At 40.8% G+C, this 123,531-nt stretch overlaps 2 protein-coding genes across 5 annotated transcripts; one reads left to right on the top strand and one right to left on the bottom strand.

Moving 5' to 3' along the window:
- Positions 1-9,014: 9,014 nt before the first annotated feature.
- NMRK1 (nicotinamide riboside kinase 1) lies at positions 9,015-36,506 on the bottom strand. Of its 4 annotated transcripts, XM_037030349.1 has the most exons (10): positions 36,181-36,501; positions 29,202-29,353; positions 27,897-27,957; positions 26,867-26,957; positions 26,528-26,576; positions 18,946-19,093; positions 18,798-18,869; positions 18,039-18,145; positions 15,331-15,414; positions 9,015-9,625 (listed from the first exon to the last, which is right to left on the bottom strand). In XM_037030349.1, exons 3-10 carry the CDS (start codon positions 27,923-27,925, stop codon positions 9,600-9,602), a joined length of 606 nt encoding a protein of 201 aa, XP_036886244.1. In that variant the 5' UTR covers positions 27,926-27,957; positions 29,202-29,353; positions 36,181-36,501; the 3' UTR covers positions 9,015-9,599. The 4 variants fall into 4 exon arrangements, with proteins under 4 accessions (XP_036886244.1, XP_036886246.1, XP_036886242.1 ...); XM_037030351.1 differs by lacking the exon at positions 9,015-9,625 and having other exon boundaries at positions 14,878-15,414; positions 29,202-29,243; positions 36,179-36,506; XM_037030347.1 differs by lacking the exon at positions 9,015-9,625 and having other exon boundaries at positions 14,879-15,414; positions 36,181-36,506.
- A 147-nt stretch (positions 36,507-36,653) lies between these two features.
- On the top strand, positions 36,654-87,264 carry OSTF1 (osteoclast stimulating factor 1). Its single transcript, XM_037030352.1, has 10 exons — positions 36,654-36,887; positions 59,765-59,811; positions 66,523-66,573; positions 70,221-70,284; positions 72,160-72,213; positions 73,871-73,978; positions 74,931-74,980; positions 77,826-77,904; positions 81,187-81,285; positions 86,751-87,264. Exons 1-10 carry the CDS (start codon positions 36,854-36,856, stop codon positions 86,807-86,809), a joined length of 645 nt encoding a protein of 214 aa, XP_036886247.1. The 5' UTR covers positions 36,654-36,853; the 3' UTR covers positions 86,810-87,264.
- Positions 87,265-123,531: the final 36,267 nt, after the last annotated feature.

Below are 123,531 nucleotides of genomic sequence, written 5' to 3'. Positions count from 1 at the left end.
TGAGACCCCCTGAAAGGCAGGGGTCGCTCTAATTGCAGGCCTAGACTTACTGTATCCTAAGAATGTTTTTTTGTTTGTTTTTGTTCACTTGTTTTGGTGAGCATTACATTATAAGCCTCACTACAAGCCTAGTGCAAAGAAAATAAAAAGGACAAAGGAAAGTATATTGGATTGGAAAAGAGACCTCGTTTATAACTTATGCTGAAATACATCCAAGGTTCTAGGAATGTCTACCTTTGTTTGAGTTTATTAAATGTCTGGCTCTAATGCAGACTACTTGAGTGGCCTCAAATAACATTTTTTGGGAAGTACTTTGCTTCCTCACATGTGTTTGGGTGGAACCAAAACCTCCTGAATTTCTTTTAGTGCCATCCAAAACTTGGACTTCCTCTATTTGTGGATTAAAAATAATCCAACAATCCTTGCTCAAATGAGCTATGCAATCTGATTACCCTTTTTACTTTAAACTTTCTTTGCTAAAATTAAACAGCACAATGTTGAAGTTTCCTCTATAATCTTCATCTATGACACCAGCTCCTGTATCTAGGTAGTATTTTGCAGCCAAGTCAGAACTGGAGGTATTCTTTCATAACACTCAGAAGACAGAGTTATCTTTTTTTAAAGATTTTATTTGTTTATTTTTAGAGAGAGTGGAGGGGAGGGAGAAAGAGGAAGAAAAGCATCAATGTGTGGTTGCCTCTCATGCACCCCCTACTGGGCACCTGGCCCACAAGCCAGGCATGTGCCCTGACTGGGAATTGGACTGACGATCTTTTGCTTTGCAGGCTGACTCCCAGCCAACTGATCCATACCAGTCAGGGCCTATGCAGACGTCTTGGGCCACGGCATTCTCTGAGAGCAAGGCAAAGAAGGGCCTCATGCCACCTTCCTGCACTAGGCCTCCCACTTGCTGGGGGAGATAGCAGCTGTTCTTCAGAGCAGAGCATGGCAGAGCAGAATGCAGGGGAGGAGGGAGCAGAGGGAACATAAGGGAGCAGGATGCGCCCAGTGACTGTGAACCCACCAGGTTCTTGCATGTATTTTTCATAAAACTAAATTATCTCCTAAGAGAGGTAATTCAAGACTCAGGAAAATGATTGTTTAATCACAGAATCCAATACACTGTCTACTGCGATTAGTAGTATTAGACTAGACTGAGAAGAGATAAAGGTCAGCATAGACCATTCCCTTTGGTGCCTTTGTGCCTTATTTTATCATATTCTCCATTTGAAAAACAGGAGTGGGGACAAAAAGTGAATATTGTGATAGACAAGCCACAAAGGAGTCTGCTTAGTCTATCTTTTACCTGGAGAAAGAGATAGCAGAAACTCACAAAGATAAGTTCAAGGAGCATGTTGAAGGGACGTGGTGCCTTGAACCAAGTAACTACAGGTTCCACATACTCCTCTGATTGTGTTTAGTTCAATATTACAATAAAGTGGGTAGAGAACATTCCAAAGTCAGAAGGCTACTCGGGATCTTGGAAATGGAACTATGGAAGCCCCTTTGTAGTACATAAATTGGGTTGCCAAGAGCCGTGGGGGTATAACTGCAAGTTAAGTGCAGTGACAAGAGCAAACCAGGTCACAGAGGACTAACTTCATAATACAGAATAGCATGTGGTTAAGACCTCACTATTTGGGTCATGAAGACTTTGGTTCCAAACTCTGTTCCAAGTGTCACCAGTGTGGCTTCAGGTAGTTCATATTTATACAGTTGTTATAAGAATTAAATAAAGTAATGCCTGTAAAGTATTGACAAATTATACTTTCCAAAAAGTGGAAAGCACATGTTAAAGAGTCACTTAACATTGTAATGAGGGAATTTGCAAGAAAGTGTGGCTGGTTCAAAGAAAATTGGAGAGAGCATTTATGGTAGCTGAAGGAAAAAGTCTTGAATAAGATCATTAATTTTGATACAAAACTGGTTAATGTACAGGGCAATAAAACTGTCATTTTTATGGTTTTCTTTTTTAAAAAGATTTTATTTATTTTTTTCCCAAGTAACTTTTATTGTTGTTCTGGTTCTGTGAAATATACCATTGGTATCTTGATAGCAATTACATTGAATCTAGGATTTTTAAAAAATATATTTTATTGATTATGATATTACAGTTATCCCATTCCCCCCTCCCGCCTTTATTCCCCTCCACCCTGCAGACTTCCTCCCACCTGCATCCCCACACTTAGTTCACATCCATGGGTCATATATATACGTTCTTCGGCTTCTCCATTTCCTGTACTGTTTTTAACCTCCCCCTGTCTATTTTCTAGCTACCATTTACGCTACTTGTTCTCTGACCTCCCCTCTCTCCTCCTCCCACTCCCCTTTTGATAAGCCTCCGTGTGATCTCCATTTCTGTGTTTCTGCTCCTGTTCTACTTGTTTGCTTAGTGTGTTTTTATTTTGAGGTTTTTTTTTAGGTTCCATTGTTAATAGCTGTGAGTTTTGTTGTCATTTTACTGTTCATATTTTTGATCTTCTTTTTCTTGGTTAAGTCCCTTTAACATTTCACATAATAAGGGCTGGGTGATGATGAATTACTTTAACTTGACCTTATGTGGGAAGCACTTTATCTGCCCTTCCATTCTAAATGATAGCTTTGCTGGATGGAGTCATCTTGGATGGAGGTCCTTGCTTTCCTTTCATGACTTGGATACTTCTTTCCATCCCCTTCTGTCCTGTAAGGTTTCTTTTGAAAAATCAGCTGATAGCCATATGGAAACTCCTTTGTAGGTAATGGTCTTCTTTTCTCATGCTGCTTTTAAGATTCTCTCCTTATCTTTAATCTTGGATAATGAAATTATGATGTGCCTTGGTGTATGCTTTCTTGAGTCCAATTTATTTGGGACTCTCTGAGCTTCCTGGACTTCCTGCAAGTCTATGTCCTATGCCAGATTGGGGATGTTCTCCTTCATTGTGTTTCAAATAAGTTTTCCATTTCTTGCTCTTCCTCTTCTCCTGCTGGCACCCTTATGATTTGGATGTGGGAATGTTTAAAGTTGTTCTGGAGGTTTCTAAACCTCTCATTTTTAAAAATTCTTGTTTCTTCATTCTGTTCTGGTTTAATGTTTCTTTCTTCCTTCTGCTCCAAACCTTACATCTGAGTCCTGGTCTCCTTCATGTCACTGTTGGTTCCCTGTAGATTTTTCTTTATTTTACATAGTGCAACTTTCATTTCTGCCTGGGTCTTTCTTATGCTGTTGAAGTACCCAGTGAGTTCCTGGAGCATCCTGATAAAGCAGTGGTTTGAACTGTGCATCTGATAGGTTGGCTATCTCTTTGTCACTTAGTTGTATTTTTTCTGGAGCTTTGATCTGTTCTTTCATTTGGGCCACTTTTTTTTCCCTAGGTGTGCCTGTTACATAGTAAGGGGTGGAGCCTTAGTTGTTCACCAGGGCAGGGCAACCCACAGCATTGTCATGCTGTATGTGAGGGAGGGGTCTGAGAGGGAACAATGCCGCTTCCTCCTCTCTCTGCCAGTTTTCAGTCACTTCCCCCGATTCCCGCAATCAAATTGGGCCCTTTTAGTGCTGATTCCTGGGTGGGCTTGTGTACTTCTAGGAGACGTACCTGTGGGTCTCTCCAATGAACTCTCCTGTGAGGCTGGGAGTTTCTCCCACTGCAGCCCCTCCCCCAACAGGTGTTTTCAATCAGAAGCTTTGAGGCTTTATTTCCCCCCACTGGAGCCCTGGGTTGCAGCGGTCTGTCTCACTTCCCAGCTGTTCTTCCTGGTTTATCTGCAAATGAATGTGGGACTGCCTGGTCCACCAGCTGCTGCCTTGCTGTGAGTACTCTCAGCCCTGACTGCCCGTCTTCGCACCTCCTACCCATCTGGATGAATGTTTCTTCTCTAACTCCTTGGTTGTCGGACTTCCATACAGTTTAATTTTCTGGCAGTTCTCATTGTTTTTAAATTTGTTGTTGTCCTTTTAGTTGTGTGAAGAGGCACAGTGTGTCTACCTACGCCTCCATCTTGGCGCTATTTATTTATTTTTAGAGAGGGGACAGGAAGGAGAAAGAGAGGGAGAGCAACATCGATTGTTGCCTCTAGCACGCCCCTCACTGGGGACCTGGCCCCAAACCCAAGCACGTGCCCTGACTGGGAATTGAACCAATGACCTTTTAGTTTGCATGCCAGCACTCAGTCCACTGAGCCACACCAGCTAGCACTGTGGTTTTCTTTTTTATCAGATAAGTCATTTACATCCCTACTGGACAAATATAATTTTCATGGCTATCAGCACTTGGTCTTAAGTGGGAATAATTTTGCCCTCAAGGGAACATTTGGCAATGTCCAAAGGCATTCTTTGTGTATGGGATGGTGTGTGAATATGTAATTTATTCTTATAATTAAAAAAATTTATTGGATTTAAAGCCCTGGCTGGTGCAGCTCAGTGGATTGAGCATGGGCCTGCGAACCACACAATTGCGGTTCGACTCCCAGTCAGGGCACATGCCTGGGTTATAGGACAGTTCCCAGCACAGGACTCACAAGAGGCAACCGTACATTGATATTTCTCTCCTTCTCTCCTTCTCTCCTTCCCTTCCTCTCTAAAGATAAAGAAATAAAATCTTAAAAAATATATTGGATTTATTGGGGTGACATGGGTTAATAAAATGATTAAATGTGCAATTAATTCCAAATGTACAATTCTATAATAAATCATCTGTATATTGTATTATGTGTTCATTACCCAAAGTCAAGTTTCATTCCATTACCATTAACACCCCTTTCTCTCCGGTAATCACCATACTGTTGTCTGTGTCTATGAGTTTTTTTTCCTTAATCCCTTCACCTATTTCACCAGGCTCTCCGATCCCCCTTCTCTCTGACAGGTGTCAATCTGTTCTCTGTATCTATGAGTCTGTTTCTATTTTGTTTGTTAATCTTGCTCATTAGATTTTACATATAAGTGAAACGTTATTTGTCTTTCTCTGACTGCCTTATTTCAATTAGCGTAATTCTCTCCAGGTCTGTTAATACTGTTGCAAAAGGTAAGATTTCCTTCCTTTTATGGTCAAGTAATATTCCATTGAGTATATGTACCACAGCTTTTTTGTCCACTCATTGCTGATGGGCACTTTGGCTGCTCTCAAATCTTGGCGATTGTAAATAATGCTGCAATGAACATACAGGTGCATATATTCTTTCAAATTAGTGTTTCAGGTTTCTTCAGATATATTCCCAGAAGTGGAATCGCTGTGTCATAAGGAAGATCCATTTTTATTTTTCTGGGGACCCTTCACACTGTTTTCCACAGTTGGCTGCACCAATCTGTATTCCCACAACAGTGCGTGAGGGTTCCCTCCTCTCTGAAGGTATTTTTGCTGTCACAACCTGGGGGGGGCACTACTGACATCTAGTGGACCCTGCAGGTGTGACCACATGGGATATGCTCACTTTGGTTAAGATTTTTTTTTTTTTGACGTACTCTTATCTGTAGGTCAGGCTACCTTGATTAAAGCTCCAAAGCTGCTATTGCAATTTTCATCTATTTCTGTGTGTGCACAAAAGTGGAGAGTAGTGCTTATTCTATCTTTCCATAACTTTGCTTTTTCCTAACTCTCCACCATGGGTGGAGCACTGAAAGAACAGCTGAAGCCACAAACCCAAGGCCTGCACAGCCAGACAGTGACAGCGGCATGCGGTTCACCATGCTCCCCATGAATAACCTCGTGAGTCAGCTTGCCTCCCTAAGCTCAGGCAGAAAGCTTCATTTTCCCCTGATACAGCCTTTGTTTTTTACAGGCTCCTCAATGTGCTCTCCTCAAAGGACGGCGGGAGAAATGTATTCTAGCAGGTGATTTTTCTGTCATCCTTTCCTTTAAAATTAAAAAATGTGTGTGTGTGTGTGTGTGTATTTGAGCGGTGAAGGCATGTAGCCTGGCCCTGGTCCTACCACTAACTAGCTGCATGGGGTTGAGCAGGGCACAGGAGCTGGTTTTAATTTCCATACTGACATAGAGAGCATTGGACCAGTTGGTACTGCTCCAGCATTTTAAAGTTCTACTTTCTGTCACAAGCATGCATGTCCTTAGAAGGTAACCTGGCCTGGAATCTCACCCCTCAGTGTAACAGTCCCTGCAGGAGGTCCTCTTTTGAACTCCCTTCTCAGTTTGATATTGAGTACAATGAAGCCTTCCTACAGCAAATTCATCCTAAAGGGACTGAGGTTAAGGCTTCAGCAGATTTGCTCTGTTCCAATAAAAGAAGAGTATGAGCCTTTTGAAACAGATACAATATCCCATTATTAACTGCTTTGATAAGTAATTATAATGTGAAACTGCACATCCAGAACCTAAGCCCTGGTATTCTTTAGTTCATTCCTGATTTTTTCACTGATAATAACATGCAAAAAGATATTTATTTCTTGCCCAAATGACCTGAATGTTTCCATTTTTAATGTCTGTTAAGGTTTTGTTTTTCTTCAAGATAGTCTTTCAATGACCTATTTTCACATGCTGAAATGAGCAGAAAAGTCAAGTACAATGATTCTCAATCAGCAGGGAGAAGAGGGTATTTCAGAAATTCTTGAAAATTAAATTTGGAAAAATCATACCTAGACTTTAAAAAATTATTATTCTTAAAGATTTTATTTATTTATTTTTGGAGAGAAGAGAAGGGGGGGAGAAAGAGAAGGAGAGAAACATCAATGTGTGGTTGCTTCTCACACACCCGCGAATGCAGACCTGGCCTGCAACCCAGGCATGCACCCTGACTGGGAATCCAACCAGTAATGCTTTGGTTCACAGGCCAGCACTCGATCCACTGAGCCACACCAGCCAGGGCTAGACTTTAAAAGTTTATTAAAATTTTTTAAAAATCCTCACTCAAGAATGTGCTTATTGATTTTATAGAGAAGGAAGGGAGAGATGGAGGGAGGGGAGAGGAGGAGAGGGGAGTGAGTAAAGGTGGGGAGAGGGATGCGAGGGATTTGAGGCAGAGAGAGAGACATTGATGTAAGAGAGAGACAGGGGTTGGTTGCCTCTTGTACATGCCCCAACTGGGGACTGAATCCAACCCCCAACCTAGGCCTGTGCCCTGACTAGGGATGAAACCCACAGCTTTGTGGTGTACAGGATGACATTGCAGCCAACTGAGGCACACTGGCCAGGGCTAGACTTTTATTCTAAAAATTTCCTACTATTTTCATAACAGTGATTTAGAATTCCAGCAATCGGCTTGATAAATCTGTGGCCAGCACTTCTAGTTGCTTACCTGTGTCCTCGTCCTTCCCTGCTAAAAGAGGCTTGCTTTTGTTCCCTTGGCCACATCCCCAAGAAACGAATCATGATTGGTCCAAATTTATCATGACATCCTCTTTCCAGCCTCCCTTGCAGTGAGAAGTGGCCCTCTGAGCCAGTTCTGGGCCCAGAGGCACACAGGAGTCTGTTGGAGTCACTGTTGGGTGACTTTGAAGGTCATGTGGCTGGCTGTGCTCCCAGCAGCCCTCTTCCTACTTTGACAGCTGACAGTATGCAGGTGTTGGCTTTGACTGCTTTGACTGCTTCCTGTGACCTCCTGGTAATAGGGACACAAGTCAAGGATGAAACACCCTAGCTTTTTCACGGCATTTTTGAGTTGTGGCTAAAATAGGGGCGATAAAATACAGGATACCCAATTACATTTGAGTTTCAGAAAAACATCAGTTTTAAATATGTAATATTTGGGAATAACTTATATAGAATGTTATTTGTAGTTTATCTGAAATTCTAATTTAACTGTGTGTCCTCTAATTTTTTCCCCTAAATCTGGTATCTCTGCATAAACCCTTCACTGCCTGCCTTGAACTTTCTTGTTATGTAAAAAAATAAACCCCAGTGAGTTTAAGCTATTAGTCAAGTAACATACTGATGGCGTGCGAACTCCTGATCTAACAGTAATTTATAAGAAGTACCCAACACTCACTGCGTGTTCGTCATGTGCCAGTCACTGTACTGTCAGCAGGGGTGTGTTCGTAGCTGTCACAGAGGTGGGTCCTGCCTTCATGGAGTGAGCACTCTAGCTGGGGGGACAGCCACTCAACAAGAGATTCTGTAAGTGGCAGTGCAATTACAATTGTAATCAGTGCTTTGAAGAAAATAGGAGTCTCTGAGAGCACCAACTAGCAGGGATCAGGAAAGCCTCCTGGATGTGGGATTTCAGGGGCCACCTGAAGGAAGAGGAGTCAACCATCTGGCTGGGGGGAAGGGTTGCAGAAGTTTGCTCTAAGCATTGGGGGCAGCATGTGTGCCAGCTGTGAGGCAGCAAGGGTCCTGCTAGGTTTGAGGAGGGGTCCCAGCGGCTGGACAGCAGTGTGCTGAGTGATGGGAAATGAGGCTAGAAAGCTATGTGCAGGGTAGATCGGGGAATGCCTAAGAGGTCATTTTAAGGATTTCAAACTTTAGCCTTATTCTACACTGCATCCTAATAAGTAATATTGATATCCCCATCTTAAAAAGAGGAAATCAAGACTTTCAATAGCTTGATCGAAGTCACATTGCCACTAAGTAGCTAAACTGTAATTTGAGCTCAGGTTGTTTTTTTAATTTTTATGTAGAATGTGTGAAAAAATTTCCTCATCATTTCCATATGCAAGCTAGTTAGAAATATATAAATAATGAGAGCTAACCAAATGAATCTGTAGAGAACATGTAAGGTTAATATAACAATATATTTTATGTTTATAAGAAGTGAAAGGATTGTGAGCAATCTGTTACTTATGACCAAAAGGTTATTGGTACAGCAGATAATTTAAATTCCAGCATTGAAAAAGGCCTAACAAAATCACAGAATTCAAACTGCCTGAATGTGCTTTTCAGTGGAAGGTATTCTGTATTATATGTCATTGAGGTAACTATAACTTAGTTCTGTGATTTTAGACCACTGGTTTCACAAAAATGAAATAAAACACAGGGGAAAACCCTATTTGTAACAATGTCTCCGCGTAAGTGACACAACCATTCAGTGGTTTTAGATATAAGCAAAAACCAATGGCAGAACCAACAATGACAAAGCACACACAAAAGTTGCTGTGGGAAATTGTTGATTTGTCGAATGGGACTGGTACTCCTGGCAATGCCATTATTTGCAGGAGGTGGACATTGACATGGGAGAGTAACTAATATTTAAAAAACATAAAAAATAGAAAAGCACCAGAGTACATCGCATATAAGGTAAATGTTTTATGATACTCATGTGCACGCACACACACGTATATGCACACACACAGAGAACAAACGTACATACAAATGTAGACACGTATACACACAAATGACAGATTACATTTACACTGGATTGTGAGGTAAATCTTATCCCTTACTCTGGCTCATTTAGAAAAGTTTGACAATCACAGGTAGAGAGGAACTGACATCACAGTTCATTGGCTAGTCTATATCTACAGTGCTCCTTGGAGTGAGGACAACTCATTAACATAAATTCCTGACCATTGTCATGGATAACTGTTTACTGCTCCACGTGTTGGGAAATCCTGCGTGCTAGAACAAACGAAACAACAGCTGTCATTAGAACAAAGCACACATTACATCTTGGTTAAGGTTCTTGAATATGGTTCTTCGTAAAGTTTCTGAATTCGCCCGGGAAGAATTCAGTGCCTTCTATTTGTGTGCTGTTACTTGCAGACCTTGGGAATAAATAGGATAGAAGTTAGTGGAGAATTCCAATTCTCATCTTATGAAATCTTCACACTAACAACAGTATTCTAAGGCTGTAAAGATTACAGGAACCCTAGCCCTGGGCAGCTAGCTCAGTTGGTTAGAACAGTGTCCCCACACATCAAGATTTTGGGTTTGGTCCCCGGTCAGGACGCATATAAGAATCAACCAGTGAATGTATGAATAAGTGGAACAACAAATTGATGTTTCTTTTCCCACCCTCAAAAAATCGATAAATAAAAATTTAAAAAAGAGATTACAGGGATTCTGGAGACAGAAATGCTGGTTTTCTGTATAGACCTAAATAGAGTCCAAATCTCATTCTTTTAACCCTTGCATTAAATTTAAGCCTATCTTAAGATCAGATATCCAATGTCACTTGCAATTGGTATAGTAATCCTTGACTTCAAGGAATGAAATAGTTTGAAAACTAGAGTATATCACAAAAGGTGGCCGGCTACAGAATTCTTGTTTTGAAGTGCTGTGCCTGAATTGGGGGAATAAGTATTATTACCTTTAATCATTTTTCTTTTCTAAAACCAAGATTTTAACTATTTGTTTTTAGAGAGAGGGGAAAGGAGGAAGGAGAGGGAGAGAAACACGGATCGATTGCCTCTCATACACACCTCAATCAAGGACTGAACCTGCACCCAGGCACGTGCCCTGACCAGGAATCGAACCTTCGGTCCTTTGCTTTGTGAAATGCCTAACCAGCTGAGCCATATCAATCATGGCTTTAATCATTTTTCTTCTTTTTTACTTTTTATTTATTTATTTTATTATTGTTCAAGTACAGTTGTCTCCATTTCTCCCCTACCACTCCCGTCACCCAAGCCATCCCCTAATCATTTTTCTTAAACCAAGGAAGCCTAGTTGAATATTTAGTGACTTGGACTTAGAAACCCAGTGATAAGCCTACTGCATTCTTATTACACACCTCATGTTGGAGAAACACATTTTTTATTATTATGTTTAATCTTTGAAATATGTAAAATGTAAAAATGATTATAATCTTTGACCAAGCAATTGCTACTCTGAAAAATGTTAATGTAATTCAAGAAGAAAACCAGCAATCTGTGCAGATATTTTTATAGCATGTTATTTGCCAAATATCCAACAATTGGAAAATGACTCAATAATCTTACATCAGTTTGAACGATTATGCTACTATTACTTTGTAATTGAATATTATATTTTAAATTCAATATAGAAAAATGCCAAAAAGAAAAATATAAACCTTTGATTACACTTTTATTTAAAAAATTTCTTACAGTAATTACATTAAAAAATTTGATTTTAGAGAAAGGGGAGGGAGAGGGAGGGAAAGAGAGATGGAGAGAAAGAGAGAGAGGGGGAGAAAAATACTAATGTGTTATTCCATCCATTTATGCATTCACTGGTTGTTTCTTGTATGTGCCCTGACTGGGAATCGAACCCACAACCTTGGCATATTGTGATAACGCTCCAAATAAGCAGGTGACATGGGCAAGGCCTATTTTGAGATTTCTTATTCCTATTGAAAGTAGATGTGTGACATCTTCTGCACTAAGATGTTTAAGTCAAGTCTTACAATTCACTTTCAATGAGCAAAACAGAACTCAGCCTTCGCCTTCAATCCTTTACCTGGGAGAGCTTATTTATTAGTTTTATTCAATTTCATTATATAATGGACTCTATAAAGCTTATTAAGTATTAAATATTGATTTACAAAAGAAATAACCATTGCAATTAACCATGGAAACTATGTAACCATATAGAAGATATGAATGTGAACAGCCAAAACATTGGGTGCGTACTCATTAAATTTTAACACTGCTGACTGGTGGAAATATGGGTGATTATTCTTTCCCTTTTGCTCTTACATTAAAATTTTATTTTGTAATTAATATACCTTTATAATGAGATGAAAATTAACCTTCTTAAAGGAAGTTTGAATGTTGCTGGTGGCTAGACTGTTTTGTTATGGTAAGAACAGGTAATGATTCAATTTTGCCCCAAAGTCTGGATTTAAATAAGGATTGAATTAAATATATAGCTTCATAAAGGATATGAAGGGTCATAAATGACTCTCCTGGGTCATTTATTGTTGCATTTTTTCATTAAATCCAATCTTTGTTGTTTCCCTTTTGTTATTATTATTTTATCACAATTACTATTTAATATGCTTGGAGTAGAAAATTAGTTAAGCACTTTTATGTGATGTTAGGAGAAGCTTGAAGAGTAGTTGGCAGAAATGTCCGAGGGCCTCCCCACTAGCTCAGTCCTGAACCGAGGGTTAAAGCTGGCTATGCTGAGGCCCCCTCCGGGCTGGCTTTGCCAGGACACTGTGGTTGGGAGAAATGGAAAGATAGTGGGTTAATATAATACAGTAACTTATTTATGCAATTGGAAAAAAAACATAACAAAAGTCCTTGATGCAGCAAAAGCTGATCTGCTTTGGATTTTATTTCTCTTTTAACATATCTGTTACTACAGGGTGGGCAAAAGTAGATGTACAGCTGTTTGTTTGGAAAATACAATAACAAATATTAATAATACAAAAATTAGTTCTGTGTTCTTCTGCATACTCACAACTGTAAACCTACTTTTGCCACTCTGTATTTTCTTCTTTTTAAACTTTATCTAACATCTAGTATACAAACAAGATAGCCTTAAAAGGTATAGTTAAATATTTCCTTCCAGGCCTCTAGGACATAGGCAAAGAAAGAAGAGGGTGTAACACTCATGGACATGTACTTTCTTGTGGGCTTTCAGCACCTGTCAAAACATGTCAGCTATTCTTAGGCCCTGGACCAGATGGCAAAAGCTGGCATTTGGTATGGAACTAGGTGCCATTTGCCTGAAATACATGATCAAGGATCCTTTCATTTTTATCAGCAAGTAGAGCGTAAGGCCAAACTCCAGTATGTGACTTAGTCACCGAGGGAGACTTGGACCTGTGCACTGGCTGTTACTGAGAGGATGGAAAAGTCTAGGTGGCCAACTGCTGAAACGCTCTTGGAAGTACCTCATTAGGAGCAGAAAGGAAGCCAATAACCTCTGCAAAAATGGCTTTGGCTCAGGTGCTGTCATTTACAAAGGCAGAGCCGCTCCCTTCTCCCTCCGCCCTTTGTATCCATTCATGCTGGTGCCCTGAGCTTCACTGTGGGAAGTCTGCCTTTCATCACACTAACAGATGGCAGGGGTGGGCAGGCATATCTGGCAAGAATTATAAGTTCCACTAAGAAGTAATTTAATTATGGTCCTGAAATTTCTTCAAATGGGTTCATGCCTACATAAAGGGCTGATCTTGAAATTAGGAGTATGTAGGATCAATAAATTGCCTGGCTGGGCTCAGTCCCCTAGACAGACATGAATTTACTAAGGACATGGCCAATCTAATTCTTATTGAGAGATGATGACATTGAGACTAGAGCAGTTGTGTCTCCCCAAAAAAGCATGTAATGTTCTTGCCCTGGCTGCTGTGGCTTAGTGGACTGAGTGCAGGCCTGCAAACCAAAAGGTTATTGGTTTGATTCCCAGTCAAAGCACATGCCTGGGTTGTGGGCCAGGTACCCAGTTGGGGGCATGTAGGAGGCAACTGATGATTATGTATCTCTTGCACATCCATGTTTTTCTCCCTCTCTTTCTCCTTCCCTTCCCCACCTTCTAAAAAAAAAAAGCACGTGATGTTTTTCACTGCTGGAGTGACTTACACTGTCTTCTCCGGAGACAGCTGATGACCGCATTTTGCATGAGATAGCCATGAAAATCCTTTCAGTTAAAATATAACAGCAGCTACATCTATAGTTTTGTTCTCCAGCATGCTTTCTCCTTTCGTTTTCTACCTCCTGTCCTGCTTTCCTTTTGGAGAATTTTCTCCTTTTAATTCAGGAGGCGTTAGGGGTGTATTCAGTGTATAAGATCAGTACCTGATCCAGTCCTAGCCAGTCAGAGTACACCATCTCCCTGGCCATAGTGACTGGTTTATAGAAAGTCACGTGACCCAAGTAAGATCAAAGTCTTCCCTTGGAATTTTCAGCTAGGCTAAAATGCAAAACGGCTTAAAAAAAAACTATTCGAAGGGAGGGGTGTTGGGAGCTGAGTGAACCAGGCAAAGGAATTAAGATGTATAAATTGGTAGTCACATAACAGTTATGGGTCATAAAGTACAGCATAGGGAATAGAGAGTCAATAATATTGTAATAACTAAGTGTGGTGCCAGTGGGTGCCTGAAATATTGGGGAGATCACTCAGTGTGACTGTCTAACCACTATGCTTACACCTGAAACTAATATAAAGCTGTATGAACATCGAGTATACTTGAAAAATAAAATAATTGCTTAAAATAAAAAAAATTTAAATGTTTGCAAAAGCAGTGAGAATAACATGCAAACCCTTACCCCAACACCCGGCTCCAACACTTATCAGCCCATAGACAACCTTGAAAAAGGATACACTGTCCTCTTGCACTGGGGCTGCTGGGCCTAGAAGGACAGTGCTGCCAACAGACACAATGTCTGTCAGTGACTGATGTGTGTCGGTGACTCCTGCCCCTGTACCTTTTTTTGCTTTAGCAAAATTTAGGAGGATTTCTGTCACTTGCAAAATGTGTTATCTAATATAAAAATTTTAAAGAGCCCTGGCCAGTGTGGCTCAGTTGGTTGGAGTGTCATCCCATGGTCTGAAGGACTGCAAATTCCATTCCATCAGGGCACATGCCCAGGTTGTCGTTTGATCCCCAACTGGGGCGTGTAGGAGAAGGCAGCCAACCGATGTTTCTCTTTCACATCGATGGGATTTTTTCCTCTCTCTTTCCCTTCTTGTCTCTAAAAGCAATGAAAAAAATGTCCTCAGGTGAAGATAAAAAAAAATGTTTTTCAATCTTAAAGAAGCGCTCAACAGGCCTGCGAACCAGAGGATCGCGGTTCGATTCCCAGTCAGGGCACATGCCTGGGTTGCAGGCCAGTTCCCTGCAGGCCAACTCCCAGCAGGGGATGCGCGAAAGGCAACCATACATTGATGTCTCTCTCCCTCTCTCCTTCCCCTCTAAAGATAAATAAATAAATAAAATTAAAAAAAAAGAAGCACTCAATAATTTATAAAGTCTTATTTTTACTTTTGAGGTATTTGGGAAATAGAAATCCATGGAAGATATTTTTTTAAACCCTTCCTGAGGACATGTTTTTATTGGCTTTGAGAGAGAGAGAAGAGAGAGAGATATTGACCAGTTGCCTCCCCTACTGAGTGCCCCAATTGAGTATCAAACCTGCAGCCTTTTTGTGCACAGGACAATGCTCCAACAAACAGAGCCACGTGGCCAGGGCATGGACAATCTTTAGGAGAAATAAAGGAGAAGGGGAGCTCTAGACATTAAAACAAGATCACCAACATTTTAAATTTACTTGGTCAGAGGATAATTTCAGTGTCACTGACATAGTAACTGTCCACTAAAATATTTAAATTACATAACCTAAGTATTATTAAGAGATATAATATAGGGTGACTATCGTCACCCTTAAAAAATAATCAAGTCCCCAAACCCATTCAGAGTCTCTGATTCTGAATTATCTCCAAAGCAATGAATGGATGGATACACTCTTACATCAGCATCCTGGTACTCCATTTTTGGTTATGTGATGAACCACAATCCCAGCTGTTCCTTTACCACCCACTTCAACAGGACGGGACTTACAGTTTCGCTTTGCAAGTTCTTGTCTTAGATCTTCATATACTTGTGAAAAGAGGTCCTCTTCAGATTTTGTTCCATCTAGGTAAACTGGAAAAAGAAAAAAGGCACGATTCAAATGCTAACAGTTTTATTACTACAGAGTGCTTAATTTGGCACCTGATATCTCTTGAAAATAAGTATGTTTAACCAAAGAACCCACAACCATAAAGTAAAAAGAAATCACTGGCCATTATAAAGAGAAATAGATTATAGTCAGAAATAACAGGTAAAAAATTGGTTAATTACAGAGAAATGTGCATTAGCTGATGTGAACGTTATTTCTAAAAAAAGAAAGAAAAAGAATTAAGTGCATTGTGCATATGTCACTTCAGGAGGACTGAAGAGGTGCCTCCCTGAAAGAATCCTTTAAGGAAGCAGTTTTCCAACTTACTTGTGCAACAAGATTACCTGTAAAGCTTCTTAAACCATGTAGGGGGTCTGGGCTCCACCAAATGTGTATTGCATCAGAATTTTCCAGGCCCAGAAGATATGGATTTTTAATAAAACTGGCATAGTCAGTTTGGGATAAAAAGTAGAAGTTATGTATGTTGAAGAAAAAGGCCTTCTAGTCAGAAAATTGCTTAAGTAAGGAGGTGGGAGGGAATTTTGCCTGTTAAGAAAAAGCTGCAGAGTGGAAAGGAGGTGAGGAGTCAGGAACAGTAGACGGATGAGGTTTTAGGGCAAAGCTGTGCTTCTGTCTTTGATGTCTGCCTATGTAGGTGTTAACTGAGGGTGGGAAACTCTTTGAAGGTATTAAGCAAGGCAGGGACATAGATTCGTATTTTAGATGGAGAGGGAGAGAGGAATAGAAAGAAGAGGACACCTCTAGAGCCATGGTCCACACTGGAAGTGTTGTGGCTTGAACCTCAGCAGCGGCTCTGGGGATAGGGAGAAGGGTTTGAACTTGACTGAAGGAGAGATGATAATGGCTGCTAGACTATGGGGAGGTCCTGTGTGCTTTCTGCATGGTTCAGATATAGCCACTTGGAGTCCATGAAGCTTCTCGCAATATGGGCAACTCGCTTTATTCTTTTCAGAATTGAATATACATCAGTTCTGATTATTTTGGCCAACCATCAGCCTTCTCTCTCTACCTCCTGTAGTTTTCTCCGCGTTGAGCTCTGTATCCCAGCAGTCTGCTCTGAGCTGGGGCTCACAGATGGAATGGGAGAACTCAAGAGTTGGAAAATTTTGGTTTTAAGTAATAGTTAATAACCTTTGTAGTTAATGCATATAAGAAGCTATTGTTTCAGGAACTGCAGGTGTGGCCCATTCTGACTCCAGGAGACCATAAGCAATTCAACCTTTGTGCTCTAGAGGGGACAAGCAATCAAGATATTTGGGCCATCGTGATCCAGGGAGAAATATCTCTGCAGCCCAGGACCCAGATAAAAAAATCACCAGTCAACAGGATGAAAGGGTGTTAGGGAAATTGCCGGACTGCAGCTTTTATCTGCTTAACCTTTTCCCTGAATTCCAAATCCCTTACCTACACTTTATCCTCCTTATAAAAAGGCTGGCTTGAAAGGAAATGTAAGATCGTCTACTCGGGTACCTAACGAACTGCCTTCTCAAATTGCTGGCCATCTGAACAAAGTGCACACAAAGATTCAATCCCTGTCTCTGCTTATAGGTTCTGGTGGTGAGGCAGCACGAACATTGGCTTTTCCAGTTTCAAAGCCAGATGTTTACTCCCAAATCACTGCTTGATGTCTTTCAAGAGTCTTAACGACATTGCAAAACAGACTTGCATTCTTACCTTACAAACCTGCAACTCCTTCACTTTTCTGTTTTCCAAAATAGTATCTGCCAGGTTCCAAGGTGTTGTCCTTGACACCTCAATTTTCCACACCCTTCTATCTACACCATCATCAGTTCTATTGAGCACATATGTCCAATATCGCACCCTCTACGTCCACCTTCCACATAGCCAGAGGGATCTTACTAAAACGAGACCCTGGTATCTGTCATGTCCTTGTTTGAACTTCTCTGTAGAGGGCTCCCTACTTTTCTTGGAACAATGGCACAGTCCTCCACTGGTCTATGGCCTTACAGGGTTTGGATTTTTCCTGTGTTAACAGCAGCACCTCTTGTCCTTGGTTTTTGTCTATGACAAAGACACCAACATTCTTTCAGGTGCTGATCTTTTCATGTACCTACTGTCTGGGGTGATCTTCTACCCCAACCCTCTTCCCTCGGTCCAGTTAAACCTGTCAGCACAGTGTAAATATGGCTGGGTCACTGGGACTCAGGCAGTCCCCCAAGAGCTTGCTGTACAGTACTCAGCACATTAGAAAGGATATACTCATATAGCTACTGTGTTTAATGTCTGCTTCTTTAATAGAATGTTGGCTCATAACAGTAAGGACTGAGTCTGCCTTATTTCCCTTGATATATATCACCAGGGCAGTACCTATACCCAGAAAACACTCAATCAACATTTATTGAATAAATGACCATCTAGACATTGACAAGCTATTGACAAGAACCACACACAGAGCAGCAGAAGCTGGGAGAGCCAGTGGGGAAGATGGGGAGCCCAGAGTGTCACAGCCAAAGTGTTCCTTTAAAATGTAATACGCAAGAAACATGCCTCATAAAGTCCTTTGTTTTTGTGTAGTTTGAGGCAATGACAAGAAAAAGGCCTTCTGTTGAGGGAAACAGGCACTCACCAATTTCCCATGTGATGTTCTCCATTTCCTGTCTGTGCTTCAGATACATGGGCCACACGTGGCCATCAAAGTATCCTGGTGGGTCTGGAGGCTGGTAGACCCTTGTACTATCAAAACATATAGGAAATTTTATGTTGATAGAAACATACATACAGTATAATAATGGTCGGGATAATGGGGAAATCACAAGAAACTGAATCTAAACAGGATTAAGATAACATATTTTAAACTTTCAGACTCAATGTCAGTTACAAAGACAATGAAATGGACTTAGTTCCCTCACCCAAAAATCAGTCTTCTAAAAAAATTACTTTTAAATCACTGACTATCATTTCCCCACTCTAGTTTTTTAAAAAAACAAGGAAGAGACAACTATCAGTATAACTAATGATAGAAATACTGATATGTTGGATTAAGCTTCATACTAATTGGTGTTCTTTAAGGCTGTAACAGAATATAGGCCAACTAACTCAAAATCATAATCAATAAGGAATTCTTTCATTTGAAGACTTAGTCTTTCATTTGAAGACTTAGGAGAAAAGGGCCAAATGACTCTTATAAGGATCTTTTCTTAGAAACCTAGTTTGTGTTACTCCATGTAGATGATTATTTATGAAAAAGGTTTTGCTCATTGTGTAAAAGTTGAGGCTTCCCCTGTTTGAAAAATGGCATACAACATTGCTCAGTAACATTCCTTTTCTTGTTTTTAGTAAATTTGTCGTTTGAATCACAATCTACAAAGGCAATTTAAAAATTTACCTCCTCCTCTTCTTACATTCTTCATATGGAATGGTCAGAAAGTAGCTTCTATTCCACATAGTGTCAAGGGGCCTAAAACAACAGCATTATTTAGCTCATGAGGGTTTCTCTCCATTCACTCAGTCAATATTTGAGTGAGGATGCTTACTTATAATTAAAGAGAAGGAAACCTTCGATGATTAGTATGGGAACTTCCTCGGTGCCTCTCCAGTCTGTTGATTCCTGTGGGTGTCCTGAGCTTTCCATCCAGCAAGAAATGGCAGACATCATTTTTTCCATGTTAAGTGCTTCAAGCACTTCAAACAACATACAAAAATATAAAATCAGTATGATAAAAGTTCTATGGTACATTTTTATATAATGAATATACTCTATAAATGTATAAAATAACAAATGCTATTTATCCTGCAAAAAGTCTAATAACAAATCTTCTAGACATTTTGAAACTCTAATATTGAGAAATTAGTATGTTTGAAGCATTTTTATTATGGAAAATTTGAAATATATACAAAAGTAGAGAATAAAGTACAATGAATACTATGTCCCCACTGGCAGCTTTGACAACTAAACTCATGGCTAATACTGCTTTATTTAAAACTTCTATTACCCTCTGACTACATAAATCTTAACATTTTTGAATGACAAAATGTCTACAAATTAGTTCGAAAGATATATGACACATTGAGGAAAATATCTGCAATGCCTTTGGTAAAGAGCTCATATTTTTATTTTTAAAAATATTTTATTTATTTATTTTTTAGATAGAGGGGAAGGCAGGAAGAAAGAGAGGGAGGGGAACATCAATGTGTGGTTGCCTCTCATGCGTCCCCTACTGGAGACCTGGCCCCAAACCCAGGCATGTGCCCTGCCTGGGAACTGAACTAGCAACCCTTTGGTTCGCAGGCCCGCACTCATGAGCCACACCAGTCAGGTATCATATTTTTAATATATAAAGAGGTCTTAGAGGTAAATAAGAATAAAGCACTTAAAATTTTTCAAAGAACAGAAGTATGTCATTTTCAACCTCTAAAATGTGCATACTTTTTGAGCTTACAATTATAATTCTATAAAAGTAACTATGAGCCCTGGCTGGCATAGCTCAGTGGATTGAGCACGGGCCTGCGAACCAGAGGATCGCGGTTCGATTCCCAGTCAGGGCACATGCCTGGGTTGCAGGCCAGTTCCCTGCAGGCCAACTCCCAGCAGGGGACACACAAAAGGCAACCATACATTGATGTTTCTCTCTCTCTCTCCTTCTCCTTTAAAAATAAATAAATAAATAAAATCTTTAAAAAAAAAAAAGTAACTATGAAAGTGGTTCTCAAAGTGTGGTATCCAGACCAGCACCATCAGCATCACCTGGGGACTTGCCTAGGAATGCATGTTCTGAGTCCCACTCCAGAAGTACTGAACTGAGTCATCTGTGTTTATAAAGGTTTTAGTTAAATAAATTATGGATTAATTTATTTAATAGATATAGGGCTACTAGGATTTTCACTTTGTTCTGTTGTTAGTCTTAGCAAGTTATGTTTTTCTGGTAAATTGTCAATTTCATTTAAGTTTTCTAATTTATTTGTATAAATTGTTTATAATACCCTCATCTTTTTAGTGCCTCGAGGATCTGTAATGCTGTTATCTTTTTTTCTCGATCAGTGTTGTGTAGCCTGTTTGGGGATCACTCAGATTCTTGCATATGTAGATTTATGCCTTATGCCAAATTTGAGATGTTTTATACCATTATTTCTCTAAATACTTTTTCAGCACCACATTCTCCTCTTTTTCTGAGACTCTAATGATATGCTAGATGTTTTGTTATTGTCCTGTATTTCTGTTCATTTCCTTTTCAGTCTATGTCTCTCTGTTGTTCAGATTAAGTAACTTCTATTATTTTGTCTTGTAGCTCACTGATTCTTTCCTTTATCATGTTTATTCCATTGAACTCATGAAGTGAATTCTGAAATTTCAGTTATTGCTTGTTTCCAGTTCTAAAATTTCTACTTGGGTAATCAGAATGGCCTGGTACTGGCATAAACACAAACACATAAATTAATGGAACAAAACAGAGAGCCAGAAATAAACCCACACCTTTATAATCAATTAACATTTGAAAGAGGAAACAAGCACATACAATGGGCTAAAGATAGTTTATTCAGAAAATGGTGCTGGGGCAATTAGACAGACACATGCAGAAAAAAATGAAACTAGACCACCTTCTTACACCACACACAAGAATAAATTCAAAATGGATCAAAAACTTAAGGCTCTGGCTGGTTTAGCTCAGTGGATTGAGTGTGGGCCTGCGGACCAAATAACTGCGGTTCGATTCCCAGTCAAGGCACATGCCTGGGTTGCAGGCCAGTTCCCAGCAGGGGACCCACGAGAAGCAACCATACATTGATATTTCTCTCCCTCTATCCTTCCCTTCCCCTCTAAAGATAAATAAATAAAATCTTTAAAAAAAAACTTAAGCCCTGGCTGGTGTAGCTCAGTGGATTGAGTGTGGGCCTGTGAACCAGACGATTGCGGTTCGATTCCCAGTCAGGGCACATGCCTGGGTTGCAGGCCAGTTCCTGGCAGGGGCCAGTTCCCAGCAGGGGACTCATGAGAGGCAACCTTACATTGATGTTTCCCTCCTTCTCTCCTTCCCTTCCCCTCTAAAAAGATAAATAAATAAAATATTAAAAAAAAACTTAAATGTTAGACCCAAAACCATAAAAATCCTAGAATAGAAACATAGGCAGCAAAATCTCAGGTATTGCTTGAGAAAACTTTTTAACTGATATATCTCCCCAGGCAAAGAAAACAAAAGAAAAAATAAACAAATGAGACTATATCAAACTAAAAAGTTTTTTCACAGCAAATGCAACCATCAACAAAATAAAAAGACAACCCACAGAATGGGAAGATATATCCACTGATATATCTGATAAGGAGTTAATATACAAAATTCATAAAGTACTTATGGAACTCAACACCAAACAAATAACCCAATTAAAAGATGGGCAAAGGGCCTGAAAAGACACTTCTCCAAAGAGGACATATGGATGGGCAATAGACATGTGAAGAGATACTCTGTCGCTAATCATCAGAGAAATGCAAATTAAAACCACAATGAGCTATCATCTCACACCTGTCGGAATGGCCATCATCAATAAATCAACAAGCAAGTGCTGGTGAGGATGTGGAGAAAGGGGAACCCCTTTGCACTGTTGGTGGGAGTGCAGACTGGTGCAGCCACTATGGAAAGCTGTATGGAGATACCTCAAAAGATTAAAAATGGATCTGCCTTTTGATGCAGCAATCCCAGTTCTGGGAATATATCTGAAGGAACACGCTAAATTGAAAGAACATAAGCACCCCCATGTTCACTGCAGCATTATATACAATCACCAAACTATGGCAAAAGGCGAAAGATTTATACAATCTGAATAGAAACCAGAGTATGACAATCGCCAAGATATGGAAGGAGCCTAAGTGTCCATCAATAGATGAGTGTATAAACAGCTCTGGGACATTTACACAATGGAATACTACTTGGCCATAAAAAGAAGTAACTTTTACCCTTTGCGACAGCATGGATGGACCTGGAGAACATTATGCTAAATGAGATAAGCCAGTCACAGAAAGAAAAACACCATATGATTCACTCATATGTGGAATCTAATGAACAAACTGAACTAACCAGCAAAACAGAGACTCATAGATGGAAAACAGATGACAGCTAATGGGGTGGGGGGAGGTTAGGAGGAGATTAACATAAGGGCAGTAAATGGTAATGGTAAAAAAATACAGTAAAGATTAAATTAAAAAATTAAAAAAAATTTCTACTTGGCATTTTTTTTACATCTTGTATTTCTTTCCTGAAGTGGTCTAATTTTTCACTTGACTCAAGAATGTTCACAATTGCTCACTGATGTCTTTTAATAAAACTACGTGAAAATACTTTATCAGATAATTTCAACATCTGTGTCATCCCAAAGTTAGTGTCTGTTGATTGTCTTTTCTCACTCAAGTTGAGCCTTGCCTGGCTCCTGATACGACAAACAATATTCAGTCTTGTCCTGGAAATTTTGGGCACTAAGTGGGGAGACTCTTAAGCCTATTTAATCTTCTTTTTTGCAGGTAGTTTAGATAGAGTTCTTTTTTTTGCAGGTAGATTAGATAGAGTTCGCCTGTGGTGGTGTCGGGTATGTTTAGCAACCTGCCTCCCTGACATTGGACGGGGGTTACTGCCCTGGTGGGGAGAAAGGGAAAAGAAAGTGCTGGCGTGGCTTCACTGCTGCTCAGCGAAGGGTGAAAGTTCAGCTCTCCACTGAGTTCTGCAGATGGTAGCTGATGCTGTCTGGGTAAGGAATGTGTGCAGGACCAACCAGCCCCGCCGCACACTGCCTCATCGCGCCTCTTTGCTGCTGGGTGGGGGTGGAAGGCCAGTCCCTGTTTCCTCCACGGATATGATCCCTATGGCTGGCATGGGGGCCAACTCACCTCACCTTCCTAGTGTTGGTGGGTTTAGAAGTCTTGCTCCACATGTGGCCCTGCTACCATGAGGGAAGGATGTTTTTTTCTTTTTTGTTTGGCTTCAGTAGGGTGAACAAAATAGAAAAGGACAAAATAATTTTCTATTCTGCTAGGCCACCCTTTTTCTGGTCCTTGGATTAGGGAACAGGTTTCCTGGTGTTTTTTTCCATTTGTGTGTTTTTGTCTGTACCTATTAATGACTCCATGTTGCACAATTCTCTGCACCTCTTTCCTGAATGTATAAGAGGCAAAAAGAAAACTCTGATAACTCACAGCCATGTTATTCCTCAAGTACTCAAAACCCTAGTCAGCCTGCTCTCTTCTCTCCGTCTTTCAGTCTTCCCTCTGTCTGCTGTATTCCATCCAGGATTTTTAGTTGTAAGAGGGAGGAGCAGCAAGCAATGGGGGTGGTCCATTTGGGCTAGAACCAGAAATACCATTAGTCTTAACATATTTTCAGTATCACTCAGTTAAAAATGTTTTCTTATTTTCATCGGGATTTTTTTCTTTAACCCATGGGAGACAGAAGTGTTTTGCTTCAGATAAAATCTGATGATGTCTGGGATTTGCTTCAAAATAATATAGGAGAAAGTGAGTGAGAGTATAGATAAAATATAATTGGTCAAGAGTTTACCATTGTAAAAGCTGAATGTTGAACTCACGAGAATTCATTAGACCTTCCTGCCTACTTTTTCTTCTTTTTTTAAATTGTTGTTCAAGTACAGTTATCTCCATTCTTCCCTCCACAACTCCCCCCTTCTTTTGAATATGTTTAAAATTTTCCATAACAAAAAGTTTTTAAAATCAGGGAAAAAAGGTACTGATTATTTTTCAAACTCTTAGGTCTTTTCTAGTTCCTCCTTAGTTACTGATTTCTAATTCAGTTCTCTGTGATGGGGGAATCTCTGTTACTTGAATTGATTAAAAAGTATTAGGATTTGCTACATGCCCTTGCATATGCCTCCATTCTGGTTAGTGTTCCATGTGTTCTTGAGAAAAAAAGTGTATTCTGTTGTTGGTTGCATGTTCTATATGTTACTTTGGTCAAGTGTGTTACTTATATTGCTCAAATCTGTTATACCCTTATGATTTTTGCCTGCTTATTCCATTGGTTTTTTTGAAAGTTGTAGTAAAATCTCCCACAATAATTATAGATATGTCTGCTTCTCCTCTCAGTTTTCTCACGTTTTGCTTAATTTATTTTGAAGTTATATTATTGGATGTATACAAATTTTAGGTTGTTTATCTTCCAGTTGAATTGATCTCTTTTTATCTCTAGTAATATTCTTTGCCTTAAAGTTTACTTTGATATTAATATACCAGTTTTTTTCAGTAGGTATTTGTATGATGTACTATCTCTTTCTAGGTTTTTACTGACTACTTTTCTATGTCCTACTATTTAAATATATCTTTTATAAGAGGCTGGTTGTTCGCTTTAAAAAAATCCAGTCTATTAATATTTGGAGTATTTTAGTTCATTTAACTTAATGTAGCTAATAATGTATTTGGTTTAAATCTATTAGCTTACTATCATTTTCTATTTTTTAAAAGATTGTATTTATTTATTTTTAGAGAGGGGGGAAGGGAAGAAGAAAGAGAGGAAGAGAAACATCAATGGTTGCCTCTTGTGCACCCCCAACTGGGGACCTGGCCCACATGCCAGGCATGTGCCCTGACTGGGAATCAAACCAGTGACCTTTGGTTCTCAGGCCAGCGCTCGGTCCACTAAGTCATACCAGCCAGGGCTCATTTTCTATTTTTATGCCATTCTTTGATTTTTTAAAGATATGTGTTTTTTACTTCTTTTAACTTCTTACTTGGTATTTATCAATTACATTTTAATGACTTCAGCTATTTGTAAACTTGATAGCTAACATTTAAATAGTACTTTTTTGGAGGTTATCATAATGATTTGAACATTCCCCTGACTTACCTTAAATTTGTACGTTTACCTAAAAAGTTCAAATTTTTCCTTAAGATAGATTCTTGGACGTGGACACTTGCACACATGGCATGGATATTTTAAGGTCTTTGGGACATATGCTCAATCTCTTTCCAGAGAGGCTGCACCAATTCATTATCCTCCCACCTGTGACAGTTTCTGTTTTATTGCATCAGTGCTATCATTAGATAATTATCATTCGTTTAGAAATCTGCTTACTAGGTAAGTGGGGAAAAAAGTAAACTACAATCCTTTCACTACTTTTGAGGTTGACCTTTTATTGCACATTATCAAATAAACTGTGGCTTCTGTGGATAGCTTATTCACATCCATACACATTTTTTTCAATTGGGCTATTACTATTTTTCTTATCAGTTTGCAAGAACATTTAAATTAGGAATAATTCTTTGTCAATTGTTGAAAACAGTTTTTCCTTGTTTGACTCTTATTTTGTAATAATTTTCCTTATTAACCTTTAGAAGGGGGGAAGAGAAGAAAAAAATAGCCAGGCTGCTTCTCAAGACACAAAAACAGATAGCAAGTCAAGAACTTTGCCTCTCAAAACTAGCGTGTGTCCGTAACAACCGACTATGCAACATTTTCCTCTAAGGTTATCAAAGTTAAAAATAAAGAACATTTTCTGGCTCCTCGAGAGAACTCTATTGGTTGCTAATAATCATTTTGTTAATTATGAAAGTTGATAATACCACTAAATATAGTTTATTAGCATGATATGCTGTATAGCAAAATAAACTTTTTCTGATGAACTTTAATCCTTTGTCTTAAAAGCCATGTTACATTGGATAGAAGAGTGAGGTGCATTCATCTAAAAACTACTCACTACCCTTTTTGATCTATGAAAAAAGTAAAAACCCGCTTCCCAGTCCCAGCTGGGTCTGGGAAGGAAAGCTCGGCAGATGAGTGCTTCAAGTTTGCTCCAGGTAAGACTCAGGGCTGGAAAGGTTAGCACGGTTATTTATGTACTCCCCAGGCAGGGACGACTAGAGCACCAGTGAACCCACCTTATCCCAGCTTTAGAAGAAAAATCTGTATCATTTCAACGTTTTCAGTTTTAAATACAAAATTGGGGGAAAGATTTCATTTTAAAAAATAGCTGAACATAAGTCAGAAACATTTACAGAGGTAAGTTTAAAGTACTGTAGTACCGTTAAACACACTTTTGAGAATGTCTTTGCAGATAGCGAAGTATTTGGGTTTGCAAAAGAAATGAACTTTAGGGCAAAATGTTTTTACAAGCTCATCTACTTACCATCATACTGCAGAAATCCATTTTCATCTGCCTCTATCTCAGACTCTGGCTGAAAAAAAATTATAAAGTACTCATAAAAACTGTGCATTGTAGAAATAATACAATTATAGAACAAAGAGGCAATAAACTAATAAATGCTTTAGATGATGAGGATAAATAAAATCAAAGAACAGCACCAATAGTGGTGCCACCTAGTGGACAAGTAACTCTACTGCATTGACTTCACCTTCACTACAAAACCTGTATCACTCAGCAAAGGCTTTTGGATGTAGTTCAATTAACTTTGCTGCTAGAATTTTTTTGTAGTTAAATAAATTATCTAAGAAGTCTTATGGATACCTTAAAGAAATCATCCTGAGATATGACACCGCAGTTTGGAAAGTGTTTCTGCAAATTTTTAGCCAGTGTTGTCTTCCCACCATTTGTCACACTGAACGGAAAAAAAAAAAAGGAACATACTAAGAAAGATACATTAAAAAAATAAAAGATTTAAAACGATATATAATATCTAAGAAAAAATATTTCTTTCAGAGATAATGTTTTTCTATGGGCAAAACCATAGGCATGAGCAGACTGATGTAATAAATGATTAAGAAATAAGCTGGAAAGGATTGAGGAGAAAGGTAACTAACTATGGTGCAAGTGAATTGGGTAATATCAAGACTTAAAAATACAGTTATTGTGTTGGAAACAAAAGAATTTTTTGTCTATGGTAAAACTTTCACAGGGTTCAGATGCAACACAGAATATAAGTAGCACATTTTAAGGCAAGTACGTATATAAAACTGTATATGCTCATTGTGATTTTATTTCAATGCACAGTGGAGTAATATGGAGGGGTGGCTCACTGCAAGCCCCTCTATCATGAATTTACGTCTCCTCTGTGCTGTCTCCTTTCCCTCTAACCTCTCTCCACTTTGGGGCTAGGTGGGAGGTCCATTTTGGCTTATCACACCCACCAGTGAGGTGGTTCCATATTTCACATGTCCAAAGCTGGGCATAACAGAAAAGAAATGATGGATTTTCTCTGATGTCATGCTGGGGGAGCAGCCTTGTGGAGAATGAAACCACCCAGAACCAAAGCAGCATCTGATCAGGCCTTGCTTCTGGTGTCAGCTCCAGAAAATAAAGGATCAAGTAGGAAAACTTTGCTTATTGATTCTTCTGTTTTTCTGTTTGTAAGGACACTCTCCCACCTCCTGGTAGCATTTAGGTAGCCAGTGCTCCACTGTTTTACATTCAATAGTGGTCTGCTTTTCCCAGGACTCAGGAATCCTCACTGCTTCTCCTCCCCCGACCACGTCCACATGAAAACACCTTTTGGACACCCTGAGTGTGTTGACCAGCTGATTGTAGCAAGACTACTCACCCACTGATGCCGATGACAAATGTTTTCATAATTAGCTTTGACAATGTCTTCCGAGAATTTCCTAAAGTAAAAAAAAAGTCAAATACTTATCATTTAGAAGTCTAAAGAGGTAAAAGAAATAGTCCTAAATTAGGAGGGCCAGCTGAGGAGGAAAGATGGCTGTGATCTCTGGGTTACCCGACCCCTGGATTATCCACAGCTTCACATTGTATAGGCACACCTTGGAGATAATGTGGGCTCAGTTCTGGGCCACCCTGGAATAAAGGGAGTTATAATCTTTTTGCTAGAGGGGGGCCTTGTCTTCAGTTTGTAAAAAAATGCAACATCTATGAAGTGCAATAAAATGAGGCATGCCTGTAGTGGTTTCTCTCTGCCAGGCTCCTCCTAAGGGCCAACAGATGGTGCATGCTCAGGGCCTGTAGGCCCAAGTCAAGTGAACTGAAAAGGCCCCTGTGGCAAAGCATCTATGCTTGTAGGTCTGTTTTCAAGGCTGTGGAAGAGCTGCTAGGCTGCAGAGCTCACTAGAGTTGCACACTCCCCTCAGCCAGATTGCCTTTTTACCCGCATGAGTCAATCACTGGGAGAGGATCCCTACCCCTATGAAGTGAACCGCATAGCTTCTCTCTCTCTCTTCCCCCTTCTGAAATGGGGAGATAATGCCCTCTAAGGGTACTATTTCCTCACCCAAAAGCCTAGGTCTAGAGCCAGGGTAGACAAATTTTTTTTTAGATATGGGACAGGTAGTAAATATTAGAGACTACATTGTAGGCCGAGAGGCAAAATCTAGGTTATTATGGAAGTATTTATACAACAAGAGAGAAAACAAATTGCTATAGATTTTTTTTTTGGTGAAAGATAAAACATAATAATTGAGTAAAATTGTTTTGGATAATATACGTCAACAAATGAGAATAATAATATTCCTTTTTATTTGGTAACATTTCCTTTACTGGATTTGAAAGCGAGTGCTCCCTATCAGGAAATTGATGGCAAATGTTCAGGCAGAGGAGCAGGTTTTAGCCACAGGTCGGCGTCTGTTGACCCCTAGTCTATGGGGGTCAGTTTAGGGGTCTATTAGGGCAGTTTCATACTTGGTCATCTAGGGTTCACCACAGCAGTCTCTTCCAATGGGTCATTTTCACATTTGTAAGTGAGAAGGTGAAGCTCACTGAAACCAGTCTTAGAAGAGTTGCTCTTTATTCCTGACTCCGTTGGTTGGGTGACCGGGACTTGGGATGTGCTGTCTGGAGTGAGGGGCCCCTGAGCTGCAGGTTCCCAGCAGCTCTCCCGCTGCCCTTCTCTGACCTGTGTGCGGGCTTCTCCTGGGAAGAGGTGGCAGGGAGAAGAGCCAGGTGGAGAGAGGGCTGCTGTTGTTCCTTGGGGGCTTCTCAGTTTATCCAGAACATTCCAAGTGGAGAGCACGTCCTTAAAGTTCAGTTCCACGTTTATTAAAAAGCCTATGTGAGACAAGAATTCAACAGTGGCTATGCTTTAGAAAAACTAACTGAACAAGCTGGGTGTCTGAGTTGTACCAGGGTTGCACTTTTGAGTACCTCTCCCACCCAAACCGAGGAGGCCTATCAAGGGAACAACCCCAGCACACGAGTATTATACATTTTTATGCTGTCGTTGTCAACATAAGAAATGTCCAAACCTGTAGAGACTTTTTATGAGTTTATCTGAGCAACACAGTTGCTGGGAAGCAAAGTCTCACCATTCAGAAAGTGCTCCGGAGAGCGGCAATTTTGCAGCTTCTTTTAAGCGATAGAATCAAAGGAGGAGACAGAAGAGGGGTTACATGAGACTCACTGGTGATAGATTAGGGAAGTGGGAGAAAGGAAGGCTGATAAATCTCTGAGATCGGATAAAAAGTAAAACAGAGGCTGGCAACTGTTCTTTTTTTTTGGGGATGAGAAAGAGTGCCCTTTATCCTGAGATGCTACCTTTCTTACTTTTTTGACAATAAATGTTCTTTTTCTTATGAAATTATGTTGGCAGTAAATAGTAGTAGATTGATGTCCTCACTTGGCAAAAAAAAACCCTAAAACGAAACATAAAGCTTTGTCATTCTTTGCCCCCACCTTGCTCATTTTTGTACTGTCAGAGTATCAAACTCTCAAAACCAAAGAAGTATGGTCTTGGAATTCACCTAGCTTCCATCTTCATTTTGCAGAAGTTGAAACTGGCCTAGAAAATGGAATGACTTGCCTAAGGTCACATAGCTAGTAAGTTGTGGAAAAGTGAAAAGCAAAACTAGACAAAGACATTAACTTCTTTCCCCTTTCTAAGCCGCTGAGAAGCATTTTATTACCAAGAGCAAAGAAAGGATAGTGCTCAATAGATGAGTTGATTAAAAACCTGTGGTATAAAGACTTCTGGTCAAGATGGTGGTGTAGGTAAACACGGCTCACCTCCCCACACACCCAGGTCAAAATTCCAACTCAATTATAGAACAACCATCACTCAGAACCAGGACAAATTGAGTTGAACAGAAGTCTGACAACTACAGAGTTAAAGAAACCACATCCATACACATCAGTAGGAGGGGTGGAGACATGGAACAGGCTGGCTCCACATATGCGCGTGGTGGACAAAAATCCTGAGGGAAATCGCAGGGGTAATGAGTCCCAGCTCCACACCAAGACCCCAGCCCAGAGTTCCACTGCCAGGAAGATAAGTCCCTGTAACTTCTGGCTGCAAAAACCAGTGAGGATTGAGTCAGTGGAAGAAACTTCTGGAGTGCCAGGCAGTTCTTAAAGAACCCACACATGGACTCACCTATACAGGTTCACTCCCTCTTAGCTCCAGAACCAGGGTAGCAGCTTGCAAGGCATGCGTGGCATACAGGGAGGAACTGAAGTGGCTGGCATCTAGGCAAGTGCTGGGGCACAGCTTTCTCCCAGACAGATAGGCAGCTAGAGCCGCAGAGCCAGAAGGAGAGTGCTATCTCTGAGACTCCATCAGCCTGACTAACACTACCCTACCCTACAGATCTCCAGTCTCTATCCCACCCAATTTACAGCTGTTAACAGTAGCTTTTCTACATCAACAGTTGGTCTTGGCTCAAGCTTCACATTTCCTAAATCCTTTCAAACAAGAAACAAATGGCCTCAGCGAGCCTCTAGCCCTGGCACCTCTTGCTAAGTGGCCCCAGACACAGCACTAGCAGCAACCAGCCTAGATTCACAGCTTGGCTTCACCTGGGAATCTCCAAGCCCAGTATAGTAGCAGCTATCTCATATTGCTCTATACCTCACACAGGGTGGCCGTGGGCAGAACACAGGTTGGGGCTGACCTTGGCCTGTACAACTCTGGAAACTTCAGGGCCTGGGCATCCAGTGGACGGCTACAGATCATGTTGGAGTACTACTGCCCTGCCACTGCACAGCTGATCCTCTACGGAGAGTGGAGGCTGGTGGTGAGTGGTCACAGACAATCTTTGCAGCTGATGGGCATAGGTAAATTCCTCCCATTGACCTGCCACAGTAACCAAGGCTCAAGTACAAGAGAAGGGTGGACTCAGCCCACACAAAGGACACACCTCAAGTACCCAGCTTGCGTGATAGAGGAGGCTGTGCCACTGGGCCCTACAGGACACTTACTATATTAGGCCATGATACCAAGACAGGGAGTCATAGCAATTCTACCTAATTCTACATAGAAAAAACACAGGCAGGCTGCCGAAATGAGGAGACAAAGAAACATAGATGAAATGAAAGAACAGATCACGACTCCAGAAAAAGCTAAATGAGATGGAGATAAGCAATTTATCAGATGCAGAGTTCAAAACACTAATTATAAGAACACTCAAGGAAAATGTTAAAAGTATAAAAAATAATATTCAAGGAACTTAGTGAGGACCTTAACAGCATAAAACAGATCCAATCGGAAATGAAGGACTCATTAACTGAAATAAAGGATAATGTACAGGGAAACAACAGTAGAGGGTATAAAGCCAAGGATCAAATCAATGGTTTGGAACATAAGAAAGTAAAAAAACAACCATTCAGAGCAACAAGAAGAAAAAAGAATCCAAAAAAACGAGGACAGTATAAGCAGCCTCGGGGACAATGTCAAGCAGTCCAACATTCACATCATAGGGGTGCCAGAAAGAGAAGAGAAAAAGCAAGGCATTGGAAATCTATTTGCAAAAATAATGAAAGAAAACTTCCTTAATTTGGGGCAGGAAATAGACATGCAAGTCCAGGAAGCACAGAGAGTCCCAAACAAGATGGATGCAAAGAAGCCCACTCCAAGACACATCATAATTAAAATGTCAAAGGTGAAAGATAAAGAATCTTAAAAGCAGCAAGAAAAAAAGCAGATAATTATCTATAAAGGAGTTCCCATAAGACTGTCAGCTGATTTCTCAAAAGAAACTTTGCAGACATAAGGGACTGGCAAGAAATACTCAAAGTCATGAAAAGCAGAGACCTACAGCCAAGACTGCTCTACCCAGCAAAGCTATTATTTAGAATGGAAGCAGCAGAAAAAGCTTTCCAGACAAGAAAAAACTAAAGGAGTTCATCATCACCTAACCATTACTATATGAAATGTTAAAGAGATTTATTTAAGAAAAGATAAAAATATGGACAATAAAATGGCAATAAATACATATCTGTCAACAATTGAATCTAAAAAACAAGCTAAACAAATAAGAAAAACAGAGACAGAATCATGGATACAGAGAGCATTTTGATGGTTACCAGATAGGTGGGGGTGTGGGGAATGGATGAAGAGGTGAGAGAATTAAGAAGTACAAATAGGTAGTTACAGAATAGCCATAGGGATGTAAAGTACAGTATAGGAAATGGAGTAGCCAAAGAACTTATATACATGACCCATAGACATGAACAATGGGGGTATTGACTGAGGGAGTAATGGGTGCTGGGTGGAGGGGGGCAAAGGGAGAAAAATTGGGACAACTAATAGCATAATCAATAAAATATAATTTTATTTTAAAAAAGATTTTATTTATTTATCTTTAGAGGGGAAAGGAAAGGAAGGACAGAGGGAGAGAAACATCAGTATATGGTTGCTTCTTGTGCGTCCCCTGCTGGGAACTGGCCTGCAACCCAGGCATGTGCCCTGACTGGGAATCAAACTGCGGTTGTTTGGTTCGCAGGCCCATGCTCAATCCACTGAGTTACACCAGCCAGGGCCAATAAAATATAATTTTAAAAAACCTGTGGTACATTTACACGATAGAATTTTACTCAGATGTAAAAAAATGGAAGAAAATTTTACCCTTTGCGACAGCATGAATGGGCCTGGAGAACATTATGTGAAGTGAAATAAGCTAGTCAGAGAAAGACCAGTACCATATGATTTCACTTACGTGGAATGTAATGAACAAAACAACAAATAAACAAAATAGAAACAGATTCATAGATAAAGAAAACAGGCTGATAGCTGATAGAAGGGAGAGGAGTTAGGGGTGAAAAGGTGAAGGGATTAAGCAAAACAAAACTCATAGACCCAGGCAACAGGGTGGTGATTACTGGAGGGGAAGGCAGTTAGGGGGAGGTAGAAGAGAGTAAGGGGGGATAGATGGTGATGGAGGTAGACAACTTTGGGTGATAAACATACAATACAATATACAGATGATTTGTTATAGAACTGTACACCTGAAATCTATATAATTTTATTAAACATCACCCCAATAAATGCAATAAAATTTTCTTTTTAATGGTGCACACGTGCTGGCTTGTGAGGCTCTCATGTATAATTAATGTCCTTTATACTGATGCATTATTGATGGGTGTATAGTTGGTGCGCACACTGAATGGCAAGGAATGTTGGTCCCCTGGGCTCTTGCCACACATCTGTTTTAGAGACAACACACAAGGATATTCTATCAATTACAAAGCATGTAAATAACAGGTGAGTATTACTGTGGCCCTAAAAATAGGCTGAAGGGGATTATTCTGGGGGAAACCCTAGCAATGCAGAAATAAAGCATGAGGGAGAATCAAGAATCTACTATTATAAAATCTCTTGGCCTCAGGAGGGAACTCCCCCCCGTCAAGTGCAAGTTCTTACCAAAACACAAACCCTCAGTTCTGTATTAGTTATCAGTCTTAGCCTGTCCAAGACAGTGTTTGGGTCCACGTTAGGCACAGTCCTTTAGCAATGAACAGATGGCAAGGTGGCAGGAAGGGTGGGGAAATGGAAGAAGCAGAAGCAAGGCCTGTCGTTGCGATGAGTAGCTGGGGAGAGAGTGGGTATAGCAATCCCAGAAGCAATTTGTTTCAAAAACAGTGTTGAATGGAGGGGGCAGCTTCAGGTGAATTCTAAGTTTAGGCCCAGCATCTTTCCACTTCAGCACCATGTTTTGTTATTTCACTGCTTGCTGCCCTCTTTAAGAAGTATTTTAAAATCACACTGAAAAAGCCTTCAATCAAGAGTTGCCCGTCTCTAAATACGTATGTGCAGCAGCAGGCTCAATGAAGCAAACCGACATTTAATCAACTGCACACTGTTAATCACTGAATGTCTCCAGAGAGACAACCATCTGGACTTTCCAGCCTCATCAGTGCAGGGCATCCGATTACTAGGAATATAAAATACCCCCATATTCATGGGATATGTATGTACTTATTCTCCCAATAAATGTAAAGCTTTCCTCAGCAGCACAGAGCATTTGCATAGGGGTAGGAGAACTAAGATATACAAAGCAAATCTTTATTAAGTAATTTTAATTATTTTTAAAAAGATTTTATTTATGTATTTTTGAACACAGGAGAAGGAAAGGAGAAAGAGAGACAGACATGTGCCCTGACTGGGAATTGAACCAGCAACCTTTTGGTTCGCAGGCCTGTGCTCAATTCACCGAGCTACACCAGCCAGGGTCTAATTGTAATTATTTTTAATGCTTCTTTTTACCCTAAGTAAAATACGTTGTTGAGTCCTTTTTTCATAGTTGGTGTTTATTATATTTCATTTATTTCACTTCTAAATCTGNAAAGGAGAAAGAGAGACAGACATGTGCCCTGACTGGGAATTGAACCAGCAACCTTTTGGTTCGCAGGCCTGTGCTCAATTCACCGAGCTACACCAGCCAGGGTCTAATTGTAATTATTTTTAACGCTTCTTTTTACCCTAAGTAAAATACGTTGTTGAGTCCTTTTTTCATAGTTGGTGTTTATTATATTTCATTTATTTCACTTCTAAATCTGGTACAGTTTGCATTCCAAACTGCAAAATGGTCAGAGGTGGCATGTGCAGAATCAGCAGATTGTCAGGATACAGCCACTCCCTAATACAAGGGCCTGAAAGGCGGCTGACCACATGCTAACGAAGGGTTCTCCTTTTCTAAGGGTTGAAAGAGCAGTTTGGTATTTTTAAGAGTGAAATGTTTTCAGGACTTCTCACTCATTTATTTAATAGATATGTTGATTAACCTCTTCCACGCAGCTGGGAAGTCATTTCCTACTATTGTTTAAACTTTTCTTCCTTTTGGTAAACAGAACTCCAAGGCTGAAGTTTCTGAATATGCAAACCATTCCTCTTTCCCCTAATCACTCGACCTTTCAATAACCCCTAGCGGAACCTTCAAAGCTTTATTTTACGTAAACGCTCCTGTGGAAAGTTTTTTTCTTTTCAAATTTTCTTCCCGCAAACAGAATATTTATAATACCGGCTCTACTATTTAGAACTTACGAACGCTGCATTTCTTGCGTGCCCCAGCCCCTCTCATTGGCGATTGAACCTGCTGCCTTACAGGTGGGCAAACTTCTGTAAACTGCCAGATACTAAATGTTTCGGACTTTTCGGGCAGTTTTTGTGAAGTGAAAGCGGCCACAGGCAATAAATAAGCAAATGAGCGTGGCTGTGTTCTAATAAAACTTTATAAACACTGAAATGTGAATTTTATATACTTTTCATGTGTCACAAAACATTCTTTTGATTTCTTTTCAGCCACATAAAAATTTAAAAACCATTTATGGTTGGCAGGCGGGCCGTCTGGTTAGGTAGTCAACCCCAATGCTAGAGGAATAAAAGACCTCCTCCCGTGGGGATCAAAAACTGGTCATGTCCTCTGCGACTTCCCCAAAACCTGTAAGGTCTCTGGGAGGCAGACTCCCATTTTAAGGATAACTGCGGGGTGTTAAAGCACTAAACCACCACGGGTGCACTTGGCCTATTTAGGGTGGTAAGAGCCCCATTGCGGCTCGCAAGACGCAACCAAGGCTTCGTGCTGCAGCGCAGGAACAGTGTGAAAACACTTATAGGCCCCACTCGGAGAGGCTGCGCGGCGCTGCCGAGTCAGGCAGGTACTCACCGGGCGCCAGTTCTAGTTCTCCCGAGCAAAGCGGCAGAGGCGGTGGCCCAGCGCGCGTTTGTCACTAACCTGCCGCAACCCCACAGCACGCTAACCGAGAAGCCCACAGCCCCCGTCCCCCTTCCGGGGCAGTGGCGGCCTAGGTAGTGATCTTCAACCCAAGGATCACGGCTACACGAACTCCGGGTTGGGAGAGGCCGGGCTGCAGCGAGCGGAGCTCTGAGAACACCGGGGCAAGGTCCGGCCCTTTTTCGTCGGGGGCGCGCGCGGCTGAGCCGGCCCCCAGCGAGCCTGCAGCTCCCTGGCTGGACTCCGGCTAGTTCGGTCGCCCGCGCGCTCCCGCGCGCGCGCCGCCAGCGCTCTCGCCGCCGGCGCAGCAGCTGCCAGCCAAGGAGCCAATTAGCACTCGGCGAGGCTGCGGCCACTTCCTTGTCCTCTCCTGCGAGCTCCCGGGACGGCTCGGCCGGCCGCGGGGCGGGGCGGGGCGGGGACTGCGCGGAGGCTCTCTGCCTGCGTCCGCGGGTCGGAGCAAAGGGTGGGTGCAGGTCCTTGAAGGCGCGCCGCTGCAGACCCTACGTAAAAGAAACTTTGGGGCGCCGGGAGTGTTGGCCGGCGGGGCGTTCGGTTGGCTTTTCGTTCGTGGTCTTTAGTATCAGCTGCACCAGGAAGCGAGATGTCGAAGCCTCCACCCAAACCGGTCAAACCAGGTAAGGGAGGTGCTTATTGAGTCCCCTGACCGCCTCGGTGCCCTGCGCTTCCTCTGCCACTTGGCAGGGCAGAACTGGCACGTACCGGCCCCAAGCCTCGCTTTTGAGATCCACCCTACCGGGATGGGAGTTGTTAGCTTTGTTGCGTTCTCTGAAGGGGAGGGATCGGTTTGGATAGCAAGAGGATTTCGAGGATTTTTTAAAAACTGTATTTTTCAAGAGGAGTCGCTCTCGGTTTTCAACGTTGACAGTCTCCAACTTTCAGGCGGGTGTGATGGCTACGTCCCATTGAAGCTTTCCTGATAGACAGGGCCATTGATCTCCCTTTATAAAAACAATTAAATAAATATCTTGAAATGGTCTTGTGGCCACTTCCCTTTTATTTTTTTTTCAGTGTATGTCACTGTCAAGTTAGAGTTCTTGACCGGCCACAGCGAACGGGAAGTGCGCTGCTTGCAGGGCGGGGTGGGTGAGCGAGACTCCTTTGGGACTTTTGAGAGGAACAGCGTTTGAAATTGACTTCGAGATCCTGGGAAAAACATTTAGAAGACTCTGTACTCGGGTTCATGACGGGAACAATCTAAGCTGCGGCAATCTCAGCTATTACTATTCGGAAGTGTCACTTTATCATGCAGTACAAGTCCTTTGCCTCCGCTCTCCCAGTGAATTTGGCCTGCTAAACGAGAGAGGGCGAGATAACTAAGTTCCCCAAAGTCGTTCTCTTGGCCCATAGTCCTGGTTTATTTTTGTCTCTATTCTTAGAATATTTTCTGCGGTAGGGAGAAAAGAGATTTTTTAGAAGGAAATGATGTATTTCAGCTCAATACTGTATAACAAACTCCTACATTCATTTGGTAGGTAATTACAGGAAACATAAGAAATGGGAAATAAATAGCTCTGACATACTGTCAGTTTTTTTCTCTAAATCTCTTGTAACTTTATTGTAGCACAGGCTGAAATTTATCCATTTACATTACATTTCAAAGTAACCCAGGTCGCAAGGCATAGAGTTTCAGTGATTAATTTCTTTTTATTATTTTTCTGAACTTTGGTCAAGCACTACAACTTGCATGATTATTCAGTTTTTTTTCTTTGCCCTCCTACATGGCTAGTTTTAAGTCATTTTATTTGGAAATTACATACATACATATGAAATAGTGATTCACTGAAGGCTTAAATTTTGGTGGGCTTGTGTGGAGGGACTTGGGCTCTGCTCTGAGCAAAGATGGGGCTTGGCTCGAATTGGGCCTTGTAGTTCTTTAGATGTGGAATCTGAGGAGGAATTTGCATTTTAAGTAAATATGGAGGAGGTGGCAGATTTCTAAACTCAGATGTAAATCAGGACCTCAAGCATCTAACAAAGCAGAGTTGTCCTTTTATAGCGGAACAAAGTACTGTACTTAATGTTAAAGAATGTCCTGAGAAACTATTCATGAGGATTTGTTTCTTTCTAGACATTGTATGTCTTTGTCGTAGCTGGAGGGACATCCACAGCTATGTGTGTGCACAAGTGTGTACATAAGTACTAATGCACAAACAGGTGTGGTTTAGGAATCAGTGTTAACAGTCGGGAATAAACTCCCAGGAACCATTTTTGTTGTCTAACACTAATGCTTTCTCCTCTTTAGTAAACCAGAATGCAAATGGTTGAAAATGACTGCTGTTTAGAGAGAGCTTGAACTCCACACTCATTTATAAATGACGTCCAAACTCAAATAAGGGCATCATAGAAATTGGTCTGTTAGTTTCTAATGTACAGTTCAGTCAGACTTGAAACTTTGTGTGGCCTGGCTTAATTGAAAACAGAACTGTCCTATTATGGTACTGGCCCACATTTACTCTGTGCCAGGCACTGATCTAATCACCTTGAATGTTTTAACTCATTTACTCCTTACAACAACTCTATGAGCTAAGTACCATTATTGTTTCCATTGCACAGCTGGGAGAATGAAGGCAGATCACGGAAAGATTAAGTAACTTGCTCAAGGTCAGTAGCTGGATGAGGAGAAGCAAGCAGGATTAGAACCCAGGTAGTCTGGCTCCAGTGTCGGGCTCTTAACTGTAATGCTATTCTGCCGTACAAGTGCACCATTCATAGAATGGTCATGTGTATTTTAGAGTCTGTGGCCAGGAAGTGGAAAGGAAAGTGCCTCTGGTACTCCATCAGACTTTCTTGTTGCAAATGTGCATAAAAGTCATCCCCCTGGTTGGTGGCAGCAAGGAGAGGTACTGAGCTTTAACTCTCTTGTCCTGCAGGTAAGCTACATGGGTGAAAATATCTGAAGCAAGCTTGGACTTGAGGATGGGGAGGTGTATTTAATTTTTGGTTTCTTGGTTTATTTATACTCTACCTCACCCCAAATGAGAGTGAGAAAAAGAGAGAGCAGGGAGGGGAGAGCGGTAAGAGGAAACCAGTGGAAAAGTTAACTTTCAGATCTTGCAGCTTTTCAAATCCTGTAGATTTGGCTGTCAGCTTCAAGCAGAGAGGTAAGCGATCAATTACAAGATTCCTAGTATTCATAAAATTAAAATGCATTGCGTACTCTGAGAGGAGTTGCTTTAATGGCACTGAGACCTGAGATTAACTCCTCCCCATGGTTCTCTTAAAGTGTTGGGGTGGACTGGACATCTCTAGGAGACACACAAGGTGGTCCCTGTAGCTTCCTGCAAAGCAAGATGCTGGCAGAACAGCATGGCCCAGTTCATGGGCAGTGCTGAAGGGAGGGCAGCTGGGCAAGGGAGGACGTATTGGAAGGTTTTAGTAGCAAGGGACGTTAAGGTATAATGCTGGCTAATGTATTGGGTTGGCCAAAAGTTCATTCTGTTTTTAAGTTATAATAAAAGACACATGTTTTCACTTTTACCAATAACTTTATTGAACAACATAGTCACTGTTTTGTTCCACTACCTTCTGCCATCTGTCAGGCAATTCCATCTTCCCAAAACTTTCAATTTTGGGACAAAATTTGAACTTTATTGAACAACACAGTCACTGTTTTTGTTCCACTACCTTCTGCATCTTTCACAATTCAATCTTCCCAAAACTTTTTATCTTTTGGAGCAAAGAACTATTCCAGGTGCTTTTTGCAGTCTTCCAGAGAATTGAAATTTTTTCCATTAAGAGAAGTCTGTAATGCTTGAAATAAATGGAAATCTGAAGACATAGTCACATATTGAAATAAATATTCAATATTCACAATGTCTGGTGAATATGGTGCATGAATCAGAACTTCCCAGCCAAGCTGTAACAGTTTTTGCCTGGTCATGAAAGAGATATGTGGTCTTGTGTTATCCTAATGGAAGAGTGTGCATTTTCTGTTGACTAATTCTGGACGCTTTTTGTCCAGTGCTGCTTTCAGTTGGTCTAATTGGGAGCAGTACTTGTTGAAATTAATTGTTTCATCTTCCAGAAGGAGCTCATAATAAAGGACTCCCTTCCAACCCCACCATACACATAACATCACCTTCTTTGGATGAAGACCAGCCTTTGGTGTGGTTGGTGGTGGTTGGTGGTGGTTCACGTTGCTTGCCCCATCTCTTCTGTTTGCCATTATTGTAAAGTATCCATTTCTCATTGTCCATCACAATTTGTTTGAAAAACTGAATGTTTTAATTACATTTAAGGAGAGAATCACATGTAGAAATACGGTCAAGAAGGTTTTTTTCCACTTAATATGGAACCCAAACATCAAAGTGATTAACATAACCAAGCAAGTAATTTTCAACACTTGATTTGGGTATTTTGAGTATGTCAGCTGTCTCCCACGTAGTACTACGTTGATTGTTCGCAAGCAATGTATCTGTTGAGTCGCTATCACCTTCAACTGGTCTGCCTGACTGTGGAGATCATTCAGTGAGAAATCTCCAGCACGAAGCTTCACGAATCACTTTTGACACATTCGATCAGTCACAGCACCTTCATATAGCACAGAAGTCTTTTTTTGCATTTCAGTTGTGTTTTTACATTTCTTGAAATAACGAAGCATATTATACCCAAAATACTGCCTATTTTCTTCCATGTTCAGTTTTAAAATGGTTACACAAAAATTCACCAATTTTGAGGTGTGTGTTTTTTTAAATGCATTCCCAACACAGTCTAACAAAATTGCTTCAGATGACATTAAAGACAACAAAGAGCTACTAGAGACATCTTACAGAAAAAAACCCCGAACAAACCTTTTGGCCAACCCAATATGTATTGGGGTGATTGGCAATACCTCTGAAGTGGACCGTTTTGGAAGGAGACCGGCCAGACAAGGGCTGGTCGTGTCTGGCCGGCTGCTTGTGGGGAAGTCCTGCCACTTAATTTCTTTTTGCAATTCCTTAATTTCCTTCCTGAGGTTATGCCAGGGGTCACCTTGTTTGGGATTTTGTCCACAATCTAAATTCTTTTGCTAAAAACACTTCTTAAAACATGTAGCTTATATTTTATGCCCTGTGCTATACACTGGAGTTCCAAAGAACGATGAAATAGGTTTTCATTCATGAGGGTCTTGAGTCTAATGGGGGAGATTTATGTATCTACAGATTAATTTTAGATTGTTTCACATCTACAGTTGGATGACTGATCTTGTCCATTTTGTTTAAAAAGTGGTAGTTAAAAATGAAAGTGATATTTTTATGATAGAAAATGTAGAAAATACAGTACAGGAAAATAATGAGTATGCAACTAAAAGTATAAAAACCATCTCTGCTTATCATCTGATGATAACCACTGTTTTTTTTCTCAGATTTTTCTTCTTCAAATCCATTTTATTCAAAAAAGAAAATATAAACAGTTACAGTCCCCCCACCCCACTGCTGAACCGTGTCAGTTTCCGTTTTAAGTGCCTTGCTGTTAGTTGACATGCTCACTGTTTCCTGCAGTCTCTACAATATCTCCTATGCTCTGCTTGAAAAATCAGTTCTACCACATTGTAACCTTTCCTTGTTTACTGCTTCCCCCCAGCCCCACTCTAAGGTCACCTTTGGCTCCTCAAGGTCTGTTCTCAAAACTCTCCCTTCTGATTGTCAGATGTGTCACCATGGTACTCCATCTGCTGGAAGGCGGCACAGATTTGTGGTTCAGCTCATCCTTTAGGGGACCCTCCTTTCTACTGAACCAGCCCAGCCTCTCCATTTTATACCATGTAGCCCTTCTGTAGCTTTTAGCCACCCTCTGAAGCCTTGCAATTAGATTTGGGTGAGCCTGTCTGGCTTTTCGGAGTGTAGAAAACACCTTATGTTTGCACAAAGGCTTTTTTTTAAAAGGAGACTTAATTCTGAGTCTTATGTAAAATGGGCCAAAGGATATGTTGAATGAGATGTGGACGAGAATCACTGCATTTGAATCGGGGGTGATGACCCTCCGATGTAGCTGGAAGCCTGGTGTCTGACCTTGACCAGTTCTTCTAAATGGCTTATTGATTTTGATGGTGGAAGTAAAGGAGCATAAATATTTCACATGTTGTGTAAATAATTCCTGGGACTTTGAAGAAGCAAATGTCAATGTTTTGGGTTCTTTTGTATACTCAGTAAAAATGGCTTCCAAAACGGCACACATACGCTGCCTGTCTAACACCTTTGATAGGTCGTGTTCATTCAGAGTGGTCTGAGCTTTTCTGTGTAGTTTTTCCCTCTTAGTAAATGCATTAGTCAGAGGTGCTCCATTTATAAAGTTTGAGAAACATCTTGAAAATTACTGGATGATGATGGTGATGGTTAACATTTATTTAGCCTTAAGTGTTAGGAGCTGTGCCAAGAATTCTAAATGCTTTATCTCATTGGATTATTTAACCTCCCTGAAAGGTAGATTCTAATATCCCCATTTAATAAGTGAAGTAGGACTTCGAGGTTAAGAAAACTACCTGAGGTCTCAAAGCTAGGAAGTGGTTAGTTTGACCTAGGAATGGAGCACATTTTGCCCAGAGAAGCCTGTGGTGGTTCTGTTAGTTGGACGGGCTTGTGTTGGGCTGCCTTTATCCACTATGCAATGGTGTTTTTTGCATTTACTTTGTATAACTCCCCTCTCTCTATAGATCTATATGAGACTATTAGATACTTTTTGAGAGGAGAGTAATCTTTTATTTCTTTGTAACTGCATAGCAACTCAACTTTTTATGCATGACAGATACATAAAAAGTCTTGATACACAATCAAGTCTTTGGAAGAAGGTGAGGGAGACTGCAGTCAGTCGGGTACATCTTGTAGCTTCACTAGGAAGTAGCACAGGCCAGGGGCACTGTCTGTCAGCAATACTCTGGGAAATAGTGTTGTCGCCTCCCTTTTGTTTTTACATTCCCACTGCTTGACTTCAGTGGCACTAGTCACTAGCGTTTCTGACACATTTCTGTTAAGGGAAGAAAAGTCTTTTCCTTTAGCCTCTTAGGTTCTGTGTCTGGCTTCTGTGAATGAAACTGATATAGGAACAGATTGACAGGAGAAGAAGGCATACACATTTAATTGATGTTTTTAATTTTGTCTGTACAGGGGATATACAGAAAAGAAGCGAAAACCCAAAGGAGTGGTTACAATTGGAAGTTTACACATCATTTTAACAAAGGGTGATAAAGTGTGGAGAAGTGACTAGACAAAGAACAGGAGGCTTGGGTTTCAAGAGGAGTGAATTGTGGGAAGGTAAATATACAGGGAAAGTAATGGAAGATAAGGGTTATTTTAGTGAGGTTTGTTTATACAGACTCATCTGGGTGCCATTTCCCTCTCCAGTGGGAAGGGCTGTTTTCTTCTTTCTGGTGTGGGGGACATGTCGGGAGGGCACCTTCACAAGGGGAGTTTATGCCCTGCTTTTAGGAAGGTGGGGGAGGACAAAGACTTCTTCCCGTGTCTGCTTTTTCTCAATTGCCTTCAGCTCAAGGTAACCCTGGTGCCAAAGTGGCATACTTTGGGGGGGCAGATTTTCACCCCCTTTACCTCATACCTCATGTCCAATGAAAACCGTTGCCAGATTTGCCCTCCCTTGCTTAATGCCCAGGGGAGAACAGTACATCAGAAAGACAGAGAGGTGGAGAGAGAGACAGACAGACAGACACACTCTTCCAGTGGGCTGATGTGAGCTGTTAAATCAAGATTCAGTATGAATTTGTCGAACACATCTCAATAAAGCTGCAAGGTAAACACTCTCTATCAAACAAATAAAAGGATTTTAGGGGGAAATTTTCAGATATTAGTATAAAAGAGTTTCCTGTTTTTTTTTTGAATAACCACATGGTACTCTGTTGTATTTATTTAACCACACCCATATTAGTGAGCATTTAGATTGTTTCCACTCTTTTGTTTTAACCTTTGTAACAGCTTTGTTCCTTATCTGGTGAATGAATCCACAGGAGAAAGTCATGACAGTAGGGGATTGCTGTATTGTTTGAAGGCACATGCCTTGTCATTTTCACAGACATTTCCAAAATGCTCTCCAAAGAGGTGGTGCCAACTGACCTTCCCACCAGAAATGTGTGAGCTTGCCTTAAACAGAAAAATTACACCATGGCATAGGAGATATTATCAAAATGTGACCAGAGAGCTGGGAAGTACAAGGCAAGGGGCTTGAGGAAGCTGAGAACATGTCACAGAAGAGGGGAAATCGAAGCAGTGTCTTGAATGCTGAGTAAGAGTTTGGTAGGCAAAAAAAGGGGGAAGTCATTTTACTTGGGCAGAAGTGAATAACTCAGTATGTCCTCCCATCGATGTTCGCCTGACTGCACAAGGGCTGAGCGTCTCTCAGGAAGCCAGGGAGACGTACTGTGCACATGTGGAACTGTGGGCTGGAGAAATTTTTTTCCGAACTGAAGAGAAAGCCACTTGTCTGGTGTAACAGCCAATGGAAAACAAGAACTTGTTCCACACGGGAATTGAGAATTTAAATGTCAGCAGATCAGTCCTCTACAGATCTGTGTCAGTCAGGGTGTTAGCAATAGCTGGTGGCTGTGAAGTTTGCAGTCCTGGGTTAAAGAGGGTCACAGATTTAAATGACTTAAGCAAGTCACCCTTGGGACTACTGTACCCACCTCCTTTTTGCTCATTCTTGCCAATCATTTCCCACTTGATGTTTGAGCAACTGTAGAATTTTTAGAAAATCACATGGCAAATTCCTCAACTTACTCTTGGGGTAAGAGTTAGGGGAGAGTTTTGTATTTGTGCATTTTGATTAGCATGGGAATTTAAAGCTCATTAGCATCCTGTAGAATTTGATAAGTTACTTTCGTTTTATATTCCTGGGACCAAAGAATATGCTCAGTGTGGTTCTTTCCTAGTTTCAGTGCTCTTGCTTTCCATGGGGCCTGAATGCAATTCGAATTCAAATTAAGGACGACTCTAGGGACCAGCCCAGTTCATGCTGCCTCAGGGCCTTGAGCAGGATCTGAAGGCAGCTCTAGGGAGTTAGTCTTTCTGGCAGCCTGGCACTGCAGGGATTTTGCTTGGTTCTGAGAAACTTAAGGGTTCTATTTCAGGATTCCCTCCCCCATCTAGGGGAACAGGCTTCAATCAACTTACCTGCATAAGACAAAGAAATGACTTCCACTGGAGAGCGTTCTGGGGTGGCTGTGTCTCCTGTGAACTTCCTGACCCAGTCCATACTTGGGGGAAGGACACCTCCAATTTCAGTCTCTCTGAGCATGGGTGAGGGCGGCTAGGCTGAGAGAAGCCCCTTTAGCCTGTTGGCACAGTTAACGGATACTCAGACTCCAGATTGAGAAGTGTCCACAGAGTCGTATTTCCTTGTTTGAGAACCAGATTCCAAATGACTCTCTAAAATGTTGCCTACCTGGGTTTACAGGATTTTCTGCTTCCGGGGCCTGTTTCCATGAGTCAGTGCAAATTTGTCAACAAGTAGCCCTGGGAGGACTTAAACTGAAGAAGGTACTCTCACCAGTGTTTCAGGCAAGGAAGCTGCCTGTGAAATGTTACAACAGAAACCATCCCCTCCAAAGGTTCTTTTCTGAATGGTGTGCCAAGTTTGAGATTGTTTTCTGCCTTATTTTTTTGTTGGGGAGTAAATCCTTCTCTTCCATTCCTTTGCACCCAGGTTCTAAATCTAAGTTGCCCAAGCAGCTGCGGGGCAAGAAACGGGGCCTGCGTGAAATTGAAATGTGAAGTGGGAGTCACCACTTCTGGTGACTGGCCACATCCTCTTTTAGCGCACCTGTCCCAGCCACAGGGCTGCTTCTGTTCTTTGCCTAACGCCTTCCCACTCTTCAGGACTAATTATATACCCAAATACTGGGGCTCTAAAGGGTCCCTGGTATTTGACACTGGCTTGGTAGGAGCTCTGTTCTCCACTGTGGGTCCTGCCCACCTCCAGATTCTTGGTTGGTACTGGATCTCTCTGGTGTCTGGGTGTGTGTTGTGGCACTGCTTTGTTGACTGGCACTGGGATGGCAGCTGCTTGGTCTGCCCTGAACGCTTGTCATTGGCCTGAACACCTTTGGCTCACACACCTCTCTGCCTTTTGGATGTACCGTGACCCTAAGATTGGCCTGGGCCTGTGACGGCTGTTGGGTGGATTTCCCCTTAGGCACCCTTGCTTCCTCAGATGTAACCTAAGGCAGACCTGTGCATCATAGCCTATTGGTGTTTGAACTCTGTTTATGGCACCTCAGGGACCAGGGCCACACGCCCAGAGAGCCTTACAACAGTATCTCGTCAGGACTGGCCCAGCTGTCGTTGCTGACATCATTTGGAACTTGCTTTCCCCTTAATCTCAATTCCACAGGACTCTCAGAAGGAACTAACTCACTGCTTCATATCTGAGGAGCAAATTCACCTTCTGTGTTAAACCAGTCGTTGACTTAGCATAATCCCCTTTCCAAAGGTGCTTACATTAAAAAATAAGATAAGCTAAGACAATAAGACAAGCTTCCTGGAAGAAATTCCACTTTTTATTCAGTTGAACTACAGTAGTCCCCCTTATCCACGGTTTTGCTTTCCATGGTTTCAGTTACCCAAAGTCCGAAAACATTAAATGGAAAATTCTAGAAATAATCCATAAGTTGTTAATTGTGAATTGTTCTGAGTAACATGATGAAATCTCATGTTGTCTCCTACCTGATGTGAATCATCCCTTTTTCTGGTGTATCCCCCCGTGTGATACTACCCACCCATTAGTCACACGGTAGCCTTCTCAGTTACCAGCTCAACTGTCTCAGTATCACAGTGCTCTGTTCACGTAACCCTTATTTTACTTACTGATGGCCCCGAAGCACAAGAGTAAGGATGCACAAGAGTAATGATGCTGGCAATTTGGGTATGCCAAAGACCAGTGCTTCCTTTAAGTGAAAAGGTGTGTGTTTGTAGGAAAAAATAGTCTATATAGGGTTTGGTACTCAATGGTTTTAGGTATCCACTCGGGGTCTTGGAACATCGCCCCCATGGATAAGAAGGACTACTGTACTCTTTAGTTGGACTTTAGACATAAAAACGGGCTAATCAAGTGGATATTCTCGGGATTAGGCTTTGATTTGGAGGAAGAGGTAGAATATAGTGATGAGAAATGACCATTTGCTTTAGGGTGAAATGCTGGTCTCAATTTTTTAATTAACTTGCTAGATCGCCTTGATAAGTCCTAGAGCCCTCTAGGTCTGTTTCTTTACTTGATTCTAAATTTTCATTGCCTTAGACGGGTGTTTCAATGAACTCCCCAAATTTCTACATTCATCATGTGCTTCTTCTAGAACCCTGCGACATTTCTGATACCCATCTTCCTGTTGCTCCCAATGCTCAGTGTCATATGAGTGCAAACATGGGGAGGAATTAAATACCTCCCGGGCTTTTCTTAAGTCCAGATTTCCATGATAAGCAGGGTGAGAAGGGAAAGGTTGGGGAGAGGACATACTGTATTCATAATCAGGTCTGATCTGATTTCCCTTGGGCTCCGGCTGGGTAGGGCTGTGGTCGGGTTTTGGCCTGTGTTTGTGTTTTTGTTTGTGTCGCTGCCTAGAGGAAGAGGACACTGGGGTGGCGTGGCCCTGCAGAAACGTGTCTGGACCGTCCATGCACAGCCAAGGAGACCCTTGCCAAAGGTGGTCATTCAGGAATGGCCTGCAACATTGAGGACTTTTTATTTGGAAAATGTATATAGCTAATTATAACTCGGTAACATTAACTCCACAGAACTGAGATCTAAGAATGTATCTTTAGCTAGTATTTAGAAATTAAGTTTGTGCAAAATACTGTTCAGAATCTTTCTTTCTCTGACACTTTTTCCCTGTCTTTTTTGGAGGTAACAGTTTGAAGCTTTAAAAATTTCCTTATTTTATTCCAGGGAGGAAGGCTTTCAGGGCTTTTCTCTGGAAGAGGAACAGCCAATCTTCCTCTAAGAAAATTGCTCTCAGCCCACCCATTGCTCTGTCAGTTAACGTAGTTCTTACACAAGAAACCAAAAGCCTCTTTTTTCAAAAGAAAATAACATTTATATACTTACAGGGATCAGTACATAAAATTGTACTGACGGGTACAAGTTTTGTTGCAAAACTTTCGAACCTAAACCAAAAAAATCATGTTTGTAGTTCAAAACTATTATAGTGTCCTTGAGTATTAATTTTCCACTGAATGTGTTTAAGGCCCTAAAGAATTTCAATTGTCAGGACAGGTGCCGAGAGCAGACAGGTTGCTTATGCTGCTGGACAGTGGGTACCAAAGGAGGGCAAATCCCTAGTAATTCTTATGGAAGCCTGCGATCCAGACACCACTGCGTGTTGGTGGAAGGCCACTGCCCGAGAGAGCAGTCAGTTCCCCGTCTTCTGTCCCTGCAGGCAGAGAGGTTATTTCTCTGTCATCCCACCCACATCATAAACAGCAGATAGTTCTGCAGGCTCAAGGGTTTGGTGGGGGGCGGTGTTGGGAGGGGACCAGGGCTGTTCTTAGAAGTTTAAGGGCAAATTCTAATATCTCCGTCCCCTGTTTTTCTCTGCCTCATGACCCCATTTCATAAAGATAAATGATCTTCTGGGTGTCCATTAATGAAAAAGAGTTAAAATTCATGAGCAACTTGAAGCCCCAGGGATGGGTGTGAAAGGTGCCTTGGGCTTGGAGTAACTAAAGATGGTCACTGAATCCAGGTATGCGACCTTCAGCTCTGCCCAGGCCTTGAGTGGAAGGGGACATTTTCAAGAGAATGATCCTGTTACCCTATTTTAATTGCAGCTCCAGCCCCATTTTGTTTGACCTTTGTCATTCTCTAGGGAAATCCTAAGGACTTCTCTGTTATTCTTCAGGGACTTTATGCTCCTGGGCCACTGTTCCCTTTTCAAAAGCCGATCTGGTGTGGAAAATCCCTGAACATTTCTTTGACCTTTTCTGGGAGTTGCTTGGACTCTGTGGGAGAGGAACCAATTCTCCACCATTGTCAAGGTTTTTCTGGCTGGTCTAATAGTCAAATAGACAGGAGACAGATTAGCAAGAGAAGAGAACCAAATTTAGTACCTACAGATGTGTGGAAACTCCACATACGTAAGAGAGTCAGACCTCACATGTAGGGGAGTTTATGTAGAAAGAGGGATTGAGGTAGAAAGAGGGATTCTGAGTTAGAGATCAGGTAAGGTGCCTTTGGGGCTTCAAAGGGTCATTGCAGGATGATAAGAAGGACATGTTTAGAACATAAAAGTTTGCCCTGTCATGTAGGCAGGTTGAAAAGGTTATCGCTGATAAACTCTTATGGACAAAGTCTCCAATTCAAACTCTTCTAGGCAGTTAGGGGTGGAGGGCTCAGAACTTTCTCCTGAGCCTGCGGCTTGAAGTTGCCTTTAGCTGAAAACAATCTGTGTATCACAGAGGCCCATCTTGACAGTGACTTGTTCTGGACCCCCACAACTGCTTGGGTCTTTCCAGACCATCCAGACTTCTGTCTAGCCCCCTCCTTGCTGTAGACAATCTCGACTCTCAGAACCAGGCAAGCTGGGAGAAGGAACTCATCACCTGGGCGTCCCTCTGCCTACACCTCCTGGGCTGAGCCTTCAGCAAGGTGCCAGGTCTGGCTCTGTAATGGCCTCAGGTGTCATGTGCAACATTTCCAAGACTACCAGGCAAGCCTCTCCGGTTTCACGGTAGGACCGTGGCCGCAGGAACACGTTATAAACCTTTTGAAGAAGCACTGCTGTGGGACTTTAGAGAGGATGCCATTAGGGGAACAATTTCTCGATTAAAGACTGTGGAATAGATGATCTTGGAAGAAATGAATGTTGTATTGTAGACATGTTGTTGGTTTCCATACACTTGGCCTTCTGGAATCCACTTTCCTGGTTTTTGTTCTGTTCTAATTTTCTATATGGACTTCCCGTGGAGTCTCTTGAATGTGCCACAGAAGCCACTTGGACTCCTTTTCTGAATCGAGAGGAGCTCAGTTTCAGTTACTGCTTATTCTTCGCTCTCTAATTACTGTTTCTTGTTGTGTTGGATAATATTTTTCACACATCCAGAGTTTGTATCGTCTATGAGAGTTCTCATATTAGCTAGAAATAGTAAAACGCCCTCTGTTACAGATTAGTCCCTCTCTGTCCCCGCCAACCTAAACTTTGTGTTGAGCGCCTTGATTTGGCTTAAGCTCAGTGCAGTGTCTCTAGAGTCTCTTCTTGTTTTCCTTAGATACGGTGTATGTCTCTGTCCTTATATCAGCTTCTAAAGGGGGTTCTGCTTTAAATAAAGGAGATGTTTTTTATTGTTATGTTGTCTTGCTAGCATTTGTGTTTTTTTTAATCCTCACCTGGGGATATAGTTACTGATTTTTAGAGAGAGAGAAAAAGGGGAGGTCGAACCTGCAACCTAGGTGAATGCCCTGATCGGGGATTAAACCCACAGCTTTTGTTGTATGGGATGATGTCGCAGCCAACTGAGCCACCCAGCCAGGGTGCTAGCATTGTATTTTTATAGAGGGCTAAGACCAAGGCCATTTTTTTCTTGTTGCAAATTTTCATTTCCAAAGTACATTTGGAAGTGAAAATGTATATTTTCAAATGTATATTTCCAAAGTGATATTCCCAGAAATTGGGCATTCGTGAAGTCTGAAGTTTAACCTTGTCTATTTATTTGCTCAAATTTAAAAATTCTCTTGAAGTAAAAATAATTTCCAAGGGATTTAAAAAATATATTCCAAGAGTATTTTATTATTGCCCAGAGTACCAGATATCTAAGCCTGAAAAATTTTCATTTGGTTTCTAAACGCCAGTTATACACACTCATGTATTAAATTTCCTGGCCTTGTGTTTTTTCAGATTGTAAGTGGTGTTACTATCAGAGTGAATCACTCAAAGTAAGGATACATGTTTTTGGCAGAGTTTCGTTCAGTTTTGTGAGAGTGTGTGAGTATGTGTTTCCTGGTCCCTGATGTGCAATGTGTTTCTCCATGAGAGTGTCAGAAATATTGAGAAACCTCTAGCCTCTCCGTGCCATGTCCCCAACCTGATCTCTCACCATGGTTCCAGGCACATTGATCTATTTGACATTCACAGACAACGCTTCTTGGCCGCCAGCCCCTCTGTCTGTACGCTGCTCTGTATTTCGGGCCTGCCCGGCCTGCCCCTCTGGAAAAGATATTCCTGTTATGTCTCCAGAGTCAAGTAGATGCCGCCTCCTTTCCAGCTGCACTGGTCTGATAGTCTCCCCACTGTCCGTGTACTTACATGTCCTCTGTAGGCTTACTTTTGTGAGCATGCTTGGCATTGTAGTTGATTCTCTCTCCACTGATTTTTTTGGGGGGGAGGCTTAGTAAGATCAGGGAGACAAAGAGGACAAAAAAGACTCATATTGAAATACTCTGATGATAAAATACTAATAAGTTGTTCCTTAACATGGTATTAAAAGAGAATATATTTTCCTCATTGTATATGGAGTTCCTATTCTTTGTAGACAGTTTAGAAAATAAAAAAGAAAATAAATATGACTGATAGTTCTACTGCCCAGAGGTAACTATTAACATTTTGATGTGTGTTTCTTTCCATTTTTTCTTCTATGCATATTTTTGTTTTATACAGCTGATTGTATATATAATATTACCACTGGCCTTTTTGGCATAACAGGAAAGCATAAGCATATTTCTGAAAATCTCTTTTTTCTATTATTGTGGTAGCCTATACCCCAGTATATATATAAATATATATTCACATGTTCATGCGTTTCTTTTTTTTAATAAGTCTGTACTCATAGCTGGTATGGACTGAATATTGTATTCATATATTGAAGTCCTGACCCACAATGTGTCAGTATCTGAAGATGGGGCCTTGGGAGAGTAATCTGGGTTCGGATAGGTCAGGAGGATGGCGCCTGTGTGATAGGATTAGTGGTTTGTTTGTAAGAGGAAGCGAAGTCTCCCTGTGCGCACGTGAGCACGTGCAGGAAAGGCTGTATGAGCACGCAGTGAGAAGGGAGCCATCTGCAAGCCAGGAAGAGACTTATCACCAGAAACTAAGTTGGCCAGCGCCTGATCTTGGACTTCCTAGCCTCTAGAACTGTGAGAAATAAGTGCTGCTTAAGCCGCCACATCTGTGGTTTTTGTTAAGGCAGATTGAGCTGACTGTAAAGACCTTAAAGAGCTATATGTTTCAAAAATGACTACTTAAAACTACATTTAGTTCTTTAATAGCCACTGAGGGATATAATACTAGATGCTATGCTTTGCATAACAAAAGCATTAAGATTTTTCTGCTGGCATATTATAAATGATAAATTTTCTCATATCCAGGAATAGGATTTTGATAAGGCTGTCTTGCCAGTATGGATAGACACAAGGAATAAACTCCCAAATAAGGTTAAAAATGTGGTATTTAGTAATAGCTCACATTTACAGGCACATACACCACCTTGGTAACTGCACTCAGTATTTTAATTTGTTTAGTGTTAAGTAATCCCAGAACGCCAGCATTAAAAGCTCAGTCCTTTCTGAGCTGCTGTCAGCGCCTTCAGAGAATGTGTCCTGGGGCCTGGGCCTGGGTTTCCACCCCATCGCTGCTTAGACCTGAACTCGGTACTTACCCCTGCTAACCTCAGTTTCCTCAGCTGTAAAATAGGGCTAATAAAGTATTTATGTCCTCGGATTGTTTTGAGGCCAAAAAGAGTGACTGTAAGTAAGCGTTTTGCGTGGTGCCTGGCACATGGTAAGTGTCCCATAAACATTAGTATAGATTGGGTAATTTTGGTTTTGGTTAGAGATTTTAGTATTAGAAAATTCTCTATCTCCGTCTCAGATGTATAGGCTTGTTTTCCCAACCAGTCATTTTACATAGATGAGGGCAGGACCCAAACTGCTTGCGGGGTCTTTGAGAGGCCATTTGGACCCGCAGCTCTTCACACTGCGCCACAGTGATGCTGTGGTCCGACTTGGTACTTACAGGAGAAGGGACCGCGGGATAGGAATTGCAGATTTCTTCCGTAAAAGGGCCCGAGAGTATCTTAGGCTCAGTTGCCACTACTCACTCACCTCTGCCATTGTAGTACCAGAACAGCCATAAACAGTACCCGCACTTCGGCCGTGTTCCAATAAAACCTTATGGATGCTGCAATGTGAATTTCAGATCATTTTCATGTGTCTTGCAATCCTATTCTTATTTCCTCCCACCCCAACCATTTGCAAATGCAAAACCATTCTTAGCTCCTCATTGCTTGTACAAAAACAGGTATTGCTGTCCATGAGCTGGCCCTTGAACTCTGAGCCTTTCACAGGAGGTGACATGACCAGTGTAGCGGTTTTTTTTTTAGTTAAATTCCAAGGATGGAAATAAAGACTTTTCTTCTATTTATCCCCACAGTTTCCTCAGACTTCATCTTGGGATGAAGGCTCCTTGGGGCTCTCATCCCATCACTAATTTTTAGTCAGTCAAATCACAGTTGGCAGTGAACATGTCATTCGAAATTTTGAACCCTGCTTTTTGGGACTTTTGTACTGTGGAGAAGAAATAAAAATAACAGCAGTTAAGAGCCCTCAAGATGTAAAAGTAACCATTTGCCGAAAGGCACTGAAAAGTGTAAGCAAAGGAAAAAATGGATAAGAAAGGCACACTGTTAATACACAGAACCCTCTTGTCAGAAAGCACACTGGCTACTGTTTTTAAGGAGTCTGCCATTCCTGCAGTGGAAAGCAAGACATGTTTCAAATTCTTTAGCTTTTTTTTGGGGGGGGGGACTGGATAAAGGGAAGTTGCAGGGAAGAAGTGGTACTGGAGTAAGGAGAGATGAAAATATTGTTTATTGCCTTTTTTATTAGTTATATCCTTCAAAGGTATGTATACAAATAGAATTCATTGGATTTGATTTAATTAATCCAAGAGTGTAAGTATGAAGGAAAAAACTTACTCTTTACATTGGAAACTCTTGGACATCGATGCACTCACATGATGATTTTTCTTTTCGAGGATTATAGCTTCTGTTTTTTATTTTCAAGAGCAGTGGGCTTTTGTGGAATGATGTGAAAAGAGATTATGACCAAGAAGCGTGTTCCGAGCCAGCCGCCTCATTTGGGGCCAGCCACCTCATTTGGGGCGTTTGCAATCCACAAAGCCCAGGGGAGCCTTGCATTGGCCCTGGAGAGCGCAGCTGTTTCCTTTCACCCCAGCAATCGGACGGCGGGCTTGACCCTTGGATGCTATCGTAGATTCCTTCTGTTTTGGTTTTGAGCAGAAAACATCCTGTTTCATCATGCATGTTTAATAAAATAATTTAAATATGCCTAAGAGAAATAACATTAACTTTTATTTACCCTGGGAATATTCAGAAGTGACACATCTTTTTATACACACAGAATGTGAATTAAGAAGTTAATACTTGCTGCATTCTCTTAGACAAATATGAGAAATGCATGTATATGGTAAATTCTTATTTGTCCACGATTGTCCCTTGTTTATATGATTTTTTTCCTTTTTTTTCTTTTCCAAAGCTCTAATGTTGGTTATAAACTATCTGTTTTGGGGCAGAGGGGAGAATATTATTATTTATATGCTAGCTGAATTTTAAAATTCACAAAGTTGAGGAAATATTATTTATTCTTGAGATTGTTTTGCAGCGAATTCCTAACTTGATCAGATAGTCTAGAGCAGTGGCTTTCAAACTTCTTTTGACCTTGATCTTCCGTAAGACAGTTTTCTTAATGACCTGGTACACACACACACACACACACAGTTATAGGGGTACACAGGGGTGTACCTTAGCCTCAGATGTCTTCCTAAGTCTGCTATTTGGCCCAAATGGTGGAGTGCCTACCTTAGTGTCCTTTTAGGCCTACATGGACTTGTACTAGAATAAGAATTGTAGATGCATTGGTAACCTTCGTGTCTAACCAGTGTAGTAACACGCCATTTGTACTGTTATCTTAACATTTACTCTGAGAAACGGTAAAGTACTCTAAATATGACTTATTTTGAATGTCCCCTTTTGTGCTTTATATGTGAAAGTTCCCCCATAAATTTAAATTTCCCTGTGGAAATTTCAATGTATATTTATTATTGGTGAGAAAAATATTGCTATAAGTAATGGTGACTGTGGAGGCTGTGAATTTTATTATATAAAATTTTATATAAAAATTAGTATATAAATAATAGAAGTTATAGGTATAGATTGAGAATTAATGTTGCAAGAATGTGATTGCTAATAATTTTGGGGGAAACCAGTGTGTCCTTTGTGGGATTGCCTTCCGTGAAATTGCATCACCAGCATTAAGCAAGTCCTCCAGCCCTGGAGATAAAGAGGAGGTGAGCCTTGACCGCAGTCATTTTCTATGAGGGAGGAAGGAAAGCTTACCAACTTGGTGGCAACATCACCGCAGGCAACAGCTAAGCTGGCAGAGCTACAACCGAATTACTTCGCTTTTCCACAGACCTCATTTTAGAACATGTAGTTTTAATGCCGGTCTCTTCGGACCAGCAGTTGATAGTGCCGAGGATTTAGGGTTTCTGCCCTTTTACATCAAAGTTGTCAAATGGGTCTACCAGAAATTTTCATACTGAGATTGTAATCATAATTATTTTTCTGAATAAAATTTCAGATTTATTCTCGTTTCTCAGTAGTTCATTTGTATAGGCAACATTTGGCTTTGGCAAATACTGATTTTAACATTTGGTCATTTGGCGTAGTGCCAAGCAAAATGTGTATTTGGCAGATGTCTAAAATAAACATCCCCCTATCCAGTCCCAGTGAAACAATTTCACAAAACCATTATTCTGTCGTGTACAGTGTGCTCTGATCTTTTCAGCTCTACTTAATATTTTTAAAACTACTAAATTAGCTTCACAGTGTACCGTGTATATAATATACAGGTTCTGATCTGCAGTTTAAAACTGTTGAGACTCGCTGTATGCTGGGCATAGTGACAGTGTCCTGGAAGGTAGTCCTACAAAAGATGCTGCAAAGGTTTTCGAGTTATGCTTCTTTTCTGAAAATGAAATTTAAGATCTCAAAGGCATTTTAAGACTTACAGAACGGTACTAAAAGCTACTGCTAAATAATTTTCTGTAGTGGTTGTGCTAGTTTACACACCCACCAGCAGTGTCTGAGAATTCCAGTTGTTCTGTGTTCTTAACACTTGACATTGTCAATGTTTTTAGTTCTACTCTCAGAGTGGGTATGTGGGAACTGTCATGGCCAGTGTAAATGAAGTCCCAGATGGCCCGTGCTCCCCAAATTCGTAGCAGAGTGTGAAGGATGAAATAGCCGATCTGTTCTAGATAACTCAGGTCTGATGGTTGAAAAGCCATTTTGCTTGCGGTTTATTATGTGTCCGTTAGAGTGAGCAGTCCGTTTTTCATTCTGTCTTAGTGGCTCACTCTGGAAGCTTCTTCACTCCTTCACCAACAGAGAATAAAGTGGATTAGAAATTCTGTGTTTGGGTTTATAAGCCCCATGTCCTAAGTGCTATTTCAGGGCCTCAGAGGTGCAGCAACACACGCTCTGCAAACCTCAGAAACAGACAGTTCTCTTACCCTTTCCCTGTACGAGGCCCTATCCCGATCCCGTTCCCTCTGCTTGCCTCCACCGTGATGGGCAAGGATTAGTTCACTCAAGTCCAGGGTCAGCCTCACTTCAGAGGAAAATAGTGTGTGGTTGATGACTGGTGGACTCAGCCCTTCTCTGTAGGGGGGGAGGGTGGAGTTGCAGAGAAATGGAAAGGGTGTGACTAGCAAGGTAAGAATTCAGCAAAGTGAAAAACCCACAGGGCCCAGCAGCCGCGGGTGTTTACTTATCGTGTTAACCCCCGGAAACCAGCCCCGCTGAAATCCTCCACACCATTCACACGCTAGGTCATATGAGAGCCATGTAGAGCATCAGGCAAATGACTGGGCCTCTTTCCAGTCTTAATTCAGGGTGAATTGCAAGGTGATTTCAGGAAGTTCGTGCCGTCTTCCCAGCTCTCCTTTCTCTCTTTGTTGTGTGTAACCAGACTTCCGTGAGAAATGGTCAAGGTGGAGGGAGCCTGCAGAAGGTACCTCAGGTAGTCTCCCTGCATGTACAAGAACACAACCATTATACCTTTGTGAATCTGCATTCCTTAAATAAATTTGGAATTGATCGGTACCTGCTCTTGATGGTTAAAATGTTTATTATTATTTGTTAGGTGTTTGCAAGGACACTACTGTAGAAACCCTTAGTACCCTTATTGCTTCCCTTCAACACTCTGTTTCAACCTGTATATAACATCACTCACAGTTGAATTAAATATGATGTAAAATGATCACTGTATTATTAATTATTCTCTTGAGAGACTATCCAAAATTGGTAAATTGTAATCATGAAAGTCATGTTTTTCTTTTTTTAATGCAGTTCTTTCTCTGGATATTTTGTTTGCATTCTTTCATTTCTGCTTGACTCAACTCTGAGAATGGAATAAATTAAGGCCCAGAACATGTATAATTTATAGATTAAGAGGGATGCACAAGAGGCTAACATTCCAGCATTAATCGATAAATAGGATTGTGTACGTGGTAATGTTTTGTACAGCATAACAGCCTAAAGCAGTGATTTTCAGCCCGTGTGCCACGAGAATTTGTGAAACATGCAATACCTGACTAGTTAGAGGCATTGATTCCTTTTTCCTCAGATTGTCAAATACAAATATGACAACAGCAAATACAGCAATAGCTGTCCAGTGTCAGTGAATCAAAGTTTACCTATTTTTTCTGCCGGGTTGGTAAAAAGCATATTTCCTGGTGTGCCACAGAATTGAAGTACTTTGTGTGTGCTGTGACATGGAACCGGTTGAAGATTGCTTCCTTAAAGAGTTGCCTGGTGTTCAGTGTGAATCAAAATGCAAATAAACCTCCCACTTCCTTTTTAGTTGTGAACATTTTTTTTAGACTTTATTTATTTCCTCCTACAGAGGGGGAGGGAGGGAGAAAGAGAGGGAGAGAAACATTGATGTGTGAGAGCTACATTGATTGGTTGCCTCTCACATGCTCCCAGCTGGGACCCAGCCCATAAACCCAGGCGTTTGGCCTGATTGACAATCAAACTGGCAACCTTTTGGTTCTCAGGCCGGCACTCAGTCCATTGAACGACACCAGCCAGAGTGTAGTTGTGAACATTTTAAGTAAGACAATCACAGAAGATAAAATTACAAGTCACTGGGTTATTCACACCCCAAGTCTTTGTTTCAGGTGTTTTTATATTGAATTTTATCTAAGCTTGTTAAATTGACATTGGTTCTTGTTTTCAAAATTATCCATATCACATCCCATCCCCGCCATTCCCTCAAAGGAACGAGAAAGTTCTGTCATTGATTTTGGTCACGAGTAGACTGCTTCCTCCTCGTGTAACTTCTCTTTGGAAAGTTTGAAGTGATCAAGATAGCAAGTCTCCCCTCTGAGAGACACTCAGGTCAGCAGAAGATATTTCTCCCAGCAGCTCCTCCTTCCCTTTGGTGTCTCCTTGCTCAGGCCTGTGGGTGTGGGTAAAAAGCAAACTCTAAACAAACAAAAAAAGTTTTCACCTTTTCTTCCACCTGTTACCACCCACCACCCCAGTAGAACAGGAAAAAGTGGCATTGAATTCAGTGGCAAAAATATTTTCTTGCAGACATACTAAGTATCAGGGATCTGAGCTGCTCCTCTGCGTTAGGGCATTTGGAAGAAAGAGTGATTTCTACCCCTCACCCCCCATGAAAGTAACTTTACTGCTTCCATCGATTGTAAAAGTAATGCATGCTAAATGTATTGAAGATAAACAATACACGTAAAGCAGAGTGTGAGGGTTCCCGGTCATCGGTGCTACCTGTGGAGGGGTGTGTGAGTATGTTGTCAGCATCAATGGGATGGTACTTGGCATGTTTTTTCCACTGGATGTTTTGTATGCTCTTTGCTACGCCAGTGTCTGCAGATCTGTCTGCGGCCTCTTTTTTTTAATGGCTCCATTATCTGGATGGATGGGATTGTTTTACATAGTCCCTTCTTAACGGACATCTCGTCATTTCTCATTTTCTGGTGTTCAGGGCCTGCGTGGTTCAGTATGCTAGCCACCAGCCATGTGTGGCAATTTAATCTAATTAGAATGAAATGTTTAAAAATCAGTTCCTCAGTCACTCTGATCACATTTCATGTGCTCAGTAGCTACATGTGACTAGTACAGGCAGAGAGCTTTTCCATCACTGCATAGTTAGAGGCTGTTCTAAACTAGGGCCTCAGACTTTTTTGAGCACATTTCCATTCTTTTATTCTTCCATTCTTCATTCATGCAACAGATAATTATTAAGTGTTCCTATGTCCCAGGTACTGTGCTAGGTACTTGGATATCTCATTCCTAGAACAAAAACACCTGTCCTCATAATGCTTACATTCTATCAGCAAAAGGTTTTGGGTTCTTACTCCCAATAAAGGTACTACATGCATTTATAACTTGCACATGTATTCTGTTATGCTGTTATATTATAAAATACGTTAGCAAGGAATTGACCATATATTGTTTTTTTCCCTCTCTTTTAGGACAAGTTAAAGTGTTCAGAGCTCTTTATACCTTTGAACCCAGAACTGTAAGTATTCAGTTTTTAACTTTAAAATTGGCATAAAAACTAAGGCAATTTCTTTTAGATACTTCCTCTGGTCTAAATGGGCTGCCTGTTCTTGGATAGCCATGAGGCATTCACGGGAATGGCTGTTCAGTCCCTTCCCCTTGCAGTCCAGATGGTGGGAAAGCTAAGGCCCTCCATGGATCTGCGTGTGTCCTTTCTGCGCAAGGTCACGCTGTCCATCTTGAGCAGCTTCTCCCCATGCTGTGAAATTACTCACTCTGACATCGCCAAGTGACCTGAATAGCAAGCATGTGACTCTGTCCTGGTCATCCTTCCCCTGACTCTCATGCTAATTTTCTCGTTGACTGGCTACCTCATACTGCATTATATTGGTACCTCCTGCCAGTTGCCCAGAGCATTTTTTAATGTCTCTGCTGTTTGCATTTTCCATTGTTATAATCTCTGGTGTTCATCCATAAATCCATCTATTGCCCCATGGTTTAGAGAGCACCTATTATGAGGCAGACAGTGGTGCATGCCACTGTCACACTATTAATAGTCACACTACTATGGTGTGACTGTCAGGGCCTGGTACGTGCTGTGAAAGAAAATAGGAGGCGAAGGGGCAATGAGGTTAAGGGAGGAGGAGTGTTACTTCTCAATAGGGTGTTTGGGGATGGTCTTTGTGTAGAGGGGACAGTTGAGTAGGGACCTGAGGGAAGTAAGGGAGCAGAAGGAACAGGAGGTACAAGGAGTGTGCTTGGTGGGTTCTAGAAACAGCAGGAAGGACAGTGGGGTTAGGGAAATTGTGGACAAGGGAGAGGGAGGAGAGATGAGTTCAGGGATGCTGGGTCGTGTTTGTATTTTGCCTTGAGTAGGATGGCAAGCCATTGAAGGAGTTGAGTACGAGAGTGATTAGATAGCTGAGTTTTAGAAGAATCACTCCGAGATGTGAACAACCATCAAGGAGAATAAGAATGGAAGCAGGCAGTCCAGACAGGACTTGGAGGAGAAAGAACCAGAGAGGGAAGCCTGCCATGTGCAGCCAGCTTTCTGCGGGCTTCGTCTGCGTTTACCCTGGGCCCTGGGGTCTCCAGGACAAGTAGCTCTGTACATTGAGTCACTGCTATCAGGCTGGAGCCTGCCTTCAAACCCCAAATCTGTCATTTACTCACTGTGCAAATTTACTTATTCTTGTGGCCATTGTTTCCCTCTTTTGAAAGTGGGAATAACCATCTTACAGCAGAACCTTGCTGTGAGCACCGACTGAGATGGTGAGTGCCACGGAACGGCAGCGGGTGAAGGGATGCAGTTAGCATGAGAGTGTGTGTTCAGATGAGCTGTCCCGAGGCTTTGTAAACGGTGTTTCTGGGACAAGGGAGGGATTTGGTGAGGAGGGGTAAGTTTCAGTTTTCTTACTCTTCTCACCCAGCGGTTGCAATGATGTCTCCTCTGTGTTGGTGAGGATGGGAAGTGGGCAGTGTGTTAGTCTGCTAGGGCTGCCGGAACAAAGTACTGTAGACTAGGTAGCTCAACCAACAAAAATTTATTTTCTCAGAGTTCTGGAGGCTTTGAGCACAAGATCAGGGTGTTGGCAGGATTGATCTGAGACTCTCTTCTTGGCTTGCAGATGACCGTCTTTCTCCCAGTATCTTTAACGTGGTCTTTCCTCTGTACCTCCCTGTATTGTAATCTCTTCTTAAAAGGACACTGGCCGGATTGGATTGGGGCCTACTCTAATGACCTCATTTTAACTTAATTACCTCTTTAAAGACCCTGGCTCCAAATACTGTCACATTTTGAGTTTTGGGGCAGGGCACAAAAGGTAAGGAGCTATGACACACAGATGTTGCTGTCTTTGTCCCCTGATCACAGGGAGGACAATCATTTCATGCCTCTGATTGTCCAAATCATTTGTTCCTTAGGTTGCCTGACCCCTGAGGTGGAGAGGAGTAGGAGGAGGGAGGGGGTCATCAGCTGCCCTCCTGGGGCAGCTCAGTTGAGCCCGGAGGTGACTTCTGGCTGTTTCTCCTTTTGTCACTGCCTTTGTCCTTTCTCATTGGCCACTTCTTCCTCCTTTGGTTCCCCATGACCTTTAACAAATATTTTTAGTTGGTTGATGTATTAACTACTTTAATTCACTTTTGGTTCTCTCCCAGAGGGAGTCTTTCCACTACTTTTTATCTTACTTATTATTGAGTGCACAGGGGAAAATAGGCATTTATTTATTAGGTTTTTTGAATATTCTGTATTTAAAATGTTATTGTACTTTTTGATACCCCTGGTCCCAAGAATTTGAGGCTGCAGAGCAATGCTGCTCACTTATCCTGTGTGTGCTGGGCATTCAGTAATGGCTACCCCACACCCCATTGCCCCCATGCTCTGCCCCTTTCCACCTTCCTCAATCCATGTGTTAAAGGTAGCCTCCAGCTCCCATGGTCTCCCTGACTGGTTAAGTGCCTGTGCTTGTACCAGCAATTCCGTACTTTGAATATCACCCAAGAACTAGTTTTCCATTCTTCTTCTGAATGATAATTTTTGTTGAAAGACACCAAACTGAGCTTCCAGTTTGGTCTTTCTCTCCTTGCACCAATCGCCATCTTTTCTGGTGGAATAAATATACGGGGGTAGATCCTAATCTGCCCTGGTCTCCTTAGAGCCATTGGGATCAGGCAAGATGGAAGAGCTGACTGTGGGACCATTGCAGAGGACTTACCTGTGCCGCGCCCCGGGGAGGCCTGGGTCTGTTTTCCGCTACTATTCAACTCTCAGGAGATAGGGACAGCAATGCCCAACTCTGCGCTTGGTGATTCAGTGAACAGGTAAACACCAGGCAGCTGTGGCTCCTGGTTCTTCCTGCCAACCCATTTCTTCTCTGTCTTGCTTGAAGGCAAGGTAGTCCTGTTTGGTCCTCACTTGTCACCCAACCTCCAGTGCAATAAGTAACGTGTCCTACTGCATAGACCTGGCTGAACTGGATAGACTAGTGTAGAGATGTGCAAAGAGAAAGAGCGGCATATCCTCTGTGCTGGAGGTGTCACGTTGATTTCCAAAGAGAAACCAGCGGGACCCTGCTCTATCATGTAGTGTTTGCTGGGCCTTGCTAGGTTTATAGCATTAAATGTAGAGGAAGGAGCCCTAGAATGGGGTTCCGAAAGCTGAAGTAGGAGCCCAGCCCTGCCACTCACTGCATAATTTGTGGCAAATTCTTCTACCTCTCTGAGCTTGGTTGTGACATGGAACATGATACCCATGATCAGCCCTCTCTAATGGGTTGTTGTAAGAATAAAATGAGGTTAAGTATGGTTTGTAAGTATAAGGTGCTGCTGTTGGTTTTGTCATAATGCATTGGTTGAGGCGGTGGAAGCAGGTACTTCCCGGGACACTGCCTTTTAACGAGGTCATGACACCATGACCACCAGTAATGGCTGTGAATGACCCTTCTATATGAGAAGGGTCTGCCTTGTACCTTGTCTGTGCCCTTGGATAAGTTTCTCATCTGTACCCTGGTAATGAGAGTAAAACCCACCTCATTGCGTTGCTGGTGAGGATTCAATTAGTTAATATTTGTAAGTGTCCAGACCAGTGCCTGGGACATAATAGTACTATAAAGTGTTAAATAAAAATATCTGTGCCAGTTTGATTTTTTTCTTTTTATTAATTTTTGAGGCTCCAGGTTGACAAATCTGAAAAATTTCCAAGGTATCTCACAGTCTTTTAATATTTTCTCATAAAGTGTATATTTGCATTAACCAACAAAATTAATGCCTTGGGAATATGTGTTTCTAAGAATATATGAACAGGAATGAGAGTATGTATTACCAAGTTTGTACTCATCACTGTAATGTCCCAGTGGCCAGCAATTTACTTGTTCTGATACCTTGTGGTTGTTCAAGGAGAGAGGAAAGGAGGAATGTGGTTAAAAACCTAAGACGAAGCTGGAAACAGGGCAATGCTTGCTTGATTGTGTCACTATCTGCCCATTTCTGTTCCACGAATATGATGCCAAGAATTTAAAAGTAGATCTCATCGAACAATTTACATCATGTGTTCTGCAAGTGGTTTCTTAATGGAAAGTGTGACTATTGTTGGTAAAGTGGATCCAGGTTTTAAAGTCATGAGGTGACCTTGTTGTCTGTACTGACACCAACAGCCTGAAGGACTTGGTAGGTGACCTTCACTCTGTTGGGACAAACTGCGCCAGTTTCTTTGGAAGAAGATATTTTATGGGTAGTAAGCAGTGTTGTGTGTCTAGCAGCTATTGATTAGAAAATAAACTGTCCACTTTCCTTTGTCAAGATGAAAACAACAGTTAGGACCTTTTTTTATACCTTACTGGAATCGAACGGCTGCTGTTGCCTCAGTTGAAAAACAGGTCTGACCTAACATGGGCTTGGGGCAGACACCATTACCGAACAGCAGCCATTGGTTTAAACACCGAACAGAAGGAACACCAGCAAGTATCAAAATGACCGTACTTAAGTGACATTTTCCAAATATCACTTAGCCAAACCACACAGGCCAATAACTACGTAAAAGACATTGAGTTTTAACTGTTCTTAGGTTTTATTGCCTTTTTAAAAATTGAGGTGAATTTTTTTATTACATAAAATGAACCACTTTAAAGTGAACAGTTCAGTGGCATTTAGTGCGTTCACAGTGTTGTTAGCCACCGCCTCTTGTCCAGTTCCAAAACATTTTCATTACCTCAGAAGGAAACCCCATAACCATTAAGCACTTAACTTTCCATTCTTGTGGGCTTTATTTCTTCTTCTTTTTTTATGAGAAAGACTAATCGCAGATATTGTGTGTGTGTGTGTGTGTGTGCTTTGATTTTTTTGAGTTATTTGTTTGATACTTTTTCAAAACATGCTTTTTGCTTCCAAGGGTGAATGATCTCACTAAATGAGATAATTTGAGCAGACTAGACTTTTACAATTTTAGAAGGAGACAAAAACTGTAGGCAGAGATGGTTTCTTAAAGTCAGTGAAAGCGCTGATTGAGGAGGGTTCATTGTTAGACAGTAAGTGGGCAGGGTTAGCTCTTAGCTGGGTACAGAATGAGTGGCCTGGGATGTCGCTAAGGCCAGAAGGATCTCTTCAAGGAAACTTAGTCACTTCATAAAAATGCTACCTTTTCACATATATTCTGTTTTCTCTGCTTCCTTCTGTCCTATTTCATTTTCTCCTCATCCTTTACTGTCATCTAAAGGGCAGATAGTCAAATGGTGTGGCCAGTGACGGCTGCCCTTACCTGTTATGGGGATGGCCGCTGCGTCTAGCTGGGATGCTGTGCGTGGTGGTAAGCGAGTCCCATTTCTGGCCTCTCTGAGAAGGATGTGCAACGGGAAATAGTTTGTTTCCCTCATCACTTTGTATATCCATCACATATTGGTGGTCATATTGATTATAGGTCATCAGAACATTCTAGAGAATAAATACAGAAAATCTTACAGGGCTTGTTTTTATTTTCCTAAATGCCTATTTCATATAATATTAAAATGTGTATCATCAAGTCTGCATAGGTTCCACTAATTTTGCATAGCTTGTGCTATGTGTAAGTCTAGTCTCTGTAAATCAAAGTGTAAATGCAACAAATGCTTCAGGAACTTAGCTGTTTTTTACTATCATTAATCATTATTTGCTAATTTTTATATTTGAGTTTCTAATGCATCTAAATATTCATGTTTTGTGGTTGTTTAAAACATATAGCTGTAGCCCTGGCTGGTGTAGCTCAGTGGATTGAGCGCAGGCTCGCGAACTAGAGTATCGCGGTTCGATTCCCAGTCAGGGCACATGCCTGGGTTGCAGGCCAGTCCCCAGTTCCCGGTTCCCAGTTCCCGGTTCCCAGCAGCGGACACATGAGAGGCAACCATACATTGATATCTCTCTCCCTCTCTCCTTCCCTTCCCCTCTAAAGATAAATAAATAAAAAAATCTTAAAAAAAATAAAACATAGCTGTTACTGTCTTCATTTATATTTGGGGAGATAGTTATAGTAATAATATAGATCAGCTTTGAAACAAAATAAATTACTAGTTCAGAGTCATAATTACTACTCTGTGACTAAGAGAGGAGGTAAACAATTGGAGAAAGAAATGGATGAAATAATTTGTTTTACTAGCATAATTTTTACTTGTGTGGAAGAATAGCTCTAACCAGAAATATCAAAGCCCCTTATTTAAAAAATATTTTCCAACTAAAATTGTGAAAATAATAAAACTAATAAAATTTGGGAAATCATCTATATATAAGTTTGAGCATTATGGTGATATTATCCTATGTGAAATTTTGTGCCTTACATTTGTCACTCAGTGTGACAACATAAACGTTTCTCAACACTGAAACTTGCTCTGAATAGCCATCATGCTATTTGCTCATAAGGTCATGCTGATTGATAATTGTTATCTACTAATAGAAGAAAGATATTTTAATGAAAGTGCCTGCCTTTATTCAGAGTGCGTTAGACATTTGGCTGGTATGGGCCAGAGCACAGACTGACTGTAATCAACTAATCCTTTTGAGCTGGTTCTGGTGTGGACAGTCCAAGTTACTTCTTCATGTTAATAATGTTATGTTAAATGATTTACATAATTTAAAAAACCACATTGTGTATATGGATACTTTACCATTTGACATCTGTATAATTATCATAATCATTGTATTCAAATTCATGAAAATATCACATGAAGTCAAAGTTAAACATTTCTTTTTTTTCATTTTTTTCTTTTAGCCAGATGAATTGTACTTTGAGGAAGGTGATATCATCTACATTACTGACATGGTAAGCCCACCTAAAATGTTGTGATACCATGTATATATTGAAGATGTATTAGGCTATCTTGTATAGCCATAACATTGTATGTTATTTAAATGTGTGTCTATATAAAAATACATATGCCCAAATCTATTCATTTTAGCATAGTTTGTAATAGCATGAGATTAGAAATAGCCCATTTGTCTAACAACAAGAAAATAGTTGAATAAGCTTTCCTATATTGGAGTATTTTGCAGATACGAAGAATAAGGACTATCGCTCTATTGTGGAGTAATTTTAGAGAAAAAAAGCAAGATAAAAAATGTGGATAATGTGCCTTCACTTATCTAAGAAAGAGTGAGAGGATATACTTATACCTGTTTTCTTCAGTTTAAAATAAACAGAGGAGGAATTGTAAAATAAAATTTAAGAAATAGATTCTTTTGGGTGTGGGGGGAAGGGAAATAGAGTAGAGGAAACATAGATGAAAAATAGACTTTTCAAAAATTGTACTTTGTTTTGGAGATCTGACTTTGGAATCATGTAAACTTTTGCATAGTTATACAGTTAAATTGGTAAAAAACAATCCCTGAAAATTAAAAGCAGCATGAACTTAATTGTACTAAATGTACAATTGTACTAAATTGTACTTAATTTCTTTATTTAAGAAATAAACTTAATTGTACTGTAGCTAATTGGCATAACCACACAGAGAGGAACTATTCCAAGTGACTTCACAACTCAGCGGTTCAGCTGAACACCTCTAGTAGAACATAGATGAAGGACAAGAACAACTGCCAAAAGTATTGTATTGTAAACTGGTTTTAAGCATGATATTGTTGGGAAAGTGTTGGTATTGCTATTCTGAGATAGCTACATGTGTATGGTGTAGCAACTGAGTCCCTAGGTCAGAGATGTTGAAACCTGGGGTTTTCCAGCCTGCAAGGAAGGACATACAGATGTAAGATAAATTAGGGTGAGTAACAATCTTGTAGCTCGGCTTTTGAATTGGATTTATATCCTCTCTCTCTCTCTTCTCATATCTTCTCTCTTTCTCTTTCTTTTTTTAGGTTTTATTTACTTTTTAGAGAGAGGGGAAGGGAGGGAGAAAGAGAGGGAGAGAAACATCAATGTGTAAGAGATACATTGATCGTGTTGTGTCTCGCACATCCCCTTCCAGGGACCTGGCCCACAACCCAGGCATGTGCCCTGACTGGGGATTGAACCAGCAGCATTTTGGTTCACAGGCTGGTGCTCAGTCCACTGAGCCACACCAGCCAGGGCTGTGTTTTCTCTAAAATAAAACAAAACAATATCTCTTGCTCTGTACTTTGAAAAGCCTAGGGAAAACATGGCCTACCAATAATAACGTTATGTTATTTCCCATGAAAAGGAACAAGGCTCCCTTGAGAGATGTCTGTACCAGGTCGGGGACAGACATTGAAGGTACAAGATAATCCCGAAACATGTTATTTTTAGAAAGCAAGGAAGCTACCAAAGACTACTCAGCGTCACGCTGGAAAGGCACAGCACCAAATTGAAGAGGCTGCTACTGGCCAGAGATAGGACTGCATGAGCGATCAGTAAGAGCAGCAATTCCCAAGAATTGAAACACGTTTACTATGATTAAATTATAAGTTCCTAATGATATTTCAAAACAAACATTATCAAACACTTTGAGATGATGTGAGGGAACCAACTTTTTATTCTGACATGTGTTAAGGAAAGTAGCATTTATTTTGCCTTTTTGTTTTTGATTTAATCTTTATTGTACTTTGTTCCATTACCATTTAGTCCCCTTGTACCCTCTCCCCTGAGCAATCACCACATGGTTGTCCATGTCCATGAGTCCTTTTTCCTTTTTGCTCAGTCCCTTCACCCTCTAACCTCTCCACCACCACTAACTGTCATCTGCTCTCCATGTATGAGTCTCTGTTTTGCTGGTTAGTTCAGTTTGTTCTTTAGATTCCACATATGAGTGAAATCATACAGTATTTGTCTTTCTCTGACTGGCTTATTTCACTCTTGCGTAATGTTCTCCAGGTCCATCCATACTGTCACAAAGGGTAAATTTTTCTTCTCTTTTATGACTGAGTAGTATTCAATTGTGTAAATGTCCCTTAATTGTTTTATCCACTTGCCTATCGATGGACACTGGGATTGTTTTCATATCTTGGTGATTGTTACACTGCAGTGAACATAGGGGTGCTTATGTTCTTTTGAATTATTGTTTTGGGTTCCTTCACATAAATTGCCAGAAGTGAGGTTGCTGCATCAAAAGGCAGATCCATTTTTAATTTTTCGAGTCATCTCCACCCTGCCTTCCACAGTGGCTGCCCCAGTCTGCATTCCCACCACTAGTGTCAGTGGGTTCCTTCCACTTCCTTCACAGTCTCACTAGAGAGGGACAGCACTTGTTATTTTGCCTCTTTCTGGTGAACTTCATCTCTGGATGATCTGAGAGTTAGTGAAGGAGAGTTTTCTCTTTAAAGAGATATTCTAGTTATTTAAATGAAGAAAGAATGATAGAATGCCATCTGTTTGCCATCCCTGTAAAATAATGAATCCAGAGAATGCTCATCAGAGGTTACTGACATTATAAAAAGAGAGAGCACTAGCCCTTACGTGTCCTTTGATGGGAGAGATCAGGACTACCTGTGAGATAGTCTTGACAGAGTAATTGAATCTGAGTTTAATTAAGCGTCTAGAACTGATGACCAGCTTAGAGGCAATACAGGGAGCAGAGGAACACATTTTTGCTTTATACAGGGATTCGGTAGGCAAAATCCAGGCTGTTTGAAACTCTACAGAACAGACATTTTTTTTCAACAAGTAGTTTGGGAAGGAGTGAACACAAATGGCGGGGGAACCTGTAGACTAAAAGAGACTTAAGAGACATATCAATTAATCCTATTGTATGTTCCTTATTTGGGTTCCGGATTATAGGACAACTGGAAGTTTGAGTATTGATCTAGATATTTGGTGATATTAAGGAATTGTTGAAAATTTAAATCTGTGATAATGATATTATAATTATGTCTGAAATAATCCTTAATCTTCCACAGCTGCATATTGAAATATTTATAGATGAAATAATATCGTGTCTAGAATTTATTTCAGAATAATCTGAAGGGGAGGGAAGTTGTAGGTGGCAGTATATCTGAAACAATGTTGGCCATAAGTAAGTAATTCATGCAGTTGAAAATGGGTATGGGTATGTAATGGGTAGGTTCATTAGACTGTTCTTTGTACTTTCATACAGGTTTGGATTTTTCTGTAATAAAAAAGTTACCCCCCAAATAAAGGTGAAATAAAGATGTCTTCAGAAAACAAACAAAAAAATCTTGATGCTAACAAAAATTAGACTGGAGAAAAAACCGTTATAGTCTATAAACTAAGTGTAATTTTCATTTGTATTATCTCCGTATGGTTTGTTTGATTGTTGAGGCTCTGTGATGAAGTGTATTTGGTTGGTTGCAGAGAGGTCTGTGAATGTTTGTGATTTAGTGGTGACGGGAAAGGACATCCTAAGTAGGGAGTGAGGGCCGTGCTCATTGTGACCAGGCCCGATGGACGTTTTGTAGCTCAGGTACACTCCATCAGTCCGGCGGTCTTAGAAGCGATTGAGTGTAAGCTGGAGTTGGTGCCACTTAATTTAACTCTTCTTTCCGCAGAGTGATACCAGTTGGTGGAAAGGCACTTCCAAAGGCAGGACTGGACTAATCCCAAGCAACTATGGTAAGCATGGCTGCCGTGTCTGTGCTTTGCCATAGAGTGTGCACTAAAAACCTGTAGACTAAAAGGGATTTAAGAGGCAAATCAATCAATCCTATTGTATAAACTTTATTATATGGTTCTTTTTAAAAAAGATTTTATTTATTTATCTTTAGAGGGGAAGGGAAGGAGAGAGGGAGAGAAATATCAATGTATGGTTGCCTTTCGTGCGTCCCCCACTGGGAACTGGCCTGCAACCCAGGCATGTGCCCTGACTGGGACTTATTATATGGTTCTTGAGGGCTTTCTGCTTGCTGCTCTGGCTGAGAAATCAGCAGAGTCCTTGCCAGTCCAGGACATTTTCTCCTCCGTGAGCCACCTGTTAATAAAGTGGTCCTGGACGCTGGGAGTGCTTGAGCCTTGACTCCTTGGCTTAAGAAAATTCTTTGTAGCATTCTCGAAAGAATTCATTCAACTCTTAGAAAAACATTTTTTTTTGCTGTTAAACTAAATCTCACTGATTGTTTCGTAGGCCAGCCCTTTCTTTTCTGATGAAGTGACCATGCCTTTTCAATTCATGTTTGGGGCAGTGATGCTCATTAAGCCCATGTCAGGGGCAGTTTGGGGAGCTTGAGCACCGAGATGTGGCCCCTGCCATGAGCTCACTTGTAGTTGGGGGAGGACAAAACAGACTTGTCCAGAAATTGGCAGAGTAAAATAAAAAGAGAGTAGGATTGATAAACAAGGGTCCTGGGTTCTAATCCTTTTTCCTCCACTACCTAATAACCAGGACCTGCTACCTCTGGGACTGTCCCCTTATCTTTGTAATGAAAGTTTGATTTAAATCACTTCTAAATTTTTTTACTTATTTTTTACTTATTTTATTTATTTACTTTTAGAGGGAGAAAAGGGGAGGGAGAAAGGGAGAGAATCATCTTTTAAGGTTCCTTTTGACTTAAGCATTAGATGAATCCCTAGACCAATAGGGCTGGTGTCAGGCACCAGTTCCGAGGACAGGAAGGGAATCTAGAAAATGTCAAGGAGGCACTTTAAAGCTCCTAGTGGAGGAAATGAAGAGCTCAGAGGAGTGATGAAGAACTGAGGTTTGGTATCCAACATAGGGGCCCCTCCTGCCCTGGTTTTAGAGTGATACCAGTCTGGATTAAAGAAAAGACTTTGAACATTTTTACATTGCTCTAACCTCTGAAATAGCAAATATACCTTGTTTCTGTGGGTGTAAGATGTTCATAGACACTGAGGGAATAAAATGTTCCTCTGTAGCTTTGGATCCCAGATAGCCAAGGGGGTGTCAGGTTACAGCCCTTTATGGAGGGAGGGGCTGTGTCAGAAGTCTCATGTGAACAAATAGTCTCGTCACTCGTGCTGATTCTAGGACACAGTGAACACACCTTCCTTGGAGGCAGGTGGGTGTCTCATTGCCCTTTCTGAATAGAGGAAGCAAAATATTCTCCTTTCACCAGTCTGTCTGCTCCCCCTACCCCACACAAGAGAAACAGTTATTTTCAGCCATATTTATACAGGATGCTTTTACAGAATGTAAAAATGAGCATCAGATGCTTTCTTTTGTATTTTTATGACCAAATTTGTTATTAAATTATTGAATGAACTGGTGTACAGGCCACGGGTGTTTGTTCTGTGTATACCTCCATTTAGTTGCTGTGTTATTGTCATATTGCTTGCTTAGGCTGGGTTCACTGAACACGTAATTCAGCTTCTTTTAAAGCAGGAAAGATCAATTTAATTTCCTGATATTTTTTTCCACATTAAGTAAGGGAAACTGAATTGCAGAAGGCTCTGACATTGTGGAAGCTGGGGGACTGATCTGGCTTTAGTGAACCACTCTCAGCATTGGGTTTGTACTTTTTCTTTTTAATCTAGTGGCCGAGCAGGCAGAATCCATCGACAATCCATTGCATGAAGCTGCAAAACGAGGTAGGTGTGATTCTTTTTGATTGACATATACAGAACAGTGACACCCACCAATTTTAATTACATAGTTTGGGGACTTTTGATGAATGTATGCACCCAGGTGACCAACACCCAGATCAAGATCTAGCTGGGACATTTGTGTCATTCCAGAAAACTCCCTTTCCAGTTAACTCCCTGCCTCCCCTAGAGGCAATCTCTGTTTTGCCTTCTGTTATCCTAGATGGGTAAGTGTAATTTTAATTTTAAAGTGTCAGTCACAGACACTTTTGAGGACCTTACATACCTGTGCTCCATGGTGAGTGGAAAGGCATGGTCTGTGACTCCAGAGCTCAAGGCCTGGAAAGGGAGAGATGCGAGTAACAGAATGAGATGGTGTGATAGGCATAGCAGTTGAAGTGTGTTTAAGTTACACGGGCTATTGAGGCCAGAACAAGGAACAGGAGGCAGCAGGGTGGGGGCTTCTTGAGGGTACAGCATTTAGGAGACTGTTGATGTAACGTGTGTGTGGTAAGGGTGGGGTCAGGGTGGGAGGGAGCAACTCCTGTTGCTAGGATGCACCTCGTACCTGGGGCTTTACCCTATAGATTGGTGGTTCTCCACTGGGGGTGATTCCTCCCTCCATACTGTGGACCATTTGGCAGTGTCTGGAGACATTTTGACTGTCACGACTGGAGGCTGCCACTGGCACCTTTTGGGTAGAGCCTCGGTTGTTGCCAAATATACTGTGGTGTACAGAACAGTGCTGATACCAAAAGAATTCTCCAACCAGAAATGTCAGTAGGGTGGCTGTTGAAGAACCCTGTGTGGGGAGTTTTTATAAGGCCTTAGTGGGCTCTCTCTTCCGCTATTGTAGATCATTTTGAAATCTGAATATGCAAAAGGAAATGAGGGGTTTAGGATTTTGCATAAGAACTACGAAACTGACATTTAAAACATTTTTTTTGTAAACTAGATATTTAGGGCATTAGCTAGAGGCTTTTATTTATTTATTTTTAATTTTTAAATTTATTTATTTATCTTTTGAGCAGAAGGGAAGGAGAGAAGGAGAGAAACGTCAATGTGTGGTTGCCTCTCGAGAGTCCCTGCTGGGAACTGGCCTGCAACCCAGGCATGTGCCCTGACTGGGAGTCGAACCGTGATCGTGTGGTTCGCAGGCCCGCGCTCAATCCACTGAGCTACACTAGCCAGGCTCTAGCTAGAGGCTTTTAAATCAGTGGTTATACTTGAACTTGTAAGAGTAGCATATTTGAGTAAGTTTTTAGTGTTTCTTTTCTTGGAAGAACTGAAAGTGCATTTTAAATACGAATATAAAAGTTTCTGCTTGTTCTTAGGATTGCCCTCCCCCCCCCCAAGTTTCAGGAATTCACAAAGGAAAACATGTATTTGCATCTATTTTTTACAGGGTAAAAATACTTTAAGCAGACCCATTTAGGTAACTCTTTCCATTAGTCTACTATTAAAAATTGATGTTAATGCTTTCCATTAGTGGACTGGAAGTCAAAATGTACCATAATAAATGCATTACTGGGCAGGTCTTAATTTCAGAATTGTTGATTAATCTGTTGCAAATGGAAATTTATGCAGGATGACATTGATTTAAAAGCAAAACCAAAACCAAGATCCTCTTTCTTGTGTTTTTATAAATGTAAACTTTTTCCAGGCAACCTGAGCTGGTTGAGAGAGTGTCTGGAGAACCGAGTTGGTGTGAATGGCTTAGACAAAGCTGGCAGCACTGCCTTATACTGGGCTTGTCACGGGGGCCACAAAGGTATCACATTTTGTTTGTCACCATAAATGTCTGTGCTACTGAAAAATGGGCTTTGCCTAGGAGAATCAGATTTACAGAAATGAAAAAAAAGCTGGCTATTCTTTTCAAATCCTTTGGAACATCAGCCAATAGCCTTGTTCCTGGAAGCTTTGTTTATAACACAGTAGGTCGAACGTCATTGATCAGCCTCCCTACGTGGACCGTTTTGACTTGAAAGGGTAGAAGCCTCCTTTCCTCTCTCAGACGTGGCAAAGTTACGGGAAAACAACAGTGATGTAAAAACACACCCCACTCTCTAATCTTACAGAAGAAATGGGGCGGAATTGAATTCTCTAAGGCAGCTTTTCCCATGATCTGCTTTTGTGACACACATTTCAAGTTTAGTGCTAACTATTAGATTAAGGAGAAAGAGCATTTGCTTGAGTTAAGTATTCAGTTGGTGACTTTCTCTGTTATAACCAATAGTAGTAATGGCAAGTGGAATTTCTAGATGTATTTCAGACAGGCCAAATTCTACACCACACTCACTCTCTTTATACCTCTCTCTTCAACACAAAAACGTAATCCAAACAACAATGAGAAACAAAGAACCCAACAAATTAAATAGCATAGTGAAAGGGAAATTTATGATTGTCTCCCAAAAGATACCCATTTTATTGTAGCTAAAAAAAAACATCTAGCGGTATAAATATTAAGTATCATAACAAATGTAGAAATATTTCTATAATAGATGTCATGTGAAAATGCAAAGCCAAACAATTTGGAAAAAAATTTCCTTAAATCAACCCTTTAAAGTCTTAAGTCTTCAATTTAGATACATTTAAAAAATTTTACTGCGAGGATTTTCTTGACAATTCATCTAAAAATTCTCTTCTTTAAACTTATGATGCCTAGTTTTGTGAGATTTTTACTTCTCATTATTAAAAAATTATTTGTTCTGTTTGAATTTCAGATATAGTAGAAATGCTATTTACTCAACCAAACATTGAACTGAACCAGCAGGTAAGATTGTTTACAGGAATGTCATTTAACACACCTGCCTTGTTCTCCTTGTACAGCACATGAGCATGAAAAACCAGACCATAGTGTCTTGAACTGACCTTTTTCTGTTTAGTATCTCTCATAAACTTTTAATCAAAATACTATAAGCACATAGTTAAAAAATTATTATTGTACTAAAGTTCAAATTGTACGAAGCCCAAAATGCCTACCACATTCCTCCCTGTATATCACTTTTGGCTTTTAGCTTTTTCTTCTTACCTTCATGTTACTAAGGAAAAGACGTGGAGCTGTCTCAGAATTTGTCATTGTCGTATGCATTTTGGCATCCTGTTGCGTAGGTGAGGGTTTAAGTTTGTCAACTGCCGAACTCTCCTCTCCCGGCGCCCCGGCACTGCAGCACCCGGCCTTCCTTCTGGTGGTCCTCCCAATGTATTGTGTCACAGTGCTTAGTTACGTTGCTCTGTGTTGCTTACATGAGTATGGCTATTTAAATATTGCTCACAGTTTATGTAACTGTTTCTATACTTACTAGCCTTTTCTTGGTATCTCACACACACTTCTGTGCTGTTTTATATTCTCTTGATACACTTTTTGATGATGTGTGAGATAATCAGCTACTTCTTCTCTCCCTGGAATTGCACTTCTAGAAGCCATCCATCCGCGTTCTCGAATCTGAGCTGCTTGGTCTGGGCTGCCCTTTGCTATCTTCCCGGGAAGTCCTTCACCTGTCTCCTGTGTTGAGCCTTCACTTTCCGGGATCCCATGTCTTCCATTTGTTGAAGGCCATCTTTAAGTAGATTCCTGAGAAAGGGGAGCTTGGCATTGATTATTTGGTTGACAGAACCATAGGTTGAAAACGGTTTTCCTCGGTTGCAGGCAGGCCTCTGTGGTGGTGTTCTCTCTGGGGTTGTGTGTGAGAGGTTCAATTCCATTTGGATTCCCATTCCTCTGTGTGGTTTGCTTTTTCCCGTGGTTGGAGTCTGTAGCTTTGGTGTTCTAAAATTTCACAGCCACGGGCTTCAGTGTGGGTCTTTCCCCAGTAATGCTGCCGCATTACTTTTAGCCTGGAAAAATATCTTGTATTATTTCTCTTATGGTCAGTTTTCTGACTGTTTTCTTTGTTTTTTGGTTCTAAGTATCCATCAATAGTTATATTGGACTTTTATTCTGAACCTCCAGTTTTTTTAGTTTCTGAGATTTTCCTTGCTTTTGTCTTCATGATTTATTTTGGTCACATTTTTAATGGCCCAGAGCTCTTTATAAGTTTTCTATTGCTATGTAACAAATTACCACAAACATAGCAGCCTAAAACAATACCCATTTACCTTATATTTTCTGTAGACCCAAATTTTGGGCATGGCACCGATGGGTTCTCTTCTCAGGTCTCACAGGCTGGAATCGAAGTGTTGGCTGCAGTGGGGTTCTCCTTTGGAGCCCACATCCTAGTCCAAGCTCATTCAGGTTGCCAGGGGAATCGAGTTTTTTGTATTGGTGGTAATGTGGCCCTCAGCCTCCAGAGACCAGTGTTCTTTATGGGCAGTTCACAGCATGACTATTCGTTTCTTTCTCAAGGCCATCAGATGGTGCCTGGCACTATACCATACCTTTTTTGGGGGAAAGGGTGCATCTGATTAGGTCAGGGCCACCCAGTATAATCTCTCTTTTGATGAACTCAGCATTGACTGATTAGATATTTAATTATGGGAGTGATATTTTGTTATATTCGCAGCATGCGCCCACACTGAAGAGGAGGGGATTGCACAGTGGGTGTGTGCCAGGGAGCAAGAGTCCTGGGGGCCGTCTTAGAATTCTGCTCACCCTGAGCTCTTTCTTTTACTCCAATTGCCGTTTTAAATAGCATCTTTTTCTTGTTTCATTATTCAGTATCATCTTCTATCTTTGATGTTAATTATAACTTTTTAAAATATTTTCTGCTACTCACAGGTACTGTGTTTTTTCCCTCAGAGATTCATTTATTTTATTTGTTTTGGTTTTTCCTCAAATACAGGAGACTTTCCTCAAATACCTAGTGTCTTTGTTTATCCTTCATGTTTAGGTGAAATTGGAAGCTCTGTGTGCTGGTGGGGCTTGCTGGGGCTGGGTGGGCTTCTCCACAGGGTGAAATGTGAAGTCCTGGTGTTGTGTTGGGTTGTCCCCAGGCACCAGTATGAGTGCTCACTCCCTCCATGCTGTGTGGGGCTGTTCAGCTTCCCATCCCTGCCTGGGGTGCGTGTTAGACTGCGGGTCGGGCAGGAGGCCATACTGCTGGGAGACTGGGCTTGCCACTCAGTTGTTAGGTTTTTCGCCTACCCCCCTGGTTTTATTTTCTGGCCTCATTGCCACCTTTTCTTGTCCCTAGTGTCCATGAGCTTGGAAACTATCTGGTTAATTTCTTGACAGGGTAATTCTAGCACCTGTACTGGCTCATCTGGCAGCAAGGAGAGCGGCAGGTGATCTGGGCCTCTGAGGTTACTCCTTGTAAACCCTTTCACACAGCAGCCTTGTTTTCACCCCCGTGCCTCATTCCTGCCCCAGTGCCGCCAGACATCTCCAGTTCCTAATTCACACCAGGCTTCTGGGGGCGATCTGCTTGCTTCCTCTTGGTGTCTTCCTCTGTGGGCGTCTGCACCCCACTTGGGATTTGGCACAGCAGTTTCCGTTCCTCCATCCCAGTCTCTCCCAGCGTCACTCACTCCCGTGTCTCCAGTCTCCTTGCACTCTTTGGAATTGTATATGAAGATAACTTCCTTATCATTTGAGGTTTACTGGAGTGGGCCTCAACTCCCGTGTGTTTCCAGTCCACACTCTAATTTTAAAATGGTACTCACTCTTTTTATTGCCGTAGAACAAGTTGGGAGACACAGCTCTGCATGCGGCTGCGTGGAAGGGTTATGCAGATATTGTCGAGTTGCTTCTGGCAAAAGGTAAAGTGCGTTGCGCTCATCTGATTTTTGCTTATCCTGAAAAATAGACTACATCTGACTGTATCATTTGAAAGAATAAGAAGAGTGATAGGCTCTTTAGGTGTCTTATTTTAGAATTGGGACTTTTAACCTCTACTCTGCATCACAGAGTTGTTATGTTAAGATGGAATTTTTGAGGTGACTTGGGTAAGTTTTTAGTTTTAAATAAAAACCGTGGTGAGTTACACAATTACATATATTAATTTTAATAAAAACTTACTGAACATTCTGTGGGGGTAAAGGACCTTAGAAGGCGTGTTTCGTGGTGTGTGTGTGCGTGCGTGGGTGTGTGTGTGCATGAACAGACCGAGCAGGTCCTGTCTGTCTGCTCTGAGAAAGTGGTGTGGATCTGGATTCTGCTGTTTTTGTTCTCACAGGAAGTCTTGGTAGATAAGGAAGATTTCTGTGGCTGCGGTGTCCTGCTCTGAGCTGAGCAGGTGTTAGACATACAGGGAATGGGAGAAGATCCCTTGATTTTCTGTTTTCACACAGGTCAGAGGGAAATCTGAAATGATGGACTGACCGTCCATTTATCCATCTGTCCCACAAACATTAGCCCTTGCAGAGAGCCAGGCTTATCACTCCGTACCACACCCTGGTCCATAGGGCTGTAAGATGCTTGTGCCCCCAGGGCACATGTTACGTGGATGCACTATCATTAGGGCTCCTTGGAGCAATGTTGGGAGATAGGAGAGGAAATGTTTCTGATTTGAAGTATGTTGATGGTGTACCTCTATGTCTAAAAGATGGGACACCCTTTCCCCATGCGCCCCTCCAGAGGTTGTGCCGAGAGCTGTGCCATCTGCTCTGCCACCGCTGGCTCATGTGCTCTTGAGCCCTTGAGATAAGGCTGGTGTGCATTGGGGTGTGCTGTGAGTGTAAAATGCACTGCAGGTTCAGAGAAATTAGTGAAAAAACGTGAAACATCACAACCATTTTTACAATGGTGACATGATGAAGTGAGAACCTTTCAGATATACTGGGTAAAATAAAATACCTTATCTAAATGAATTTCACTTTTGGAAAATGTGGCCACTGGAAAATTGAAAATTGCGTATGCCCCTCACTGTATTTCCGTTGGGCAGTGCCAGGTGAGAAGGACACAGGGAATGGCTGTTTCTTTTCAGCATGGCTGTCTCTGAGCATTTCCTGGCCCGACAGAAAGCACGTCTGAGTTGAAGTATAATTTAATGTAAGAAATGATTAGTCGCAGAACTATCAACCCTCAGGAGCTTTTTTAAATCCTCACCTGAGGATATGTTTATTGATTTGAGAGGGAGGGAGAGATTGAGAGAGAAGGAGAGAGAGACATCAACGTGACATCAATGTGAGAAACATCGATGGGTTGAGAGAGAGAAAGAAAGAGACAGAGTGAGAGACATCAGTGTGAGAGAGAAACATCTATTGGTTGCATCCTCTACTGGATGCAACCAATGGATGCTCCTCTACTGGAGATCAAACCTGCAACCTTTTGATGTGTGGGATGATGATCCAACCTACTGAACCCCCAGCCAGGGAAACCCTTAGGACTTTTGACCTGTAGGGAAGAAGGGTTTAGATCTAACCCTGTGGATAGATCTAATTCTGCTCAGAGACAGATTTTCACACATCACCTCCATATTCCTAATTAAACATACTACTTTATTTCTGGACTTAATATTTTTGTGCTTTTAAGTTTTAGGACATTTGTTTTTTGTTTGTTGAAGAGGATGTGGTTGCAAAGAAAATGGCATTTTCACACATGTGGCAGAAAGTATAAGTTGGTAAAGCCTTTTTGGAAAGCGGTCTAACAGTAGTTGGCAGAATTAAAAATGTACATATTCTTACATTTCAACATCCCTTCTAGGAAGTTGTCCTTCAGAAATATATAAACAAAGGTGTTTGCAAGGAGGTTCATGGCAGCATTGTTTGTGATAATAAAAATTAGGAACGACAGTTTATGTGCCCCTCAATAGGGGAGTGATCAAATAAAATTTGGAGCATCCACAACATGGGATATTTATAAACATTTAAATAGATTGAGTTATAAGTATGCATACTACTAAGAAATCAGTAGCGTTATAAATTGTTACGTTACAAAAATCTTGGGGGCCAACAGGTATAAACTTTCCGTTATAAAATGAGTCATGGGGTTGGGGTGTGCAGCATGACGACTATAGTTGACGCTGTATTGCGTACTTGAAAGTTGCTAAGGGCGTAGATCTTAAAAGTTCTCATCACATAAAAATGTTTTTTGGGAACTGTGTGGTGAAGGATGTTAGCTAGATTTACTGTGGTGATCATTTCACAATACGATTTCAGAATTGTATTATGTAGTTGAAACTAATTGTATATGTCAACTGTATATAAAAAGTGGAGTTACAGACCAATACCTGTGGTATGATTTTGTGTGTCTGTACATACATGTCTGAGAATGCATTCATGCACCCAGAGGACATAACTGATGCCCACGTCTGGGGAATGGTTGCCTCTGGAGAAGGTAGAAAATGGGGAAGGACGATTTGTTGGGAGATGAGATGGGACATGGTTTTGTCCAGCGTACTTCCATATTTTTGAATCTTTAATGATTCATGAATTATGATATAATCTTTAATACAATAAAGGCAAGGAAAAAAGTATGTGGAAGGTGGGCTACAGGAATTATGCATTGATTGGCTCTGGGTTTTATGTTGTTGCTGTTCTGCCACTTTACATGACAGTATACTTATAGATAGAAAATATTAACCCCCTCGAGCTCAACCTACACGGTCCTTTCCATAGACCTTCTTGAACATAAGAAGCAAAGGGTGTATTGAATTTAATCTCCAAACATTCATGCTGAGGCACATTAACTATTGGGGGCCACCTGATTTAGGATTTACCATAAGGACGGTGAACTCCTCACTGAAACGTTCGTATGAAATTCTGCAGGGGCTGGGAGGGCAAGGCTATATTTTGATTGTGCATAATTCTCACAGCTGCAGCAACATGCTCCCTGATTAAAGACACCAAATACACTATACTATTTTTTAAACACTTTCAGTTATTTTTTTATTAAATGTATTGAGGTGACATTGGCTAATAAGAACACATAGCTCATTATTACTGGTTTGAGAGAGTTTTTCTGCTTTCAAAAAGCTACTGCTAGGGCTGAAAAGATCTCCAGTTAGTTTTGCCAAAAGTGATCAGTTTTGATGGAAAAGAGGACTGGCTGCTACTGTAGTCTTCAAAAACATCTAATGTACTTTTCTTGTGTTGGGGAAGGTGCTAGAACAGACTTACGGAACAATGAAAACAAGCTGGCCCTGGACATGGCTACTAATGCTGCCTGTGCGACTCTGCTGAAGAAGAAGCAGGGAACAGGTATTCGGTTTAACCCTCTTTCTCCGGCGGTGCCGTCATCGCTAAGATTTATCTACTTAGTGTTGGGAAAAGAATTTTCTTGCTAAACTCTTAAGGTGATTCTGAAGTTCGATTTTATATCCTTGATCTAAGTCAGAACCTCTGACCCAGCAGGATACCCTCATGCAAACAAATTAAATATACTGATTTTTGTATATCTTTTTGTTTCTTACCACCAAATTCTGATCACCTTGCTTTCCATGATCTCTTTTCAGATACGTTTTTTTTTTTTTGAGTGGAGAGAGCTAAATATTTTTAACTTAAGCACTCAACGACTCCACGATTATATTTTGCTTCTATTTTAAATGAGGGTATCAATAAACTATAATCAGGATCACCCTAGACTTTGTAAACATTTTGGCATTTATTGTATATATCATGGTACTACATACAGGTTTTAAAGATGAAGTTTGGGTGTACATTCTTAAAGATAAAAGTAGCTAGTGATGTGGGAGAATAGGTTTGAAAAAAAGAAAGATTTGTGCGGTTGCTTTGTAGGGGTGTTAAAAAAAAGTGTTAAACACAATTGCAATCATCCCTGATTACTGTTCCGAGAACGGATGTTGATTTGACCTCTCAGTATATAGCCTATTGAATGTGTCTCCCCAGAATCATTCTAATGTGGCAATTCCTGAAACAAATGCTGGGAGGGTGTGCCTTGTCATGAGAAAAGGCAGTCTTGTGCTGTCCCATACATATTCCATTCCTCCAAAGGAGTGGAATAGCAACAAAAGAAGCAACAAAATAAAGTCAGTCCCCTGGTTTCCTGTTCCAATGCAAAATTTCAGCCTCTTCTTCATAGCTCACCAAGGGAGCTTCCCGGAATTATCCCCCTTACCTATCATCACATTCCTGTCATCACCCTCCTCACGAATCTATTGTACCTTTTTGTCCTTTATTCCAGGTGTGTGTTTATTCCACATTCTTATGTCTTTCAATTTCAGATATATAATGCAAACTACTAAGCAGTTTGTGACTCTTTAATTATTTCAGCCGTTAGTGGTCAGTGGCAGAGCAGGTCTTTAAAGTAATTACTCTTGCGCAGATGAAATAGGTTCTACTGAGTGAGTGAGAAAGTGCTTACCAACTGAGTGGTGCTCCCCAGATACATTTTTACTGAGCAGCTCTGTTTGCAGCCCTGAGGGAGAGATGCATACTTGGGGTGGACCTCCTAATCCTTGCTGCCTGGGATGGGTCAGGAAGTAGGACTCTGGCTTAATGTCCTTTCTGCACCACTGACTTCCTGTTGCTCTGTGGGTTGTTAGAATCTCATTCATAGTATGAGCTTGATCTTGACAGGCAAGGAAGATCCCAAACCTGCTTACACCCTACAGAGCTGCACCCAGAAACTTCAATATGAGCAGCAGGATCAGGGAGAGACAGGTGGCAAAGTCTTCTCTTTGTCCCTCGCCTCTTTGCAGTCCTTGTAGAACGGCGCTAGAAGGGGTGTGCTCTTTTTCTCTGTTCTCCAGGTGTCTTTAGTCTGCCTTCCTAAATACGTACTGATTGGATAAGGGATTCCTTAAGGAGGTAATCTTGAGGACTGGCAGGCACACAGAGCCAGGAGATAAATTTTCACATTTCAATTTTCGTTTTACCTTTTTTTCTTTTTTTACTTATTTTTTAGTATACTTTATTGATTATGCTATTACAGTTGTCCCATTGTTTCCTCCCCTTTATTCCCTTCCACCCTGCACGCCCCCTACACCAGCATCCTCCCTTTTAGTGTATGTCCATGGGTCGTACATATAAATTCCTTGGTTATTGGACTTCCGTATATTTTGATTTTCTGGCAGTTCTGGTTGTTTTTTGTTTTTAAATTTGTTGTTGTCCTTCTTTTGGTTGTGCAAGGAGGCAAAGTGTATCTACCTATGCCTCCGTCTTGGCTGCCATGTTACCTTTTATTTCTTGCTTCATTTCTCCAATCATCCAGTTAAAAAGTTTTTTTTTAATTTATATTTTGATCCTAGTTGGAATGACAGTTTGAATATTGAACTAATTACCAGCATGAACTCTAAGCTGGAAAAAGTATATTCTGATATTATTGTCTACTTTTAAAAGCACATCTTGGATTTTTTAAAAATATTTATTATTTATTTTACTTTTAGACAGTGGGGACGGAAGGGAGAAAGAGAGGGAAAGAAAAATCAATGTGTGGTTGCCTCTCACACACCTGACTCTGGGGGGACCTGGCGCACAACCCAGGCATATGCCTTGACTGGGAATCAAACCAGAGACCCCCTTGGTTCGCAGGCTGGTGCTTAATCCACTGAGCCACACTAGCCAGGGCCACATCTTGGATTTTTTATGGGGACAAAATAATTTACTTGTTTTAGTTACTATGGAGGGTAACTTTAGGGTATGGAGGTGGGGTGAGGGTCATATGTGTACATTAAGGTCATAAATCCTAAGTGTATAGCTAAGTGATGACTTTTTTACTGTGCATGCACTTACTTGCCACAACTCTGATCAAGATAAAAAACATTCCCCATACTCCAGAAGCCATCCTCAGCATCCTTACTTCTTTCATCATAGATCATCAGCTCTGCTTGTTCTTGAACTTGATGTAAATGGAATCAAGAAGTATGCACTTTTTTGTGTCTAACTTCTTCCCTTTAACATTATTTCTATGACATTTAGCCATGTTATTATGTCTGTTCTTCCACCATTTATTTATATATTGTTTGTCTATATGTCTCTCTATCTGAAGTGCTGATCCCTGATTTGGAACACGTTAAGTCCAGTGCAGTGAGACTGAGGAAAAATGGAAGTGAGGTCAAGGAGCCTGGGAAGTGCTGCTAGGTGATACATGATCTTGTTGGTCATGCTCCAAGATAGGCGATGAAGAGAGATTCAGCTCATGACTCAGCATTTGTCCATATGAGAAGTTCCCAGACACGCTGTGCCTCAGAGCAGTCTGTTAAAGGAAGGAAGGGAAGGGGATGCATTTGCCCAGCTCATTTCTGTCTCTCGAGCACCACGGCAAGTCGTCTTTGTCTTCCTGGCAGGAGAAACGAGGTTGTAAGAAGTGCACTGAAGGACAGGAATGTCTCAAATACTGCAAAACACAGGATTGTTGTAACAAAGCAGAAGGGGAAAGAACTTTGCTGTTTCTCTTTTTGCCTTTAGCTTAAAAGGCTAGTTTTCCCAAGTTGGCAGCCAGTACTGACGTTTGTGGGTGTCCGTGGGACAGAGTATATTTCTCCCAGGTCTCCAGAACTCTCGTATGGAGGATGGAGAAGAACATAATGAATCTGGAGTCTTCTGGTAGTTGGGAGGTGAAATCGTTGAGGCTGGCCTCTGTTCTGCTTGCAGCACTTGTTCTTTATCTTTCTCCTCTCATATAAAATAAATTAGTTTCTACGCCCCTGTTCTGACTCTCCCGTGTCCCTCCCTTTTTCTCGATAATCATTTTCTTAAACATGTAAAGATTTTTTACAAAGTTCCAAAGTCATTAACATACCAAAAGTTAATGTCCTTAATATTATTGTGTCATTTTCAAAATTTGCCATTTTTTTATACTTATTTATTCTTTGCTTACTTATTTATCTGTTTATTTACTTACACTTTGTGTGAGTCAGGGTGCAAATTAGGTAATTGATAGGTATATCTCTTAGGGTTTTTTTTTTTAATTTTTTAGATTATTTATTTATTTATTTATTTATGTATCTTTAGAGGGGAAGGAGAGAGGGAGAGAAACATCAATGTATGGTTGCCTTTCGTGCATCCCCTGCTGGGAGTTGGCCTGCAGGGAACCAGCCTGCAACCCAGGCATGTGCCCTGACTGGGAATCGAACCGCGATCCTCTGGTTCGCAGGCTCATGCTCAATCCACTGAGCTACGCCAGCCAGGGCTTCTCTTAGGTTTTTTAAAAAAAAACAAAGTAATGTTTCCTTTTCCTTTCCTCTTCCCTCATTTTTAGCTTTGTAATTCATTCATTAAAGCGACTGGGTCAGTTTACCTGAGATTCCCAGTGTAGACGTTGTAAGTGTGCGTTTCCATGGTGTTGTTGGGCGTGCTCCCCTGTCAGCTGCAGTTTTGTCCATTGATGTCAGATCTAGAGGTTTGGTGAGATTTAGATCTAGCTGTCTTAGGGGGAGAGGAAAGAGCACTTCATAAAGAAAATCATGTTCTCCCATCAGAGGCACGCGTATGATATCTGGTCTTCACTCATCCTGCGATGTCAGCATCCACTGATGAGCATTGTTTAGATTCATTGTTTCACTAGTGGTTGCAAAACGGTGATGTTCTAATTCTTTCCCTCTGTTATTAGCTGGAACATCCTCTCAAGAAAAATTTCTCCTCATCAGCTCTTCATGTAGCAGAAGTAGAATAAAGACTTGATTTTTGCCCTTCATTTGTTTTCAAAATAGCATAGTGGTTCCCTGTCATTCTCCACTGGGGACCAACAGATTCCCTCTGGTGTGTGCTGAAACATTTGGTGTGTTTTAATTCCTTATAATTAGTACCTTTATTGATATCTTTGGCTAGTGAAGGTCCGGTTGGGTCCTGAACCCTTCAATGTGATGCCGTCTTCGGCAGAAACCTTGCTTTGTGGCGTGACAAATGGTTCCTGGTGCACTTCTACATTTTCTGTCCCAGACTTGAAATGAGTCAAATCCCCAGTGAGCTGTGGGACGTAGTACTTAGAGACCACGATTGGGGTGCTATACCATATATTATTAAGCTCTGACAAGGTGTTTACATGTGTATTTCAATCCCCCCAACCCCCGAAATTATGCCTAGTGTAACCTGTTGCTGTAGAAATTTGACTAGAAAGTTGAGTGGGTGAATAGTTAAAGCTCTGATGTCTCCCTTTTGAACCCTGTTCAAGGTTGATTTTACATTTGATGAAGTTCAGCTCTTTCTATTTCAAAACTTGCATTTATTTATTTTTTATTTCAATCTTTTGCTTCTGAGTATACTTTATCAGTGTTTTCAGTAATGAAACTGAAGCCTCTGTGTTTTCATTTTCTTTCTTTTCTTTCTTATCCCTCATTAGTTGTCTTTCTACGCAGTGACCTTGCCTTCAGGTAAGGCCACAGCTCTGTGGACTGACTGCGCGCTGGCGTTGGGAGAGGGGGTTGGCAGCACAGTTGTGAGAGGGGCAGGGCGCCCGGAGTGCTCCACGTTAGTCAGGGTGCATTTGTGCGAGTCAGAGCCATGACGCCTCAGCCCCTCATGCCCTACTAGTTTGTATGTCTATGGAACATGCAGACAGATGTGTTTGTCGGCCTCTGAGGCTGCAGAGTCGGAACAGTTAGGCCAAAAAGCCAAAGTTGAGAAAGATCCTGAGCAAAGTACATCCTCCGGGTCTGAGGGAAGGCGACAGTTTGTTGAATTGCTAGGAGCTTTGAAAGTGAAAGGAAAATCCAAGCAATTTTAAATTTCTTTGCTTTGCTTTCTCCCTCTATTTTGTTGTTTAGATGGCGTTCGAACATTAAGCAATGCTGAGGATTATCTTGATGAAGAGGACTCAGATTAATTCCCTTCCGAAGCCTGAAGAGCTAAAACGTCTGTTGCTTTTGCCATTCCAAAACCTTGTCTTTGCCAGAAGAGTGTTGGTAACAGTTTTTTTTTTTAAAGTCTGTATGAACATGGCAGTACTGCACTGTGTTTGAGTAGAACATGTAAATGAATAGTTCTCACCTTTGGTTTGCCAATAAGTGACTGGATACTTTGCTGTGTAAAGTACATTTTTGTTCACCAGAATAGAACAACAAGAAGAGATTATTGCTATTTATCAAGTTAAAGGAATTTTAAGAATTTATTCTTTAAAAAATTAGGATTTTTTTTTTTTTAGTTAAAGTTCTTTACCTCAAGGATTGAGCTATTTTGGACGGATTTTTCAAGGGGGGAGATGCTTATTATAATAATAAACCAAATGTAACAGGAAATCGTCAGTTATTCTGACAGAAATAAACATTTTAAGAGACTTTATTCCTTTTGTCTATTTTTCTGGTATTACTCTTGGCTGGTAAATAAATAAAGCTTTTTATATTTAGGTAAAGACTGATTTTATTTTTTAAAATGTTATGTTTGGCATGGAAGAGTCAGAATAGGCAGATTTCTGTTCCCCTTTATCTGCTTTGCTTAAAGTCAAGATAATAATCATCATTTCTAATAAAACATAGAACTTTAATAATTATGGGGCTTTCAATTTTATACCCAAGGTTATACTTAGAATGGAGAAACCTAGCCGCTCATTCCAGTTTGCTTAAGGTTTGAAAGGTTAAAAATGATGCACTGGCCAGGTGCCAGTTGGTCCAAGTGTTGTCCTTACAGGACAGGGTTGCGGGTTTGGTCTCTAGTCAAGGCACAAACAAGAAGCAACCAATGCACTCGTAAGTAGAGGGAACAACACATTGATGTTTCTGTCTGTCTGTCTGTCTGTCTCTCCCTCTCCCCCCTCCCTTCCTCTCTCTCTCTCAAATCAATAAATAAAATTTGAAAATAAAGAAGTGATTTCCTCATTATGGAAGATGCTGTAGTTTTTCATCGTGGAGTAGCCAGGAGCCATGAAATTTGGCTCTCAGTTTTTACTTTGGTAGTACCATTTGTTTTCTCCAAGCAGGGCTCTATAATAATGTTCGGATTTTTTTGCGTAACTATCAGTCAACAGTTCAGGGAGCCTTCTCTGTTACTGAAGTGACACTTCATTTGAGATTCTAATTTTGTATCACTACTCTGAATTAAAAATGACATGGCTGTTGATGTTTGTCCAGGTTCCAGGTGCTGGGCCCAGGACTATGTGTTGTGAGAAGACTTCGATACTAATTTCGAAAAACGCAGTGGTGAAGAGAAGGAAATGTCTGAAGGAGGAAGTGGGTTAGCTCAGGAAACAAAGAACTGCCTGCGTCAGGGGGTTCTGTCTGTGACCGTTCGGGTTCTCTCCCTCTGGTGCCTTGGGAAGGGATGCCCGGAGAGGCCTGTTGGAGGCCTTCTGAAAATACTGCTACCACTACATTTTAGTAGAAAGAAATCTGTCAAGTAGTGATGGCCAAAGATGAGCACAAAACCTGAAATTAATTAAAAAGGATATTTTATTCTCAAAGCAGATATGTGTTTCAGTGTGAGTTGAACATTTGTATTTCTTCATAAGTATAGATTTGAAATTACTAAGTCATTGTTGAAGTTATATCTGTCCTCACTGAAGAACCTTTAAGGATTTGTTCTTTAAAAATGGGTTTGTGCCATAACGGAAAGTGTTTGGAAATCTCTAACGTTTTGCCCCAGTGTGCTGCTCGCCTCATGTAAATAGGATAGATGCCAACTAAACACTCTTTAGCTTTTTAACACGGGTAGAGATATACAGTTTGCATGAATATAGATAAATTTCATGAAACTATTCAGCCTTTGATGGAGATTTTATGTATTTTAGGAGAAGAATAGTGGGGACTTCACTGTCATTGCTTTACCACTATCAGACCTATGAGAATTCTAGAAGGTTGGCCAGCTAGAGTTTGTTGGGGCGTGGAGGGTGGGCTTCGGTATTTGCATGCGTTTTTGGTGAAACAGAACAATGAATTAAGCTGTGGTTGAAACTCCATGGTAAAATTTACTTTTGTTTCTTGTTTATTCAGCCTAGCTGATCTGAGCTTTCTCAGAGATTGTTTTATGCCGAACTCGGCGACAAAAAACAGTTCTAGGAACTTGCCACTACTCTGACTCAAAAGCAGAGGAGAGCTTTGATTATGTTCTGGAAATGGCTTTGGAGATTTTGCTGTACCCGGAGCTTTCTGACAGTCACAGTGTCCTGAACTCTTTCCCAGCCATTGCGTGCTTTAGGTGGATAGTGCCCGTCAGCACTTGGGGCCAAGTGAGATGCTTGTACAGCTACCAGCCCAGCCACCTCAGGCAAAGAATATTTGTAAAAAAATCAGAGTTTCCCGTTTTAGTTTCCTTTTGGGGACTGGTCTGTTGCAAATTGTTTATCATTATGCTGCCATGCATTACACCTGTCAGTTTCTGTGTTTCCTAAGTGAGGCCCCCAAACGGCCTGTTTTCAGTAGACTGGCTATTTTACCCAAAGGGAAATAAATGTTGAGCAAAGCAGTAGTGACCCTATTTTTTAACCGTGTGCAACAAATTGGAAATAATACTGAAGGTGAAATCTCAGATAATTTTAGGTAGAGGAAAATACAATTTTTCCATATATGCTTTCTTTTTTTTCTCCCCCCCCCCCCGCTTTTTTAAAGAAGGAGAGAAACATCAATGTGTGGTTGCCTCCCGCAGACCTCCCTGCCCCAGGGGGACCTGGCCCACATCCCGGGCTCGTGCCCTGACTAGAAATCCAACTGCAACCCTTTGGTTCACAGACCTGTGCTCAATCTACTGAGCTACACTAGCCAGGGCCATATATGCTTTCTTTATAAATGTTATTTATTGTATAGACTTTCTGATTTACTTGTATTTCTTATTGTGGGCCCTGTATTTCTCATCTTCATAGATGATGATTTCTTTCCGAGTAGGCTGTGGGGGGCTGACATTTCTGTCTGATCATCGGCACGTCCCCGTTGACTTTGGTTTTGTGCTCATTCCCTTACGTTTTGTGCTGTAAGTATGTATGCAGCAGTAACAGACGGAGCAGCCCTACACTGAGCAGCCTAACTTTGAAGTATCTGATTACCAAAAGTTGAGGTTTTGGTGGGAGAAGTATTGCAAAAGATTCTCCTCTCCCTATTTTAACGGAAACTACCGTGTCCGTGAACAGTTTTCTGAAGTGAAGGAAAAATTGCGGACCACAAATTTATAGTTTCTATCTCCTTATTTCTTAGTAACAAACCTTTACATCTGCCCCTCCCTTAAAATGACCTAAAATTAAATAAAACTACCGTTTGTTTAATGCCTACTCTGCCAGTTTCTGTGCTAAGCACTTTCAGTGACATGATGTCATTTGATCTTTCCAGCGAATGTTCGGCAGGGTCGTGAACATTCATGCCCCTATGTCTTTACAGAGAAGTTGGGGTGCGAAGGAGCTAAGTAAATGGCTCAAGGTCACCATGCTTGAAGGTGGAAGTGCTGCCTGCTGCTGCTGGCAGGTGCTGCCATTCACATTCTGCCAGAAAAATGTCCAGAGACAGACCAGCTCCTTTTCCATCTCAGTTCCTGGATGTAGCATCTAATAAACTCAACATATCTACTAACTGAATTAAATGTGTTATTTAAACCAACCCTAAGAGCCTTGTCTTATAAAGGATCTCTTACCCCCTACTCCCCCCAAAAAAAAATTTTGGCAGAACTTTTTGTTTCCTGGTAATACTGCAGAAATAGGATTTAATGAAGCAGGTTGTACCCCTCACGTTTCCAACATTTCTAACTCTATGCAAAGGAAATAATACATATTAAAGAAGGAAAGTTTAGATTAGCAGTTCCTCACCGTGCTCTGAGTTTGCATTGCTAAATCCAACATTTCCCTAAGAACTCTCCCCTCATGTATTTCCACATAACCATGAAAATAAATGCATCCCTGAGAAGGGTCAGAGAATGTTGGGAGCTTGTGGACATGTTGGTAACCTCATTCTTCCATGCAGTTCTGTTGTTTTCTGCCAACAGCCATCTCCTTGGGGTTCCCAACAGGCTCAGCCTCCACCTCACTTACACTGTTGCCAACTGGGAGCTGGAATGAGTCCAGGTCTTGGCAGTGGCTGGAAAAGGCAACTGAGGAAGTCCAAAGTGGGAGTTAGCCTAAGAAGCAGGAAGGAAAGTGGAAGAAGAGACAAGGGGGAGAAAGGCTCAACATCAAAGGAGAGATGGGGACCTTTTAAAAATTACCCATAGTTCTGATACGAAGTCATAAGAATGCTTCCAGAAGTGACTAAGAGTGTATGGATTTTGGAGGGAAACGATTCAAGTCTGGCTCTGCTGCTTATTGCTGAATGACCATGGACAGATTACCTAAAACACTCAGGTTCTTAGCTTTAAAATGCTGCATACTGCCTAAAGTTAAGAGGATTAAATAAAAGGAGCTATGTAAATGACTTAAGGCAGTGCCTGGCAGAGTCCTTGCTCAATAAATATTGGCTATACTAATAATGCCCCAATGAGCAGGTTTTCATTAAAAGCAAGTGAATGTGTGTGTATGAAGGATGTGTCAAGAAGGTTTGGAAAGTCACCACCATTGTGAGGAATAGGATATTCTAAAATACTTTAAAAATGAGAGGAGGACAATGATACTTCCTTTCAATCATTTAGGTGTATTTACATGTGGTAGTAGCGATTTTCAATGTAAATGTGCTTACTGAGAGTTACAGAGGAGAGGTATATACCTCGGAAAAAACTGGTTATTTTTATGTATTATTAAAGTAATTCAAAGTTCAGGTGAGGAGAATGTCTCTGCTACTCTTTCCATTTTACATTGTTGTTTTGGGTGGTTTGATGGGCCTGAAAGTCCACGGATCCAATATTTGGTATGTGATAATTTCAAATTGGAAGGCTATTTGATATTACCATCTTGCTCTTACGTGTTTTCAAAACAGAAACAGTCCATCTCTTCAAACCGATGAGTTTGCAACTTCATATGTTTCTCCTACCAAAGCATCAAAAATTTAATTAGTGTCAATGAGCTAAAGACTCTTAAGGCAATTAAAAGTTAGGTACCATACAGTCCTCAGTAACTTTGAACGAGAAGGTGATAGAGTAAGAACTAAATAGGGTATTTCTTCCCCGAATCTAGAAGGGAGACTTATGGGACTCCAAGACAATGCCTTTTTATACCAGGAGTAAGTCTAAGATGTGAAAGTGAGGCCTCTTTGGACACAGATTTGTGTGAAGGATCAGCCAAAGAACAGTCATCGACTAAACCAGAAAGAGCTTCAGAGAAATCCACAGCCCTGAGAAGTTCTCAGGTAGAGAAGGCATCGCCATGACAGCCAGTGCTCAGGGAGAACCTGGCCTGCAGCTTTGAGGCAGTTCTGAGCCTTGTGGCATTGGCCAGAACTCTTACTCCACTTGAACCTGTAATAAGGATCAGGTGACGTTGGCTTCTCATGGGAGTTCAAAATGTCATTGCTGCATCAATGTTTTAAAGGATGTTGATCAAGGACCCGATTTTTGAGAAGCTCATGTTACAGCATAACCCGCTGAGGTTGCTCTGTCACTTGCCAGTGTGTGGTGGCCCTCATCTGCAGCAGGCCTCGTGGGGAACCTCTGCTTTTAATCTCAGAGCCCTAGCTCTGATGGTTCAGATGGTGGGTCCCAGGATGAAAGGGCACGAGGAGCTCTTGTACTTGGACCCAGGTTGAGTTTGTGAATGTGTTCTGGTGTAGCGGGAGGTTTTTACTTTAGATCTGCTTTCGTCAGTGCTGGGGGTATTGCTCTTCCTTGAGTCATATATGCTTTTTACATATTTTGAATATTTTGGTCACCACTCATAGACACTATGTGAAATTTGTAAATACCTTTCTCTCAAAGTTGGAAATTGTGCCTTATCTCTCTCCACTTTTTTTAAGCAGTGGTTTCTTCTGTACTGTCCTGTGAATTCATTGATTAATAATAATAACCACTAAGCATCTATTCTTCACTAGGAAATTTCTGCAAGAAAACTAGAGCCACTACTATGAGAGCTGTCCTTAAATGTTTTTGAACAGTCAGATGCTATTTATTCGGTTCTGTATCTGGTCCCTCTCCCGTTTTTTAATAGATGGAGCATGAGGCCAAGCAGCAACTTCCTATTAGAAAGAGAAAGCTAATGACTTAGCTGATCACCAGTGAGGAATCAGATGCAAGGGATCCGAGATACTTGTCATGGGTGTTTCTTTCTAGATGGTGTTGATGTGTGGGAGAGATCGTTTTCCCACTGGAGGCATGTTTTTTTCTGGAGGGATTTTCCAGTTCCTTTATAGTCAGCTCTCTCCACCCTTCTGTTTCTTTTTCTTTACTACATTTTAGCCACACACACAGGGAATGGAAGGGTCTGTTCAAATATATATATGTTTACTTTTGTTTCCCGATAAAGGTTAATATGGGAAGAAATTGAAATGCTAGCCAAAATGAAACTTGAAATGATAAGAGGTTATTATCCATGTCTTGTATCTGGCCCCCCTTACCTAGCCTAGATGAAAAGGAGTTGAAACTCATGTCCTTATAGTGTCTGAGTTACTACGACAAGATGGCCGTTCTGTGGAGTATGTTTAATCACAGGATATAAGTGTTCGCAGTACTTTCTCCCCATTGCATTGATCAGCAATGAATATTGCTGGACATTCAGCAAATATTTAGGAACCTTTTTACGTTTAAGGTGATTTCTGTTTAAGTTGAAGAATAAATAATAAGTAAATATTTTGAATGGCTTTTTTTTGCACTTGTTTAGCAACATTGACATTTAGATCCACTGAGGAATCCTAAAAGTAAAACCACGGTAAATAGGTAGTTTCAGTAGACACTTGTAGCTCTTATGTTTTCCTTTGAGCCAAGAGCCCTGTAAACTCTATAATGACTCCAGAGAAATAACAATAAAAGTCTGGTTTCATTTCCTCAGTCTTTATTGATGTGCCTTGCTTATTTTACTTGTTTGCATATATTTTCATTGCAGCGTTCATGACAATTTCACACGCATTCATACAAATAGGAAAAATGTGTTCAAATTACATTGCGAGTCTCTTCTGTTGCATACAGTTGTGGTTTAGTACAAAAACTGAAACAGTATAGATTTAGTACTACCAAATTTTGTTTGTACTGCAAATTGAGTAACAGACTTTCTTCTCTATATGAGTCATTTTTATTTGTCTTTCAGCATACATTTTTTTTATCATGAGAAAAGCTGTAAGTTTAAGCATACCTCGTTAGGTATTGTGGGTTCCATTCCAGACCACTGTAATAAAGAGAGTGTTGCAATGAAGCAAGTTGAAATCTTTCTTTCTGGTTGAGGGTTCTACCTTCTTCCATTTGTAAAAAACGCAAGATCTGTGAAGCGTAATAAAAGGAAGCACAATAAAATGGTATGCTTTTACTCATTTTTTGGAGAGTTCTTCAAGCACATATTATTTTCTTGTTCTCTATTTTATAAAATTCATGAAAATTCTTCGCTCCACACTAATAGTGATGTGAAGGATTGTGCATTTTTTATCTTTAAAAAAGTGGGTTACATCATGCTATTGTGTAAAATATTTTTCAGTTTTTTATTTAAAGCTGGAAAGGCCTGTTCTCAAACATTGTTTTATTGCCTTGCATGCCTTTTTTAAATGAAGAAAAATGGGTTTCACTTATAAATACTGATTTAAGCAAACTAATATTCAAATACAATTGTTGCACAAGAATAAAATAGTCACTAGCTACACTTCATGCTTTTAGAACTTTGCCTCTAAACTTTGTTTTTTTCTTCCCTGTCCCTCCATTCCTTACATCCAATTTACAAACCAGTTTTATCAATTCTAACTCCAAAATGGTGGCTCTCATATCTGTGTTTTTCATTCAGTGTCCACTACTACTGCTTGGATTCACAAGGGGGGTTTGTGTCTCTCTTTTTTTTTTGGCGGGGGTAGTACCATCTAAGTAGAGGTTGCTGGAAAATAAAATAAGCCTGAAAGTGATGTTCTTGGAGATCGGAGGATAAGCTCTAGGTAAGAGACAGCATAATGGTGATTAGGAAGAGCCAAGAGTGTAGCAAAGAAGATGAAGATGGGACTCAGTTGTAAATAAGGGAAAAAACTCAATTAGTGGGAATAAAATAAAATAGATTGCTCCAAGCTTCTACTGGTCTCCAGGGCATCCTACAGGTACTGGTCCAGCCCCCAAGAAAGGCTTGCTGTGCTGGATGGTCAGCACCCCAGCTCAAGCTCTCCCCCAATTCTTTATCTTCTAACCAGGCATACTTTCAGCTCTCTGCACTTTCTGTTCCGTTCCTTCCTGTGTGCTACTGACATGATAATCTGAATGACCATTTTATTATCATGGTCATGATAACTGAGCTGATGATAACTTGACTTCTCTTGCTCTTGAAACTGAGATCCAGTGCACCCTCTGCTCTGAAGCATTTCTGTTTAGTTAAACCAGAAATTATCTCTTCTTTAATTTCTCATAATATTTGCTGTTTTTACTTTTCAGTTATTCTATAGCAAATATTTTTGTGCCCTAGTCACTATGTTTATATTTCTGCTTTATTGAGCTCATTGCTTTTACCTCAGATAGCGTAGTACCTCCCATAGATTGTTTAATTTTTTAGAAAAAGTTATACAGTAATTGGACTTTATCCCACTTTCTATGTAAAGTTCTATGAATTTTCCCACACATGGATTTGCATGACCACCACCTTAATCAAGACACAGAACAGTTCCAGTCAACCCAATAGCTCTGTGCTGCCCTTTCATAGTGACACCTCCCCTGACTCCATCCCATCAATTACTCCATCAATTACTGGTCTGTTCTCTAATCCTGTAGTTTTGTTTTTCTCTGGAATATCACGTAAATGGAATCATACAGTGTGTAAACTTTGACACTGACTTATTTAACACAGTGTGTCTATGAGATTATTCAAGTTTGTTGCATGTATCAATGGTTCCTTCCTTTTTAATTGCTGAATAATATTCCATTTTGTGAACATAAGTGTTTTGTTGAGAATTTGGGTTGTTTATAGGTTTTGACAATTATGAAAAGTTTTGAGCATTTATTTACAGGTTTAGTAAGGACTGTTTCTTTTTTGGTTACTGGGAGCCACATCAGAAAATCAGATTTTCCTTTATTTCCGTTTTCTCCAGGGGGTGAGGGTGACTGAATTCTACCCTCTCACATTTTCTTGGATCTTTTTCTGTGCTCATAATTACCCTGCTTCTTTCAAATGCTCTTTCCTCCCCTTCACATTTACTCTCGAAACCTTCATTTTTTTTTTTCTGCAACATGTACCCAAGGCCCACGTGCACCGATCCCTGCTGTAGCCTAGATGATAACTGAGCTGTAAATCCCTATTTTTCTGCAAGGATTCTGCAGTGCAGCCCGTCCGGGCGTCTCCATGCAGGCATTAGTTTGGGGTCCGCCGCATCCACCCGCTCAGCAAGTGGAAAGAGGACGCGGGTGTTGGCAGGTGCTACAGTTCAGCACTCACTGTGAATGTGCCCATTCCGGCCGGAGCCGGTAGCCTCGCGAGATCTGCTTGACGAAGTCCCGCTCCTCGCGAACCACAATCGCGGCGCGAGGGGGCAGGTATTGACTTAAGCACCTTCAGCACTTGGAACGAATGCCAGGTTGTCCCAGGACCGGCCTCGTGTTCTCCCTCCCTCTTGCCACAGGGGCTTTGAGCACCCTTAATGCTGTAACATTTTCCCAAAGGCGTTTCTGGGCCGTAGGTCTCCTCCTTCTTGCTCCTCCCAGGCCTCCAGACCCCGCGCTGCTGTCGAGGTAAGGGCTTTTTCAAGGAACAGATGAGTATGGAGTCAGCGTAGTTTGAACCCCTTGGTGTTAGGAACTTTCATGTATAAGAAAAATTTGTGATAGGCCTCATTGGAGGCTAAATAGGGAAACTTTCCTTCTTTCGTACACATTTCTGTGCTGTTGTGTGGGGTTTCCACACCAAGCAGTTCTCCAACGCTCTGGATACCACCTGGGTGTCCTATAACTTAGTTCCTTTCTGACACTGTCGCCTGGGGTTAGCACTGGGACCCTACAGGTTAAGGGTTAAGTCCTACAAGACTGCGTCCTGGACCCACTTCACATGCTAGTCACAAATCCACGTCGGCACCTGTTCTTCTGACCAGCTGTTTATAAATCAGGTGTATCCATAACCTTTCCTAGAGATTGATAATTTGCTAGAATGGCTCACAGAACTCAGGAGAAGTGTACTTGTGTTTAACAGCCAGACAGAGGAGCTGCGCAGGGCAAGGTTGGACAAGGTTGGGACAGGGGCGGGGAGCCACCACGCCCTGAGTGCCCCCTTCTCCAGGCACCTCCATGTATTCACCCACCCTCCAAACCACTTCAATCAGCATTTTTGGTTTCTTGTTTTTTGTTTCTGTTTTAATGGAAGCTTCATTACATAGGCATAATTAATTAAATCAACAGTTAACAACTGGGTGCCATAAGAATTTTTAAAACATGAAATACCAATTTAGTGAGGGACAAAGATCTCTTTTCCCTTAGATTGTCAAATAAAAAAATGACAACAGCCAACACAACAATAGTTGTCTGGTGTAAATGAATTAGAATTGTACCTATATTTTTGTTAGATTGGCAAAAAATATGTGTTTTTTGTGCTGCAGAATTTTAGGAATTAGTTTATGTGTGCCATGAGATGAAAAAGGTTGAAAATGGCTGGATTAAGTCATTGCCCACTGGTGAATAACTCAACTTCCAGCCCTTCTCCCCTGGGTGGAGGAGGGCGGGACTGAAAGCTCTGACCCGCTCATCTCAAGGTTGGTTCTCCTATCAACCAGCCCCATTCTGAGGCTCTCCCGGAGCCCCCAGCAATCAGTTAGGCTGAGCAGACAAAGGACACATCCCTTAACAGATCCCAGGAGTTTTGTTCTGAGTTTTGGAACTATGTCAGGAAATGGGGAGGCAAACCAAAGGTATATTTTCTATTATGGAGTAATGTTAATGTTAAATATATAAATAAAGGTTATACAAGTTATATATGTGTATACGAGTTCTGTCCAAAAAGTATCCAGCCATGTACTATTAAAAAGTAGAGACATGTATTGAAGAAGATACAAGAAACATTGTACAGAGGACAATGGCACTTTAGTCCTCTTCACAGTAGGCACTTGGGGACCTCACACAGTTCTCCCAATCACTATCAGCTTCCTTGTCACATTNAAACCAAAGGTATATTTTCTATTATGGAGTAATGTTAATGTTAAATATATAAATAAAGGTTATACAAGTTATATATGTGTATACGAGTTCTGTCCAAAAAGTATCCAGCCATGTACTATTAAAAAGTAGAGACATGTATTGAAGAAGATACAAGAAACATTGTACAGAGGACAATGGCACTTTAGTCCTCTTCAAAGTAGGCACTTGGGGACCTCACACAGTTCTCCCAATCACTGTCAGCTTCCTTGTCACATTTGCCTGAATCTCATTGACTGTCTTAAATCTCTTCCCTTGCAAAAGTGATTTTAGTTTTGAGAAAAGCCAGAAGTTGCAGGTTGCCAAATCTGGGCTATAGCGGGACTGAGTCACCTGGGTGATTTGAGGTTTTGCCAAAAAGAACTCCCTGTGAGATGTGATGCATGGGTAGTATGTTGTTATGATGAAGCTGCCAATCACCAGCTCCCCATAGCTTCGGCCTTCTGAATCATCCAAATAGTTTCTACAGGGGAATGTTCAAGCTTAATGCAAAATTTGATGCAGGTGCGTTGCTCTACTCGCTCAGTCATTTTTGAATGCGATAACCACACAGTACACATGCCTACTCACTGGTGTCTACAACCCTCACTGACAGTGAAGTTGTCATTCACGTGTGCATGTTAAGGCCACTCTCCTTGGCTGCCAGGTTATGTTAACAGTGGTTGGACTTTTTCTGGAGAGACCTAGTATATATGAATTGAGTACTTTTAAAATACACATACAGTGTTCTTTGGATTTCAGGAAAAGATAGGATTACTTCTGACTAGTTTTGGGTATTACTGAGGTATGATCAATATTATTTGGATTCTGAAATCAAATAATTGCTCCCCAGCAGGCTTGACATTAAAAATCAAGAAAATATATAAACTTGTATAAAAGTTTATTTATTTTGTAATTTATATAGAATTGAACATTTTTGAATGCTTGCAAGAGGTCCAAAATGTCTGTTTTTATCATTGGCTGAACCATTTCCCATGATTCAGAAATAAAAAACATTTTAAAGTAGATTTTTAACGAAGTTGTTACTATAGACAGTCTCAGAAATTTCAAACAGAACAAGCCATTCTCAGAAAAATTCAAAATAGTGCAAAATATTCTCATTGCCTCTTTTACTAACGGAAGGCAGTATGTTTTACAAAGTACAGCATAGAGACAAATGTTTTCATTTTTAGGAAAAGCTGAGTTTGAATCCTGGATTAGCTACAGACTAGCTGAATGGCTTTAGGCAAACTACTTAACCTCTGTGAGCCCATTTCCTCCTCTCTAAAATGAGGGCACTATTGGCTACTGGGCAGAATGGTTGTACACATTTCAAAAGATAATGCATGGAAAATGATTGTCATGTTATTCATTCAACAAAGGTGAAGTACCTCTCTTCTTTCCTTATCTTTAAAATTTGATTTTTAGTTATCTACCATGGCTCAAACTGAAGCATACAAAAGGATGTAGGACATATTTTTACTTGCTTATTTGGAAATTTGTGTGCTTTGAGGATATATACCTGTTCACAATTAAATTGGATTCCAGGACCCAATTTCTCTCTCTGTGTGTGTACACACACACACACACACCACCAGGCAATTCTCAGATACCACCAGGGTGTCTGATAATTCAGCTGATACTATCTGTAATACCTGGAGACAGCACCAGATTCCCCAGGTTAAGGGTTTAGTCCTACAAGACTGCTCCCCACCTTCCTACTTCAGACTCCAGTTGCAAGCCCTAGATATTTTCTTGTGCTTCTGACCGTCTGGCTATAAACCAGAAGTTCCCACAACTCCCTCCTTAGGTTCAATTAATTTGCTAGAAGGGCTCACAGAATTCAGAGAAACATTTTACTTATCAGATCAGTGGTTTATTACAGAAAGATATGACTCAGGAACAGCCAGATGATCCTGTAGAATATAAAATGTAGAGTTATTAACCAAAAATACAATAAAATTTGCTTTTATAATTGTTTATGTATTTACCTTTACCAGAGATCTTTACTTTTTAAATATGACTTTGAGTTACCATTCAGTGTTCTTTTCTTTTAATCTGAAGGGTTCCCTTTAATATTTTTTGTAGGGTAGGTATATTGGTAATGAACTCTTTCCATGGTTGTTAATTTAAGAATGTGTTATCCATGTACATGAACAATGGTGTGGGGACTGACTGTGGGAGTGGGGGAGGGGGTGGGTGGAGGGGGGCAAAGGGGGAAAATTGGGGCAACTGTAATAGAATAACAATAAAAAATTCTTTATAATCCATTCACCCCAAAATAAATATTTTAACATAAAAAGCAATGTCTTATTTCCCCACTATTTCCAAAGGGCATTTTTTAAAATACAGAATTCATGGTTGACAGTTTTTTCCTTTCACCACATAAATTGTGTCATCTCACTGTTCTCTGGCCTGCATGGTTTCTGAAATCCGTGACTGATTGAAGAGTCTATGTACATGGTAAGTCACTTCTCTCTTACTGCTTTTAAGATTCTCTTTTGTCTTCGGCTTTTGAGAGTTTGATTGTGATGTTAAGGAAAGCTCTCTTTGAGTGTGCTGCTTGGAGTTGGTTGAGTTTTGGGGCTTGTGTATTGATATATTTCATCAAATTTGGGCAGTTTTAGCTATTATTTCTTCAAAATTTTTTCCCCTTTTTTCTTTCTTAGGTTCTCATAACACACATGCTGTTCTCTTGGTGGTATCCGGCAGGTCTTTAGGCTTGGTTCTCTTGTCATCGTTCTTTTTTCCTGCTCCTCAGATTTGGCAGTTCCAATTTTTTTATTTTCTTATTGCTGATTCTTTTGCCTGCTCACATCTGCTTTTGGACCCCTCTCATGAGTTTTTTCATGCCAATTATTTTGCTTTTCAGCTTTGAATTTTCTCCTTTCTTTCTCTTTGTAATTTCTATCTCTTTATTGATATTCTCAATTTGTTCATGTAGCACCTTCCTGATTTCCCTTATTAGTTCTCTGCCTGTGTTTCCTTCAGCTCTTTGAGCATACTGAACACGGTTGTTTGAAATTTTTGTCCAGTAATGTTGATGTTTGGGGTCCCTCGGGACATTTTCTGTCTGTATGTTTTCTTCCCTTGAGTGGTATATACTTTCCTGTTTCTTTGTGTGCCTTGTGATTTTTTTGTTGTTGTCAAAAACCAGACAGTTGAATATTATACAATAGTAAGTGGAAATCAGATTCTCCTCCTTCCCTGGGATTTGGTTTTTTTCTTCATTGCCTGTTGAAGGCCTTAGGAGTCTGTTTAGTGACTTTTTGAAGCTACTATTTTGAAGATTATCGTTCTTGTTATGTAAGGTCACTGAAGTCTTTGTTCCTTTAGTTTGCATTCAACTTGTTAAAGTTTCCTTGAATTCTAGGAGTTATAAATAAAACATTAATGAGAGAGAGAGAGAGACAGACAGACAGACAGGAGCACATACACACACCACTTCTTCCAGTTATTACACTTTGACTCTGGGCTAGGGACCTCCTTCAGCACTTGGCCAGGCTGGCTCATAACCCAGGGACCAGACTGGGGTGAAAACTCAGAGCTTCCTCAGGTCTTTTCTCTGCAAGTACCTTGCCTGGACATGCATCCGGCTTTTTGAATTCTAGTGTGCATGGCTGATTTTGAATGTCCTAATTTTAAAAAAAGCAAAAACCTTCCCCTAAATTTTGCTGTAAGCATTCTATTGTATGTTTAGATTGCAATCTTTTGCCCCACGTGTCTGAGAATTGTTAGTTTGGCTTCTAGTGTTTTTGAGCAATATTTACACTTTTCTGCCATGATTTCTGAGTTAGGAAAAACAGAGATGATGTCGTATGTCCGTTCTTTAGGTAGTTCTGAGACTGGTTAGGACAGACATGCACAGTCTGTGAAGAAGGGTTGCTAACTCGGTGTTTTTTTGTTTGTTTTTGTTTTGCACAAAAGCACTACTAGACCAGGTAATGGCAGACGGTTGTGTCATTACATAATATTTTGGATTTCATACTGTCCTTCATGATATTTCAGATTTAAATAAACTATTGAACAAAGCCATAGAATGATGGTATACTTTTGTAGTTTGTTTTGACTGGGTTGGCTTGGCCCAAATCCTGAATGTTTGAGGATAGGTAGATAGCATGGCTATTAGTGTGTTCTAGCAGGAAAGTTCACTCATTTATTCATTCATTCAGTCATTCAGCAAATATCTTTGGTGTGCCTAGTGTATCCCGACCATTGATGGTGAATGAAGGTGATACAGTTCTTGCCTTTATTGAACTGAGGTCGACTTTTAGAGATGAATAGTAAACAAGTAGACAGACAAATAGTATGAATTAGGATAAGTGGTATGCAGAAATGCATTCGGTGGTGTGTTGGAGAATAAGAGGGCTACTTACTTCAGTTAAGATGATTATTTGAGGAAATAGGAGAATTAAAATGACATTGGAGGAGAAGGAACTCTCCAAGCAGAGGAGTGGAGGATGGTGAAACTCACAGCTTCAGGGAATGGACTGCACCTTGAAGCTGGAAAGAGCTTCTCCTGTTGCACATATAGACAGTGAAGCTGGCACAGAGGGGAAGAGAAAGAGAGTCCTGAGGACAAAGTTGGAGAGTTAGGCCTGAGAGTCAAATCCTTGAGGTTAGTAGCAGTCCTTGAACTGGCCTATCAAGGGATAAATACAGAAATTGAAAATACATATTTAAAATCTTTTAAATGATTTGACAGAGTGGTTTTCTATCTGTTTAATCTAATAAAAATTGGACTTGTATTTTGATTTTCTCTAGTAATTCACTTCTATTATATCTTATAAGTATATCCAAAGAGAGAGGCTGGAAATCTGAAAACAGACTGGTCCTTTACCAAAGACACTTTGAGAAGTGCTGCTGGGAAGGCCTCAGCAGCCCCAGGAAAGAGTCAGATTTTCTTTTCTGTGCGAAGGAGAATTAATTGTAAACTGTTAAGCAGAAGAGTCACATAAAGATTTATCTTTTAAAAGGACCACAATGGAACTAGTTTGGCACATATGTCAAAACTTAGACTCCACTGGTAGATGTAGTCCTTAGGCATTTTATCGGCATATGAAAAGGAAAAGACCAATAGAAGAGAAGATTAATGAGAACAGAAACATCGCCTCTTAGAAATTGTGTGGATTGATACCTAGTCTGTTGTTATAGTTGAGTAAGAATTCTGTAAGCCCTTTTCTCTTTTTTCCCCAATTTTTTTATTTAATTATTTTTCAAGTACAGTTTTCTGTCTATTACTCCCATCCCATCCCACCCCCATGCTCCCCCCCTCCCTCCCATTTCCACCCTTCTCAGTTGTTGTCCATGTATCCTTTATATAGGTTCCTCTAAATCCCTCCCTTATTTCCCCTGAAATTCCCTCCCCTCTCCCCTCTGGTCACTGTCAGCCTGTTCTCTATTTCAGTGTCTTTGGTTATATTTTGCTTGCTTGTTTGTTTTGTTGTTTAGCTTCCTGTTAAAGGTGAGATCATATGGTATTTGTCCTTCAACACCTGGCTTATTTCACTCAGCATAATGCTTTCCAGTTCCATCCATGATGTTGCAAAAGGTAGGAGCTCCTTCTTTCTTTCTGCGGCATAAAATTACATTGTGTATATGTACCATAGTTTTTTGATCCATTCATTTACTGACGGGCACCTAGGTTGCTTCCAACTCTTGGCTATTGTAAATTGTGCTGCTATGAACATTGGGGTGCATAGGTTCTTTGGGATTGGTGTTTTAGGGTTCTTAGGATACAATCCTAGCAGTGGAATTGCTGGGTCAAAAGGCAAGTCCAATTTTAGTTTTCTGAGAAAATTCCATACTGTTTTCCATAGTGGTTGTACCAGTCTGCAATCCCACCAACAGTGAACCAGAGTCCCCTTTTCCCCACACCCTCTCCAACATTTGTTGTTTATTGCTTTGTTTATGATAGCCATTCTCACTGGGTGTAAAGTGGTATCTCATTGTGGTTTTAATTTGCATCTCTCTGTGTAAGCCCTTTTCTTCTTAAGCCCTTTAGGGGAGGAAAAATGGAAATACATATGTAAGAAAAACATTTTTTTCTTTTTATTATTGTTCAGTTAGAGTTGACCCACCTTTTTCCCCATTGCTCTCCCCTCCCCCAGCCCCGCCCACCTCCTACAGTTAATCCCCACCCCATTGTCTGTGCCTGTAGGCCCTCTGTTCCTGTTCCTTGATTTGTCCTTTCCCCTCAACTGTTTTCCCCTCCCCCCACCCCTCTGGTCATTGTCAGTTTATTCGTTATTTCCAGGTCTCTGGTTCTATTTTGCTTGTTTGTTTTGTTGATTAGGTTCCACTTATAAGTAGATCATATGGTATTTGTCTTACACTGCTGGCTTAGTTCACTTAGCATAAAGCTCTCCAGTTCCATCCATGCTGTTGTGAGAGCAGGAGCTCCTTCTTTCTTTCTGCTGTATGGAATTCCATTGTGTAAATGTACCACAGTTTTTTGATCCACTCATTTACTGATGGGCACTCAGGCTGTTTCCAGCACTCAGCTATTGTAAATAATGCTGCTGTGAACATTGAGGTGCATAGCTTATTTTGAATTGGTGAAAAATTTTTTTTCTAAAGAATTACAGTGGTTTCCATGTGTAGAGTAGGTTGAGAATTGTCAAGGCGTGAGGGAGAGAACTGTTAGGAAGACCATTGTGGTGTCCAGCGTAGCTTGCACTAGGGTTCTGGAAGAAAAAGGTAGGTAGTGGGTGTATTCTAGATATATTTTGTGTGTGGATTCAACAGAACTTGGTAATGAAGACTGGATATGGTAGAATGAGGAGTCAAGAATGGTACTTGAGTGTCTGACTGAAAACTGGTTATATGGTGATTCATCATTTACTAAGATAGAGAGGACTTAGCAGTGGATTTGTGGGGGCATTGGTAGTACAAGGAACAGTATGGGGAGGGGCATAATTAAGTAATGTGTTTTCTACATGTTGAATGTAAGATGTGTAAAATGCACAAGTAGAAATGCAAAGCAGGCAGTTGATATATGACAAAGGAGCTCTAAGAAGTGATTCTGGTCTCAAGATATGTATTTGGGAGTGGTTGGTGTTCAGGTGGTATAGGTGGTATTTAATGATATGGGAGAATGCTGGTCATTTGGGGATCTTGATTAACTCTTAGAGATGATGGTACAGAGAAGGGCCAGCAAAGAAAACTAACTTGGAAGGAATAGACAGAATGAGGAAGAAACAGGGAAAGTGTGGAGTCATTGGGACTAAGAGAGAAAAGAGTTTAAGAAAAGCAAGAGGAGTGGTTAACTGTGTGGAAAGCTGCTGAAAGAAATAAGATGAGGGCAGAGGATGGTGACTGGTTTTGGCAACATAGAGGCCATGAGTGACCTCACAGTTAACATTCTAATTACTTTTCTGTAAGAATAGGGCACATTTCCTGTGTGAATGATCTTTGGTGGTCTTCAGTCTTGTGATGACTGCTTCCTTCATCGCCAAAGTCCTTTCCCAGCCGGATGGTTCAAGCACTTCCGTTAATGTGCCAAGACTGGCTTTTACCTAGTTCTGGCGCAGCCAAGGCAGAGTTTTCTTGTGCATCAACTTTTCTGTACCCTCAAACCAATAGATGTCACTTCTTTTCATGTCCGATTCCTATATATCTTTGTTTTTATTTGGATGGCACCTTTAGACTTTTAACCTTGACACAAACCCAGAGGTACAATAGGATGGTTCTAGTAAGTCCTCCTTAGGGGTACACTTGTGGGGGCACATACTACAGTTACTGGCAAGAGTTGCTTCTCTCCCAAATTCTGTTGGATAGAACTGCTGATTTGCCTATCAGTTGCCCACCTGTGAGCGAAGTAATGGTTAATAGACTGTATAGTAACATGACTTTTTCATGGAGGTTATAGAATTGTAGATTTTTTAAAAGTCAGTAAAACAGGAACTGAATTTCATTTAGACTTTAAATTACATACTTCCAGAGTTGGAGGACAGTGGACATGATATGACTAGCCTGTTCATGACCATAGGTTTCAGGAGTCCTGTCTGTAACAAACATCTCCACCAAATAGCTACTCAAATGTTGCTACCAGTCCTCCAGGGAGCAGAAGGATGCTGCTATCTATCTGAGGCCTCCTGTTCCATTTTTGTAGAGCTGTAAGAGAAAGACCACATTTGTTTTTATGGAACTAAGGTCTGCTTTGCTGTGATTTCTGCATGCTAACTCGTTTTGTTTATTTATTTATTTATTTATTTATTGCTTTGGGATTAAGTTTGCTTTTCCTATATGGCATCTTTTTTAAAAAAAGATTTTATTTATCTTTAGAGAGAAAGGGAAGGAGAGAAGGAAAGAAATATCAATGTATGGTTGCCTCTCATGAGTCTCCTGCTGGGAACTGGCCTGCAACCCAGGCATATGCCCTGACTGGGAATCGAACTATGATAGTGTGGTTCGCAGGCCCGAGCTCAATCCACTGAGCTATACCAGCCAGGGCCCTATATGGCATCTTTTCCAGCTATTTGAAGACAGTTTCTATTGTCACCCTAAATTTCCTCTCCCCCTTTTCAAAAAATGGGATTGAAAAATGATTCAGTAGGTCATCTCTATTTTGTCAAGGTGGGACACTCATCCTTTTCTCTCAGGGACTTAGGTCACCAGTTATTTATCCCGGGGAAGCAGAGAGTGCTGGGAGGGGCTGGGAAGAGAGGGAAGGGTTAAATAATGTTTGAGGAAGCTCTTCCCCATCTGCCCATCTTCTGCCTGACAGCCATTACAAGTGACAGCTGGTATAGGGAATGCTTCATAATATGTTTCTCGAGAAATCTAGAGGTAAATGATTATTTTAAAAAATGTGTCAACAAATTCTAGCTTTGCTAGGATTCACACATCTCTGGAAAACTGTCATTAACATCTGTGGTGGCTATGATTATTGCAGAGGCCTGGGAAAACATTCCTTGAGCAATATGGAGTTAAAAAATTACAAAAGTTCTATCAGGAAATCAAAAAACATTTAGTTTATGTTCCCATGCTGATGTGAGAAAACTAAAGCTATCTGTGTCTGGTGTTTGGTTTAGTAGTAACTACAGATGGGAATAGCTCACAGAGTACAGTGCTTATCATGCCAAACACCTTGTGTAGCAGATTCAGGATGACCACAGATTTTTACCATCCAGTGCGGTGATCAGTGTCGTTTAAGTGCTCTCCCCTGGAATCTATGCTGGCTTTTGTCACATGCTTCATCAGTAGAATGCAGTGGAAGTGACACTCTGATATTTAAGGCTAACCAAAAAAAAAAAAAAAGAAAAAGCCTTCAAACTTCTGTTCAAGCCTCATAAACTCTTGGAAGTATTTGTCAGCCTGTGAGGGAGCCCAGGTGGCTCTGTGGAGTGCCCACTGGAGAGGAACCCAGGCTTCTGGCCCATAGCCGCGGGTGCTCTTCTACCTGAGACCCATCTTGGAGGCCGATCCTCTGAGCCTCATGGAACCACCCTCACAGATGCTTTGTGCAGCAGAGATGAATGCCCAGCCAAACCTTACTAAATTCCTGACCCACCACATCATGAGCAAAAGAAAATTGCTGTTTGAAGCCACTAAGTTTGAGTTGTTTGTTTGAGTTGTAGTAACAGGTAAGTAGACCACATGCATTAATTTTCACAATAACCCTATGCATTTGCATAGGTTATTTCACAATAACCCTATGCATAATGCATTTAATTTTCACAATAACCCTATGAAGGAAGTACTATTCTTTATGCCATGTTAATGGTGATGAAATGGACTCATAGCTATTAAATAATTTGCCCAGTTCTATAACTGACAAGCCAGGGAGTTGGGAATTGAATCAAGATCTGCCTGACTTTAAAGCCCTAATTTTAATTTTTGAGCTAAATTGTTAATGTAATTCTACTGTTTGCATCTCTGTGAACATGAAAAAGTAAATTTGTGTTAATGTAGCATGTCAAAATTTTAGTTTTTCAGATTCCAAGTTGCCTTTTTTTAAACGTAGGACATCGATGGTTTGTAAACAGATAAGGAATTTTGGAATCGCCTAGAAAGTAGGTATAGTCACTCATTGCTGATACAGTGCTTACTTATCCATCAGCTGTCTCAATCACATCTGAGATCACTTGCATTTAAGCACGAAGAGCTCTATGCAGTAAGAAATGAAACAGAAACTACAGCTTGAAAACTACATCATAACTTGCAAAACAGATAAACTGTACCAAACTATAATAGGCAAGACAAACTTATCTCTGATTTCTTTAACACCAGCTCACTCAGACCCCAGTGTTCAAGATAAGTCACAAAATTGATCTAATAGTAACTACACATAAGGACTTGTGTCTTTTAGAGATGAAAACCACAGATTGTTCCAATAACTCACCTAATTCAGAAATTTTGACCCATCTCTGCTCAGGCCTTGCTTGATATCTTCTGCCCTAACACCGTCTGATGACAAAACACAGTCCCCAGTACCCCACAAACCAGGGGTCCCAACCACTAGGCTGTGGACCGATACTGGTCTGAGCCTGTTAGGAACCAGACCACACAGCCAAAGGTGAGCTTGAATGTAATGAGCTTGAATCATCCCAAAACCATCCCCCCACTCTGGTCCGTGGAAAAATAATCTTCCATGAAACCGGTGCCTGCTGCCAGAAAGTTTGGGAACCACTGCCTTAAACACTCTTCATTAACTGCCTTAGTTTGAGATGTGTCAAGTTCTCACAGTGTGGGTAGCCCATTGCTGCTGGAAGCTAATAAAATATAAACTTTAAAAAAAAATCATAGGTGTGTTTTGGGGATCTCTGGTGGAAGAACTTTAATAGCAAAATAAGAGATACAAATAAGCCTAGCTCAGGTGACAGGAAATTAAAAATCAGATATCATGCCTTGAGGAATATAGTAGTTTGCTAGGGCTGCCCTAACAAAATAGCATAGACTGGAGGGCTTAAATAACAGACATTTATGTCCTCACAGTTCTGGGGGCTGGGAATCCAACATCAAGGCATTGGCAGGGTTGCTTTCTCCTGAGGCCTCTCTCCTTGGCTTATAAATGGCCATCTTCTTACTATGTCCTCGCATGATGTATGTGTGCATGCCTAGTGTCTGTTCAAATTTCCTCTTCTTATAAGAACACCAGTCAGACTGGAGTAGAGTCCAGCCCAATGGCCCCTTTAAAGGCCCCGTCTCCAAATACAGTCACATCCTGAAGTACTGGCCCTATAACAGGTGGATTTGGGGGTAGGTAGTCACAGTTTTGCCCGTAACAAAGAACATAAATGTTTGGGGCTCTTTGGGGTAGGTAGACAGGCTTGGTTTTGAGGGCCCTGAAAGAATGGTGTTTTTTCTTTGATGCTCTACCCTCATAATTTAGGTAAATGAGGACCAAACTGTGAGTCCTCCCTCAGCTCTCGGAGGACTGTGAACAACACATCAGGGGAATCATCAGGACAGGCTTCCAGAGCCAACTCTATGATATGTATTAGCCCAGATTTATTTTTCCCACAATGATGTGTATGATGGCTAATATTCCTGGGGACAACACATTCGGTAGTCAGTTCCTACACCCTCTAGACCTTTTCTTTTTCAGCCAACAAAGTATATTAAATGTAAGTTATTATAGGGAAAGCAAGATCATTCCCATTCATTTTTTTACAAAACCAAATAATTTGCAAAATTTACTATTTGAAATGCAGCGATTTGTTGTCTCGTGGTCTTCACATCCTTCAGCCTTAAGAGGTTGCCTGATGCTGTAGTAACTGAGAGAACTGCTCCAACATTAGCCCCATAGGCTGTTGGAAATCCAGCAATTGCCCCAGTATCTTGAGAGATCTCCAAAAAATATATATCTTTTGGTCATGGCCTGCTCTAATTTCTTGTTTCTTCTGAATCCTGGAGTTTTTTTCCTGCTATAACCTCTTCTTCCCTAAGAATCTCTCCATCTGGTGAATATCAACATAGCCCTTGGAAGACGCAATACCAACCAAGTGTGCGTGTCTGACGTGAGTCCTTTATGCACTTACCCCGCGTGCCCGATTTATCACCACGGCACTTTCCTTGTGGTCCAGGGATGCCACCTTTCCCACTATTCAACTCTCTGTGTGAGAATTTATTCTCATGTTTATGTTTCTTTTATCATTTCATTGGGATTTGGGGAACAAGGAGAGGGAAATGTGTATTCTCATTTCCCTGTATTAAACTAACTGCTTGTTTTCAAAGGAAACAAAGATATATAATAAATACATTATAGATAAGGGAATTTCAAAGAGTTAAAATTTCCATATCAACACACATGATTCATTCACACCCAGGGGCTCTGATTTGAGTTATAGTTGTAAATTTCATTTATTTTCATACCTTATGAAATTCTGGAAGTACCATATTTTGCCATGTATAATGCACACTTTTTGCCCAAGTTTTTGAGGGAAAAATAAGGATGCACATTATACATGGGTAGTATAAATACATTAAAACAAAAGATTGTTTTCCTGAAAGTTTGGGCCAAAAATGTGGGTGTGCATTATGTATGAGAGTACATTGTACATGGCAAAATATGCTACCTTTTGGGTAAGAAAAATCTTGCTGTTTAGAAAGGCTGCATTTTTAGCCAAGTGAACTTGAAATAGTTTTCACAGACTTTCTAGTGAAATAAATATTTCAATCAAAGGTTATCCTGGAATTTGGGAAATAATATGGGAAAAAGTTGAATAACTGAAGGCAGGACGTGTAGTTTATTTGTCTAGATTTTTCACATAAACATCTACAGTGCCTGACACACTTTAGACCCTCAACATACGTTTAATCAGCAAGAATGTTTATTTTTGTACTCTCAGTTCCTACATTGGCCACGAGAGGGCACTAGTCACCTTGATAAAAATCTAGAATTCTTTATTGTACATAGAATTCGTTGCCTGCAGTATTAATTATAAAATCAGTTTGATCAGCTAGATTAGAAGTGGAACCATAGAAATGGAGATCTCATGGAGTGTTAGCAATGGGAGTGGGAGGAGGAGAAGGGGGCAGAAGATACAGAGAATAAGTAGCATAGGCGGTGGGTAGAAAATAGACGGGGGAGGGCAGGAATACTATGGGAAATACAGAATCTAAAGAACTTGTGACACATGGACATGAACGAAAGGGGGGAATGGTGGGGGAGGGGTGTGCAGGGTGGAGGGGAGTGAAGGGGGAATGGGACAACTGTAATGGCATAATCAATAAAATATATTTTAAAAAATCAGTTTGATCACCCTTTGTGTGCAATATGCTTTCTGATATTTCATCTGAGAGAGGCAGACTCATTTTGGAGAATACCTTTGCTACTCTGATTTTGGCAGAATTTTCTGCCAAAATCAGAGTAGCGAAGTTGCCAGTGTGAACAAAACTCCAGGGAGAATAGTCAAGGAATGATGGAGAGATTCTTCCTGATGGAATGTACAAAAAGAGAAAATGGGTAAACAAATAGAAAAAATATAACAATTAATTCGATAAAGGAAGAGAAGGGAATGAATTATGAAGACTATGAGGAGGAAAAAATGAAAAGAGTATCTTTTGATGTGGAATTCCGTATTCATTCCTCTTCTACTAGTGCTTCTAAAACTGGAGCATTGCAGTGGGTTGAATGGTGGCCCCTCCAGAAGATATGTCCCAGAACCTGTGACTGTGAGGGGAAGTGGTATCATTGCAGGTATAATTAAGGATCCCTAGATGGGCCAGAAATGCGATGACGAGTGTCCTAATAAGAGACAGAGAGGATACGACAGACACACAGAGGAGAAGGACTCGTGAAGCCCGAGGCTGGGATCGTAGTGATGCAGGCACAAGGAATGCCAAAGGTCACCAGCAGAAGCTGGAAGAGGCGAGGAACAGGAGCCTGCAGGCAGAATGCGGTGCAGCCAGCACTTCCAGAATTGTGAGAAAATAAATTTCTTTTGCTTGAAGCCACCCAGTTTCTGGTAATTTGTCATGAGAGCACTAGGAAACTAACAACGAGTGTGCATCAGACTCACCCGGAGGGGTTGTTGAAGCATGGATCGCTGGCCCCTGCTCCCGGAGTCCCTGGTTCGGTAGGTCTGCCTCGGGGCTGAGTGTCTGCGCTTCTGACAAGTGCCCTGGACGGGCTGGTGCTGCTGATCTGGGAACCGTGCTTTGAGGATCCCTGTTCCAACCTTGTGGTTTTTACATTACAAACTCGCCTGGGTTACTTTTCAAACACGTAGAAATCCTGATTTTCTTTTTTATTTTTTTATTTTTATTTATTTATCTTTAGGGGGCAAGGAGAGAGGGAGAGAGACATCAATGTATGGTTGCCTTTCGTGCGTCCCCTGCTGGGAGTTGGCCTGCAGGGAACTGGCCTGCAACCCAGGCATGTGACCTGACTGGGAATTGAACCGCGATCCTCTGGTTCGCAGGCCTGTGCTCAGTCCACTGAGCTATGCCAGCCAGGGTGAAATCCTGATTTTCTAATTGTTCTGTAGTGGGCTCAGTAGTTTGAAAAACTTGCCAGGTGATTGCAATTTACAGATGGCAAAGAACTACTACTTCAGACTAAAATTCCTCTAAAGTAGCCTGTGATAAGAAAAAAAATGGCATTTCTGTGAGGCTATAAAAGCAATGGTATCAAATCATTAATAAAAAAGTTAATTATTATTTATCTTTTAGAAGTAAAAAATGAGAATAATATATTATAAAATGATTTTCAAAAATTCTAGGATGGCCCTGGCTGTTGTAGCTCAGTGGATTGAGTGCAGGCCTGCGAACCAAAGGATTGCGGTTCGATTCCCAGTCAGGGCACATGCCTGAGTTGCAGGCCAGTTCCCAGCAGGGAATGCATGAGAGGCAACAACACATTGATATTTCTCTCCCTCTCTCCTTCCCTTCCCCTCTAAAAATAAATAAATATAATAAATTTTTTTAGAAAAAGTGTAGGAGGATCTTGATATTATAGTTTATTCTCAGAAGATATGGGTCAAGAGATGTGCTATTTGTATTAGCATATCATGCTGACAAATGGTTTGCTAAAATTCTCCTCTGCAATATTTCTGAGTAATATCCCTAGCTTGACACTATGTGGAACTCCATGGTGTCAGAAATGCACATCTCAGGGAGTAGGCTTTAGGTCCCACACACCCAAGATATAAAAGGTGCCACGGCCAGAGAGGCAGAATCGATCGATGCATAGAGGGGTCAAAAGCACAACAGGCGTGGACTGGACCCCCCCCACTGTCAGCAGCACGTATATAACCTGTTACAATTCAAAAGTGTTCATTTTATTGTCTGTAAAATGGATCCTCGTGCATAAATTATATTCTTAGTTTTTCCATTTTAAGTATTGATTTTCTACTAGAAAAGCTGACATCCCTCAACGCTAAAGCTCCTAGCAACCCCTTCTAGCTTCTGTTCCCATCCTCTTACTTAACCTAATCATATTATACACTTTGATGAAATTAATATTCATTGTTTACATTATTTTGATTATGTACATATTGTTCATGGCATTAGCATGCATTATAGTGTGATTACAGACCTATATTTCATTTTGTATGTTCCTGTCGTTACTTCTTTCCCAGCCATTCCGACCGAGTGGTAAAGGCCCTTTTTGTACGGCCACACCCATCAGATACTGTTACCTTTTCCCCCTTGGAAGCAACTCTCTTGGAGTTTTTTTCATCCCCCTGTGCCAGTCTGTGCGGGTTGGTCTCTAAGTTGTTTGACAGCTACCATCCAGGAATTGCTCTCTTCCAAATTCCCCTCACCTTAAAGAAATTTTTTTTTCTTTTTAAAAAATCGTGTGACTTCTCGTTAGGCTTTCTGCCTTTGCTGGTATTTAAATAGCTTTCTGGGAAACAATGCACAGGAGATACATTGTCTGGGGAGTGCCTGCCATTCTTTATTTTATCTTTTGTTTAATAACGTGGGTGGGAAAGAATTCTCAGTTGGAAATAATTTTTTTTTTCGGAATTTTGATGATATTTTTCTATGCTTCCCCACATTTTTGCCCTCTAGCTGTCTGATGACATTCTTATTTCTGAGTCCTTACTGTGGCCTACTTGTTTTCTATTTAAACTCTTAGGATTTTATTTTTATTCCTGGTGTGCTAACATTTTATGATGACATTCCTTGGTATTTGGGGTGCTTTGTGGACCTTTTCAAACTGTAGATTTATTTTCTTCAGTTCTGAGAAATTTTCTTCTAACTCTCAGTTTCCCTTCCACTTTTTTTTTGGTTTTCTTTTTCTGGAGTTTCTGTCATTCAAATGACAAAACTTCTCAAAAGATACTCTAATTTTTCTGTCTTTTCTCTGTTTTTGATCAGTTTAAAAAATACTTCATGGGAGATTTTTGACCTAATCTTCCCAACCTTCTTTTGAGCTTTTTAATTGGTTATGACAATTTTCATTTTTAAGAACTCTTCCTTTTGTTAAAGTTTCCTTATTTTAAAAATACCATATTCTGCTATATATTATGCATTTTATACGATCTCTTATTTTTTGAAGTTGTTAATCATTACTTAAAAAGCTGTTTTGGCTAATGTCCTTGTATTGTCAGTATTTCCTCTGAATTCCTTAATTCTATTTTATTTTTCTGCTTCCGTTTTTTGTTTTAGAAAAGTACCAGTTATCTGTTGCCTCCAAGCTGAACGCTTGCTCTTCCATGTGCGGTTTTGTGCTGCTAGTCCGAGAGTCTACAAACTACATTTCCCAGGCTCCTTTGCAAACTGACTTTCTCCTAAGTTCTATCATTGAGAGGTACTTGTGGAGAGTGCACAAGTGGGAGGGAAAGATGTACTTTCTGCTTCTGGCTGCCACAATAGCAGGTAGTTGCTGGAAGTTGCTGGTGATTGGTCTGGAGGATGTGGGGTCTGGAAACTGCACACTCCAGTGGTCCGTTAAGCAACAGAAACACCTCTTTGGTATTTCTACGTCTGTGTCTGGGGAAACTTTTGCTGCCCCTGCCTGCATCCTTGTAGAGAACAGAGGAAAGGGAAATGGCCATAAATTTGCTGTATATGAAGATTATGTCTAAACATATCTCTTTTTCAAGAAAATCAACTCCAGAGGTTGTAAATGAAGAATCAATTTACTTCACTAATTCTGTACTATGTTGACAAATATATATAAACTTGGCTCTATCCTTTGTGAACAAGATGGATACATTGCATAAATATGCTGTGCATTTTACATGAAGTGCTGGAGAGAGTAGCTAAGGGACCTTGCTGGATTTGAAGTGGGTTGGTAGCATCTATGGAAAACGTGTTTCTGACAGCATCCTACTTGGCCAGGCCCTGTGCTTCATCAGGAAAATGTCACGTTGAATTGGAAATACAAAGTTGAGGTCGTTTATTTCTTTGTATATAAAAACACATTCAGTGTTACTTTTCTGTCCAGATTAGATTATATCTTTAAAAGACCCTGGAGTCTTGCTTCAGTTCCATTGGTCTCCGGGTTCATTTTTGTTTTTATGTGCCAATAGTTACCCTGGGCGGGTGTGTGTGTGTGTGTGTGTGTGTGACCACTATGGCTGTATAGTTTACCAGAGTTTTTTCATATTAATTAATTACATGACTCAATAAAGAGAAAAAGAAAAGGCAGAAAAATTAAAGCCAGGCATTTGTCGAGCACAATACAGTTTTTTTTCCTTACTTAGTTAAGAAAGGGAAGTTGGAAAATTCCTAGTCTCTGGCCCATAGGCATTGAATTGCTGAAGCAGTGAAATGGGATTCCCAGTCCAAGCCATCAGGACAACGTAAATTGAACAAGAGCTACATTTTTTTTCTTGACTCTATGTCTCAAAAGGCCCATTATTTTATAAACTGTCAAGCAGTTACTATAGAGTGAGAATTGCATTCATTTGAATTGGGCAATCAGCATAAACTCTGTGTTCATGGGAATCTTTCAATGCTCGTTTCTGTGTTTGCTTAGAATCCATATGTAGCAAATCCAGTGTGATTCAAGTCTCCTTACTTTGGCATAGAGAAAAGCATAATCACTTGAGAAACAGAAGAATTGGGGTTTTGCTCCAGGTCAAAGGTGATACTTGCACATAAAGCACCTCTTAGGAGACTTATCCACAAGAATGTTCACCTACAGTGTTGTTTATAACAATGAAACCTGAAAAGTAAAAATCCAACTAAATTTCCAACAATTGGAAATTATTTAAATAAATTATGTCACATTAAAATAATAGAATTTATGCAGCCATTTAAAATATTGATGTAGAATCATATTTACTGGCATAAAATGATGTTTTCATATATAGATTTACTTTGTATAATGACTGTTTATTTAATGTTTTTTTTTCCATAATGGCTTTATTAATAACTATACCCCTTTTCAGACAACTCTTAAAAATGTAATTATTTTTCCTATGGTTTTAGGCTAATGAACACTCACCAATTTTCTCAACAGATAGTTTCTAATAAAATAATACAATACGAAACAGTGAATTGGACACTGTATTTGGTGATTCCAAAATGATTGCTTTGTGTTCACTAACCAAGTGAGATGAAAATACGGCATCTTCGTGTGCTCTTTCCACGCCGAGAACATGGCGTAGAGAGAGTGCATTTTCCAAAAGAATGACTCCCTCACAACTGTCCAAACAACACCCACTGTCAAGGCGCTTCTTCCTTATTTTGTGATTTCTTAACCTTTATTATGTATTTCAATGTATAAACCACATTCATATCTTTTAAAATACTGTTGTCTGTTGCTTATATAGACAACTTATTTTCATTCTTCAGTTAGCAATGTGAAAATTGTTTAGGTATCATAGGTTGGGATGGAATGTATCATAATTTTTCCCATTAAAATTAATGGAAATCTAAAAATTACTGTTTTTTTCCCATAGCAAGATTTTTCAGAAATGAATAGTGTTATGCAAAAGATATAGGAATAACTGAATTAAGTGAAGCCAGTTTTCACCTCTAGGTGCTAAATGGTAGGAAAAGTAGAAATACATGCATGTAAATAGGTAATGGATTGAAAAGATATGTACCAAAATTGTCCCCAGTGATTACGATGTTGGGTGGTGGGTGCTTTCATTTTCCTTATTATACCCAAGTGCTATTTTTCCTTGTTTTTCTTCCTTTTTTCTTTTATTAAGTGGCAAGATAAAGTTTGGAGGTGTAAACAGACTCCAAACTCCTGCCCCTCCATGTATTTAGCAACTTTGTGTCAGCCTGCTGTCTTATGAGACTCGCCCGTGCCATGGGTGGGCTGATGTGGAGCCAACTGTGGGTGAAGGAGGAGTTGACTTTTCAGGTTTGTGTTTTGGGAGTCAAGACTGGCAAAGACAGACAGTGTAGAACACCGCATCAGCAGTTAGAGTCGGTTTCTCCTGCCTGGCTATTGGATAATGTCTGGCTGGATGTGAGGGAAGCACAAGAAGATCAGAGCGAACGTGAGCCAGTATTTGGGTTCTAGATGGGGTAAGTTCTGGAATCCAGAGCGTGGAAGGGGGCAACAGAACCCTTCAATACATTTGTCGATTTGAGAGCAGGGAGGGATTTCTCCCAGGGGAATTAAAACTAACGGGTAAGCAGAGGCATCTCAGATAACACTAACTATGATGTTGCCAGCTGCTGGTCCAGGGCTCTTCACATTTGGGTGATTATTGAAGGACAGAAAGCGGGAGGACAGGGACAGGGTCAGTTTCCTCCTGGACTCTGACTGTAACTCAGAGATTTCTGTCTCAACAATAGGTGAGCAATGTTCTGGGCTCATACAGATCATTTGTTTCTAATAATGTACAGGCTGTTATTACCTCTGAATAACAATAATGAAAAGCAGTATTACAATACACAGAGATAAGTTTACTGGGACTGGCCTGGTTTCAGAGTGTGTTTACAGTTGTTCTCAAGTCACTTTACAAATAGGCAAAAGTAACAGTTTTGAAGCTTCAGAGATTCACAAGTCTTTGTTTCTATTAAAAACTAATCTAAACAAAACATACCAGTCTAGTTCCACATGAGGTTGAAATGTGATTTCGTTTCTAACCTGCCAAATAACCTAATTTAAAAAATAGCATCACGCAAATAAAGTACGTGTTTATGCCTTCTACTAATGAATTCTGTCTTACAATTTATATCTGTTTTTTTTAATTACAACTCAGTGGTAAAAAAATTCATAAATATACATTGACCTTATTTTTCCATGCTGTTTTGCTTCCATTTCTTTCAGAGTTTCATCTGTTAATTCAGTCCTGAACTCTCTGCTCCCCAGCTGCACTGCCCACCGCCCCCCAAATGCCCTTTTTCTAGGTCATCAGTATCTGCCTGTGTTAAGCCCACGAGTCCCTCTTCTGTCCTTGTCTGACTTAGTCTCCCATTAACATCTGACACTATTGCTCATGCTTTCCTTCTGGACTTTTTTCCTTTGCTCTGTTCACTATCCTTTTTGTTTTTCCTCTTGTCCTTAATCTTTCTTAAGAGTTCTTTTCCTTTCTCCATTCTTTAAATACTGGTTATCTTTTGACTTAAGTTCTCAGTTTTTTTCACTCATTCTCACATACTTCCTGAGAAATACCGTTAATTTTTAAGGCTCTAATTGTCATCTATATGCATATTATTCCTAAATCTGTATCTCTGGTATAACTCTCCCCTGGTCCTTGCCACCCCAGCCTCTAGACCTGTGTATCCGACGGCTTACTGTGCATCTTCACGAGGATATTCCATAAACTCTCAAAAGCTCTCTGCCCAGAACTGAACGCACCCTCTGTTTCTCCCGTGTTTCTCTGTCAGGGGCTGGAGCTCCCAGCCAGCCAGTGATCCGGCTGGAGCCCGGGATGTTCCATTTGACTCCTTCCACCTCTGAATTTCCATCTGTATTAGCCTGCGTGGGCTGCTGAAACAAAATATCATAGTCTGGCTGGCTTGAACAACAGAATTTATTTTTTCACATTTCTTTAATCTGGGAAGTCCAGGATCAAGGTGCTGGCAAATTCGGTTTCAGGGCTCCATTCTCACAACCTCATTTGACCTAAATTACTTCCCCAGAGGACCACCTTCAAATCCAGCCACAGCGGGGTTGAGGGTTTTAACATAGAGATTTTGAGGGAACCACAGACATTCAGTTCATAACACCATGTATCAATCACTGAAGTCTTTCAGTTCTTGCTAATAAGTAGTGTTTGCAGGACTCACGTGTCTCAACTGCGGGCATTCATTTAATTCTGGATGTCTGTTTACCGCAGCAAGCACCCTTCCTTGTCTCTGTTTCCCTCAGCTTCCAGTCTACCCCTGTCCCGTCCAGTCCCTGTGCTGCAGCGGATGGGCTTCTCTCACATGCAGGTATGATCACGCCATCTTCTTAACTCTTCTGTGCCTCTCATCACTTCCATGATGAAGCCCAGATCCGCGAATTGGCTCACAAAGCCCTTTGTGAACAGGGCCTCCTTTGCCGTCCTAGTCCTGTCTCTCACTATTCCCCACCTGTGCTCAATGTTCCAGCCTTAAAAACAGCCACAGTTCCCCCAGAGGACCGCACTTTCTCTTTTCTCTCTCCCAGGCCTTTTCACGTACTGCTCCGTCTCCCTCCCTCCTCTCCTTACTTCCTCTTCCCCTTCACCAGAGTCTGGCTAACGTTTACTCACACTCACATTTCAGGTGTCAGTGTTGAGACCACTTTCTCAGGAAGGCTTTTCCTAGGCTTTAAGATTGGATTGGTGTATCTTCCTCTCTAGATTCCTTTACTTACCCAGTACTCATTACTGTGTTCCCAGAGTCTAGCACAGTGCCTGGAACATAGCAGGCCTTCAATAGTTACACGTTTTAAAATGAATGACTACATCTTACCTAAACTTTAGGCAAGTTAATTAACTAATAAAGCTGTTGTGTTCTGGTTATAGTTGTTCATCTCTGAAGGTAAAAGCAAACTAGATTCATATTATATCAATGTGCTGAGTTAGGGGAGTTGGCTGGCAATATTGCAGCAGAGAACCCAGCGGAACAGGAGGTAATGGCCAGGGATATACCCAGCTCAGGTCACCCACCATTGAGGAGGCTGCCCAGGCCCTCCCTGACAGCCGCCTGTCTCCGTGTAAATGAATGCCTATAAACCCAAGTGTTATTTAAAACAGTCAACAACGACTATACTTATATGCATAAATAAATGAGAAATTTATTTCTTATTCTCTAACTAAACTAAACTAAAATTTGTCATAAAACAAGTGCTGTAAATTCTACTATACATTATTTATCAGTGATTCTAATCATCCAAGTTATTTGTTGATTTTGGAAAAAACTATTTTTGTGACTGACTAAATCGCGTTCATTTCTGAGCCATCATTCTATACAGGGAACTACACCAAGGTCTCCCAAGGATTCCTGATTGGCTCTGTTGCAGATCTCAGTGCCTGGGTTGGGTGTGCGTACAGGTGTTAGTACCTTTCTCGTGGTGCTGTTTTCCCACACAGGCCCGTTGGGAGCAGTGTTGGGGAGGCACTGCTGTGTCTAGCATTGCCTTGGCTGGCTGAGCTGCTATCAGGGGCTGCCCTCACCTACCCAACGAAGCTTCCAGACCCTTTCGTTTGCCTCTGTGGTTCCAGCAGATAACAAAGCCCAGAAGTAGTAATGGCAAAGATGGATGAGGTATCACTGTCGGCCCAAGGAACTACTAGAAGCCTGAGTCAATGGCTTATGGTGGGGGAGGAGGGTTCGAGCGTCATGGCACTCCTCTGTTCCAGAACTTTCTTTCATTCCAGTAGAAGTAGAATATACTTAAGTGCAGATTCCTTAGCCTGGCGTGGGGAGCCCTCGTCAGTATGCTCCAGTCTGCCTCGCTGCCCCGTGGCTCTTTGTTTTCCACATGCGCTGTGTGACAGGCAGACTGGAGGACTCCTGTACACACCCCCACAGCCCCACCCCCCAAACCACCACCTCCCGCACCAGGCCTTCTGCCTCGTTCTGAGCTGTTCTCCCTTTCTTCTCACCTTTAGTGCCGCCTGTTAGTATTTTCTCTCTCCTTCGAGGACTATTTGATATGCTGCTTCCCCCTATAAAGGGATTGATCCCCCCCAATTGGATTATAACTTCTCTCTCATTTAACTTTCTCATTTTACCTTGACTCCACTGAGCCTTATATTTTTAAATTATCATCTGTGTACTTTAAAAAATCTCCATATTTTGAGACTGAAGATTCCTGGGAGAAATGTATTCTACTCCTCCTCTCTATCTTTTTGAACTATTGCTATAAAGCCTTTCACGTAACATATACAACCCTTTTTTGGTGGGCGTTGGAATTACTTTTATGTGATATTTGGAAGTGCTATTGAGAAAAAGTCCTGGAACCAGTGTGAAAACTACAGGAAGCAAATTTTCTGATTTCTGTATTTCTCTAAGCCTTAGATTTTTCTCCTTTTGAACTGGGGGTGATAAAGGTACATGTATCATAAGGTGGTTGTACAGATTAAATAAGATATATTACTTAACACAAAGTCTGACATGCAGCAAATGACCAGTAAGTGACAGTTGTCATAGTCTTTATTATTACCTTTCTCCAAAATAAGATCTTCCTAATAGAGTTGTCCAAAGATGGAAAAGTCTGCTACATAGTTCTTCCTTCTTGTCCTAGCTGTATGTTTATCTTTTTAATTCAGCTTATGTTTATGGAGGCTTGCAATGTGGTGGGCTTTTGCTCGGGGCTGGAGATCCCATGCTTAGAACAAATACCAGATATGTTTCCTGCCTTCGCAGAGCTCACAGTCCAGAGTAGAAGATGGATGTTGACCTAGTGATTGTGCAAGAAAAGGTCCACAGCCCTGTGGGAGCCTGGTTTAGGGAACCTGACCTAGTGAGCAAAGCTGTTTCGGAAGTGTTCAAACATAGCTGACCACCCAACCATATGGAGAAAGTATTTTAGGGGGTGATCTGATCAGGACTAGGACTGGGTCAAGGAGTGTCACTCATCTCAGTCGCACAATTTAAGGGGACACAAAAGACTCATTAATCAAGGTAAATATTATTTTAATGTAATATTAAAAATAGAAACTAATGTATAATAATTCATGGTGAGCAAAATATTGCAATTTTTAATAAAAGCAGGGTTAGTAGCAATGTTGTGCTAAGATGTTGTGGAGCCTTAGGCAAAAGAAAAAATCAAAAACTAATCCTTAGTCTTAGCCCTGGGTTTCAATATATAAGGATATTTTTGTTTTTTAAAATTTAATCTCTATTGTATTTTTTCCATTACCATTTGGTCCCCTTGTACCCCCTCCCCACTGCAGTCACCACACTGTTGTCCATGTCCTTGAGTCCTTTTTCCTTTTTGCTCAGTCCCTTCAACCCCTGCCCTCCCTTGCCTTGGCTGCCACCCTGCTCTCCATCTGTGAGTCTGTCTTCGTTTTGCTTGTTAGTCCAGCTTATTCAGTAGATTCCACATATGAGCGAAATCCCATGGCATTTGTCTTTGTCCGACTGGCTTATTTCACTTAGCATAATGTTCTCTAGGTCCAACCATGCTGTTGCAAACGGGTAAAATTTTCTTCTTTTTTATGGTCAAGTAGAATTCCAACCTGGGTATATATCCGAAGGAACCCGAAACACTAAATCGAAAGAACATAAGCCACCTCTGTGTTCGTTGCAGCATTATTTATAATCGCCAAGATATGGAAGCAGCCCAAGTGTCCATTAGTAGATGAGTGGATAAAACAACTATGGGATATTTACACAAAAGAATATTTTGAAAGTCCCTTCCTAGCCAGGAGTCTGGAAAATTATGTACATTTATGTGAAAACTTCTCATTCTATCCAGCAGAGGGCAGTAATACCAAGTAAATAACCAGAGGGAGGCTGGTTATTATAAAATTCTTGGAATTACTTTAAAGGTTAAAAGTCTTTTCAGTGGAAAGAGGATGTGCTGGGGAAACTATAATTCTGGTGTTGGAGGGCAAGCAAACTCTTATAATCTGCATTACATCAAGCTTTCTTTTTGATAGATATATTTTGCAGATTTGATTGGAAATGGAGCCAAATACAGGATTTACAAACCATGTGCTGAAGAGTAACCTGTAATTTCAGGGCGCAGAGTTTTGGAAGCAGCAATTAATATTTGGTTGTTTTTCTTTTTTCAAGGTTTAATGATTTGGAAGGGAAGTCAGACATCACGTAGAAAGATCATTTGCCAGATGAGAAATGCAAGACAGGCTGGTTTATTTACTTGTGAATCCATTTGTTTATTCATCCATCATCTCATTTATTTCAAAGATTTCACAAGCATTTTGTGTCTACCCTATGACGAGTACAGTAGTAGCATCATAGATAAAAGACTAATATAAATCACGGTTCTCATCTCTGATGAACAGCTCCTTGAGAGTGGGAAGCATTGGCAGAAATAGATACTTAGGGTAAGTGTGTGTCCAGCACTCTAGGAACTCAGTTGAGGAGTAACTAACAAGTATTCATTTGCTCAGTTTACTGTTATGATTACTTTTAGGACCTGAGATAGGAAGTTCAATACTGTGCTTTACTTAACTGTGACTTTGGCACAAAGCATAC

Source organism: Sturnira hondurensis, unplaced genomic scaffold, assembly GCF_014824575.4.
Source record: "Sturnira hondurensis isolate 20B ecotype Veracruz unplaced genomic scaffold, ASM1482457v3 Scaffold0020642, whole genome shotgun sequence".
NCBI classification, from domain to species: domain Eukaryota; kingdom Metazoa; phylum Chordata; class Mammalia; order Chiroptera; family Phyllostomidae; genus Sturnira; species Sturnira hondurensis.
The sequence above is the reverse complement of the archived record's forward strand: the minus strand, read 5'-3'. Positions and strand labels throughout refer to the sequence as shown.

Coding starts and splice junctions, on each gene's coding strand:
- NMRK1 (XM_037030351.1), bottom strand. CDS start 27,925: ATGAAAACATTTGTCATCGGCATCAGTGG. Junction 26,958..27,896: donor TTTGTCATCGGCATCAGTGG/GTGAGTAGTCTT, acceptor TTTTCCGTTCAG/TGTGACAAATGGTGGGAAGA. Junction 19,094..26,527: donor TGGATTTCTGCAGTATGATG/GTAAGTAGATGA, acceptor TGTTGTTTGAAG/TGCTTGAAGCACTTAACATG.
- OSTF1 (XM_037030352.1), top strand. CDS start 36,854: ATGTCGAAGCCTCCACCCAAACCGGTCAAACCAG. Junction 66,574..70,220: donor TCATCTACATTACTGACATG/GTAAGCCCACCT, acceptor TTCTTTCCGCAG/AGTGATACCAGTTGGTGGAA. Junction 77,905..81,186: donor CGAGTTGCTTCTGGCAAAAG/GTAAAGTGCGTT, acceptor GTGTTGGGGAAG/GTGCTAGAACAGACTTACGG.